This window comes from Lycium barbarum, chromosome 5 (assembly GCF_019175385.1).
Source record: "Lycium barbarum isolate Lr01 chromosome 5, ASM1917538v2, whole genome shotgun sequence".
Taxonomy (NCBI): Eukaryota; Viridiplantae; Streptophyta; class Magnoliopsida; order Solanales; family Solanaceae; genus Lycium; species Lycium barbarum.
Window position 1 is genome coordinate 7,948,983 of NC_083341.1, and position 121,896 is coordinate 8,070,878.

The 121,896-nt window shown below is 35.3% G+C and overlaps 7 protein-coding genes and 2 non-coding genes across 14 annotated transcripts; 3 read left to right on the forward strand and 6 right to left on the reverse strand.

The window, feature by feature from the left end:
- Nucleotides 1–8,115: 8,115 nt before the first annotated feature.
- On the reverse strand, nt 8,116–13,643 carry LOC132640324 (uncharacterized). The gene is made up of 4 exons (XM_060356873.1): nt 13,343–13,643; nt 11,107–11,739; nt 8,770–8,911; nt 8,116–8,662 (listed from the first exon to the last, which is right to left on the reverse strand). Exons 2-4 carry the CDS (start codon nt 11,624–11,626, stop codon nt 8,602–8,604), a joined length of 723 nt encoding a protein of 240 aa, XP_060212856.1. The 5' UTR covers nt 11,627–11,739; nt 13,343–13,643; the 3' UTR covers nt 8,116–8,601.
- A 45,396-nt stretch (nt 13,644–59,039) lies between these two features.
- LOC132640325 (zinc transporter 6, chloroplastic) lies at nt 59,040–61,404 on the forward strand. Its single transcript, XM_060356874.1, has 3 exons — nt 59,040–59,623; nt 59,814–60,215; nt 61,054–61,404. The coding sequence occupies exons 1-3, from the start codon at nt 59,354–59,356 to the stop codon at nt 61,366–61,368; spliced, it is 987 nt and encodes a 328-aa protein (XP_060212857.1). The 5' UTR covers nt 59,040–59,353; the 3' UTR covers nt 61,369–61,404.
- A 615-nt stretch (nt 61,405–62,019) lies between these two features.
- LOC132640326 (probable WRKY transcription factor 48) lies at nt 62,020–64,937 on the reverse strand. The gene is made up of 3 exons (XM_060356875.1): nt 64,444–64,937; nt 63,452–63,595; nt 62,020–62,762 (listed from the first exon to the last, which is right to left on the reverse strand). The coding sequence occupies exons 1-3, from the start codon at nt 64,851–64,853 to the stop codon at nt 62,456–62,458; spliced, it is 861 nt and encodes a 286-aa protein (XP_060212858.1). The 5' UTR covers nt 64,854–64,937; the 3' UTR covers nt 62,020–62,455.
- Nucleotides 64,938–69,181: 4,244 nt separating this feature from the next.
- Nucleotides 69,182–77,208, reverse strand: LOC132640327 (prefoldin subunit 3-like). Its single transcript, XM_060356877.1, has 6 exons — nt 76,959–77,208; nt 73,773–73,830; nt 72,504–72,575; nt 70,280–70,399; nt 70,093–70,194; nt 69,182–69,536 (listed from the first exon to the last, which is right to left on the reverse strand). The coding sequence occupies exons 1-6, from the start codon at nt 77,090–77,092 to the stop codon at nt 69,453–69,455; spliced, it is 570 nt and encodes a 189-aa protein (XP_060212860.1). The 5' UTR covers nt 77,093–77,208; the 3' UTR covers nt 69,182–69,452.
- A 3,906-nt stretch (nt 77,209–81,114) lies between these two features.
- LOC132642257 (transcription factor bHLH147-like) lies at nt 81,115–82,375 on the reverse strand. Of its 3 annotated transcripts, none has more exons than XM_060359509.1 (2): nt 82,219–82,375; nt 81,115–81,822 (listed from the first exon to the last, which is right to left on the reverse strand). In XM_060359509.1, exon 2 carries the CDS (start codon nt 81,811–81,813, stop codon nt 81,175–81,177), a length of 639 nt encoding a protein of 212 aa, XP_060215492.1. In that variant the 5' UTR covers nt 81,814–81,822; nt 82,219–82,375; the 3' UTR covers nt 81,115–81,174. The 3 variants fall into 3 exon arrangements, with proteins under 3 accessions (XP_060215492.1, XP_060215491.1, XP_060215490.1); XM_060359508.1 differs by having other exon boundaries at nt 81,115–81,816; nt 82,219–82,373; XM_060359507.1 differs by having other exon boundaries at nt 81,115–81,825; nt 82,219–82,373.
- Nucleotides 82,376–86,919: 4,544 nt separating this feature from the next.
- Nucleotides 86,920–86,995, forward strand: LOC132643101 (small nucleolar RNA R66). The gene has a single exon (XR_009583546.1). It is a non-coding gene; the product is annotated as a small nucleolar RNA R66 (small nucleolar RNA).
- Nucleotides 86,996–87,097: 102 nt separating this feature from the next.
- LOC132643123 (small nucleolar RNA snoR118) lies at nt 87,098–87,186 on the forward strand. The gene has a single exon (XR_009583567.1). It is a non-coding gene; the product is annotated as a small nucleolar RNA snoR118 (small nucleolar RNA).
- Nucleotides 87,187–89,114: 1,928 nt separating this feature from the next.
- On the reverse strand, nt 89,115–96,704 carry LOC132640328 (phytochrome B-like). 3 transcript variants are annotated; one of them, XR_009582200.1, is made up of 5 exons: nt 94,434–96,700; nt 92,364–93,168; nt 91,344–91,637; nt 89,584–89,925; nt 89,115–89,434 (listed from the first exon to the last, which is right to left on the reverse strand). XR_009582200.1 is itself a non-coding variant. In XM_060356879.1 (4 exons), exons 1-4 carry the CDS (start codon nt 96,502–96,504, stop codon nt 89,401–89,403), a joined length of 3,204 nt encoding a protein of 1,067 aa, XP_060212862.1. In that variant the 5' UTR covers nt 96,505–96,704; the 3' UTR covers nt 89,115–89,400. The 3 variants fall into 3 exon arrangements, 2 of the variants coding, with proteins under 2 accessions (XP_060212862.1, XP_060212861.1); XM_060356879.1 differs by lacking the exon at nt 89,584–89,925 and having other exon boundaries at nt 94,434–96,704; XM_060356878.1 differs by having other exon boundaries at nt 89,115–89,925.
- A 15,960-nt stretch (nt 96,705–112,664) lies between these two features.
- Nucleotides 112,665–120,966, reverse strand: LOC132640329 (ATP-citrate synthase beta chain protein 1-like). Of its 2 annotated transcripts, XM_060356880.1 has the most exons (18): nt 119,942–120,781; nt 118,466–118,588; nt 118,247–118,349; nt 117,536–117,601; nt 117,317–117,440; nt 116,864–116,998; nt 116,602–116,662; nt 116,427–116,503; nt 116,021–116,176; nt 115,755–115,883; nt 115,309–115,441; nt 114,977–115,104; nt 114,741–114,846; nt 114,211–114,287; nt 114,023–114,093; nt 113,381–113,665; nt 113,075–113,150; nt 112,665–113,035 (listed from the first exon to the last, which is right to left on the reverse strand). In XM_060356880.1, exons 1-17 carry the CDS (start codon nt 120,045–120,047, stop codon nt 113,075–113,077), a joined length of 1,956 nt encoding a protein of 651 aa, XP_060212863.1. In that variant the 5' UTR covers nt 120,048–120,781; the 3' UTR covers nt 112,665–113,035. The 2 variants fall into 2 exon arrangements, with proteins under 2 accessions (XP_060212863.1, XP_060212864.1); XM_060356881.1 differs by lacking the exon at nt 119,942–120,781 and adding an exon at nt 120,811–120,966 and having other exon boundaries at nt 112,665–113,150.
- Between the last annotated feature and the right edge of the window lie 930 nt (nt 120,967–121,896).

The following is a 121,896-nucleotide window of genomic DNA, read 5'->3' on the forward strand; positions in this document are numbered from 1 at the left end:
TTTTTGTCATTTTCATTGTTTTATCTTGGGATAACTAATCCTGGGATTGTTCTCCACCCTCTGCCAGGGATAACTTATCCAAATACTATTTTTAATCATGGGATAACTTATTCTAGGATTAATAACCAAACAAAGGATATGATGGTACTAAAATTTTATCCCTGGACTATTTTTCCTTATCCGCCCTACCAAACGACCCCTTAATCTTGTTGGGTTTTGATATTGGTGAATGGGAAATGATGGGATGGAAAGTGAAGGGAATGTAAAAGGTCCCTTTTTGCTTTGGTTAAAGCATTTGTCCCACATAGGAAGAAGAGAGGTGTATATACTACATTACACCTTCTCTAGTTGCTAAAAGGGTTGAGGGGGCAAGGACCCCTCGCACCGTCGTCGTCGCTCGCTCGGATCGGATTTGGATTTGGTCAAATGATCTGATTGATTGATAATCTTTCCTGACCCGTTAGTGACCCGGATCCGCGTGTCTGACCCGCGACCCGTTTCTTCCCGGATTAATTAAACTTTTGAATGAGTCTTGGATTTGAATCTCCAAATTTTGTTTTCCTAATGACATAAGAAAATACAACTTGATATATAACTAATCAGTATGGATTTTTTCCCATTGAGTGGTTCGTCGCTACCAGAATTTGGAGTACTACTATTCTGGTAAGATAATCGTTCGATCCTGGGAGGGGATATTCCATCAACCTCGAGTACTGTGAGGGGAATAATTTCCTTAAGGACACACTTTGAACTAAGTGGGCTCGATTACATTCTGAAAATATTTTCCAACACTGTTTCTGTTCATTTTCCAGTTTCTGTAATTTACTGGTTTTAACTTTTTACAGACTGTGTAATCTGATTTTACTAAGTGTTTCATACATTCGGAAACTTTATTTAAACGTACACAGATTATTTTGCCAACAATCTTAAGGAAATTAAATATAAAATTATAATCTGTATTCTGTTTAAGGATATTAAAACTTGTGTAGTTTTCTACTCCATATGAATATTAGTATTCTGACTCGAAGATATAAAAACTTCGTTGGAATACCAAAGTTCATAATTATACTGCGATTTGAAGAAATAAAATCTTCATCGTTTAAGTTTATGATTTAATTGATATTCTGGTTTTATTAACTAAAACAGTTTGTCCATTTGACAGTGACAAAGAAATAATGGCAATTGAGACTGGAACTCCCTCTGCGACTAGAACTCCCTCTGCGGGTATTGCACCAGTGGTTACTCCTACAACCCGTACCGCTGTGCCACCGGCTAAGAAACCTGTGAAGTTCACCGGTGCCAACTTTAAAGGATGGCAGCAGAGAATGTTCTTTTGGCTTACCACCCTTGGTATGCAAAAGTTCACCAGTGAGGACCCTCATGTGCCTGCCGCCGACATGCCTGACAACCAAAAGTTCATGGTTACTGAGGCTTGGAAACAGGCTGACTTTTTGTGCAAAGGCTACATTTTGAGTGCCTTAGAAGATGACTTGTACAACGTCTACAGTGCAGTAGAGACCTCCAAAGAACTATGGAGTGCACTTGAAAAGAAGTACAAAACAGAAAATGCTTGCTTGAAGAAGTTTGTGGTTGCCAAATTCCTAGACTACAAAATGGTGGATGGAAAAACTGTTGGAACCCAAGTTCAAGAGCTTCAACTTATCTTCCATGACCTTATTGTTGAAGGTATGGTAGTGAATGAAGCATTCCAAGTGGCTGCAATGATTGAGAAGTTGTCACCCTCATGGAAAGATTTCAAGAATTATCTTAAGCACAACAGAAAGGAAATGAAGTTGGAGGATCTTGTGATTCGTCTCAAGATCGAGGAAGATAACAAAACCGCTGAGAAGAGGTACCGTAAGAGTTCACCGATTGAAGGGGCAAGTGTCGTTGAAGATGCTGCTCCGAAAAAGAACAAGAAAAGGAAGAGGCCTTTTGGAAAGGAGAAGGTTCCTAACAAGAAAAAGTTCAAGGGCAATTGTTACAATTGTGGTAAAGCAGGCCATAAAGCTCCCGATATGGAAAGGTTCTGTTGAAGATGACATCCGGAAAGGTGCTGACTCTCAAAAACGTCATGCACGTTCCGTCAATTAGGAAGAACCTAGTTTCAGCCGCACTACTCGTGAAAAATGGGTTTAAGTGCGTGCTGGTTAGTGATAAATTTGTACTTAGTAAGAATGATATGTTTGTAGGAAAAGGCTACCTCACCGAGGGCCTTTTCAAACTTAATGTAATGGTTGTTGCCAGTATTAATGGAAAATCTGCTTCTTCTTACTTATTGGAGTCAAATAATTTATGGCATGTTCGTTTAGGACATGTCAATTACAAAACCTTACGAAAAATGATTAATCTTGAAATATTGCCTAAATTTGAGTGTAATATATCTAAATGTCAAATATGTGTTGAATCAAAGTTTGTTAAGCATTCGTATAAGTCTGTTCAAAAGAATTCAAATCCTTTAGACTTAATCCACACTGACATTTGTGATATAAAGTCAATACCATCTCGCCGTGGGAAAAAGTATTTCATAACTTTTATTGACGATTGCACTCGATATTGTTATGTTTATTTGCTAAACAGTAAGGATGAAGCAATAGAAGCATTTAAGCAATATAAGAATGAAGTCGAAAATCAATTGAATAAAAAGATAAAAATGATTAGAAGTGATAGGGGTGGAGAATACGAATCTCCTTTTGCAGAGATATGTTTAGAATATGGAATTATTCATCAAACCACTGCCCCCTACACACCACAATCCAATGGAGTTGCGGAAAGGAAAAATCGGACATTGAAAGAAATGATGAATGCTTTACTAATAAGTTCCGGTTTACCGCAAAGCTTGTGAGGGGAAGCTATCCTTATAGCTAACCGAATACTCAACAGAGTGCCCCATAGCAAAACACAATCTATTCCATATGAACTATGGAAAGAAAGAAAACCCAACTTGAAATATTTCAAAGTGTGGGGGTGTTTAGCAAAGGTACAAGTTCCTTTACCTAAAAGGGTAAAAATCCGACCAAAAACTATGGATTGTGTCTTTATTGGCTATGCTACAAACAGCAAAGCTTGTCGGTTTTTGGTTCACAAATCGGACAACCCCGAAATTCAAGCTAATACGGTAATTGAATCAGATAATGCTGAATTTTTTGAAAACATTTATCCGTATAAAACTGAATGTGAGTCGTCAAGTGAAAGATCCATACAATCGCGGGAAGAACCAAAGGAAAGTACACCAAGTAAAAAGGATCCAAGGCGTAGCAAACGTCAAAGAACATCTACTTCCTTTGGACCAGATTTTGTGACATTCTTGCTTGAAGATGAGCCTCAAACATTTAAAGCAGCGATGTCATCTTCTGATTCAGCATTTTGGAAAGAAGCAGTCAATAGTGAGATTCAATCAATCTTAGATAACCACACATGGGAAGTGGTTGATCTTCCTCCTGGAAACAAACCTTTAGGTTCTAAATGGATCTTTAAAAGGAAAATGAAAGCTGATGGCACTATTGACAAATATAAGGCAAGACTTGTGGTCAAAGGTTACAGACAAAAAGAAGGCCTTGATTATTTTGACACATACTCGCCTGTAACAAGAATAACGTCCATTCGGGTGTTAGTGGCTCTGGCAGCCGTATTTGGTCTTGAAATTCACCAAATGGATGTTAAAACAGCTTTCTTAAATGGTAATTTGGAGGAAGAAATTTACATGGAACAACCCGAGGGTTTTGTGGTTCCTGGTAAAGAAAATAAAGTGTGCAAACTTGTAAAGTCACTTTATGGACTTAAACAAGCACCCAAACAATGGCATGCTAAATTTGACCAAACCATGTTGGCAAATGGCTTTAAAATCAATGAGTGTGATAAATGTGTTTACATTAAAAACACTCCAGGCCACGAAGTCATCGTTTGTTTGTATGTTGATGACATGCTGATAATGAGCACAGATATGGCAGATATAAATGCTATAAAGCGCATGCTGGCTAGCAAATTTGACATGAAAGACTTAGGAGTTGCTGATGTAATCCTAGGAATCAGAATTCATAGAACTCCACAAGGTATAGCATTATCACAGTCTCACTACATAGAGAAAGTACTTAACAAGTTCAAGTACTTGGATTTCAAGATTGCCAGAACTCCAATTGATGTGAGTTACACACTTCAAAAGAATGAAGGTGAAAGTAAATCACAAGGGGACTATGCGAGAGTGTTGGGAAGTCTAATGTATATCATGAATTGTACACGACCAGATATAGCATGTGCTATTAGCAAACTGAGTCGGTTTACAAGTAATCCCAATCACATTGGATGGCAATGAAATGAGTTTTGGGGTATCTGAAACATACTCAAGACTATGCTTTGCATTATAATAAATATCCCGAAGTGATTGAGGGATATAGTGATGTAAATTGGATCACTGGATCATTTGAAGTTAAATCCACGAGTGGATATGTTTTCACAATTGGGAGTGGAGCAGTGTCTTGGAAATCATCCAAACAGACTTGCATCGCCCGTTCCACTATGGAATCTGAATTCATAGCTTTAGACAAGACCGGTGAAGAAGCTGAATGGCTCCGGAATTTCTTAGAAGATATTCCATTCTGGCCCAAACCTTTGGCTCCGATATGTATACATTGTGATAGTCAAGCAGCAATAGGTAGGGCAGGGAGCGTAATGTATAACGAAAAATCTCGTCACATACGACGGAGACACAATACCGTTAGACAACTCCTCTCTAGTGGCGTTATCACGATTGACTATGTAAAGTCAAGAGATAACGTAGCGGATCCGCTTACAAAAGGTTTATCTGGAGAGGGAGTTAGTAGATCATCAATGGGAATGGGGTTAAGGCCCAGGACAAGTCATCATGGCGGTAACTCTACCTAGTAGACTGGAGATCCCAAGAGCTAGGTTCAAGGAGATCAAACAAAGTTATGACTGACGGTTCAACATTGTCAAATAACTTAGCCCATTCTCGGATGAAGACAATGTTCAGAAATAAGGATAAAACTTTATGGCTTAATAAAGCATTAAGGTTTTTTAATGATTATCTAAATCTAGCAGTGTATGACCAGATAATGTGGTTGTAGGACCACATGTTTAGAAATCACCTATGTGAGTGTTAAGTGTAAGCCGCTTTAAAGGGGAATGACAGTGAAGGCCCATTCTCTATGCACTCATGAAACCAGGCTGTGTTCATGGCTGAAACGAACACAACCGTGAGAACCATAAACGGTTGAGGGTTGATTGTGTGACTTATGTTGTCTAGGTATACAACAAAGTTCGACGGTTCAAAGATATCAAATCTACTGATTGATCGAGTATGTCCGATATAAGTTCACTACGGAAAGTTCAAAGGGAAACCTACTTATCCAGATGCAGTCAATTTTCGCTTGTATATCACACTTGTCCGTGCATTCTTTTATATTATGGCCATTCCCCATTCATGTGGAGGATTGTTGGGTTTTGATATTGGTGAATGGGAAATGATGGGATGGAAAGTGAAGGGAATGTAAAAGGTCCCTTTTTGCTTTGGTTAAAGCATTTGTCCCACATAGGAAGAAGAGAGGAAAAGAGAGGTGTATATACTACATTACACCATCTCTAGTTGCTAAAAGGGTTGAGGGGGCAAGGACCCCTCGCGCCGTCGTCGTCGTCGCTCGGCTCGGCTTCGGCTTCGGCTTCGGCTTCGGATTTGGTCTGATTGATTGATAATCTTTTTGGACCAAAATTCCTTAATTATTTCCAGATCCTGACCCCGTTAGTGACCCGGATCCGCGTGTCTGACCCGCAACCCGTTTCTTCCCGGATTAATTTAAATTTCCCTCCGTTTATGTTTTTGTTCATTTTCCAGTTTCTGTAATTTACTGGTTTTAACTTTTTACAGACTGTGTAATCTAGTAGTGTTTCATACATTCGGAAACTTTATTTAAACGTACACAGATTATTTTGCCAACAATTCTAATGTTACCCAGCTATTAGGAAAAAGTATGCCCTTAACCCCAAATGGAGCTCATACACTAAAAGTAATTTTAAACCATAATCAAAAGTTAAAGAGGTAAATGTGAACTATTAACCGTTTTTTATCAAAGAACTTGAACACATGAAATTAATAGGTACATGTGAATTGTTAACCGTTTTTACCAAAGAACTTGAACACGTGAAGTCCATTTATTTCACGCTGGATCTTAGTTAGCGGAAAATGCAAATACGAGACGGTCTAGTAACGACATGGGCATGAATAGACCAAAGGGGTAACGGAAGACAAAATTGCACCATTATGAATACTACCAGGATAAGTTTGGACTGTTTGCCTTCACACAATTAATTTTGTTAAGAACCCGAAAACTGCAAGCTCCAAATTTCAATATTCAAAACAAAGGGAATAATATAGAGAACCAGCAACATTTTTAACTGGTGAGCTGAAATTTCTATGGATACCCCCCCCCCCCCCCCCCCTGTTCTCTTTATTTTATTTCCTTGTCATTGTCCTCCCCGCCCTTGTTCCCTCATAAGCACATGGTATTTGGGGTGCAGCTCTGATATCTTTAAAATTAAATAAAGGGTGAAAAGCACTAATCAGACAACAGTATGTTCTGTTCTTAGCTTAAACCAAAAGGCAATTATAATATAGAAAATTATAAGGGAAAACTGTCCAACATGCCAACCATGATACTCCCAACCTTGCCTTGTCTCTGTGATATATACCATTACTTATCTTTAAAGAAAAGCGCAGCAATCTTTCTTCAGAGAAGGGTCATTACTTTCAAATTCTCCAGTTATATTTATTGTTTTTGGACTACGAGAAGTATTCCCTAAAAAATTGCTTTTCTTTTTTGGCTGACCGAGAAATTTGTCCTGGGCAACCCTTAGGACCAACCACAGCCGAGGTTTGGTTTAAAATTGTCCCTTATCTATGGGAGTAGGTTCATTTTGGTCCCTCAAATACTACCCTGAGCATATTTGATCCCTTATCTATGGGAGTAGGTTCATTTTGGTCCCTCAAATATAACGCTAAGCATATTTAATCCCTTAACTATGCTAAAGTGAGGCACTTTTGGTTCCCCTAATAGAACCCGTTTAAAAAGTAAGGGTGCTAAACCAATGTGACACTCACGTGACATATAAGCGGCTAAGCCCATTGGACAAAAATACTAAACTCATTCTTTAAAACAGGCAGAAACTTTATCTAATATATTGAAATTTGCATTCACATGCTTCTAAATGCAAATTAAGATAATTTATAACAATTGTTAAAAAAAAAATTGATTTTTTAATATTTAACAAAAAAAACTTTATATTCACATGCTTCTAAAATAAGTGGAACGGTTCCATGTGTACTGTCAGATTACCGTTTAAGAGTTGGTTACCAACCATATGATCCAAATATTATGAGTTGCTTTGCTAATATCTTATATGAGTTGCATTTTTTAGAGAATGTCATTACTCTGCATTGCATTTTATCCGATGGGTTTAGCCTTTTACGAGTCACATGAGTATCACATGGATTTAGTACCGTTACTTTTTAAACGGTTCTATTAGGGGAACCAAAAGTACCCCACTTTAGCATAGTTAAGGGATTAAATATATTTAGTGTTATATTTAAGGAACCAAAATGAACCTACTCTCATAGATAAGGGATCAAATATGCTCAGGATAATATTTGAGGGACTAAAATGAACCTACTCTCATAGATAAGGGACAAGTTTAACCCAAAACTCACCACAGCCTTCGAAACTCGGGAATAATGGCCTTCTCCCTCTACCCTTCTTCAGTTAAATGCCAGGCTTCGTTCGCATGGCACAAGGCTCGAACCTATAACTTAAGTCACAAGCAGGGATGGAGCTAAAAGTGAACTTACGAGTTCGATCGAACCCACTAGCTTTAGTTCAAATACTGCACTTGTATTAAGAAATTCACTAAGTAAATAAAAAAATCAAATTCAGATCCGAGTTACTAAAGCCTGGTGTCGCTATCCTAGAATTTAGATCCGGCTCCGGCTCCGCCTCCGGTAACAAGTCCCTTAACCTCTGGCACTTGAACTAAGCCCTGGGCAGTTAGGCTTTGAAGCAATGTAATGCAGCAAGTACAGTATGTCTTTAGATCAGAAAATAAATGATCTGAAACAAAAGCATATTCGATTCCATGAAAATGCAAATAACTCCGATTTTAAGCGCATCTCAAGCACAGTTCTAGGCAATTAATACATAGTGCGAGCAAGCAAGTCAAAAAGATACGGTTAGTAAACAAGTCAAAATAGTTGTTCAGCAATTACGGAGCCCTGGAATTCTTGCTCTGATTGTACTATGCACTATGTAACTAGTCCAAATATCATAACATTTGTCTACTCAGAACGCTCATGGAAATTAGACTTAGTCTGCTTCAAAAGCTATTTTTTTATTTGAGGCTAGCTACTGAATTGGCAATTCTATGCCAGCGGTTATTCATCTCAATCAACCAGTATCAATCACTGTACAGGGTATACAAATTAGCCAGTCTTGAGCCGAGTCACTTACATGCAACTCCCTCAGGTAGGCGCAGTGTATACCAGAAACGTAGTGTCAATCTGTATTCATATTTGAATAGTTTCATGCATGTCACTAAATTTCAGCTTCCGACACTTTTCGGACTATTCCCGTGAGTTAAACCAGAAGCCTGCTCCACATTACTACAAAATAACAAGCAAATGAAAACTTAGCCAACTAGTATCATCTATAAGTACACAATGGAAAGTACCATTATCAGATGATTATAGATTTATAGGGTAGTACATACTCAGAAGATCCAGACCCCGCAACAATGGCAGTACTGGTGGATAAATTAGAGTTGTCCTGTACAATTATGAACCTATTCTCCCTTACCAGACCGGGTTGGACTGAATCATAAAAGCTCATAGTTGAACTTCTATAAGACATCCCTGCATACAATATTGCAAACACCAAATCATCAGAAATTTTGCACCTTGAAAGAAAATCTTGGTTCACCAGTACGAAGAAAACGGGGGGGAAGGAACTAAGGGGTCGTTTGGTAGGGGGCATTAGGTAGAATAATGTTGGTACTAAATTTTAGTACAATGTTTGGTTGCAAATTTAAGTCTAGCACCGCTAATACCCGTATTTCTTATACACCCTATTCAGTACTATTTGGGCGAAAGCCTGACAGAGCAATGCCGCGTGGAAGTAGAAGGACGGGTCGTGAACTTCTTTTTCCGGAGAAGAAGCAATGACGGTATCTGGGGAATAAGCATCGGCTAACTCTTTGCCAGCAGCCGCAGTAATACAGAGGATGCAAGAGTTACTTTTCTTAAATATAGTAAACCATGGCATTAGCAACACCAGTACTATTCTTATTCTTATAAACCCTATTTAGTACTATTTAAAAATTATGTAATGCATGTTACTTTTAATACAATAAACCTAACAGTCGATAACAAAAAACTCCAGCAAACTAATCCCAGTACTATTTGTCATCGAACCAAACGACCCCTAAAAGGAGAAGAAACGGTGTGTTAATTGCAAAAATGTGGTTTGCAAGCAACACTGTTGGGTCACCAGAAATGCGCAATATCGATGAACATATATATCATGTCCACTGATATTTTTGCATCTTCCTACTGTCATTAAGATGCTCACATAATTGGAACTGGTATCTATATCAAGAGAAAGAAATAGAAGTTCCGAAACACGAACGACATTGACATATATACAGAATTAAGGAGATAACTGACAGCTCCGTTATGATTTTGCTGATGTGGTGGCAAGGTACTTAGCCATTGTTAGCATTGTCTACTCAAGTAACACCAATATGTAGTCACTTAAAAGCATGAAACACAAAGAAAATGAAATGCAGTTAACGACTGGACATGCTGAAGAATGAGAAAGTGTGTACAAATTACTTCAACATGCGTTTCAGGAAAGTCAATTATATCTTAACAAATAACGAGCAATCTTTTGGAGTAAATTGCCATTGTTAGCATTGTCTACTCAAGTAACACCAATATGTAGTCACTTAAAAGCATGAAACACAAAAAGAAAATGAAATGCAATTAACATGACTGGACATGCTGAAGAATGAGAAAGTGTATACAAATTACTTCAACATGTGTTTCAGGAAAGTCAAATATATCTTAACAAATAACGAGCAATCTTTTGGAGTAAATTGCAAAAAACTTGATTTTTAATAGGACAAAGTCATAGATGGACCCCCTGAACTTGTCCTGATTTTTCATTTAGACCCCCCAACTGAAACGTTGACCATCTGAACCCCGAACATAAGATAAACTGTGTCATTTGAACCCCTCGTGCCAGCTGGGCACATGCGTGAAGCTCACTGCTTTAAATAGAGCGTGAGAGACCAAATTTTTTCTTTTTAAAATTTTTAATCATTAAAAATTAAAAAAAAAAATTGATGAAAAAAAAATTAATTTTAACAAAAACTCTATTTAAATAATTAAAAAAAATTGAAAAACCCAACCCATCCTCTCCGATAGCCCACTTCACCGCCGACACTGCTGCCGCTGCCTCCTCCGCCGCCGCCGCTTTCTTTTTTAAAATTTTTAATCATTAAAAATTAATTTTAACAAAAACTCTATTTTAAAATTTATTTAAATAATTAAAAAAATTGAAAAACCCAACACATCCTCTCCGATAGCCCACTTCACCGCCGCCACTGCCGCCGCCGCCGCTGCTCCACTTCAAAATCTATTTAAATAAATCTCCGAGGAAAAACGGCACCATTTTTTTAATTATTTAAATAGATTTTGAAGCAGCGGCGGTGAAGTGGGCTATCGGAGAGGATGGATTGGGTTTTTCAATTTTTTTTAATTATTTAAATAGATTTTAAAATAGAGTTTTTGTTAAAATTAATTTTTTTTGTTGACATGGCTTATTTTTTTTTATAAGTGAGCTTCACGTGTGTGCCCAGCTGGCACGAGGGGTTCAAATGACACAATTTATCTTATGTTCAAGGGTTCAAATGGTCAACATTTCAGTTGGGGGGTCTAAATGGAAAATCATGACAAGTTCAGGGTCCATCTATGACTTTGGCCTTTTTAATATATGTCACTCTAAAATAGGACATAGGAAATCCAAACTAACAAATCGAGATCTTTACCTTGAAACAATAGCACAAAAAAGAAGAAAACCGTAAATAGCAAGGCAAGGGAACTGCCATTCAACGCTGATGATGTTGACGATGCCTTGGCTGCTTTCATTTTCTTCAAAGCCTTCATTCGCTCAATCCGTGCTCGTTTGATCATAGCGAGTTCCGCAATCTCTTTGATCAATTTCTGGTCAGCAGCATCCAATGAAAATCCTCTATGAGGTCTAGGAGGTTTGGGAGCCTTCTGAGCACTCGTGGATTTACGTTTTTCTTTGCTTGTTTTCTTCTCTACTAAACTTCCCTTGTCTATAAATACTCTAACACTCCCCCGAGCAAGCTCATCCCCGTCCTTCAAATTTCTGTTCATAGTCAATCCATTTTCAGCTTTAGAAAGTTCTTCGCCATCACCATTACTGAGACTAGTGGAAAATACATCCCCTACTTTGGCATCCAAAGGAGAATTAGTACTTCCTGCTTCTCCACTCATACTCCTACAGCTCTCAAGATCAACCACAAAATTACTATGATCCATCAAAACTTCACTCAACAAATCTCAATCTCAATCTCATTACACTTAAACTAAACCAAACTCATAAATTGTGGGATGCAGCCAGCAAATGTCCGCTTTCTGCTTCAAAATATCATCTGAAGGGAAAAACATTTTTTTACAAACGGTGTTAAATTCCGAAGGTTAGTAACAAATGCTACACATATACGAATTTATCAATTTCCTATGAGCTTCCATTACTAAACTAGGGGAAGTGACTATCAATTCTCTAACACTATTCTTTTTTATTGAAGTGCAATCTACTCAATCTAGGTACTAGATGTGTAGCTTTAGTTCAAACTCTGTATTTATATAAAGAAATTCACCAAAAATACATGCAAAAATGAAGTTTCCGAATCTAGTTACTAACACATGATGTCGCTATTCTAGAATTTAAAACTAATAAAGTTCAAATCCCGGCTCCTGATTCGGTTACTAGTACTTCAGAATTCAATACAATTAACAACTCATAATACTCATAGATTCACTACTATAGGTAAAGAAGTAGTGAATTGCTAAAGAAACAGGTAAAGACTTAAACTTTAGACACAAATGAGTTCTAGTAACTCAATGAAACCAACAAAAGTAGCTCAATATAAACAAATCATGAACATAAAAGAAACCCCAACAGTAAAAGAATGAACAAAACAATCTTATCTATCAAATCAAATCATCATCATTCTTCAACTATAAGTTAAGACTTTACAAACTCTTAATGGGGTTATCTTAAATTACATGTATCTGAAATGAGAAGCACAAATTCAAAATTCAAGAATGCCACTGTATTAGAATCAATAACCCCCTGTTTGGATGGTGGTTTCCCGTGGTTTATTAATGTATGGTTTTCTAGGAAATCATGTTTGTTTCCATTGTTCTTAATATTATGTGGTATGGTGTTGTAAACCCGTGGTTCATTCCATGGTTATATAACCATGAAAAGTCCTAATTTTTGAAACCACAGATTTGATAGTTTTTCCGTGATTACGTATTTCATTTCTCCATTATACCCTCCACCATCCACCCCACCCCACCCTCACCCTACCACTCACCCCCACCCCTGCCCCACGCTACCACTCACCCCCACCCACCCCCCGCCACTCACCCCACCCCGCCCTACCACGCACCCCAACCACCACCCAACCCCACCCTACAACAACTCACACCCACCCTCATCCCACACTACCCACCCTTCCACCACCCCTACCCACTACCCCTCACCACCACCGAACCCCACCCCCAGAACCACTCACCCCCACCCTACTACCCACTACCCCCACTCTCATCTCACAATCACCCACCTCACACCACCCACCCCTCCCCCACCCACTACCTACTTATTTTTTAAAGTTCCTATTTTGTTCTTTACCTGAATTTTATTAATATATATAAATTATTTCTAATTAAGAGTTAAGGACATTTTAGTAAACTTACAAGTTATTATACAGTACTATACAGTCAAACCAAACAATACAAATGTTACTAAACCACAAAAACGATACAGTCTATCCAAACATTGTATTCATTAATACAGTACAATACAATACAACACCATACTGTACCATACAATACTGTACATTAATGAACCACGGGAAACAACCATCCAAAGAGGGTAGCGCTAAATTTCAGATAAGTGAATAAATCAAGAAAAAGAAGAATTTCCCATTTGGAAAAACTGACTGAATATATGTAAAAAGAGAGTACCTTAAAGAGAGAGTACTGAAAAAAGAAACAAGACGAAGATAGAACAAAGGGAAGGGGCACATGGAAGTAGACTTTAATAAGTGTTGGAGCCTATGTTTGAGTCCTGAATAATATGAGATCTAAAATAGTACTAGTATAAGTTTCATTAAAGTGGGCGCCTGTATTTTTTTAATAATTTAATGAATGATAGCTGACATTTCCAGAACTTGTTTTTGGATTGAATTATGACAGAGAGAGAAATAGAAGGCGACAGATAAGGCAAGTGCACGAGGGGCTATATTTTTGGGGGATAGTGTTAATCTGTAGGAATTAACCTAGAAACTACTAATCATCGTACCATAATATTTTAAGTCAAGTTATTACTATTTGAATTTGAAATTTAACAGCAATAGATGAGGAAAAGAAGAAGAATAAGGTGCAGGAACAAAGGGTGTTTGGTATGGCAGAATATATTTTCCTAATCTATTTATTATGTTTTATAAAATAAATAATCTTTTGTTTACTTATTGTATTTGATGGGTAAATAAATAATATTATTTCAAAAATATTTATATTATGTATTTTAAAAATACTATGAGGATGAGGTTGTGGTCGGGGATGGAAATTGGGGGCATTGAAGTGGAGAGGAAACATTTGAGTGTCATTTATGAAATTTGTTTTCCTGTTCCTTCGAAGGAAGTTACTTTTTTTAATTTTTTTAAGAAATTATTTTCTTAAAAACACTATTTTAACCAAGGTTTTTCACTCTTGTATTTTCTAGAATCTTGGTTAAAACTTATTCATCAAAGCTTCTTTCGTTTTTGTATTTTTCAAACCTGTTTTGACAATGTTTTTCTTGAGCTAAGAGTCTATCAGCAACCGTCTTTCTACCTCACACAAGGTAGGGATAACGTTTGCTTTCACGCTACCCTCCCTAGATCCCATATGAAATCACACCGGATATATTATTATTATTACTGCTATTTTAACCAACCAACATATAAAATATTAAAAAATATTTTGGAAAATCTCAAAATTATTTTCCTCCTTACCTAACACCCCAAAAAATATGAGATTGGGTCCATATAGACGTTTGGCATTGAATACTAATGTCCACCGACGCTCACTCCTTAACACAGTCCAGATGACTTCCACTCATCACATTGGGCCCAATCCTGATTCTTGGGGCCCTTCTTTGATCTCCCCCCCCCCCCCCCCCCCTCCCCCCCCCCCTTTTTTTCTTTTAATTTGGAAAGGGGTCAAAAATATTCCTTAATTATGAAAATATAATAAATTTACTATTTATTTGAATTTAGTTCAAATATATATGTCTTTATTGTTAGTAAATTCACATAAAATTGTCTTTTAATTATGAAAAATAATAAATTTGCCATCCGTTTGAATATGCTCTCACCCTTATTGTTAATGGAATAACTTAAATTCGCCCGTCGATATTGACGGACTTCTAATTTACTCATCTAAAACATAATTTAAGAGTTCCTTATCTTGCAAGTCAATAATCTTAATCACAAAATAAAATTTACACCAAATAAACTACACATATCAAAATGGTTAAAAGAGCCGAATTACATCTAATTGCCTATTATATTTCTATTTTTTTCCATTAAAAAAATCTATACTCTTTTGAAGTTTAACAGCAATTAGACAGAATCTACATTTCACAAACCAAACATTTCTCGGGAGAAACAAAATATTTTTTTCATTTATTTAAAGACAGTACTCAGATATTCATTATGAAATGGAGAGAGTAAACATATTCAGATTTTCAGTATTTAAATATGTTTTAAATTATACTCCGCGTAGTTCAGTTAGTCAGTTGGTTCGTTCGATCCAGTTCCAGGCACTGGGTGCCGGTTCACCCAGGCCTTGATTCTGGACGTGATAATAAATTTACAAAATGAAAGAATCCTCGACCTTGATTATAATGTAGGGAAAACTACATGACACAACAAACATATAGTGGTTATTGGCATTTAATAGCTATAGTTTAACTTAATTACTTCTCATAGCAAACATTTGTATATTAATGGCATTTAGTAACTATATATATATATATATATATATATATATATATATATATATATATACACACACAAAATAGAATACCCATCACATTATTTACTTCCAACCCAACCCAACCCTCCCATCTCTCTCTCCCCTCTTCCTCACTGTTCCGCCGCCGGCCACCACTGCCGGAGCTCCGGCGAAATGGATTTGGGCTTTAATCACAGAGCTAATGAGAATATTGACGCCGCATGGATGCGTAGCCTAACCACCACCGCCTCCTTCACGTCTTCCATCGTATCCACCGCCGCCACCTTCACGTCTTCCACCACCGTAGCCTCCACCGACATCGTCGTAGCTGATAACGTCCAAATACACTCCTCAAAGAGAAAGTGTACACGGTCGTATGCAATATATTTACCCAACTATGAGTCGGGGTCGATCCCACAGGGAACAATATGCTAGGCGATTAAGAAAGTAAGGAACTTTCACCAACTAAGCTAAAACCAAACGATAAATGATATTTTGGGTTTTTGAGAAATTTATGACTAATGCGGAAATATAAACTAACCTAGAAAGCAAATAAAATGATCAATGGCCACAAGCATGGATACAAGGGAAATTACTCTCTAGTAACGATCCAATATATTTTACAATTTTACAACTAAGAGCGGGTTTATGTTAATAGATAATGATTTCTAAAATCTCATTGAAAGTCTTCCAACCAAATCAATGAATTTCACTCTAAGCTTTCGCAAGCCTTAGAGTGTGATGTTAAGCACAATCAATTCAACCTCAAGTTAACTATCCTATCTCTAGCTCAAGTTATTAGATGGGTTTAATGACCCAAATCCTTGCTATCAAACTCTTTTCCTAACTTTCACTTTCTTTCTCAAGCAAAGTAGAAGTACTTAGGCACAAATAATGTTTGCAACCATTAAGAGACATTTAAGCATGAAGAGTTAATAGAGAAACAATAAACCCACTTCATTAGAAATTAAAATCATTCAATACATAAGCAAAACAAGAGTTTCTATCCAAACTTTAATCAAGAATATTTTCATAAACAAGATTCAAGTCTAGAAATGAAATACTACACACTAAAATATTCAATACAAAACAAGGAATTGAAGAAAGGTTTAAGAACTATCTCATTAAAGTGCTCCAATCTTCTCCTCCAATGGTGTAGGTGAAACCCTAGCCTCCAAAACTTGCAAAATGACCAAAGATGAATAAAATTGCTCCCTTCTCTTCCTTTTGTAATTGCCTAATTTTTCCAAGTTCCAAAAATGACAAAATATGCCCCAAATTTTCGTTTTTGCAGTTCTGCCCGTTTTTTGCAGTTCTGTCCCGTTTTTGCAAAACTGTCCACTTTTGACAGTTTTGCAAAACTGTGCAGTTTTTGTCCAATTTGGCCTCTTTTTGACTTGGTTTCTTCCGATCACTTCTAAATCACATAAACCTATAAAATGGAAGTAAACGACATTAAATGCACTATTTTTTCAATCAAAACATAGCAACAATCTAAGATTAAAGAAGAAATAAGTTAGTAAAATACCAACTTATCAGTAGCCGACCGATCTAAGCATTGTTGGAAGCAAAAAGAAAAAAAAACTCAAATATACACTGGAAAAAGCTCAGATCTACGCCGGAAAAAAGCTCAGTCCGGATGTTTCGCTGTATTTTTGTTGTATTTACCTTGTATACAACGTTTTTTTCGCTTGTATTTGTCATAGACATACCAGAATTCTTCAGATCTGATCGAAATTTTTTCCAGATCTGTGTATACATATAGTGATACACTGGTATACAATATTTTTCGCGTTTTTCAAAGATCTTTTGTTGTATACAAATTAATATAGTGAATTTTGAAGTGTATACAAATGAATACAGTCAATTTTATTTTCTTGTATTCAATATTTGAGTGTATTCATTAATTTTTTGGTATATCTATTGTAACACCCCATACCTTTAACCTAAGCTTTGACCATGATCCTAAACTTAGAAAACCAGATAAAGAATGTGGGAACTTGAAATTTCCTCTTCAATTGTAAGATGGTGGTTTATACCCATGAAAAGTGACTGTAAGTCAGTATAAGGCCCGTATTTCAAGTCGTAAACTGGTACCAAAGATTTCTGTGCATTCTGGAATTTGACACTCAGAGGTTACATCATTAAATACGGACCGTATTTCAAAATACGGCCCGTATTTCAAAATACGGCCTGTATTTCAAAACATAGTTGGAATTTGGGAAAACTTCCTTGATGAAAGTTGTAGATCTTTGAAATACCTTTCCAACGGTATATTATGGGGGTCAAACGGACATCTGTGCAAAGAGTTATGGCCATTTTACTGAAGAGACGTAATGTAGTCCATACGGAATACGGACCCGTATTTCAAAATACGGCCCATATTTCAAAATACGGCCAGTATTTAACTAAGTGTAAAATTCAATTTTCCAGAACAGTATATATTCGTCCATATCAGTTCAAATCATTATTTTTCATTCCTTCAAGCCCTAGAACGACTTCCTACCCTCTTTCATCATCAAGAACACCAAGGTAAGCCTACTCTAATTATTCCAACTCAATTCTAACATATACTCTAATAATCTAAGCAATAAATCATTGTTCCTATTCCAGGGTTTTCAAGAAAACCCATCTCAAGGTTCAAGAATCAAGATTTAGGAAATCTTCTCCAAAATTCAAGTCTTTAATTCAAGTTTTGGAGCAATTAAGGTATGTAGAACTTCCATCCACATGTGGGAATCTCTACGTTCTTCCCCATGCTCCGTTTCTTGATATCCATGAATTTCAAATCCTAGGGCATTCAACCCAACATATTGGTAGCCCGTATTTATGTATTTATGTACATGAATTTTGTATCTATATTCGTTATTGTATTCCTAATCTTCCATTACGGTTATTAGGAACCCTAGCTTAATCCATGAATTCTTCCTCATGTGTTCTCATTATATTTATATGAAACTTTATGATTTTATTTAGCAAGTTACAAGCATGTTTTCAAGTCAATTATATATATAATTATGAACTATTATTATTACTCATGAATCAAGAACATGTTTGCAAGACTATGACAAGTTATCTCATGAAACCATGTTACAAGTTATTTCACGAAAATCATGGGCTTCTTAGCCAACTATATCATGTTCATGTTTTTGGGATTTGCTTAGTTAACCGAGAAGGCTCAGATAGCCTGAAACTACGTAGTCACCGTAGGATAAGGGTTGTCAGCAAGGAGGCAACACCTTCATTATGCAGTTTGGATCCTTACATGCTTATTATTACTTAAATCTCATATCCCTGGCAAGGTATGAGTGTTCTGCTGGTAGGACGCAAGTACCAAATCATGTTGTCGGTTATACTATAGCATTCCCCACGTTACAAGCAGTTTTATATACATGTATTTCCATTGATTTACTGTTTTCAGACTTTACTCACGTTTCATGCTCATGTTCAAGTAACATTCAGTTTTAGTTCATGTCCTATACCTATGTTGTGTCATGTTATTCGTTTCAGCAGGTTTTACATACTAGTACTATTCACCATGTACTAACATCCCTTTTGCCCGGGGCCTGCACTTCACGGTGCAGATATCGGTTTTCAGGAGCATATACCTGCGCAGTAGGATCACCTCAGTTATCAGCTTATTGGTGAGCCCCACTCCTCTCGGGGTTCAACATGGAGTTTGCATTAGTATTCAGTTATGGTAGTCCAGGGCCATGCCCTGGTAGTTAGTATTCAGACATGTTTTAGAGGTTTCATAGACAGATGTTAGTTCACAGAGTCAGTTATGTTTTCATGCGTGCAAACTATTACGTTTTCATGATTTTTCATGCTATGAGATAACTTCAAGACTTTATTCCGCAAATTACATTTTCATTATTCATTTAAATTGCATCATATAGATTATATTGTTTTTTATGCCCATGTTGACAAGCAAGCCATGAGGTTCGCTCGGACACATGCAAGCAAGGCCCGAGTGCCGTGTTACGCCCAGGCCATGGTTCGGGACGTGACATCTATATTGTAAGCCTTGTATTTGTTGTATACAATACCGGAAAATATGATTTTGTTAATTATTTGTGTATATATGTTTTTATGTATTCATTTGTTACTCGTTGTATTTATGAATACAACAAGTCAATTTATGAATACATATAGTCATTTTTCATGAATACAGTGAAAAACAGAAAAAAATTATTGTATACAAATCAGAATTTGTATACACGCACATGGATCCTGATTGTTGCTATAAAATATAATTAGTGAAACATATGCTATATGGCTTGAGTTAAGCCCAAATCTTTGTCATTTATGTAGTCTGCCCTACAATGTAACCAGTGTCATTTGGCCTGTGCTAAGCCCGAGCCCAAACCAGCATAAAAATTATTTGTAGATAAGTTTTAAAAAAAAATCTGCTCTTACTCCTTTGGTTACGTCCGATCACTTAAAATGGAGAATTGACGTGGGAATACCCATTCGTCTCATATGAATATGGTAAAAAAAAATATCTTAAAATATTGGTCAAAGCTTATGTAGTTTGACTCTTAAGAAGTGAAACATGCCGTGTATTTTGAGATGGAGGGAGTAAATGCTTAAACCTCTTATATTGAAGTTTCATCTTATCCTAATGAGGTGGTCAAGTTAATAAAACATTGAATTTTTCCATTATGACTTATGCGCTTCCGACTAAAAGAGTTTTTCTATACTTTCTTCCCAAAATACCTATCACGTTACTCTTTTTGAGAGTCAAATTATATGAACTTTGACCAATATTGTAGAATATATTCTTCACCATATTAATGTGAAGAGAATTGCAACTTACGTAATTAAATTTTACTTTCAAATATTAAATTAATCTAGTCTAATTTAGCTCCAACAATTAGTTAAATTAAAATGCGAGAAAATAAAACGTGATAACTATTTGAAACAAAGAGAGTAAAAAGCTTCTGCATGACCCTTATAAGTTTTAAGATTTTCTTGTTTTGTTGACAAAAGGTTAAAAAGAAAAGATCAAACCCATTGAAAGACATTTGTGGTTAGCAACATTTTTCACTTAGCCACCTCAACTAAACTTTGTCTTATTTGGACACCTAGGGTAAGATCATCCTGTACCATTTAGGCACAAAAAGCTCAGTCCCAAAACAAACTATGTGCGTGAAGTTCAAACTCCTTACTTGGTAATGTGGATCCAATGAAAAAGAGCCACATCAATGATTTATAAAAATAAAAATAAAAAAGGAAAAGTAAATTAGATATTTTAATGTTTCCAAAATCGGACCCTAGAATCTATGCACACACCACTCTCTATTTTTCCCATTAATTCATAGCTTCCATTATCGCCTCAAGGTATAGTCTTCTTCGTTTATTTATAAAATGGCAAGGCTCCAATTTCAGTTGGGAATTCTTATCATTCTGCAATTTTAATTTAGAAAATTGGCAGTGAAGTTTTTCGACGAACCTTAGCAAAAAATCGATCAATTCGAACCCTATGTGCCTCCAACAGTCTTGGTTAATCATTTTTTGTAATTTCATTAATTGTTCAAGCTATCAATTGAATTCTTGCCGGAAAAAATGGAAATCTGCCACCCCTCTCTTTCTTTTGCTCTCTTGTTGCCTCTTTTTGCCGGAATAGTTTAGATATAAAAGTAAAATAATAAAATCTAGAATAGATAATATCAAATTTAAAATCCAACTAGCAAAAAAAAAAAATCATTTGGGGATAGAGACTGTCGATGGGAGTTGTAATGCTAGGAGAAGAAGGGGGAAGGGAGAGTTTGGGTGGAGCATTTAGAAGATGGGTTTTGTATTTTCTTATTTTTGTTTTAAAAAAAAATTCTCATAATTCTTTTAATTATTAAAAGGGAAACAGAAAAAGTCATGTTTTTAAGCATTCACGCGCTAAACTTCAAGTCAAACTCACGTTATAAGTCAAGTCAGCGAAAAGTGTCTAAATGACACAGTAAGGACTTACCTCAAATGTCTAAATGAAATAAAACTTAATTAAGGTGTTGAAGTGAAAGAAGTGAACGACCACATGTGTTTGTCGATGGGTTTGGCCAAAAGAAAAAGCAGCACACGTTGATTTATCCATGTGGCAAACCAATGACTAACCCATCAGTACGTGAATGACGCAAGAGGGATTGGAGACTAAATCTGGGCCTTGAAAAATATCTCAAAAGTAGCCATTATATTTACCAAACTACATGGTGGCCACTGTAGTAAAATAAAACTAACTCAAGGGTAATATATAAAAGAGGGACAACTCAAAATGTAAAAGTTGGACAACACATGTCACTATAAAGGGATTTTAGAAAATACCAAATTTAGCCCGTGAGGACCACAAAAGCACAACATCCTCTCTTATGTATAATTAATTATATAACTAGATGGCCTATGCCCGTGCTGCATACGGGCCTAACATTTCGGATTATAGTTATCTATGTATATGTAGTTGTGTTTAAATAATAATAATAATAATAATAATAATAATAATAATATATATATATATATATATATATATATATATATATATATATATATATTATGTTCAAAATACGATTAATATAACATTATAGTTTGTGCTCCGTATCTAGAACTTTATTTTATTCGTGTTTGCTACGAAAATTTATTAATACTTTTTAAAAGAGAAGACTTGTTTAAAAGGAAACTATTTTCCTCTCTTTGAGATAAAATAATAGCAATATTTAAGCATCAGTTGATACTTTCAATTTTAATTCGATTAATTTAAAGATGTAAAATACTTATTATTTTTTATCAAATTTTGATTTAGATAATTCTAATTCAAATTATTAAATTAATTTTACATGTTTAAAACGAAACAAAGTAGAAACTGGTTTTCTAAATTGATTTTCTATTTAAACGAAGAAATACTATTTTTTAATTTTTGGTAAATATTCTCGGTTTAGCTTATTTTACTTGTCATGTTGTCTTTTGGATGATTTTTTAAGAAAACGTCGATTAGAATTATAATTTGACTAATTTACCTTATTTATTATTTGATCTCCATTTGATATATTTTTTTTTACGATTTGTTTTTTAACATTGTTTGTTTTATTAATATGAGATTCACATTTTTTTTTAATATTGCTTGATTCTGTTAATATGGGGTCCACTTTTTTTTTCCCGTGAGTTTGGATGTGGTGAGTTCCACTTTTTTTCTTCCTTTTTTTTTATTGCTTGGTGTTATTTAGTATAGGGCTCATCCTTTTTTTTTAAGGGACAACGGACGATGAAGCATGGGTCTAAACCCATGCTTTATATAGTTTCTTCTTATTTTATTTTTATTTTTTATATTGCTTGGTGTCATTTAATATGGGGCCCACCCTTTTGGACATTATTAGTTTGCACTATTTTTATGCATAATATATATATATATATATATATATATATATATATATATATATATATATATATATATATATATATACACTATGTTCAAAACACGATTGATATAACATTGTAATTTGTGCTCCATATCTAAAACTTTATTATATTAGTGTTTGCTAAGAATACAAAGTCTGCACTTTTTTTTTTGACATTGTTTATTTTTTTAATATGGGATTCACTTTTTATTTTTTATTTTTATATATTATTTAATTTTGTCAATATGGGATACTATGTTCAAAACGCGATTAATATAACATTGTAGTTTGTGCTCCGTATTTAAAACTTTATTATATTAATGTTTGCTACGAATACGCATGGTGTTTAATATGGGGCCCACATTTTTTTTAACATTGTTTGTTTTTTAAATATGGGATTCACTTTTTTTTTTCAACATTGCTTGATTTTGTTAATATGGGGTCCACTTTTTTTTTCCCGTGAGTTTGGATGTGGTGGGTTCCACTTTTTTTAATACTGGATGGTGTTTAATATGGGTTCCACAATAATTTTTTTTTACAATTTTTTTTATGGACCTGTTTAATATGGGGCCCAAAAATTTTTATTTTTTATTTTTTATGGGCCTGTTTAATATGGGGCCCAAAAATTTTTTTTAGGGGGGGGGGGTCCACAACGGACGACGAAAAAGGAGCACCAACCGGTGCTTCTAATATAGTAGTAAAATATGGGATACTATGTTCAAAACACAATTAATATAACATTGTAGTTTGTGCTCCGTATTTAAAACTTTATTATATTAGTGTTTGCTATGAATACGCATGGTATTATACTGGGATGTAATCTATAGTCGCATATAACTTTCCGAATTTAATACCCAACTTCCCTATAAATTTCCATCCATTTTGCTCAACATTGTTAAAATTCATCAAATACATTTTTCTATCATTATTGTTATGCTATGAAGAAGACTTTCATGTACAATCATCCCATCAAAAGCAGAAGAAGAAGCATGCAAAGACAGTAACACCCCATGGCTAGTGACTTGGCGCGTAGTAGGAATATGAGACATATACTCCACCCCCGTCATAGACCTGCAAAATCCGTGGCAGATCAGGAAGGTCATCACACATTAAGAGGCGGTCGTCACGAAGTTAGTGCTGCTGTTCGCAGATATTGTCTAGCATGTTTTTCGATACTTAATATTGGACACGACCATTTTGTAATGTTAGGGCACAGGAAGCATGTTGATTTATGGGATGTTACTGAAGAGAACAACCCTAAGAATTATTCTTGAGAAGAAACTTATATTGAGATGTTGTGCCTAATGAGAACTATGCACTCCCGTGCTTCGATTTATTTCAGGATTGTGGATTGGACGTCGATGATGAGATCGGGTTGTATTAGGGATCCTAGATCTTCAAATTTTAAATTCAAGTTAATTAAAAAGGGTCATGTTTGATGAAATCTTGTGATGATTTTTATAAGGAGGTTGAAAGATTGTTATACTTATATTTAAAAGAATATTTCTATTAAGCAATGATATTAAATTTAATGGTTTTTTTTCTATTGTTGTGAATATTATGTTACTTCACCTGTTTTATTTTATGTGTATTAGTTTAACTAAGCACGAAGTTTAGAAATGTAAAAAAGATCTTTTAGATCATGAGGTAAGAATGTATGTAATGTACCCAAATATCCTTGACTCTCGTGATTTTAAACATTCCATATAAGTAATTGGAGTCTAAAAGTTAAAAAAAATTATTCGTTTTGAAACAGTGTAGAAATGAAAGTTTGCAGGGATTGTTTAAAAAACAACTCGTGATGTATATGCATTAGTTTTCAAATTGTAAGAATGAAAGATTGTTATACTTTTTAAATAGTGGTGATTGGCCACTGCTACAAAGCAATAATATTATATTTACTTTTTTTTTTTTTTTTCTGTTGCAGTGAAATATCATGTGTGCGTCACTAACATGTTATCTAATGATCTTTTTTTTTGTGCGGATTGTCCTTCAAAGGCACTGGTCTTTAACTTTTGCCCTCAAATTACTGGTCTTTAATTTTGTCCTTCGCCTAATATCATGAAGTTTGGGGTTCAAACCCTGATTCAGTTAAAATAAAAAAGAAAATTTGCAAGGCAGAGTTTCATAGCAAAATTAAGCCTATTCGAACAAAAGTTAGGCCTTAAGGCAAAGTTTTGCAAAATTCTAACTGAGTTTAAAGAAAAAACAATTGACTGAATACAAACCTCGCGTCATGCCTGAAAGTAAAACTCTGTCTTACGTAGAGTTTGCAGTAGGTATACCGTCACCATACCTTGTTGTGTAAAAATTTCACCAGCATATTTTGCTTCAAAATTGGTCACAAACAACTTCAAGTGACTCCAAATTTTATTTATAACCTTATAATACCAATCACAACAATTCCAATGTTCAGATCCAACCTAAACCTTCAAAAAATCAGTAAGCACAGGTAACTTGAGCATGAGAACATAATATTGAAAGTTGAAACCATCTATGAGAGGTCAAGATAGGATTTTGAGTTTATGGGTTCTGAATTTTAGATAAAACAACTTGCTAAGTTCTTGATACATTCTATATTTATATATATTAAGTGAATTTTTAAACACAAATATAAAGTTTAAGAAAAAATTATTGGGTTCTGTCGAAGTTGTAGCTCCACTCCTGCCATCTATTATTTTGTTGATTAATGATGGTCTTTAACTTTTACTCCGTGAGAGACGCTAATGAATGTGCTCATAACTTCATCATATATTCTAGCAGGAGTTTAAACCAAAAATTTTAGGAAACAGAACTCTGTAGGATCATTAATCTTCCTTCAACTTAAAAGTGCACATATTAATAACTGTAGAAAAGAAACATCAACTGTTCTCGAGAGAACTTTCAGAAAATCAACTGGTGTTTTAGCACATATTAGTGAACGATAAAATGTAGAGTTCAAAAGCAGTGCCTGATCCGTTCTACCAGATTGTGTGCCAATCTGCCTTTCACATTCACAAGTAAGTTGTGCAATTTCTTTCTGTAGGATAAAAACAAAAAATTTGTCACTTTTCAGCTGAAAGGGGATAATAAAAGGAGGGTGGTGGGGCGCGGGTGGGGGTGGGGGGGTTTGAAGAAATTGCGGGGGCTGGTATTTAATTTTTGCCCTTCAAAATCGAACTTATGTCTAACAGGCATAAGTCCTTTAAGGTCGCGAAACATAACTTGTGAATATTATGATACGAAGATATAAACTTATTCTACGTCAAAAAATTAATTTTTCTTGAGGGACAAAAATTAAAGACAAGCACAAAATAGGGACAAAAGTACAAATGAACCGGGAATTTTCTCAATGCGTTCCTTCGACTTATGGAAAGATGACAGAGAAACATGGTCTAGTCAAGTGCTCGGGTTGGATACAACATTTCAGTTCCGCAGCCTTAAGATGTAGCAGTAAACCGAGCGGAGCAGAAAATAGACTCATAAATCATTTTGTAGCAGTTTAGAAGATGATTATACATTACCTTGGAAAGGTGTTAGGAATGGGTGGCCTCGTTATATGAGGCTCCGGAACCAAAATGGCTCAAAAAAAAAAAACATTTTGAATCAAAAGACCCCAACAAAAAAAAAAGTTACTAAAGTACCTATAGCGCAGTATTTTACTGCGCTATAGTACTAACGGAGACGGACCCGTTAAGTACTATAACGCAGTAAAATATTGCGCTATACTAAATACGGTGTCACCTATAACGCATGATTTTACTGCGTTATAGGAGTTTCCCTCTCTCCTATAACACAGTAAAATCATGCGTTATAGTCCTCCACTATAAACCCGATCGGGTTCCACCACTGGCCCCTCCAGTGGCAAAAAAAATTTAAAAACGCCATTGGAGGCGAGCCAAGGTGGTCCCCACGCATTAAAAACGTCGTTTTCTATTAAATTTCATCCCGAAAGTTTAGATTCTCGGTATATTCAAGTCAAGGAGCAAGATTCTAAGTTCGAATTTTGAGAAAAAACAGCGTACAACTCGATTAAAATAACTCTACAAAAAATCTTCGATTAAGGTTTTCTACTATAACTTTTGTTATTATTTTATTATATACATTATATTGCATGCATGTTTTACATTTAATCGTCTTTAATTTCCAAAAAAAAAAAAAAAAAATCGTTTTTTTTTTTTGCTTTGATTGGGCAGTGGCTGGAGCCACTGTTCCGTTTTTTTTTTTTTTTTTTTGGTTTAATTCATTATTTTTTAAATGTTTATGAATTGTTAATTTATTAAATGTTTATGCATTATTAATTTGTTATATGTTTATGAGTTGAATTTGGTTAATTATTTATGAATTGTTAATGAATTATTATTTTGTTAATTGAGTATTTGTTAAATATTCTTTATGAATTGAAAGAAGTTGATTGGTAATGAATTATTATATTGTTAACATTTTGTTTGGATGATTGTTATGTATTGTTTTGACATTTATCGTATTATGTTGTATTATATAGGACCAAATCAGTGGTTACATAAAATAGAACCTCTCGTCATTACATAACAATAAAATTAAAGTAGTAATCAAAGCAAACATTTTATTTATACTAACAACATAATATAATACAATAGGTAACAACCATCCAAACAAGTTGTAAACGATTATGAAATGTTAATCTATACAATTTTAAAAGCATGAATATATATGTTAAATAAAAAAAAATATCTTAAAAAGAATAGTTAAAGTTCTTTTGTTCATAAATACATAAGCTAACGATAAAAATGTAAAGTTTATAGGAAAATATGTGGTCGACGAATATGAACTCTTAGTTTAATTTTATTGTAGTTGTGTTGGCTATTTGGTCAACTAAAAATATATCACATATTCAAAATAGAGTTCCAAACAAATATTACTGCTAAATTTCGATTAGTTAATATAATTTATCTTTCATTTCAAGAATAATGACTAATTTAGTTTGTACAGACCGGACTCTTTCATGGATCCGAATGTTCCCCCTGGGGCCGATGATCACCCGGGGCCCGCTGTTCACCCGGGGCCCGCCGATAGATCAGTATTGCCTTTGCAAGACAATCATAGGTCAGAGTTATTATGGGTCGGTACTATAGGGATATCTACTAGGCTCCGTCCCCGTAGGCTGCAGAGAGCGTGGACTCTTTTACGCAAGCACCCTCCACACCTTCGCGTGTTGGAGATATTGATTCGGGGCGGCATCTACCGTTGCGTGTCCGTTGGTCAGGTACAGCATGATTGGGCGCTCATCACGGCCATGGTTGAGCGGTGGAGGCCAGAGACACATACCTTCCATCTTCGCACTGGTGAGGCCACGATTACACTTGAGGATGTAGAGGTCCTCTTTGGATTGCGGGTTGATGGAGAGCCACTGTACACTCGGTACGAGCCTCCTCCTGGTCGGACGTGGGTGACAGAGTTGATTAGGCTCACCCACTTCGTACCTGATGCCGCGGCCCAGATATCCGGACAGAGTCGGTTTCAGCTTAGTGCACTCTGCACTTATTTGGAGGGTCTGGATCCGGTTGGCGACGGCACCCCGTAGGACGATGTTGATCGTCATGCCCGTTTGTACCTGCTTATTATATTCGGGGGCATCTTGTTCCCGAATTCATCGGGTGCCTTTGTCAGTTTACGTTACTTGGTTTTTTTGGAGCATCTGGATCGCTTGAGAGACTACAGCTGGGGCGGTGCTGTTTTGGCGTATCTTTATAGATGCCTGTGTCGAGCGTCTATTGGTGTTGTCAGAGATGTGTGTGGATTTTTTGCTCTTCTCCAGGTAATATTTAAGTGTGCGTTCCTGTAATGTCAACAAACCTCTTGAAAGGGCGACTAAAAAATCGTATTTTCTAATATCGCTTACAGTTATGGGCGTAGGAGAGGATGCTGCCTTTTCAGCCCGTACCTAGGCATCACCTCGAGATTGACATGCCTTATGCGAGGAGGTGGACAGCGGGTTTTGATCGGGATGTCGATACGCACCACAGTATTCTTCCATTCCGGGACCAGCTTGATCACATGACGGATGATGCGGTAAAACTATTTAAATTTACATTAATAATTTAATTAAACGTCTTTTCTACATGGTGATCACTGATTTGTATTTATATGTTATGCAGCTATTTATATGGACGTCGTACGCTGCTATATTAGATGGTTTGCCCCCCTTTTGTAGGGCATATCATGGGGTTTGGAGGTCGCGGTGTCCATTGATACACCTGGACATCGTAGAGGATCACATGCCCGAGCGTGTCTTACGACAGTTTGGGCATACACAGAGTATACCCCCTGATGTCCGTCATGAGCTCCGACACTACCAGCGGGACGATCGGGCTGCCATTGATGATAATTTTTTGGCTTTCATGGATGTCCAGCTCCACCGTTGGGAAAACAGGTTGGGCACTTTAGCGGTGGTCGGCCATTTGACTCCCATTGAGCATTACATGCGCTGGTATCATCGGATCACACGCCGATTGATCGGCAACCCAGCTTTGCGTCCCCCTAGGGATGTAGGATATTCAGCACTCGCGGGGCAGTACGAGGCATTGGTAAGTTTATCGTATTTAGATTTATCTAATTTCATTAATTGTTACGTTTTAAAAATAAACTTTTTTTGTTTCTGTTAAACACAAATGCAGCTGGTGGGGTTAGAGCATATGCCTTACCCTGGGCTTGCGGGGCTTGCCGCGGAGATGGTTAGGATTTCCGAGGATGGTATCCGCCAGGCAGGCGAGATTAGGCGCATGGCGGAGCCTGTTCCGGAGGCTGAGTATCAGGCAGCACCGGGGGCTCCCAGAGGAGGAGGCCGTGCTGGCAGAGGACGCCATGCTGCTGGAGGACGCCGTGCGCGTGGAGGACGCGGCGCTGCTGCTAGAGGACCTGGTGTTGGAGGACTGGTAGATGAGGCGGATGAGGCCGATCCCATTCCAGAGGGCGTTCACGGTCTAGTCCATCCGCAGCCCTTCCAGGCCGGAGGCAGCTCAGCTGGAGACTCACCTACGTTTACGCCGGCGCTCTTACTTGCTGAGATACCCGGGTCGTCATCACAATCGAGAAATAATGCATACATGGAGGAGCGTGATAACGTTGATTGGGCGGCGTTACGCGCTTCATTAGCTGATGAGCGGCCGGTGAGGAATTTAGAGGGAGCCCGGATTCTTGACTTTGATGAGTTTTTGATCCCGGTTAGTATTTAAAATACTTATTTGTTCATTTAAATTATTTATTTTAAATATATATATATGTTATTCATTATTTAGTAATATTTTATATTTTAGGATTCGGCACCAGCGGGTCCATCAGAGCCACCCACTCAGCCTGCCGAGGCAGAGGTGTCTTCTCATGAGACTACCGAGGTGCATGTAAGTTTTTTACTTAAAACTAATTTTATTCAATATAAGGTCAATATTAAATATACATATTTGATCATTTAAAGTACTTATTATTTTATTTTTTTCATATTTTAGGATTCGGCGCCAGCGGTTCCATCAGAGCCACCCACTCAGCCTGCCGAGCCAGCAGTGTCTTCCCATATGACTACCGAGCCACAGGTAAGCTTTTTATTAAAATTTATTTTATTCAATATAAGGTCAATATTTAATATACATATTTGATCATTTAAAGTACTTATTATTTCATTTTTTTCATATTTTAGGATTCGGCGCCAGTGGGTCCACAGGAGCTGCCCATTCCGGAGCATTCTCATCAGCCTGCCGAGGCAGAGGTGTCTTCTCATGAGACTACCGAGGCGCATGTAAGTTTTTTACTTAAAACTAATTTTATTCAATATAAGGTAAATGTTTATTTAATTTTTATAACCTTTACTTGGACTTCGAACAGCATCTCGTCCAGGAGACTACCTCATATTCACCATCACACCCATTTCAGGAGGCTACAGACCCATCTCAGGAGCCTTCTCAGGTGCCCGTTGACACACAGGTTTGATTAAATATATAACGTTAATGTATTCAACATAAATAAGAAATGATACTAATATTTATATATTTTTCAGGTTCATCCTTCGGCGCCTGCGGTGGCGACTCCCGACGAGGAAGAGATCGAGTTTCCAGACCCAGCTCAGTTTCCTGAGGTTCTGAGCGTGCCAGCGGGACAAGATCCCAAGAAGAAGCACGTTCTAGTTAAGGGCGCAACGGCTAGGGGAAGAGGAGATGATCACGACTTGGAGCGCCCGGTTATTAAGAGGAAAAAGGGCGACGGAGACGATGGCGAGGGCAGTGGGGATGGTATGAGCCTTAGGCCTAGGGATAGTCTCTGGCATACTACATGTGGGACTCATCCTCGATAGTGTATATACATTAGTGTTGTACAAGTTATCGTAAATATTATATATTTTTTGCATATTTATAAATATTATCATTAGTCTTTATTATTGATAATAAAAAAAACGTGACACATTCGAAATAAAGTTAAGCATTAATTTAAAAATAAGACGAAACCCTAAAAGATAAATAACTTAAAGCTAATGACTACAAGTCTTCAAACAAAAAAGGACTTCGAGCACTTTTCAACTATTAAAACGACAATTCAAAGTATCACGTATTCTTGATGTGTTGAGCCTATTTTATTAATTGTACAAATATAACTAGAGTTCTATATAAAATATTGAAGTTTCGGAGTCTTAAAGCATGATTAATATACGGCTAAACTACGTAAAAAAGATAAATTATTACGTAATAAGGGGTGAATGGAAAATGGGAACTCCTATAACGCATTATTTAACTGCGTTATAGGAGTTTCTCTGCCTCCTATAACGCGGTAAAATCATACGTTATAGGTCGGAACGTATTGCGTATAGCGCATTATTTTACTGCGTTATAGGACTTAACGGGTCCGTCTCCGTTAGTACTATAGCACAGTAAAATACTGCGTTATAGGTACTTTAGTAACTTTTTTTTTTGTTGGGGTATTTTGGTTCAAAATGTCTTTTTTGGAGCCATTTTGGTTCCGGACTCGTTATATGATTTTGGACAATCATTCCTTCGTGATCTAGTTTTTGAATTGAGTTAGACTCAAGATCTATTTCTTTACAATGTTTACACCAAATGATTGTACACGGATAAAATTAAATCCAGGACACCATCTATTCTACCATATTTTAAATATATCAAGTTAGAGTGCACCAACACTTGTTCCTTTCAATTTGACATACTTAAGAAACCTTTGTGCCCATACAAAGTTATCATTTTTCCCGTAATTCAACCAGAAGGTGCGCATCCCTCGTGAGTCAAATAGTTTTGGAAAAAGTACACAACTACCCCCATCAAAATAAAATATTTACCCTGATTTTGCCCCATGGAATTTAATTATAGTAGCTACCCCTCCGGATGAAAATATTTACCAGAAGAGTTTTGACTTCAAATTCCTCGAAATTGCGGCTGTGTTTCACTGGGGTCGTTTGGTAGGAGGATAAGTTATCCCATATAGATGAGATTGGGTGGGATAAGATGAGATTACTAATCCCACCCTTTATGTGGGATAACTTATTCCACCTTTTATCACATGTAGATGGGATTGGATGGGATATTAAAGAGGTTATCCCACCAACCAACTATAGTATTAATTTCAATCTCATTGGATTAATAATCCAGCTCATCTCATCCCTCCTACATGGGTCCATACCCTTCTGTTTCTTTTGTCCTTTTCTATTCTCCTTTTATATCTTTTTGCTCTTAATTGGCTCCTCTTTTTTTTTTTTGTCTTTTCTCTTCTTATTTTCTTTTAAACTATTAAAAAATACAAAATAAAAATATTAACTAATTATTTTAGATTAATAAAAATATAGAAAATTAACTGAGTAGTGTTGAAATGAATCGGTCATCTATGATACCCTATCAGTGTATCATATATATCATGTTGGTATCATAGAAGACTGAATTTTCTTTTGGAACGAATGAACAAGCCTTCTAGAAAACCCTGTCGGTATATGATATATACCATGTGAGTATCACAAAGAACTGAGGAGTTTTTTTTTCCCGAAGAAATGAAACAGTCCTCTATGATACCTTGGCAGTATATGAATATACCGTGTGGGTATCATAGAGGACCGAGGAGTGTTTTTTCCCGAAGAAATGAACCAGTCCTCTATGATACCCTAGTAGTATATGAATATACAGTGTGAGAATCATAGAGGACGAACGAGTGTTTTGTCGAAGAAACGAACCAGTCCTCTATGATATCCTGACAATATATGAATATACCGTGTGGGTATCATAGAGGACCGATGAGTGTTTTTTCCGAAGAAATGAACCAGTCCTCTATGATACTTGGCAGTTTATGAATATACCGTGTGGGGATCATAGATGACCGAGGAGTTTTTTCCGAAGAAATGAACCAGTCCTCTATGATACCCTGACAGTAAATGAATATACTGTGCGAGTATCATAGAAGACCGAGGAATATTTTTTCGAAGAAATGAACCAGTCCTCTATGATATCCTGGAAGTATATGACTATACTCTGTTGGTATCATAGAGGACCGATGAGTGGTTTTTTAAAGGAAATGAACCAGTCCTCTATGATATCCTGTCAATATATGAGTATACTATATGGGTATCAAAATGAACCAGTCCTCTATGATACCCTGCCAGTATATGAATATACCGCGTGGGTATCATAGAGGATCGAGGAGTGTTTTTTTCCGAAGAAATGAACCAGTCCTCTATGATACCCTAGCAGTATATGAATATAACGTGTGGATATCATAGAGGACCGAGGAGTGTTTTTTCTGAAGAAATGAACCAGTCCTCTATGATACCTTGGCAGTATATGAATATACCGTGTGGGTATCATAGAGGACCAAAGAGTATTTTTTTCGAAGAAATGGACCAGTCCTCTACGATACCATGACAGTATATGAATATATATCGTATGGGTATCATAGAGGACCGAGGAGTGTTTTTTTTAAAGAAATTAACAGTCCTCTATGATACCCTGGCAGCATATGAATATACCGTGTGGGTATCATAGAGGACTGATGAGTGTTTTTTTTTTTTTTTTTTTTTTAAGAAATGAACCAGTCCTCTATGATACTCTGGCAGTATATGAATATATCGTGTAGGCATCATAGAGGATTGAGCAGTGTTGGAATAAATCTACTGTCTACGATACCCTGTTAGTATATGATCATGTTGGTATTGTAAAGAACTCAATGTTTTCTTAAAGGAACGGACTGTCAGTCTTGTATGATACCATGTCAGTACATGATATACCATGTAGGTATCACTGAAGACTGAGTAGTATTTTTTGAAGGAATGATCCAACGTTCTATGATATCTTATATGTATATAATATATACTATGTGGGTATATAGAGGACTGAGTGTTTTTCTTGAAAGAATGAACTGGCAGTCCCTTATGATACCAAGTTAGTATATGGTATATACCACGTGGGTATCATAGTATACTGCAATAGTATAATTCAGCTGCTACTGATTTGATATACTATATGCTAAAATATGTTATTTTTTTTAGATATAGGAAAAAATAAAAATATAATATATAATATATCAGATATCATTCTTATTGATATAAAAAATAAAAAATAAAAATAAAGGAGCCAAAGGTAGAATTAGATTATGATTAAAAAAAAGGAACTAAAGAAAAAAATAATTAAAAAAGATTAAAAAAGAGAAAAAGTAAATAAAAAGCACCAGAAATTAAAAAAAAAAGAATCAATAAAACTAACAAAAAAGGTGAATGATATTAGATTGTGGAGATAAAAAAAGAAAAAGAAAAGAAATAGATGAAATTAAAAAGGAATAAGAAATTAAAAAATAGAGAAAAAAATAAAAATAGAATTAAATAGAATCAAATTATGGTGAAAAAGAAAATAAAAATAGTATGATTTGAGAAAGAAATAAATGAACAACAAAGGGGCAAAAGAAAAAAAAAACGAAAAAAAAAAGAAGAAGTAAAAAGGAAAAAAAGATACGAAGTAGAGAAATAAAAAAGAAAAGAAGAAAAAAGAGACAATTACCTACTAAAGTTACAATGGACAGGAAGGGTAAATAGTTTGGGGGTATGAAATTAAGAGGGGCATGGAAAGGTAATTATTTTGTGTGTAGTGGGCAATGGTGTTCTTTTCCCAATAGTTTTTAATTTAACTACCAAGTCACCCAAATAGGCTAACTTTCCATCATTTTGAGCATACTCATTTCTTCATTTCAATTTTATTTTATACTTCACGCACATAATATAGCAATATATATGTGATTTTTAATTTATTTTTACTAATTGTCACGACTCAGGAAATGCATGTGTGATGCATAGGATGCAAGTGTGGTTAGACTTTAATTGATTATAATGTGTGACCCAATTAATGTAAAACCCATAACTAATATTTAATGAAGAATAATTCTGGTTCATTAGATCGATTACTTGATGGATGTACCGGATTAAGTCACAGCTTTCATAAATTGGTCCTCCCTCCACCCATTAGGATCACCACATATTCTCTACACCATTTTCATCGCTGACGGCTTTGGTAATAAGACTACCAACGTGCATTAAGTTTAAGTTTATACATGTGACATATGAAATGCACGTGTGACGCACGAGATGCACGTGCGACACACACAAAAGCTAGTTAATTAAATTACTCTCGAATAGTAATTAAGAAATTGCTTAATTATTTAATTTATGCTAATTAGATAATTACCTATGATATTAAAAATACTCAAGCGAAATAATTAATATTTATAAGATTATACTTATACATGTAACCATTACATATAAATTCGGGGCATTATCTTTACTCTCAGTTATTGTTTAGACAGTTGAGGTATGTCGAGGCCTTGTCCCGGTAAACAATTAGTTTTCCTATTCATGTCAAAGGCTTCATAGACTAGAGTACCAGTGCATGTCAGATATTGTTTTAGCCATGGCGGCTACAGATTGTGTTCCGAAACGTTTTTCTGTAATTCTATTTAAAGACAATACTCAGATATTTCAGTATGATTATTCATTGAAGACCTATTCAGATTTTCAGTATTTAAACATGTTTTAAATAAAATTATATTCTACGCAGTTAAGTTTTCACATTATGTTCAATCAGTCAGTTGGATCACTCGGTCTAGTTTCAGGTGCCGGGTGCCGGTTCACCTAGATCCAGATTCGGGACGTGACAATAAATTTACACAATGAAAGAATCATAGCTGACCTTAATTATTATGTAATCTTACACACACTAAAAATGGGAGACCAATCTTTACTAGGAGATATATTGCGATATAATATCTTTATATTATTTGATATTATTTGGTAGCATATTTGTAGGGAGATAATTACCATATATTAGTTAGTTTCCTTGTTTCACTAATTACCATATATTAGTTAGTTTCCTTGTTTCACTAGGATCTTAGTTTCCTTGTTTCACTAGGGTTCAAGATTGTATCCTATATATATTCTCTCTTGGTGAATGAATGGAATAAGTCAAGATTGTATAGTTTCTACATGGTATCAGGCCACACGTTTTTTTTCTTCTCTTCATCGTAAATTTCCATGGTCGGTGACGCCGTACCTCCTCCACCACCACCCAAAATTGAGTCTAATTCTCCCTATTTTCTCGGTCCTCAAGACCGACCCGGGGACTATATCACGCCTACTCGTTTCAAGGGCGCATCAAATAACGCTGCAGTCGGTCAGCACTTTACTTCCGATCAATGGAAGGCTATTACGGGATTTTTTGGTAATGCTACAATTCCCGAAAATTGCTTGAATGGTAAGTTTGATGTTTTTTCTTGGATTATTGACACTGGTGCTACTCATCATGTTACCGGTGAGAAATCTTGGTTGTTTGATGTTCATACTGTTGATTGTCCTATTGGTTTGCCTAATGGTGAAAAGGTGCTTGCTTCTTTAGAAGGTTCTGTTCGACTGTCAGATAAAATCATCTTACATCATGTCCTTTATGTGCCTTATTTACGTTGCAACTTACTCTCCGTCCCCCAACTTACTGATAATTTACATACTATTGTCTCTTTTAATTCTTATATGTGTGTTATTCATGACCCGCTGAAGGAGCTGATTGGAACGGGAGTTAGGAGGGACGGACTATACTATTTTAGCAAACCGGACGTGGTGCAACATGTGTCTACTGTCGTGGCAACGTCCGCATTGGAATTGTGGCATCGACGATTGGGGCATCCTTCCGAGAGAGTAGTTAAGTTGCTTCCTCATGTCAGTAGTGATAAGAGTAGTTTAGCAAAGGATTGTGAAGTGTGTTTACGTGCTAAGCATCCTAGAGACAAATTTCCTTTAAGTGATAATAATGCATCTAGAATATTTGAGAAAATACATTGTGATTTGTGGGGGCCCATATCGCCATGTTTCGTCGTGTGGAGCTCGTTATTTTTTAACAATTATTGATGATTTTTCCCGAGCTGTTTGGATTTACTTGTTGGTTGATAAAACAGAAATGTTTCCGATGTTTATGGCTTTTGTTGTTATGGTTGATCGACAATTTAATCAAACAATTAAAGTTGTACAAAGTGATAATGGTACAGAATTTAATTGTTTGATCGATTATTTCTTCGCCACTGGTATTTTGTTTCAAACCTCTTGTGTGGGTACTCCGCAACAGAATGGGAGGGTAGAGAGGAATCATAAACATGTGTTGAATGTTGCGAGGGCTCTCAGATTTCAGGCCAATTTGCCTATTTTTTCTCGAGTGAATGTGTTCTTGCTGCATCTCATCTCATAAATCATACCCCCACACCCAAATTGGAAAATAAAACACCTTTTGAAATTTTATTCAATAAACCTCCTTCTTTTGATGCTATTCGTACTTTTGGGTGTTTGTGCTTTGTTCATAATCAAAAAACTCAGGGTGACAAATTTGCTAGTCGGAACAGAAAGTATTTGTTTGTGGGATATCCATTTGGTAAGAAGGGGTGGCAGTTGTTTGATCTTGATACAAAGGAATTTTTTGTCTCTCGTGATGTAAAGTTTGTGGAGGATGTGTTTCCTTTTGCTTGTCCGGAAGATGTTAATATTTCGTCTAGTTTTTTTGATGAGGGTGCTGAAATTGATCTTGATTTTATGGTGTACGGGGATGAATTAGGCGGCGAAGTTGATAGTTCGGAGGCTGCCGAGCAGCAGCCGCAAACCACTGCCCAACCAGCGCCTGCGGGCAGCCAGGCCGAGCTGCAGCCAGCGGCTACTGTCCAGCCCGCTGGGAACCCAGCGCCAGCTGCCAGCGAGGCTGAGCGGCTGCCAACAGCCACTGCACAGCCCGCTGGGAACCCAACGCCCGCTGGCAGCGGGGAGGGGGCAGCAACACCATACCCCAGTCACGAATGTGGAAGGTGGCTTGGGGCGTGGTTTTCGGGAGAAATTTCCCTCTGTTGTGCTTCGTGATTATGTGACACACTCAGTTTTTGCTAATAGTCCGTCCCCTACAACTCCTGTTAACAATCAATCCTCAGGTACTCTCTATCCTTTGGCACACTATATTAATTGTGACAATTTTTCTGTAAATTATCTTAAGTTTCTTGCAGCTATTATTTCGGATAAGGATCCTAAGACCTTCAAAGAAGCCATGAAAGACGAAGGTTGGAGACATTCAATGAAAGAAGAGATACGTGCATTGGAAGACAATGGTACATGGACTTTGGAACATCTTCCTCCGGGTAAGAAAGCACTTGGTAATCAGTGGGTGTACAAGACCAAGTTTTTGTCAAATGGAGATGTGGAACGGCTCAAATCGCGCTTGGTTGTGTTGGGAAATCATCAACAAGCGGGGATTGACTACAATGAAACTTTTGCTCCGGTCGCCAAGATGACTACTGTTCGAGCCTTCCTAGCCATTGCAGCATCCAAAAATTGGGAACTTCACCAAATGGATGTTCATAATGCCTTTTTACATAGTGACCTTGATGAGGAGGTGTATATGAAGCTCCCTCCCGGGTTTGAAAGTCCAGATCCTACGTTGGTGTGTCGTTTGCGCAAATCGTTGTGTGGGTTGAAACAGGCCCCTAGATGTTGGTTTGCAAAATTGGTGACTGCTTTGAAAGGGTACGGTTTCCTTCAATCTTATTCTGATTATTCTCTTTTTACATTTACTAGAGGGAATATTTAGATTAATATCTTGGTTTATGTTGATGATCTTATTATTTCTGGGAATGATTCCGCTGCACTTGCAACTTTCAAAGCCTATTTGAGTGATTGTTTCAAAATGAAAGACCTTGGGTCTCTCAAATATTTTTTGGGTATTGAAGTAGCTCGTAGTTCATCAGGGTTGTTTTTGTGTCAACGCAAGTATACTCTTGATATTATCCCTGAAGCAGGATTGTTAGGTGCAAAGCCAAGTGGGTTCCCTATTGAGCAAAATCATAAACTTGGCCTTGCAAATGGAGATTTGTTGTCGGATCCGGAGGTCTACCGTAGATTAGTCGGGCGTTTGATTTATTTGGGGGTCACTCGACCGGACTTGGCATATTCTGTTCATATTTTGTCTCAATTCATGCAAGAACCCCGGATTGAACATTGGGAAGCGGCCTTACGAGTGGTCCGTCCATGGCTGCGGTCACTTGTGAGTTGAAGTGGCTGAGAGGTCTGTTGTTGAGTTTAGGTATACAACATCCCAAGGCGATCAAACTGTTTTGTGATAGTCAGTCCGCTTTGCACATCGCAAAAAATCCGGTTTTCCATGAACGAACAAAGCACATTGAGGTAGATTGTCACTTTGTTCGTGATGCAATTAATGAAGGTTTGATTTCTCCGTCACATGTTTCAACATCTTCACAATGGCAGACATTTTTACCAAAGCTCTCGGCAAAACTCAGTTTGACTTCTTGCTTTCCAAGTTGGGCATTTTTGATTCCCATGCTCCAACTTGAGGGGGGGGGGGGGGGTATTGCGATATAATATCTTTATATTATTTGATATTATTTGGTAGCATATTTGTAGGGAGATAATTACCATATATTAGTTGGTTTCCTTGTTTCACTAATTACCATATATTAGTTAGTTTCCTTGTTTCACTAGGATCTTAGTTTCCTTGTTTCACTAGGGTTCAAGATTGTATCCTATATATATTCTCTCTTGGTGAATGAATGGAATAAGTCAAGATTGTATAGTTTCTACAAGATAATACATAGTCGCATATAACTTTACGAATTTAATACCAAACGTCCCTATAAATTCCTATCCACTTTTGCTCAATATTTTTAAAATTCATCTAATGCATTTCTATCATTATTGTTGTACTATGAAAAAGAAGCACGCACAGAGAGTAACAACCCATGGCTAGTGACCTGTCGCTTAACAGAAATACAAGATATGTACTCCACCTCGGTCATAGACTTGCGGAACCGTGGCAAATCAAGAAGGTCGTCGTGTATTACGAGGCGGTCGTCCGAAAGCTGGTGATGTCATTCACCGAGATTTTCGAGCACGTTTTTTGTTACGGGACGTTGGGAGCGGCTATATTTGTAACGTTAAGGCACAAGAACCATGTTGATTTATGGGATGTTACTGAAGAGAACATCCCCAAGAATTATTATAATGAAGGGACTTATATCGAGATATTGCCTAACCAAAACTGTGTGGATTTGATTAAGGATCGTGGATTTGGCGTTGATAATGAGATGGGGCTGTATTGGGATACTAGGTCTTCGAATTTTAAATTCAAGTTTATTGAAAAGGGTAATGTTTGATGATATCATGTTATGATTTTTCTGAGGAGATTGATAGATTTTTTTTGAGAAACACTAAGCGTAGCCTTAGTGGAGGATATTTTATTAATATAATGAAAAATTACAAACAAAACAAAGAAATGAAAGTAAACCAACAAAAAGTACATCAACCATCTTCAGCTAAAATTAGGAAAGTTATCACAGTCCCCTCGTCTTCTTCATTGGAGAAGTCGCTGGAGCATTTACCAAAGAAAGACAAGCTGGTTTCTCTGCTCCGGATTGATAGATTGTTATACTTTATAAGAAGAGTGCTACTAAGCATTAATGTTAAATTATTATTTTTTTCTATTGTTCTAGGAATATTACGTTACTCCGCCAGTTTAACTTTATGTAATTTAGTTTGACTGGGCAATAAATTCAAAGAAAGTAATGAACATTTTTGAATCATGTCGTAAAGATGTGTGTAACGTATCCAAATGTTCGTGAATTTTGTATTCTTAAACGTATCACATAAATTATTAGAGTTAAAAAATTATTGTATTAGATATAAAAAGTAATATTCGTTTCGAAACAGTGTAAAAATGAAAGTGCGCAAGGTTTGCTTGATGAAATCTCGTGATGGATAGTAAGAGACATTGAATGATTGTTATACTTTTATTTAAAATAATAGTGGTGATTGTCCTGTGCCATCATTTTGAAGATAATCCACTTCATTTTAATTTTAGTTTATACCTCACGCATGGAATTTAGAAATATATGTGATTTTAAAAGTTTTTATTAATTGTCACGACTCATGGAATATACGTGTGACTCATGAAAAGCACCTGTGGCGCACGAAATGCACGTGCAACACACACAAAATCTAGTTAATTAAATAATTCTCGAACGGTAATTATTATTATACTATGAAAAATACTTTTTTGTACCATTTTATCCCACAATTTAAAAGACATTAAATTAATTCCTAGTAATGTTTATTTGGGTGTAAAATAGTACACAAAGAAAGAATCATAACCGACCTTAATTATGTAAACCTACACACACTAAAAATGAGAATCCCAGTTTTAATAGGAAATCATCTATAGGATTATATAACTTTCCACGTTTAATACCAAAACATCCCGATAAATTGCTACCCACTTTTGCTCAACATTGTATAATTCATCAAAGGCATTTTTCAATTACTATTATTACTATTGTACTGTGAAGAAGACTTTCTTCTTCATTCCATAAAAGTTGAACAAGAAGCATGCGAAGACAGTAACACCTAGTGACTAGTGACTCGTCGCTTAGTAGAAATATGGGACATATACTCCGCTCCAATCATAGATCCAGAGAATCGTGGAGGTTCAAAACGACAGTCACGCATTACGAGGTTGTCGTTAGGAAGTTGGTGATGCGGTTCACCGAGGTTTTCAAACACTTTTTTCGGTACTGGATGTTGGGCACGACTAAGTTTGTTACGTTAGAGCACCAGTAGTGAAGCAGACGTTCACTTATAGGATGTTACTGATGAAAACGACCCTAAGAATTAAATACTAATGTTAACTAATGCAAGATCATTATTATACAAATCAAAATAACTTAACTAGCTATACTACATTAAAAGACATTTTTTAACTTAACTAGCTATACTACGTAAAAAGACATTTTTTTTCATTTTCCTTCTCTTGAAAAATGAAAAAAAAAATTGTATCCTAAAAGTCAGACTCTATTTTTGTGATTTCAAGTTTTTGCACAATCTTAGCACGAGATACGTCAATTATACTACCACGTTAATACTTCCATCTTTTTAAGTTTCCGTTGTACTGAAACAACCTCTTGTGGAGCTACAGGGTAAGGTTCCGAACAATAGACCCTTTTATGGTTCGGCCCTTCCCCGATCTCGCGCATAGTGAAGGCTTAGTGCACTGAGCTGACCTCTCTCTCTCTCTCTCTCTCTCTCTCTATATATATATATATATATATATATATATATATATATATATGCCTGGGTATAATCAAGCAGATAAAATTAATAAGTCAATAGTGGAATTAATTTATTATAATCGGTTAGTTATTATTTATTATAAATTACATTACGTAATACAATTAATTATAAATACCTACAATTACATTTTAAGTGACCTGCTTGTGCATGAGATGCGGCAAGTATAATACAACAACAACAACCCAGTGAAATGCCACAACGTGGGGTCTGGGGAGAGTAGAGTGTACGCAGACCTTACTCCTACCAATGTAGGACGGCTGTTTCTGAAAGACCCTCGGCTCAATAGAAAGCATAAACAGAGGTCACATAGGCCAATAAATTCAAAGCGATATGGAAATGAAAATAACGAAAGCGACTAAGCCACGATGAAGCAGTTTGCAAATGGACAGTAGCTATCTTAGATAAAATAAGATAATCAAAGTAAAGGAAATAACAGATAGTAGCAGAAATCAAAGCATAAGAAATTATAGCGCGATAATGCGACTACTAATATGAAAGGATAAACGAGACTATCTACTAGCCTTCTACCCTAATCTGAGTCCTCCATACCCTCCTATCTAAGGTCAGCTCCTTTGGTAAGCTGTAACTGCGCCATGTCATGTCTAATCACCTCTCCCCAATACTTCTTCGGCCTACCCCTACCTCTTATGCAACCATCCATGGCCAACCTCTTACACCTCCGCACTGAGGCAACTGTGTCTCTCCTCTTCACATGCCCAAACCATCTCAGCCTAGCTTCCCGCATCTTGTCTTCCACCGAGGCCATTCCTACCTTGTCCCGAATAGCTTCATTCCTAATCCTGTCACTCCTAGTGTACCCACACATCCATCTCAACATTCTCATCTCGGAAACTTTCATCTTTTGAACGTGAGAGATCTTAACTGGCCAATACTCCGCTCCATACAACATAGTCGGTCTAACTACTACTTTGTAGAACTTGCCTTTAAGTTGTGATGGCACCTTTTTATCACATAGCACTCCGGAAGCGAGCCTTCATTTCATCCACCCTGCCCCACTACGATGTGTGACATCATCTTCAATCTCCCCGTTGCCTTGTATTATAGACCCAAGATACTTGAAACTACTTTTCTTCTGGATGGCTTGGGTACCAAGTCTCACTTCCACTCCGGCCTCATGAGGTGCTTCACTGAACTTGCACTCCAAGTACTCTGTCTTGGTCCTACTCAGCTTGAACCCTTTAGACTCCAGAGTTTGTCTCCAACCCTCCAGCTTAGTGTTAACTCCGCTATGAGTCTCGTCGATCTAGACTATGTCATCCGTAAAAAGCATACACCATGGCACGTCACCTTGAATTTGCCGTGTCAATCCATCCATCACCAAGGCAAATAAAAACGGACTAAGAGTTGATCCTTGATGCAACCCCATCACAACTGGGAAGTGCTTTGAGTCTTCCCCTTCTGTCCTTACCCTGGTTTTGGCTCCCTCATACATGTCCTTGATCACCCTAATGTACGCCACAAGTACACCGTTAGCCTCCAAACATCACCATAGGAATTCCCTTGGAACTTTAGCGTAAGCCTTTTCTAAATTGATGAATACCATGTGTAAGTCCCTTTTCCTCTCCCTATACTGCTTCACCAGTCTCCTTACAAGATGGATGGCTTCTGCAGTTGAGTGTCCCAGCATGAATTCGAACTGGTTATCTGAAATAGACACACCTCTCCTCACCCTCATCTCCACCACCCTTTCCCACACTTTCATAGTATGGCTTAGCAGCTTGATGCGTCTATAGTTGTTGTCGTCTTAAAGATGACATTAAACAACCTAGTTAGCCACTCCAAACCTGCTGAGCCCGCACTCTTTTAAAATTCCCCAGGAATCTCATCAGGTCCAGTCGCTCTTCCCTTGCGCATCCTACGAAAAACACCCTTAACCTCCTCAACCTTAATACTCCTGCAATAACCAAAATCGCGACGCCTCCCTGTATGTTCTAAATCTCCCAACACAATGTCTATGTCCCCTTCTTCGTTCAAGAGTTTGTGGAAGTATGACTGCCATCTCCGTCTAATGAGAACCTCCTCTACCAATACTTTACCATGCTCGCCCTTGATGCACTTCACTTGATCCACATCACGTGCCCTCCTCTCCTTCGCCTTGGCTAGCCTGAAAAATTTCTTATCCCCGCATTTTTCCTCTAGTTCAGCATAAAGGCGTTCAAAAGCTACCCTTTTTGTTGACGAAACCGCTAACTTCGCCTCCTTTCTCGCCATCTTATAAAGTTCCCTATTCGTCCACTTTTTCAGCTCATCCTTGCTTTTTATCAACTTCGCATACGCCACCTTCTTTGCTTCTACCTTCCCTTGAACTTTTCCATTCCACCACCAGTCCCCTCGATGTCTACCACGACTACCTGTCGAGACCCCCAGCACCTCCCTAGATACTACCCTAATGGAACTAGCCGTCCTATCCCATATACTGGTCGCATCCCCACTACTCTCTCAGGCCCCCATAGCCTTTAATTTCTCTCCCAACTCCAAGGCACTAGTCATGGTCAAACTCCCCCATCTGATCCTAGGCCGGTCATCCATGATCTTCTTCTTCTTCTTATTCATCTTAATCTCTAAATCCATCACCAAAAGCTTATGTCGGGTTGTAAGGTTGTCGCTCGGAATGACCTTACAGTCTTTGCACAGACCTTTATCATCCTTCCTAATGAGTAAAAAATCTATCTGAGCCTTAGCCACCGAACTATGGAAGATGACCAAGGCTGCTCCTTCTTTGGGAAACTCGAATTGGCTATCACTAACCCAGAAGCTCTTGCGAAATCCAAAAGTGAGACTCCTCCCCCATTCCTATCCCTGAAGCCAAAACCTCCATGCACATCATCATAGCCCCCCGAAATAGGCCCGATGTGCCCATTGAAATCACCTCCCACGAATAGCTTCTCAGTAGGCGGTATACCTCTCACTAACTCGTCCAAATCCTCCTAAAAACGCCTCTTATCCTCCTCGCCTAAGCCCCTTTGCGGCGCATACGCGCTAATAATATTCAAAGTGAGCCCTTCAATGACCACCTTAATCAACATCATCCTATCAGTGACCCTCCTAACCTCTACCACCTGATCTATTAACTCACTATCTACTAAAATGCCTACCGCATTCCTATACTTCGAGCTAACAGAGAACCAAAGCTTATACGCCAAATGTAATACATCATCAGTAATTTAATTTATCATATTTGTTAGTAATCATTTATTGTAAATTGTATTAATCATACTATTGAATAAAATTAAAAAATGGGAATCCCTGTTTTACTAGGAAAATCATCTATAGATTTATATAACTTTCCACATTTAATACCAAGACATCCCTATAAATTGCTACCCACTTTTGTTCAAAATTGTAAAATTCCCCAAAAACATTTTTCTGTTATTATTATTTTTATTGTTGTACTATGAAGAAGACTTTTTTGTACAATTTCATTCCAACAAAAGCTGAACAAGAAGCATGCGAAGATAGTTACACCCTATGACTAGTGACTCGTCGCTTAGTAGAAATACGCGACATATACTCTGCTCCTATAATAGATCTGGAGAATCGTGGAAGATTAAGACGACACCCACGCAATACGAGGTTGTCGGTAGGAAGTTGGTGAGGTCGTTCGCCAAGGTTTTCGAACACGTTTTTCGGTACTGGACATTGGGCACGGCTAAATTTGTTACGTTAGAGCACCAGTAGTGAAGCAGACGTTCACTTATGGGATGTTACTGATGAGAACGACCCTAGAATTAAATATTAATGTTAACTAATGCAAGATCATTATTATACAAATAAAAAAAAACTTAACTAGCTATACTACATTAAAAGACTTTTTTTTTGTTTTCCTTCTCTTGAAATATGAAAAAAACAAATTGTATCCTACAAGTTAGACTCTATTTTTGTGATTTCAAGTTTTTCCATAGCCCTAGCACGAGATACGTCAAGTATACTACATCATTAGTGTAATCAATTTATTATAATCGGTTAGTTATTATTTATTATAACTTATATTACGTAATACGATTAACTATAAATACCTGCAATTACATTTTAAGTGACCTGCTTGTGCATGAGATACGCCAAATATAATGCATCATATGTAATTTAATTTATCATATCAGTTAGTTATCATTTATTGTAAATTGTATTCATCACTACTATTTAATAAAATTAAAAATGGGAATCCCTCTTTTACTAGGAAAATCATCTATAGATTTATATAACTTTCCACATTTAATACCAAGACATCCCTATAAATTGTTACCCACTTTTGTTCAAAATTGTAAAATTCGTCAAAGACATTTTTCTATTATTATTATTATTATTATTATTATTATTATTATTATTATTATTGTTGTTGTTGTTGTTGTTGTTGTTGTTGTTGTACTATGAAGAAGACTTTCTTGTACAATTTCATTCCATCAAACGCTGAACAAGAAGCATGCAAAGACAATAACACCCCCTGACTAGTGACTTGTCGCTTAGTAGAAATACGGAACATATACTCCGGTCCTATCATAGATCCAGTGAACCGTGGCCGATTAAGACGATAGTCAAGCATTACGAGGTTGTCCGTAGGAAGCTGGTGATGCCGTTCGCTGAGTTTTTTGAACACTTTTTTCGGTACTGGCTGTTTGGCACGGCTAAATTTTTTACGTTCGAGCACAAGGAGTGAAGCTGACGTTGACTTATGGGACGTTACTAAAGAGAAGGACCCTAAGAATTAAATTAAATTAAATACAAATGTAAACTAATGCAAGATCATTATTAAACAAATCAATATAACTTAACTAGCTATACTAAATTAGAAGACAATTTTTGTATTTTGCCTTCTCTTGAAAAATGAAAACAAAAATTGTATCCTACAAGTTAAACTCTATTTTTGTGATTTCAACTTATTGCACAGCCCTAGCACGAGATACGTCAAATATACTACATCATTAGTGTAATTTAATTTATTGTAATCGATTAGTTATTATTTATTATCGATTATGTTACGTAATACCATTAAGTATAAATACTTGCAATTACATTTTAAGTGACCCGCTTGTTCATGAGATACGCCAATTATAGTACATCATCCGTTATTTAATTTATTTTATCAGTTAGTTATCATTTATTGTAGATTGTATTATTCACCTCAATTTAATAAAATTAAAAATGGGAATCCCTGTTTTACTAGGAAAATCATCTATAGATTTATATAACTTTCCACATTCAATACCAAGACATCCCTATAAATTGCTACCCCTTTTTGCTCAACATTGTAAAATTTGTCAAAGACATTTTTCTATTATTATTATTGTTGTACTATGAAGAAGACTTTCTTGTACAATTGCAATCCATCAAAAGCCGAACAAGAAGCATGTGAAGACAGTAACACCCCATGGCTAGTGACTCGTCGCTCAATAGAAATACGTGACATATACTTTGTTCCTATCATAGATCCGGAGAACCGTGGCATATAAAGTCGACAATCACGCATTACGAGGTTATTGTCAGGAAGCTGTTGTTATTGTTCGCCGAGGCTTTCGAACACATTTTTTGGTACTGGACGTTGGCCACGACTAAATTGGTTATGTTAGAGCACAAGCAGTGAAACTAACGTTGACTTGTGTGATGTTACTGAAGAGAAGGACCCTATGAATTAAATTAAATACAAATGTAAACTAATGCAAGATCATTATTAAACAAATCAATATAACTTAACTAGCCATACTAAATTAGAAGACAATTTTTGTGTTTTTCCTTCTCTTGAAAAATGAAAACAAAAATTGTATCCTACAAGTTAAACTCTATTTTTGTGATTTCAACTTATTGCACGGCCCTAGCACGAGATACGTCAAATATACTACATCATTAGTGTAATTTAATTTATTGTAATCGATTAGTTATTATTTATTATCGATTATGTTACGTAATACCGTTAAGTATAAATACCTGCAATTACATTTTAAGTGACCCGCTTGTTCATGAGATACGCCAATTATAGTACATCATTTGTTATTTAATTTATTATATCAGTTAGTTATCATTTATTGTAGATTGTATTATTCACCTCAATTTAATAAAATTAAAAATGGGAATCCCTCTTTTACTAGGAAAATCATCTATAGATTTATATAACTTTCCACATTCAATACCAAGACATCCCTATAAAATGCTACCTCCTTTTGCTCAACATTGTAAAATTCGTCAAAGACATTTTTCTATTATTATTATTATTGTTGTACTATGAAGAAGAATTTCTTGTACAATTGCAATCCATCAAAAGCTGAACAAGAAGCATGCGCAGACAGTAACACCCCATGGCTAGTGACTCGTCGCTCAATAGAAATACGTGACATACTTTGTTCCTATCATAGATTCGGAGAACCGTGGCATATCAAGACGATAATCACGCATTATGAGGTTGTCATTAGGAAGTTGTTGTTGCCGTTCGCAGAGCTTTTCAAACATGTTTTTCAGTACTGGACGTTGGGCACGACTAAATTTGTTACGTTAGAGCACAAGCAGTGAAACTGACAATGACTTATGGGATGTTACTGAACAGAAGGACCCAAAGAATTAAATTAAATACGAATGTAAACTAATGCAAGATTATCATTATAAAAATCAAAATAACTTAACTAGCTATACTAAATTAAAAGACATTTTTTGTATTTTCCTCTTGAAAAATGAAAACAAAATTTGTATCCTACAAGTTGACTCTATTTTTGTGATTTCAAGTTTTTGCACACCGCTTGCATGAGATGCGTCAATATACTACATCATTAGTATAATTTAATTTATTATAATCGATTAGTTATTATTTATTATAGATGATGTTACGTTATACGATTATGTATAAATACCTGCAATTACATTTTAAGTGACCTGCTTGTGCTCGAGATACGCTAAATATAGTACATCATCTGTAATTTAATTTATCATATCAGTTAGTTATCATTAACTGTAAAAATGATTAATCAATACTATTTAATAAAATTAAAAATGGGAATCCCTATTTTACTAGGAAAATCATCTATAGATTTATATAATTTTCCACATTTAATTCCAAGACATCCCGATAAATTGCTAGCCACTTTTGCTCAACATTGTAAAATTCGTCAAAGACATTTTTCTATTATAATTATTGTTGTATTATGAAGAAGACTTTCTTGTACAATTTCATTCCAACAAAAGCTGAACAAGAAGCATGCGAAGACAGTAACACCCCATGACTAGTGAATCGTCGCTTAGTAGAAATACGAGACATATACTCCTCTCCTATCATATATTCGGAGAACCATGGCAGATTAAGACGACAGTCATGCATTACGAGGTTATCGGTAGGAAGCTGGTGATGTCGTTCGCCTAGGTTTTCAAACACGTTTTTCGATACAGGACGTTGGGCACGGCTGAATTTGTTACGTTAGAGCACAAGTAGTGAAGCAGACGTTCACTTATGGGATGTTACTGATAAGAACGACCCTAAGAATTAAATACTAATGTTAACTAATGCAAGATCATTATTATACAAATCAAAATAGCTTAACTAGCTATACTACATTAAAAGACGTTTTTTTTTCCTTCTCTTGAAAAATGAAAACAAAAATTGTATCCCACAAGTTAGACTTTATTTTTGTGAGTTCAAGTGTTTGCACAGCCCTAGCACGAGATACGTCAAATATACGACGTCATTAGTGTGATTAATTTATTATAATTGATCAGTTATTATAGATTATATTACGTAATACGATTATGTATAAATACTTGCAATTACATTTTGAGTGACCTGCTTGTGCACCAGATAGGCAAAATATAATACATCATCTATTAGTTAATTTATTATATCAGTTAGTTATCATTTATTGTAGATCGTATTATTCACCTCAATTTAATAAAATTAAAAATGGGAATCCCTGTATTACTAGGAATATCATCTATAGGTTAATATAACTTTCCACATTTAGTACCAAGACATCCCTATAAATTGCTACCCACTTTTGTTCAACATTGTAAAATTCGTCAAAGACATTTTTCTATTGTTATTATTTTTGACCTATGAAGAAGACTTTCTTGTACAATTTCATTCCATCAAAAGCTGAACAAGAAGCATGCGAAGACAATAACACCCAATGACTATGACTCGTCACTTAGTAGAAAAATGGGACATATACTCCGCTTCTTTCTTTCATAGATCCGGAGAATCGTAGCAGATTAGACGACAGGCACGCATTACGAGGTTGTCGGTAGGAAGCTGGTGATGCCGTTCGCCGAGGTTTTCGAACATGTTTTTCTGTATCGGACGTTGGGCAGGGCTAAATTTGTTACGTTTGAGCACAAGTAGTGAAGCAGACATTGACTTATGGGATGTTACTGATGAGAACGACCCTAAGAATTAAATACTAATGTTAACTAATGCAAGATCATTATTATAAAAATCAAAATAACTTAACTAGCTATACAACATTAAAAGGCAATTTTTGTATTTTACCTTCTCTTGAAAAATGAAAACAAAAATTGTATCCTACAAGTTAGACTCTATTTTTGTGATTTCAAGTTTTTGCACAGCCCTAGCATGAGATACGTCAAATATACTACATCATTAGTGTAATTTAATTTATTATAATCGATTAGTTATTATTTATTATAGATTATAATACGTAATACCATTAAGTATAAATACCTGCAATCACATTTTAAGTGACCTGCTTGTGCACGAGCTACGATAAAATATAATACATCATTTGTAATTTAATTTATGATAACCCGTTAGTTATCATTTATTGTAGATTGCATTAATCACAACTATTTAATAAAATTAAAAGTGGGAATCCTTTTTTACTAGGAAAATCATCTATAGATTTATATGACTTTTCACATTTAATACCAAGACATCCATACAAATGGCCACCAGTTTTGCTCAACATTGTAAGATTCACCATTGACATTTTTCTAGTATTATTGTAGTTGTACTATGAAGAAGACTTTCTTGTACAATTTCATCCCATCAAAAGCTGAACATGAAGCATGTGAAGACAGTAACACCTCATGAATAGTGACTCTTCGCTTAGTAGAAATATGAGACATATACTTCGCTCCTATCATCGATCCGGAGAACTGTGGCAGATCAAGTTGACCGTCACGCATTACGACATTGTCGTCAAGAAGCTGGTGATGCCGTTCGCCGAGGTTTTTGAACACATTTTTGGGTACTAGACGTTGTGCACGGCTAAATTTGTTACATTAGAGCAGAAGCAGTGAAGCAGACGTTTGACTTATGGGATGTTAATGAAGCGATCGACCCAAAGAATCAAATACGAAGGTAAACTAATGCAAGATCATTATTAGACAAATCAAAATAACTTAACTAGCTATACTACATTAAAAAACATTTTATGTATTTTCCTTCTCTTGAAAAATGAAAACAAAATTTTTATCCTACAAGTTGACTCAATTTGTGTGATTTCAAGTTTTTGCACATCCCTTGCACGAGATATGTCAAATATATTACACCATGAGTGTAATTTAATTTATTATAATTGATTAGTTATTATTTATTATAGATTATGTTACGTAATACCATTAAGTATAAATACTTGCAATTACATTTTCAGTGACTCGCTTGTGCACGAGATACGCCAATTATAGTACATCATCTATTATTTAATTTATTATATCAGTTAGTTATCATTTATTTTAGATTGTATTAATCATTACTATTTAATAAAATTAAATATGGGAATCCCTGCTTTAATAGCAAAATTATCCATAGATTTATATAACTTTCCACATTTAATACCAAGACATTACTAGAAAATGCTACCCACTTTTGCTCAACATTGTAAAATTCATCAAAGACATTATTCTATTATTATTATTATTATTATTATTATTATTATTAATAATAATAATAATAATTTTGTACTATGAAGAAGACTTTCTTGTACAATTTCATTCCATCAAAAGCTGAAGAAGAAGCATGCGAAGACAGTAACACCCCATGACTAGTGACTCATCGCTTAGTAGAAATACGGACATATACTCCGCTCCTATCATAGATCCAGAGATGATGGTCAAACATTACGAGGTTGTCGGCAGGAAGTTGGTGATGCCATTCATCGAGGTTTTCGAACACATTTTTCGGTACAACGCATTGGGCACAGCTAAATTTCTTACATTAGAGCACAAGCAGTGAAGCAGGCATTGACTAATGAGATGTTACTGAAGAGAACGACCCTAAGAATTAAATACTAATGTATACTAATGTAAACTAATGCAAGATCATTATTATACAAATCAAAATTACTTAACTAGCTATACTACATTAAAAGACATTTTTTGTATTTTCCTTCTCTTGAAAAATGAAAACAAAATTTGTATTCTACAAGTTGACTCTATTTTTGTGATTTCAAGCTTTTGCACACCCCTAGCACGAGATACGTCAAATATACTACATCATTCGTGTAACTTAATTTATTATAATAGATTAGTTATTATTGATTATAGATTATGTTATGTAATACCATTATGCATAAATGCCTGCAATTACATTTTAAGTGACCTACTTGTGCACGAGATACGCTAAATATAGTACATCATCCATCTGTAATTTAACTTATTATATCAGTTAGTTATCATTTATTGTAGATTGTATTAATCACTACTATCTAATAAAATTAAAAATGGGAATCAATGTTTTACTAGGAAAATCTTCTATAGATTTATATAACTTTCCACATTTAATACCAAGACATCCCTATAACTACCCACTTTTGCTCAACATTGTAAAATTCATCAAAGAAGAAGACTTTTTTGTACAATTTCATTCCATCAAAAGCTGAAGAAGAAGCATGCGAAGACAGTAAAACCCCATGGCTAGTGACTCGTCACTTAGTAGAAATGCAGGACATATACTCCGCTCCTATCATAGATCCGAAGAATCATGGCAGACCAAGACGACAGTCACGTACGAGGCTGTCGTCGCAAGCTGGTCGGCATCGTTTTCGAACAAGTTTTTCGGTAGTGGACGTTTCGCACGTCTAAATTGTTACATTAGGGCACAAGCAGTGAAGCAGACGTTGACTTATGGGATGTTACTGAAGAGAAAGACCCTAAGAATTAATTACTAATGTAAACTAATGCAAGATCATTATTATACAAATCAAAATAACTTAATTGGCTATACTAAATTAAAAGACATTTTTTGTATTTTCCTCCTCTTGAAAAATGAAAACAAAATTTGTATCCTACAAGTTGACTCTATTTTTGTGATTTCAAGCTTTTGCACACCCTAGCACGAGATACGTCAAATATACTACATCATTAGTGTAATTTAATTTATTATAATCGATTAGTTATTTATTATCGATTATGTTACGTAATACCATTAAGTATAAATACCTGCAATTACATTTTAAGTTACCCGCTTGTGCACAAGATACGCCAATTATAGTACATCATTTGTTATTTATTTTATTATATCAATTAGTTATCATTTATTGTAGATTGTATTAATCACTACTATTTAATAAAATTAAAAATGGGAATCCCTGTTTTACTAGGAAAATCATCTATTGATATATATAACTTTCCAAATTTAATAGCCAAACATCCCTATAAATTCCTACCCACTTTTGCTCAACATTGTAAAAATTCATCAAACACATTTTTCTATTATCATTATTATACTATGAAGAAGACTTTCTTGTACAATTTCATCCCATCAAAAGCAGAGGAAGAAGCATGTAAAGATAGTAACACCCCATGGCTAGTGACTCAGCGCCTAGTAGAAATACGGGACCAACACTCTGCCCCAGTCATAGACCTCCAGAATCTGTGGCAGACCAAGAAGGTTGTCACGTATCACGAGGCATTTATCGGGAAGCTAGTGCTGCCGTTTGCGGACATTTTCAAGCATGTTTTTCGATATTGGACGTTGGACACGGCCAAATAGGTGACAGGAAGCATGTTGACTTATGGGATGTTACTGAAGAGAACAACCCTAAAAATTATCATTGTGAAGGGACATTGAGATGCTGCCTAATGATCAGGACTGCGCACTCATGTGTGTAGATTTGTTTAAGGATCGTGAATTGTGGGTTGAAGATGAGATTGGACTATATTGGGATCCTAGGTCTTCGAATTTTAAATTCAAGTCAATTAAAAAGTGTCATGTTTGATGAAATCTTGTGATGATTTTTGTAAGGAAAGATTGTTATATTTGAATTTTTAATAGTGCTTTTAAGCAATAATATTAAAATTTACTGTTTTTTTCGTCTTCTATTGTTGTGGAATATAATGTTACTCTCCATTCATTGTCTTATGTGTTTTCGTTTAAAGTTTTGAAAAATGTAAAGAACTTTTGAATCTTTTGGTATTAAATATGCTATATGAATTGTTGAAGTTAAAAAGTTACTAAATACAAAAAGCAACATTCAATTGACAGGGGATTTTAGTAGTTCAGTTGGTTGACTATAACTTTTACCTCGTTGGTGAGGGTTTGGTTTCCCACCTTATAATTCTCCCCCCATTTCCCCTACCCCCAATTTTTGAAGAAGAAAAAAACATTCGTTTGAAACAACAGTGAAAATGAAAGTTTGCAAGGGAGAAGGGTCGGGTTTGAAGAAATCTTATGATGGTTTTGCGTTAAGTTTCAAATTTAAATAACAGCTTGATAGGCACCATTCGACGTTATTTGGGGAACTGCAAATCTCTCATTACCTTAAACTTGAACAAAACAAGCTCACTGATAGTGTTCCAAAAGAACTTGAACGCGTTACAAGCCTTCGTTATCTGGACCCGAAAGGGAATGAGTTTGAAGGATCTTTTCCAAGAGTCACTGAAAACTTTCAAGATTTGGACATCTCGAGCAATGCTCTTAGTGGTAAAATCCCTAAGACAATTGGCCATTTTAGTGGACTCCCGTTGCTGAATCTCTCACATACCAATCTCTCTCGACTGATCCCAAAGACTATCGACGAGATGATTTCACTCGAGTCGTTGGATGTCACTTACAATCATTTCACAGGTGAAATTCCAGTGACATTGACATTGTTTGATTTTCTACAGCATATCAACTTGTCTTATATCAATTTGAGTGGAAAAATTCCAGGAAATCCACGTTTTGACACTTTGTATCAAGATGGAACAATATATATTGGGAACAAATACTTAGGTGGTGCACCTGATGGGATCAATTGGAATAAACATGGACCCTCTATTACTGAAACAATAAAGCAAAGATATTATCAAGAAAATGAGCTTTTTGTTTTAGTTATATTACCTTGGGAAGGTTAACACTAAAGGCAGCCACTATAACAATAGTAGAACAGCAAACAAGTGCTGCAGAACTGGATAGGTCGGAACCTACACGGACATAATTAAATCCACGACACCATCAATTCATCCTGATTTGATAGTGTGAATTGCAGAATCTTGTGAATCATCGAGTCTTTCGATGCGAGTTGTGCCCAAAGCATTAGGCTGAGGACACATCTGCCTGGACGTCAAGCTAAAAAGAGAAGAAATCCTGATTTGAAATATATCAAAGAGCTGACTGGTACTCAGACAGAGATTTAAGATAGTAACGCGTATACCTATTGGAACTGTACCATCAACTGCAACATCACATTCGACTGGTGCACCAACATCTATCCCTTTCAATTTGACATACTCATAGAAACCTTTGTAGCTGTACAACATAGCTTATCATCTCTTATAATCAGAAATACAAAAAAAGTTCACTTTTCCTGTAATTCAAATTTCAAACTGCCTGTATCCCTAGAGTTTACTGTTTATTTAATGTATGACAAAAACAGCAAAACTTAGTGTCCATCAATATGCTTTGAGCTCCTGGACCAAAAAGGGAAAAAAAGGTCTTACACACAAACGACATAGTGACCCCATTTGTAGTTTTTCATATCAATGTCGTGCAAAAATTTGAGGAAAATAATTAAGAATGCTGGGAAAAAAAGCTACAAATGCTCAAAATCTATTAGACTTCGTATCTTTTTCCTTTCCTTCGTTTTTCTGTCATCCGTAATGTTATGAATGGGTCCGAACCAATATTAACCAATTGGCAAAAGCACCAACACCATATTAAGTGGTTATGTTTGGGATCCGGGTGATAAATAGTGTCGTATGGAGCAATTGGGGTGATGCCAAAATTGTTGAGGAAAGTCTGTTTCCTCTCATCCCCATTCTTAGCGTTTGTATCTTCACATCCCCTTCTACTCTATGTTACAATTCCCGTATTAGCTTTTGTATTGCCTTAGTTGATCTTAAAGCTTTCCATTGTAATAGTTAGTTTGAGTTTTCAATCAAAGGATTTAGTTGTTGAGCATTTAAGTGTTCACAACACGTAATGAATCGAGAACAACCCCCCCCCCCCCCCAAAAAAAAAAAACCACGACCACCACCCACCCAGTATAAGTTGGGGTCGGCTGTATAATTGTCCATGTTGTTCTATTTAAGCTTATCTCGGACAAATACAGGGGCAAACCTAGTGCATTGATTAGCAATGGGTTTGTCCGGACCTAATAACTTTGACTCAGACCTTGTATACGTGTTAAAAAGATTCACTAAATTAGTATAAAAAATAGATTTTGAACACGGTAAATTGAATGGGTTATGGTAAAATTCCAAACTTGAAACCATAAAGTTTAATCTTTCATTCACCTATGTGTTATATAATTAACATTAAAACTAAACTTACAACGAAAAAATAACCAACTACCAAAAGTTACATGCAATTGAACTGCATTTAAATGCTTCTATTACCAGCAGCAAACCAGGGGCGCAGCTAGAGGGGCAGACAATATTGCTTCCGCCACTGATAATTAAAATATGATTGTAAAAAATGCACAAAGAGTACTTGTTAGACTATCAAAGAGTACTACTTGTCACTACTCACATTGGCAATTTGGCAAGTCGAAGAAGCTTCTCAGACTCATTACTGTCGTGCTTCCGTATCGCCATGGGCAAAACAGAGTACTTGTCCTAGTCAATGTGTCTCCAATAAAAATTCACTCTCCCTAGATAGTTAACACGTAAAGATCTAAAAACTTTAAGCTGGCACTGGAATATTCCATCCATTTCATTTTATGAAGGTGTTTGCGTGAGGGCAATTTGCACGATTCCCTTATTTAGGGGTGTTGTTTAATTTTTGTCCCTCAAATTGTTAGTCTTTAATTTTTGTCTCTCGCTTAAAATATCTCGAGATTCTGGCTCAACCAAAAAAAAATTGCATAGTAGAATTTCATAGCAAAATTAAGTCTATTCGAGCAGAAGTTAAGCCTTGCCTTAAGGCCTAACTTTTTGTAGAATTCCAGAAGAGTGAAAAAAAAAATCTGCTTTGCAAAATTTCTGAGGGCAAACTTTTGCATTTTCACGAAGCCTTGCCTTGCAACATTTTTTTTTTTCTGAGCAGAGTTCGAACCTAGAACCTCGAAATATTTTTGATCACTTTTTTAAGCAAAGACAAAAATTAAAGGCCAACAATTTGAGGGGCAAAAACTAAAGACCAGCGCCTTTGAAGGACAATCCGTGAAAAAAAAATGTTTGTGTAAGCCTGAAATTTAAGTATGTTGACATAATGTCACATTAAAAGAGGTCAAGTAAATTGAGATAGAAGGAATATATTAGAGAAAAGGCTTAAGACATCGATAACTTCGTAAACTTGTCATTAAATTTCATTTAGACACTCTAATTATGGTTTATATCAATTGAGCACCTGATAGGGTTTCTATTAGACACTTTTGGTTTTAGTTTAGAAAAACTTTTTCCATGTGTTCTCAAGTGTCTATTAGGTAGTTAAGTACTTAACCATATAAAATATGTTATCTCCTTTAATTATGCGCATCAGCTGCGTTTGGAATGGGTCTAGGTTTGAGGTTAATGCGTATAACTAAAACAAATGATATATCTTAAATGATTAATTTATATATGTAATGATATATCTTAAATGATTAATTTATATAGGTAATGATAAATATGGTCCCTTATGTGTCCATTAAGTATGCGTCAAGTAATTTTTGTTCTTTACTTTTTGCCAACAGTAACACTTTTGATTTCCATCAAATATTTAATGAACTCTATCTAATAGATATTATGGAAATTGTGAAATAAAAGGACATCGCGAGAAATCACATTTGGAGATACAGTTTTTTATTTTCCCCCAATTTTAGGTCTTTTCTGAGGCCTGTGCAACCTTTTTAGGTGCCTTTTGCTATTTTTGTTGTCTAGTACTCCCTCCGTCCCAAAACAGTTGTCACGTTTCGCAATGATGGTGCGAAAAATATTTATTACTAAGATATAATTTTAGAGACCCTAAGTTTGATTTCATCACACTAACCTCTACGGTAATCAGTAGTATTACGATTACTTTCTCTTATTTTAATTTCTTTATAATAATTGTTGTAAACTATTTATTATTAATACAAAATAATTACAATTTGACCATTTGTCCTTTCTAGTATGATTAATATTACTCTTTATATAAAAAAGAATATCTATTTGGAAAACATCTTATAGTACACTAGTTTTCTTTATGAAAAAATGAAAGGCAATCCGATAATAAAAGAGAAAGTGTTTGCTTTAACCAATCCAGTCAAAAGTCATGACAATGGAAGTCACACGCAAATACCACTAATCCCTCAAGCACAACATATAGTCGTAATGCTAATTTGACAAAACAAAACACTTCCTTGTGTTCTCCACTTTCTTCTTTCGATCCTAAAATAAAGCCAATTTTTATGATCTCATCCATCTACTCATTTACTATTATTACGATAAGTACTGTGAGAGAAAGAGAAAAACAAACTTTGAACCAGTCCACTAAACACAACTGCCTCCAAATCAAACCCACAAAATTGATGAACTTATAGAAATACAGTAGTAGTGTCTGCGCAGATTATGTATTTTACTTCAGATTACTGTAGAAACTGATAAACTTCAAGTCCTGAATTCGTCATTATGGCTCTGTGTGTGACCGATACGGTGCGGGCTTTAGCATGTAGAGACGGAAAAGCAGCAAGAAATCTCAAACTTATTTCTATGTTCGTGATTTTCTTCACTAGTGTTATAGGCATAACGGTTCCAGTTTTTTTAGCCCGTTTATTTCACGGTAAACCGGTTCATGATAAAGCGATCCTAATAATCAAGTGCTTCGCGGCCGGTGTAATCCTTTCCACGTCACTTGTTCACGTTCTTCCTGATGCCTTCGATGCTCTCTCCGATTGTCAGGTTTCTTTCTTCTTTTTTAAAATTTATTTTTGGCGAATTCATGCCACTAGACAAAGTGTCTAGTGTGTAATAACACGACATGTATATCTAGGGAATAGTTTCTTTAAAGCGAATTCTCCCTAGATACATCAATTCAATTTAATTCTTAACTTATGGCCTTATATTAAAAATAAAAATCGTCAATTGTCAGGTTTCTTCGAGACATCCATGGAAGGATTTTCCGTTTTCCGGTCTGGTAACGTTGATCGGGGTATTAACAGCGTTATTAGTTGATTTGACGGCGACTTCTCATGTGGAAAGTCATCAGAATAATCAGGATAACGATTATGCAATAGTTGGGACAAGTGAAGAATTAGGAACTGTTGTGAGTAATAAGAAAATTCAGGAGCAGGTTAGAGAGGCAGAGGAATTGGTGAAATTGAAACAAAGATTGGTATCACAAGTGTTGGAAATTGGGATAATTTTTCATTCAGTTATAATTGGGGTGACTTTGGGGATGTCTCAAAATCAGTGTACTATTAGACCACTAGTGGCTGCACTGTCTTTTCATCAGATATTTGAAGGAATGGGTCTTGGAGGTTGCATTGCCCAGGTAATTAAACTGTTTTTTTTTTTTTTTACAAATCAACGTATAAATGGCTGAATCTAATGGGAAGTATGCAAATCTTTTAGTGAGTTTTAGTTCTAGATACGCATTGATTTTCTTTACACAATCACGTCTTTAAAAGGTCACCGCATATCATTTCTACAGTAAGTATTGATTGGCAAGTTGAAAAATTGGTAAGAAAATTGTTACAGGAAGTGAAATCATACAAAGAGTTGTATTTTTGGTCCCTCAATTGCTGGTTAGATTTAATTACGGTTCTTATGATATCTAGCTAAGCACAATTGAAATGTGTACTTTAATCCCTTTGCTTGTGAATATTCACAATTTACCATAATTATCAACTATTCATTTACTTAATTATCCATGTGTTATGTTAAGATTGTACTATTACTACATGTTTGATTGTAATATAGTTTAAAAACAGTCCAAAATTTAAGATACGTCCTACATAAATGACTTAAAACACTTATTTTAATTGATTGAAGGTTAAATGTACTTCATCGGATATCATAAGGATCAAAATCAATTTTATCAATAACTGAGGGATGAAATGCTATAATCCCTTATACTAATAATATAAAAATTATTTATGTTGTCAGTAGATATGATTTAAATAATTTAAGTATCCAAAGCTTCACCTATGTCCTATGGGTTGTCGAAAGGGAATTTTAGGTTTGGTCCTATTTTTGTTCAATAGAAACTGCATGTGGGGACAAGTGTTTGGTAGGTTAAATATGTTAAGTACAAGGCATGAGAAATCAAATTCAAATTTAACTTAAATGTTAGTATTAGAATATTGATCTATGAATATTTAATATTACAGGCAGGATTTAGCTTGGGAACAACAGCCTATATGAGCTTCATGTTCTCAGTGACAACACCAATGGGTATATTATTGGGTATGATTATTTTCTCAATGACAGGGTACGATGATTCAAGCCCAAATGCATTAATCCTTGAAGGTTTATTGGGATCATTATCTTCTGGTATACTCATATACATGGCCCTTGTTGATCTTATTGCTCTTGATTTTTTCCACAACAAATTGATGAGTGGCCAACCATTCTTGAAAAAAGTATCTTTTGTAGCTCTTGTTCTTGGCTCTACATCTATGTCAATCCTTGCTCTTTGGGCTTGAAATAGTAATTAATAAACTTGTGTACCCTTTGCTACTTGGAGTTGGAACTAGAAACTTAGTTTTTGTCATTAATTTTGTCCTTGTGTTTTTCAGACAAACATAGATACCTCGGCGAGGAAAAATGAAATAATAGAAAATTTCAAAATTATCTACACAAAAATGTGTCATGCGTACATTAAGTAATATATTGAGACAAAAAAACAAAAAAAAAATTGTAGGTAGTCCACCATCCCAGAGTTAACTACATGGACTGAAATATGGAGTACTATAAGTTGAGTGATAATAATAATTTTGTAATCGATTGATCACAATCACAAATTTTATGATTGACTTGTTTTTGGTTATCATTCGATGTTCGGTACCAATCTTGAGACTCGATAAAATTGGATATGCCCCGAAAAGTCCAGTTTGGGGATAGAGCATTTCCTATTAAAGATGACTCCATACCCAAAACTCAAATTCAAAATCTTTAAAAAAGGAGTACTTACCAATTTCACCATAATCTTTGGTGGTGACAACATATTCCGTTTTGACGGTGACAACATATTCCGTTTTGACAAGAACAACACGTATTCAAGAAGAGCTCATAAATGAGTAAAATCATGAGATTTAATGTGATGAAAACTAAAACTAGCTAGGAAGCCAAAAGAATATACAAAAACCAAAATATTCGAAACTATATATTCAAGTACAAAGAATTCTACAACATGAAAGAATAACACCATTTATCAAAAGAACTTGCTACCGTTAACTAAGCTAAAAACTAGTCGTTGTACAATAAGATAAAAGGTACTTTCCTAGAGCCCGTTTTGATTGGCTTATAAGTTGTTTTCAGCTTTTTTGAGTGTTTGACTGGCCAGCTTAAAGTCATTTTGTGCAAAAAATAAGCCCAAAAAAATAATTGGACCCGTTTGGCTTAGCTTATCTAAAGCAGCTTATAAGCCGAAAAAAATAAGTTAGCCTACCCCAACTTTTTTTTTTTTTTTTTTTGTACTTATAAGCTAGAAACTGTTTCCAGCTTATAAGCTGCTTATTTTAAGCCCATCTAAACAGGCTCCTACTCTTCTATAGGATCTCTTTTCATCTCTCACTCTGATGACACCATATCTTGAAGAAGTCCATGATCTATATCCGACGAGGAAGAAGTCCAGAACCTTGTTTCTTGGAGTGAATTATTTAAAGGTAAAGTTGTAGTAGGGAGTGGTTGCTTCTGCCACGAACCGCCACCATATGTGGTGGTTCGTGGAAGAACACCGACGTACCCACGAGGCATCACGGGGCATGGATGTGTGTGTGTACCTTCATAAGTTGTAACAACTACTGAAGGATCTTGAATTGACCTTTCCACCCTCTTCTTTACACCACATGATGCAGTTGTGCAACGATAGTAGCTCCTACATGCACAAGAAATTAATGAATTTCACATTTACATTTTAGTCGTAACAAAACATAGACTAGATACTTGAAGAAAGGAAAAAAAAGTAATATTTCAAAAGCAAGAAAGAAAAATCTCCCATTAAGATAAATTACAATCCCCCGTTTCATCTGACCAGTGTTTCACCCCCAACTGTTCGGGACCGATCAATTGGCCAGGAGGTATTCTGCACCCCTTTTTTACGGGGGCCCACATCAGATAGAGCCTAGGCCTGGCTCTAACACCATGTCAAATTAGGCCTTGGGCCTAACTCACACCCTAAAAGTTAGCTCAAAGGGAGGAGGATTGCCCAACCCTTATAAAGAGCCCAGGGTTCTCGTCCGTCACCGATGTGGTATGTTCTCTTCACCAGGTTGCATTTATCTATTATTGTCGCATCTGACATGTCTCACTACTAAGATTACAAATCTCATATTTTAAGGATGTTTACACATAAATATCCTTTGGGTGACTTGATAGTGAAAAAACTTATTTACATAACCAATATATATGTATAGCAAAAACTCGATCGATAATATATACTGACAACGTTTATGATTTGAATTCTTTTTCGATCAATAAATTGACTGGCTTAGAGCCTAAGACATGCATAAGCAAATACTGAAACATTTCCTCCGTTTGTATGTTTACATATAAGTGTGAATGTACCTTGGAAAGGGACTTTTTTTTACTGCTTTCTGGCCATATTTCCTCCATCTAAAACCATCATCCAAATGATCAATTTCACTCTTCGTCATGAATGCAAATCTTGGCTCTCTTTCCTTCTTTTGGTTCTTCTTAATAGGTTTTAACCTAAACCAACAAAAACCCATCATTTTTTGCCCGAAGGGGAAAACATTAAATGAACATGAAATTGTTAAAGGAAAAATCCAGAAAGCAACATACATAATCAGATGATGTGTGCGTGCGTGTATATATCAAAAACCAACCAGGCTTCCTTCCAAGGATTTGTTAGCTAAAACTGTTGAAGATATAACTTTTAAAAAAAAAAAAGGGTGTGCGTTTTTGACATTTTAAACTTTTAGATGAGCTGGTTGCATATAATAGTTTAACATTGTATTCATCAGAGCAAGCATTAGTCTTGTGTTCAAATTTCAACGCCCATTTTATCAAAAAGAACTTTTACGAGAGCTTGACTGATAAAAGAGTGAGAGGTTGAAGATATAATTAAGTAAATTAAAGTGTAAAATAATCCGCACGCTTGAAGAGGGAGGTCACAACAACAACAACATATCCGATGTGATCCCCACAAGTGGGTGGAGTATACACAGACCTTACCCAAGTAAATAAAGTAAGCTCTCAGTAACATTTCAACCTTTTACATGAGGTTCAACAAAATTAAAGCCTCCTAGTCCATTGAATTTTCTACTTCCTACATTTCCATCTATGTAAATTTGTTTGACTTGACACTAAATTCAAGAAAGAAATAATTTTTTAAAAAATTCGTGTTCTTAAACATATCATAACTTAACAAAAAACACTTCTCATTAAGCATTTTGAATAAAATTGTTTCCAGGTTTCAAAAAAAAGTCATTCTTTTTAATCAAATGGACTAAAAAATAAATAGTCACACATAACTACGCAGTGAGATATAAAAGAAGCAATTTTTTTGTCCATAAAGAAGCAAAATTTAAGCTTACTGTTTCTTGTACTTGTCTTCATCTTGCTCTTCATCATGTTGTTTGTTTACTGTGTTAATCTGCTGATTATCATCAGTAGCTTCAGTTGATGATGAAGAAATTGATGATAAATTAGGGGTCACAGGAATATTAATCAACTCATTTGATGATTCTTGAAATGTGGAAGTAATGATTGGAGATATTGGATTAACAATAGGTTGTGGTTCATGAGGTGGCATCATTAGCAAATCAAAAATGGAACTAGTAGTTGTACTAGTATAATCACAATCTTGATGAACATCAAACACAGTTTCTAATAACAACCCTAATGAATAATCTTTTTCAAGACTATCAAAGATGTTTGGATTATTGAGAAATGTAGAATTTCCAATTGAAGAGTACTCTGTTTCTAGATTATTTTCCTGCTCCATGAACTTGATGATAAGCACTAGAATTGTTGTTTAGATTTTTAGAGAGAATAATGAGAGGGGTTTTAGGATTTTTGAAGTGTGAAGAGTACTCTTTGTGTTTATATTATGGAAAAAATAAAACAGGATACCCTAAGGTGGCTAGTGTAAAAAAGGTATTTCCACCTAGGAGTTTGAGGTTGACTGGAAAATGCCGGTGGACGACTATGTTCAAGCGGCAAATAAATATAAAATTAGACATGTCCAAGTTCACAAGATTTTCTTTTGGCTTAATACATTAATAACTCCTTAAACTTGCCAGCAAATTTCATTTATACATTCGAACTAAGATTTGTTTCAATTGAACACCCGAACATATAATAAAAAAAATCGATTAGACACTTTTGGTTCAAAATTTAAAAAACTTTTGTGCATGATCTCAAGCGTGTATTAAGTAGTTAAATTAACCACATAAAATATGTGGTCTCGTTTAAGTATACACATCAGCTTCAATTGAAAAAATCTGAGGTTTTACGGTTTATTTGAGGCAAATGCATATAATTAAAATATAAGTGTTTAACTTATCTACGTAATAGATGTTTGAAAATTCACGCAAAAAATTTAAAATTTGAAAGGGAAATGTCTAATATGAACACTTTATTATGTCGTCAGGTGCTCAATTAGAACAAGTCTTAATTCGAAAGTCGAAATAGAATTTGTTAGCAAATTTAAGAGGTTGTCGATGTATTAATTAAACATTTTCCTTTTTAATAATAATGTGGGGAGATCGTGTATATGTCAATCATCTGTTGTCGTTAGGTGATTAACCATCATCTGATTATAATAGGGCACCTTAACTAAAGCATAAAAGTAACCTTTTGAAATGATTTAATATTAACTCACAAAATTTTTGAAGTAATCCCTTCATTGTTGGCAAGCATTTTCTTACGCGTTGTTGTTGACCCGTTACCGGAGCCTGTGTGAACAAGGCTTTATTGCTTACATGTTCAAGGTAACAGGGGCTCATGTACATGTGTGCTCTCTACTTTTCCACTTTTTAATTGAAATGAAATTAACTTCTTTCTTGGGCAACAAGAATGTTCTTCTCTCCTTTCCATTTACCTCTCATTTCTCATATTTTTCTTTCTCAATTAAGTTGTATTTGTTCCTGCCTGTAATGCTTGTATTAGGATAGACTTTTTACATCACACACCTCTTGCCCTCTTAGGTGCGGTCCTTCTTCGGACTCCGTGAGATGTTTTGTGCATCGAATTGTCCTTTAGATATCTCAAATTATTTGTTATTTTAGTTGTTAAAGACAAATTTAATTATGTTTTTTTCTATTTTGCCCTTAGTAATAATTGTTCTTAAGAACTACAAACAACTCAATTATGGAGAGGAAATATATCTTTAAGACATAAATAAGGTTAAAATTGTGAAAACTCCCTCCTAATTGATGTTTTCTTAAAGGCAGTGTGAAATCATGATTTTCACTAAAGGGGTTTGGAATATGAAGAAGTAAATACACAAAGAAGCCAAAAGAATTCAATATCTACTATAGATACATACGTAAAAGATAAAGTTAAGTTTGAATATATAATGTAATTTTTTGCTGATCAAAGATGAAACCCCTCGCGTCCACCTAGCTCCGCCCCTGCGTGAGAGGCCTATAAAAAAAAACGACATATAATTTGAGACGAAGGGAGTACTACATGGTATTTTTCTCTCATGGTGTATTTGACATGACGATAGATATTTTATCAGAAAATAATTTGGAATAGAAAGTAGCATCAGCGCACAGGAGTACTTGTGTACAAGAAAACAAGTCAAAATTATTGTAATAGGTCGATATCTGAACAAAACAGGGCCTGTTTCCCGAATACAAAACAATGCTAAACACTGTAATATTTAGAGACAAGACCACATGCTAATCTTGACGCGTTTTCTCTTTTAGCTATATTCATTTTACAAAAATCTACAGTCCAGGTTTTACTTGCATTTTGCACTGTCTTTCGTTTTTCCACCTTATGTTCAGATCTGGTCTATTGAGCATTAATTGATCTCTGACTCACCACTACTCTTTTTTCTAATTAATTTTGGCGATGGCATGGCATTTCTTTAATCTACTCTACCTTTTTATCCATATGGCAATGTTCATGGCATTTCTTTAATTCTCTGATACTTTAAAATACGTACAAAGCTGTTACCCAAGAAGGTCTGCATTAAAAGGTTACATTAACTTGCTTCTTTTAGATTTTGAATAGCATGCTACACAATAAAGAATATACATGGTCAAGACTCAAGACAGCAGTCATTCCATGTAGAATAGTAGTGTTTTCATGGGAAAAGTCATGCAAACTGTTTAATGTATCAATTCAATTTGTCAACACGTAGTTTTCATAGACTACAAAAACAAACCACAGTGTTACACTTGGGAGAAATTACTTTGTCAAAGAGGAATCAATTCTGCTCGCTTATCTATAACCATACCCCACCCAAGTAGGTGTTTGGACATGAATTTGAAATTATAATTTGAAAACATTTGGGTAGAGGTTAATTTGAATTTGAGAGTTTGTTTGGACATAGGATTTCTTAAGTTATATTTTTTTTTTTTTCGTAAATATGAGAACCCCATAATTTGTAAAAATTATTAAAACTTGCTCAACTCTTATACAATCTTATCAAAGCAAATCATAGTTCATAAACAAGGTATCGGAAAATATTCTAAGGCCACATTAATAAATCACATATCTCCATGTTATTATTATAAATAAATACTTACGATTACATTCTATTACAAATTAACTTTCAAATACACATAATTTTACAAAGATTCGCTGGTCTAATAAATCAACAATAGTAGTAACTAGCTATTCTTTAATATAATCCTCGCACATGATACATACAATCTTCCACATTGAGCATAGATCTGTTTTCTCAAAATTTAAAATTATGTATCTCTTTTGTAAATATAAACTTATGAGCCAAGTTTTAAATTTTAAAAAAAAAATGAAAATCACAAACTTGAAATTGAAATTCTACCTTTCAGGTGAATTTGTGAATTGAAATCATAATTCAAATTGAAGTTAAAATTTTGTTCAAATGACATAAGCAACCACAAATTTCAAATCAAAAATTCAAATTTGAAGTTCAAATTATATGACCAATCGGGCCCTAAGAAAGCTTTTGTCTAGTGGCAACCAGGGTTTTTAAATGTTCTAGGTCATGAGCCTAACTTCCCATTTTAGCTTCTTCTTCTTCTTTTTTTTTTTTTTTTTTCGAATTCACTTGTCTTCAATCCTCTCTCTAGGGGTGGATCTACAATATAATTTATAGGTTCGGCAGAATCCAATAGCTTTGAACTCATTTATAATTAATCTATCCGGAACCTAATAAGTTGTTATGTCCTAGAATCCAGAACGCATAAACTTAAAATCCAAATTCGCCTCTACCCATGTGAGCCCTGATTCCCTTCTCCAGCCCCAATGGCAGAAGACGCGTTTCTGATCATTCAGTAAAGCCATGCTTTAATTAGAAGTGTGTGAATGAAGCAAATCATATTGAGTATTGACCAAATGTGTGAACTCAAATTAGTACATACGGCTACTACATCTTCGTACATTTGAAAACAACATAACAACGTGATAACAGGTCAGAGACTCTTGTCTCTTTGCTTACAAATGACCAACAGCATTAATGGAAAACTGTTACACGAGCTGCAAAATAAGTAGGCTGGAATAATCACTTTCCACAAACAGTAGTGCAGTTTATCTTCATACAGAAAAACAACAGACGTTGGACATTGAGTAAAAACAATGATAAATTCAAATGTGTTGTGCAGCAATGAATAACTAGGAACCTATAATTCTAACTGAATGACTCCACACATAGAACATTCCACCCGCAACATTATCTAAAATTACCCGATGAGCACGTCTTGTATAGTTGAAATGTCGTCAATGATGACCATTTGTGGTTAAGAATTATATATACTATTTTTGTCATGGCTTCTTACTTTCTTCAATTCTTGTCTAACTTTTTTGTCATGTTTTTTCTTGAGCCGAGGATCTTTTGGAAACAGCCTCGGATCTTTCGAAAACGGCCTCCCTATCTCAGTCTGCGTACACTCTACCCTCCCCAGACCCCACTTGTGGGATTACACTGGGTATGTTGTTGTAGACTAAATGTACACTGGCGTAAATTTACAAGCTATGAAATCTAGCCATGTATGAACCGTAGAGGAGTCGAGTAGTGTAATTCAATAGTTGTGGAGCCATCGCTCTCGTTCATAGCTTTATGGTGGGAAGCACTCTAAAAACAAGGTTTGGCTTGAATTACGGAGCTGCACAGGGTTGGTACGTTAGCCAAAAATGCATAGTTATCCCATGATTCAATAATGTTCCCCAAAAGTGGTCCCATTACATTCTAAATCGTGTCGCAAAAGCACAATAAACTCAGCCAACTCATAATTTGTTTCTTTGGCCAAATCACATTTTTGTTTCTTACACGTAGAAACAAGTAAGGATAGTTCAAAAGTCAACCTACAAAGATGAACCAAAAAGATCTGAATCGTACTCTGTGAAGCAACATCTACCACCACCTCTTTCAAAAGAAAGGTGTTTCTCATGATTCTGATTCTTTGGGAGTAGTAGCTTGTCGAAGTCGACGTTGATGTACATCCCAGTTGTATACACGAGCAGTTGTGACCTGAGCCGTAGCAGCTAAAACAATAAGTACAAACTAACTAATAGCAACAAGTAGCACACCAATGTTTCTTTAGTAGAAATAATTAACAGCAATTAGCTAAATATTTGAGAAATTTTCTCCAGGTTCCATCATTAGGTACATTCAACAAATATATTGTAATAAATTAGTGGCGTATTCCCTAGCAAAGGCAACGTCAGTAAGTAGTAACTAAAAAGAACTTGTACTCCCTCAGTTTCATTTATGTCTTAGTTTGACTGGATACGAAGTTTAAGAAGTGAAGAAGACTTTTGAATCTTGTGATCTTAAACTAAATATTTGTATATTGTACCAAAATACCCATTGAATCTTGTAGTCCTAAACATGCCATGTAGGATGCTGGAATTGAAAAATTACTAAATATAGAAAGTGACGTTCTTTTTTAAATAGACTAAAGGAAAGTAAGACCGAAAAATTGGAACAGAGGGATTAAGATTTTACAGACAAAACATTGCAAGCCAGCAGGACTTCAGTACAAGCTAAGTTCTTAGTCCTATATGAGAGTTAAAGCAGAACCAACCTGAGTAATTGTCACTTGATCCCTCAGAAATTGTAAATCAGCCACAAGAACTTCTAAACTTGCTTTTGCATTTTCCAAGTTTGTTTGAAGAAGGGCAGTAGCCTGTACATTGAACAAAATGTGAAGACCATACTTCAAATATCCAAGAATGCATGCTTCAGAAATCTTCCAATAGCTAGTTACATACCTCTTCACATGAATACTGCAGCATGACATTCGCCCCTAGCCATAAGCACACAGATTCAGCATCTTCAATCTTTGCCCGGGAATAAATACCTTCTGACACTTCAAAATCAGCAATTAGTGCCTGCAAAAAACGAGTCAAACCAGGAACAAGTTAACATGGCAGGTTAATATCAAAAGATACAACACATTAAAGGAAACAAAAACTGGGGCTGACCATTGGCTGGAAGTTATCAGCGAAGTAAACCGGGGAGAAATGATTGAAACCTTGTCTGACTTCTGTTTAGGCCATTAACCATTTAAAAGTCACCAATTCAACTCTTAAAGTAATGAAGAGTAAGCAATTGGGCGTCCAATTTTTACCCATCAATTTTAACTTTAACCAACAATAGAACTGCTTTGACCAAAGTGATCTATGGAGTAAAATACATCTTCAGAAAGGTTATGGGGTGACGAAAAGATATTAATAAAGGTTACATGTGAGAGAAAAAGACTCATCCTCCAATTCTCCATTCCCATTTTCTTTTTACCTCTTCCCCTTTTGCTGTCATCAGCTTAGATAGCCAAGCACAACTTTAAGGGAAGAAACAATTAGTAGTGATCTGGCGTAAATCACAACATTAATATTAAAATTAAAGGGGATTGGAGAACATTTTGCATGTAGGCATGAAACAGAAACTTGGTCTTGAATTCTACAATGACAAGTATAGAAGCAGAATGGGGAGTCGTAAGGGAATCAAAAGAAAACTTAGCAGGTTAAATTCTAGAAAGGACCCGCATGGATGGGAACTTCAACACTTCCTGCTGTTTCAAAAAATAGCTCCATCCAGCAGTCTGATTGGTATTTCGATGCAAACATGTCAACCGCAACGAACTGGTGAGTGGATCAAAGAGTGGGAGAGAAATGGCGGAAGAATGGACCAAAAACATTCTTCAGAGACATAAGTTTCTTTCGGTTTTTTTTTTTTTTTTTCTCTCTCTTTTTGATACGGCGGTTTCCAGTATCCGCACATCGACTATCTACCGGGTACTTGAGAAAAATAACTCTTCAAACAGAAAGGCAAGGCAAATGGTAGAACAGAGGAAATGCAGTAATTGAAGGAGCAATAGAATGATGGCACTGTGGTAGTTGGAGTGAACAAACAAGAGAAGGAGAGTTGAAACAAAAGTGCAAGGAGGTGGTACAGTGTTAGTGCAGTGACTTTCCAAGAAAGCAGTAGTGAGAGGCTTTTCATTCTTTCACCTTTTCCTTCTACTATTGATTTCCTAGTGATTTCTTGCCGCATCACTGGGAATGTAAAGCCACTATAGATTGGAAATTGAATTTTGGACCTTTATAACAAGTCTCTAGGTATCTCTAGCTGTCTGCTACGCATGTCCAGCAAGACATTTCAAATCGAGAAAGTCTTCATGCGAAGGAATTCATGCACTGAAGCAGAACATTCATGCTATTGCAATTTGCTAATGAAAAAATAATCTCACAAAAAAATTTAGCACATTGATGAAGAAGAATTTATGCAATTGCAATTGCTAACTGAAAAATAAAGGGGACTGGTATTGGCCCTCAATTATTGCATGCTTAATTTTTGTATTGACTTACACTGTACTTTTAAAGCAATTACCAAACTTTCTACGATTCTTATTATACATTCACACTTCTTTTTGCAATTTATGATATATTGATTAATTTATTAAATATTAAAGCTAAAACTTCACACCTCACTATGGTTCGATACTTACGCCCCACCAAGTACAAGTAAAACGCCTCTTCTTGTACCCTCGCCTTTTAACAATCCGAACAGTAGGTAGCTCCTTCAAAATCCTGGACCTTTCAGCCGTGTTCAAATATTATAATCTTATTTCTAATCCATGGGGGGCAAGGAGGCCCAAGTTAAGCTAATGAAGGATAAAGGATTATAGGGGTCCAAACAATTGTTAGCTAACAGCAGTTAGCGCGGTACTTAGCCAATACTGGAGAACTGTTTCCAGCGTTAAATCTCAGTTTAAGAGGGTATTCAACTTTCTGAACTTCTTCACCACTATATATATAAATACGATTTTTGAAATGAAAATTTCATGCTTTCTCACATTCAAATTACAAGTCTAAAAAAATAAAACAGGAAGGTGTACTAAGTACTAACTCAAGAATTAGCTAATATGCAAATGTCTAAGAGTGCATCAAGAAAGTTTTCATCCATAGGAAAAAAAAATATAGAACTGGGACAAACCTCACTGCTGTCCTTCTTGGCTTGCAAAGTAGCAACTATATCCAAGCATTTCTCTATGTCAGGAATCTTTGCCTGTGTAGAGTGAATGAGGAGAAGTCAATTGTCCACTTGTGAGCAAGACAATAATATAAAAGCATCAAGCCAACCAAAAGAAATTCTCAGAATGACTTGGACTGATTGTAGAAGAGATGTCAAACATATAAAATTCAACGTATTTGAGCAATACAGCATCCTAACAGCAACTTATAAATGGCGGAAACGAAATCTGGCAAAAATGTATGAGGCAGTCTATAATATATTTAGCAGGCTTGATAAAGAAGACACTGCCAGAGTTTACATTATCTTATGCATAAGACGTATTGGTTCCTTTACACCATTATAGTTGGAAACTGTTCCAATATGCATGTTTACATTCGGACAAAAAGAAAGAGACAGCACTTTCAGAGGAAATGCAACTTCCAGCTTTCAAATCTGGTTTTTGTTTCGAAGATTAATAATGCTTCTTAGGTGGGCAAAATGATTTTTAAATTTTTGGATTGAATTTCTTCTGTATACACTATGCTAACGAGTCCATATTTCAATAGTAGCTTTGTATTGGACAGGTATTCCCCCTTCTGTGGCAATCTTATGCTATGAATTCAATCTCTACATGTCAACAAACAAATTCCCTTCTGTTATTGAATTCTACAAATGAATCATGAGTTGCATAAAAGAGTCCATACTGACAGCTTTCAAATGTGGAGAAACCTAACCCTATATGTAATAAAAGAAATTGTTAAAAGTCATTAGTCTTCTGTAGGGTAAGGATTCATATAGTCGACCCCAAATAGCTCGGGAATGAGGTACTGTTGCTGTAAAAAGTTATTAGTCTGAAGAGTGGCGAAACTGATACAACTAAGTCTGGGCATGTGCTTAAGATTTGTATTCGATATATAGCTTCTGCATGGAAAAATATATTCCAAAAGCACATTCTTTGTGTAACTTCTTATTTTGATCTTTCTTTCAATGCCATGAAAGAACTATCTCAGCTTTTAGTCTTTAAGTTAATCTCCAGAATCGGCAGCACTCGATGCAAAAATTAAAGTACAATTCTCTAACTTCTGTCCACCTTCAGGAAGAATCAATTGAAGGCCAGAGTGACACATGAACGTTTCTCCATTTGAATTGCGTTATGGCCCTCTCTATTCAAGTATGGGTCAAACCTGAGAACTAATATTAAGAGTTACTTAAATTGAAATGAATACTATGAAATTAGACAAAAAAGTGTACCTGAAGATCCCTCTGTTGGGCCAGAAGTTTCATTTCAACCACTCGGTACTGTTGAAGTCTGCAAACGAATTACATATATTCAGAAAACCGAAGGAGACTATAAGTAAAGTAACCACTGACTAGGGATGCATGAGATAGGTATTCATAAAAGTTCTGTTACATGACTTCTACACTTCGACTGTATTATATGCCAAAAATCATAGGGATTGAAACAAAAAAACAGTTTCATTTCCATTTTTTGGGTAAAAAGATAAAATATTCTTTGACTTGTGTTTTGAAAGACAAGTGCAACACAACATGATGCCAAATATGTACTTTTTAATCAACCGAATTCAGAGGTCTCTTTAGTCAAACTTCTGTCATCTGCTTTTAGTGAACCTTTACGCAATTAAGGGCTTGCACTCCGTGCTACTTTTGTTTTTTTCGACGCTTTATAGATGATACAAGAAACTATAAGCAAATTCCGAAGCCAAGAAGAAATCAAGTTAAGACTACCAACATTTTGGAAGGGCTTCAAGAGTCTCAGTAGAACGATAAAAGGACATAACGATTATGGGACTTTAATAATGAGAACATCATAGATGTTGAAGAACCACAAATTCAAGTAATTGGAAACAGAAATACACACACTCCGTGATTGTAGTTATAATAGTTTTATTTAGTCACAACTGGATTTAAGAATCTGATTGCACAAGATTCCGTTTACACTTTATAAGGTTGTGATGGCCTATTGCCCCTCTCTTGCTCTCTCATCTTTTTCTTCTCTACCTCTTGTCCTCTTTATTCCATTGCACGTAAATGAGACCTCACCATTTCTTATTAGTGAATTAGTATTTCCAATGCCTTTTCAGTTTTTTTAATCATTATCCTTATTACACAACCACATAGTCAGCTATTCAACTAGATTTCACCTGCTCATTCAAGTTTACAAGAACAACAACATACCCAGTGCAATGCTCATTCAAGTTTGATCTCCAAAAATTCACATTGCCCTTGACTTCTCAGCAGGCCTAAGTACAAGGACTTCTTCATAATTTAGTAAAATACTACCAAGGATTAACGAGCAGAAAGACCTTATAGGTAAAGGTCCTACTAACCATTTGCTATAAATTTAAAAGGAGTTAATATAACATGTAATCTCCCCTTCTATTAAAGGTTCGATCTTTCCCTTTTATTTCATATCCAGATTAAGAAGATAAAATTAAATATCAGAAAGGTTCAACATTTATAGGAAAATAGAACTCCCCAACAAGGATGGATCTAGAGTGTCATGGATTCACATAAACCGAATAGCTTATGACCAGTCCCTATATATGTATTAAAATTCCACTAAACATCTATAAATATTTGGCTATGAACCCATTTATTTTTTTATATTAACTTGAGCTTATTGTAGGAGCCCATAAACTTCAAATCAGGATCCCCCTTTGCTCTCCAGCACTTTTTTTTTTTTTTTTTGACTAGCACCGGGTGTCCGAGTCTCTTTGAGCCCCGACTAATCCCGGGGGTGCACAGGCCCTCGGCAAGGAGTTTCCCGCAAGTGCACCACGGTTAATTCAGGGTTTCCCCAGTCCGATGGCCCCCAGAAATTGTTTGCACCCAGCGGGTTTCGAACTTGAGACCTTGAAGGGGAGCACCCCAAGACTCAAGTCAATTGCCACCTTTGCTCTCCAGCACTTACAATATCCCTGAAGACTGAAACTTTACATGGCAATGAACAACCAATTTCTAATAAAACTAAAGACTTGCTCGGTATATGACGGAAAATGTGTTTCAACAATTTATCACCTTGAATTGGATAGAACATTTTCTACCAAAAGGTGGAAAAATATCCCCTTTTTTTCGTCTTCTATATCTCATTTCAATTTAATACCGGAAAATATCACTAAAGCACTATCATTATACTCTATAAAACTCCTTGTACAAGTATTAAATATCAGCTAAGTATTTAACCACAAATACCAAAAACAGACCTTTTCCTGTCATTAAAGGTTGAATCTTTGCCTTTTATCTCATATACAGATAAAAAAGAAAAAAGTTAAATATCTAAAAGGTTCAACATTCATAAAATAACAGTACTCCCCAGCATTTACAATATCCTTGAAGACTGAAACTTTACATGCAATAAACAACCAATTTATAATTAATTAAAAGCTTGCTTGGTATATAACTGAAAAATGTGTTTCAATATCTGCTGACCTTGAATTGGGTAAAACATTTCCTAACAAAGGTGGAAAAGTATCCCAATCTATTGTTATATATTTCACTTCAATCTATTCCCTCCGTTTCAATTTGTTTGTATTACTTTACTTTGTAGTCTGTTTAAACAAGAATGCTTCTTTCCTTTTTTGACAACTCTTTACTTCCAACTTTCCACATGACATGTTAAGACAACAACAAGATTAAAGAACATTTCGGTACATTCTACATAACTTTAATTTAAGACCACAAAAGATTCAAAAGGCTTTCTTTGCTTTCTCAAACTCCGTGCTGAATCAAAACCAGACAAACAAATTGAAACATAAGGAATACTCCCTCTGTCCCAGTTTATGTGATACACTTTCCTTTTTAGTCTGTCCCAAAAAGAATGACACATTTCCTTATTTAACAACAATTTAACTTTAAACTTTACCTTTTACGCTTAACGAGATAATTTATAACCACACAAATATCTTTAGCTTGTTTTAAACCACAAGATTCAAAAGTATTCCTTTATTTCTTAAACTCCGTGCTCAGTCAAACTATATCACATAAATTGGGACGCAGGGAGTAATATTTAGACATTGTTTTCAACCTTTACTACTGAAAAAACAACACTAGACACTATCATTATTCTCTATACAACTCCTTTTTCGAGTATTAATCCTCCCTCCGTCCCATAATAAATGTCACCTTAGTCAAAAAAATTCATCCCATAACAAGTGCCACCGTAGAAGACCAAACACATAAATTAACTAGTTTTTGTATTCAAAATAATAGGTTATATAGTAACTTGTTATTGTTGAATTGTCAATGTCAAAAGGATTACTCATGCATGATCTAATCAAGAGAAAAAAGTAATTTACTTTTATTATATAAGGGTAATTTAGTAAACTTGACATTGCATTATTGATTTCTTAATATGCGTATTTTTGGCTAAGATGGCACTTATCATGGGACGGAGAGAGTAATCAAGAAGAGTAGTACCTTTCTTGGAGAAAAGAAAGAGCAGAGTTGACATCAAGACCAGATTGGTTAAGATATGACTGAACATCTTGTACGAATGAAGCTGCAGGTATTCCTCTTCTCTCCGTTACTTCACTTGAATACTCTGCCGCCATCTCCGTTCAAGCTATTTTTTCCTCTGAAACAATTTCTCACTTCTTTTTGCTTCACTAGTAAAGAAGAAAGAAGCGTAATTAGAAAAAGGGCTAATTGACAGGACGCCGTCGTATGTGTTTTTTGAACAAATTCGTTCTTGTTGACATCATTTGTTTTTATCATTATTGACTTAATGAGATACTTTGGAAATTACATGAACATTGTTTGATTTTTTAATATGGAGCGCACTTTTTTTTTTTTGACATTATTAATTTGTACTATTTTTATGCATATATATATATATATATATTAGAATTATGGGGTCCACAATTTTTTTTTCACATTTTTTTTTTACATTGTTTATTTTTTTAATATGGGATTCACTTTATATATATATATATATCGCTTGATTTTGTCAATATGAGATACTATGTTCAAAACACGATTAGTATAACATTGTAGCTTGTGCTCCGTATTTAAAATTTTATTATATTAGTGTTTGTTACGAATATGAACGGAGCAATGAATATTGTTTGATTTTTTAATATGGGGTGCGCTTTTTTTTTACATTATTAATTTGCACTATTTTTTTTAAAATTAGTTGTTGTTTAATATATATGGGGCCCACAATTCTTTTTTAATTAAATTGGAACGGATATATATTAGAATTATGGGGCCCACACTTTTTTTTTTTGGACATTATTAGTTTGTACTATTTTTATGCATATAATATATATACATATACTATGTTCAAAACACGATTAATATAACATTGTAGTTTGTGCTCCGTATCTAAAACTTTATTATATTAGTGTTTGCTACGAATACAAAGGCAACACTTTTTTTTTAACATTATATTTTTTTAATATGGGGTTCACTTTTTTTTTTTTTTTTTATATTGCTTGATACATTATTAGTTTGCACTATTTTTATGCATATATATATATATATATATATATATATATATATATATATATATATATATATATATATATATATATATATATATACTCTGTTCAAAACACGATTGATATAACATTGTAATTTGTGCTCCGTATCTAAAACTTTATTATATCAGTGTTTGCTACGAATACAAAGTCTGCACTTTTTTTTTACATTGTTTATTTTTTTAATATGGGATTCACTTTTTTTTTTTTTTGTATATTGCTTGATTTTGTCAATATGGGATACTATGTTCAAAACACAACAACAACAACAACAACAACAAGAAGCCCATTATAATCCACTATGTGGGGTCTGGGGAAGGTAGAGTGTACGCAGACCTAACCCCCACCTTGAAAGGTAAGGCGGCTGTTTTCGAAAGACCCTCGGCTCAAGAGAGGAGAAAAGGAGAGGAAAAGAGAGGAAAACACGATTAATATAATATTGTAGTTTGTGCTCCGTATTTAAAATTTTATTATATTAGTGTTTGCTACGAATACGCGCGTGGCAATGAATCCATCATTATTGACTTAATGAGATACTTTGGAAATTACATGAATATTGTTTGATTTTTTAATACGGGGTGCACTTTTTTTTTGGACATTATTAATTTGCACTATTTTTATGCACATATATATATATATATATATATATATATATATATATATATATATATATATATATATATATTTAATATGGGGTGCACTTTTTTTTTGACATTATTAATTTGCACTATTTTTATGTATATATATATATATATATATATATATATATGGGGCTCACAACTTTTTTTTTTGCACTTTTTTTTTTGACATTATTTATTTTTTTAATATGGGATTCGTTTTTTATATATATATATATATTGCTTGATTTTGTCAATATGAGATACTATGTTTAAAACACGATTAATATAACATTGTAGTTTGTGCTCCGTATTTAAAACTTTATTATATTAGTGTTTGCTACGAATACGCACGTGGCAATGAATCCATCATTATTAACTTAATGAGATACTTTGGAAATTACATGAATATTGTTTGATTTTTTAATATGGGGTGCACTTTGTTTTTGGACATTATTAATTTGCACTATTTTTTTAATATTAGTTGTTGTTTAATATATATGGGGCCCACAATTTTTTTTAATTAAATTGGAACATATATATTACTACTATATATAAGGGCCCACAATTATATATATATATATATATATATATATATATATATATATTTAATATGGGGTGCACTTTTTTTTTTGACATTATTAATTTGCACAATTTTCATGCATATATATATATATATATACAACAACAACAACAACAATCCAGTGAAATCCCACATCATGGGGTCTGGGGAGGGTAGAGTGTACGCAGACCTTACTCCTACCAAGGTAGGACGGCTGTTTCCGAAAGACCCTCGGCTCAATAAAAGCATAAAAAGAAGTCAGATAAGGTTAAGAGAATCAAAGCGATATGAAATGAAATAATGCAAGCGACACAGATAACACAGGATAATCAAAGCACAGGAAATAACAGATAATAGCAGAAATATGGGGCCCACAATTTTTTTTGCACTTTTTTTTGACATTGTTTATTTTTTTAATATGGGATTCACTTTTTTTTTTTTAATATATATTGCTTGATTTTGTTAATATGGGATACTATGTTCAAAACACGATTAATATAACATTGTAGTTTGTGCTCCGTATTTAAAACTTTATTATATTAGTGTTTGTTACGAATACGCACGTGACAATGAATCCATCATTATTAACTTAATAAGATACTTTGGAAATTACATGAATATTGTTTGATTTTTTAATATGGGGTGTACTTTTTTTCTTGGACATTATTAATTTGCACTATTTTTTTAATATTAGTTGTTATTTAATATATATGGGGCTCACAATTTTTTTTAATTAAATTGAAACGGATATATTACTACTATATAGAAGGGCCCACAATTTTTTTTATATATTAGTTGTTGTTTAATATATATGGGGACTATATTTTTTTTTTACAATTTTTTTTTATGGGTCTGTTTAATATGGGGCCTAATTTTTTTTTTTTTAATGCCCACAACGGACGACGAAAAAGGACCCCAATTGGTGCTTCTATATAGTTAGAATATAATATAATATAAAGACAATTAATGTGTATTCAGGTTAAAACGTTTGAATCTGAATACGTATTTTTATATCTGTTAAGGTCTAAATATTACTAGTAATTAAGACTGTTTATTTGCTTAATATTTTAATATAAAAAACTTTTTTTTATTTAAGTGTATAAATATAAAACTTAGAATTAAAATACATTACTAATTGATCTAATACTATATCAATAAAGTATTTTTAAGTAATGGCTTGCGTTAGTTGTTGTAGGTGTCGACTTGTGGTGATGTTAGCTTATGGTGGTAATTGTCGTAATAGCTAGTGATAATAGTAGCTAAAAGAAGAGGTACTTTCTCTCTACTTTCCTCACAGAAATACAAAAGTAAAAGGAAAATTGTTAATTTATGAGACCGCACACATAATATTTCACCAATTATTGACTTGTATATTTATATTAAGGAAAATACTTGCTACAACTTCTTTTAGTCAGTTTAACTTGGTTGATATGAGGAATGAATTGATTCATATAATCGGTTCTTACATGGAGAAAGAAAGAGAATTGTGACAAATTAATAGTTATCGTAAGACTAATCAATTTACAACGAGCATATACAAAATACATTGGAACGTGTTTACTTAGGCACACATTATATCGATTGTGAAGTGGGGTGGTATTAAACAAAGTTACATAGATAGTAAGGATTATATAGTCGACTTTAAGTTACTTGGAAGTGAGACGTGATTACTAATTGTATGATATTTTAATTCGTTTATAGATGAAATGAATCTAAATGATTATTCTTCAAAGTTATCAGTGACAGTCTACAATCTACACATACTAGGTGTCATCTAATATTTTCCAGGACAAGCCATGAGTAGCATAAGTTGTAACATTTCAGCGGTAAGTTCAAATAATTCCAGCAATGCTGTTTCTGCGGGGAGTAACTATACCTTGCTAGAGTTATAGTATCAAGTAAATTAACACCTACAATGAACAAGTAATTAAATTAATTATTCATAACAAATAATTTGATAGTACAATAATTTGAAATTAACTAGTAGATGAAGCGCCAGAAAGCAAGTCAGCTAAAGCACTCATGGCTCTAACTTGCATCTCCAAAGCCGCTATATAATCAGTGGCTTCTTCAAGAACTACAGGCAACGGCTGTTTTTGGCAACCGGGAACAATTCGGCTTAAAACCCGAGCCTTTTTCTGAAAAGCCGGTAAACTCTTCGTCCTCAGCTTCAACATTATACCAGCTCTCGGCTTCTTAGTAAGCCGGCTAGGTTTGGACCGAGCCACACTTTGCCTCTTGGATTGCTTTTTCATGAACTTGAGCTTGAGCCGGTTAGTCAGTATAGCGCGGCTCCACTTGGACCGTCCTTTAGCCGTTGCTGCTAGGACTCTGTCCGCGACTTCGCGGACAGCTTGGCCCCCTTTGGGAGCTGGTGCGCTAGTTTGCGCGTGGTGTAGCGCTTTGAGTAGCTTTGATGAATAAACTTGTTGTTGAGCTTGGGATTTCCACTCATTGGTAGAATCGCGACTGTTATTATTATTATTGTTGTTGTGGTTGATAATAGTGTTTTCATTTTGATCTTTTGAGCTTAAATTTGTTTTCTTCTTTTTCCTCCTTGCTATAATTGATCTGTCAGAGGATGTCACTGGATTCTTCATCAGCATTGAAGCCATGTCCTGTCACTACTAAAATAAAATATTAGCTAGGGATAAATTTTGTTCTTAACAGCAAAAGTCATCGCTAGTCCTATTTAGCGATGGTTTAGAGATTAATTGTTAAAAGGCTGTAAGGTACGAGCTATTCCCTATTTAGGTACAGACTAACGATAAAATTTGTGGTTAATTTCAATTTTTCCTTATAGTGTGTAAAACTGTGTAGATTGAGTCGCATGAGTAGACTGGTAATAGAAGGTACTCAACCAAGCAGATTTCAAGAACAGATTTTTACAATGAAATGAGAATGGAACAATAAATTGAACTAGATTAGGTGATTAACTAGCTCATAACATAGATAAATTAGGATTGATTTAGAAAATGCTATGATAAAACAAATGATCAGTTGTAAAAATGCATTCGTACCTGATAACAGAGGAGTAATTATGTGACACTTTTTTTCACAACTTTTGTGATTGATTGATCAATTGGAAAATAAAAAAGAGAGGAAACTTATGGTTCTTAATTTGGCAATGGCCTCCTTCTATCTTCTGTATTATTTGTTTGTGTATATATAACTGTTGGGTTTTTGGATTTTTTATGCTTTTTGTGGGTGGTGGACAATTGTGCTCCATAATTTCTGTAAAAGCAAGCTGTCCCTCCATGATCTAGGACATATCTTCTTACATCTAATCATGAATGCCTATTTAAAAAAAAAAAAAAAATCAAGTTAAATAAATATATTTATAACTGATAATGCATATATACATTATATATATATATATATATATATATATATATATATATATATATATATATATTATTAGCATAATTTAATCGTAATTAATAAATTAAGTACTCCTATTTCAATGTGTTTGTCTTATGTTCCATTTTAGTCTACTTAAAAAAAAGTTATTTTTTAATTTGGCAACTCTTTCAACACACATGACATGTTTAACAACACAAGATTAAAGAACATATTGGTACATTATATATATTTAGTTAAAGACTACAAAATTCATGAATCAAACTCAGACAAATAAATTAAACGGAGGAGTATCTAATTTGATTGAACTCATAACTTACCTTCTACATCCCCTCGCTTGTCAACTTTAGCACATTGCCAAATCATTATGGGCTTTCATAAAAGTCCAGAAACCAATTTATTAAGTCAAAGTAAATGATGAATTGAAGGGAGTGGTGACAAAAATAATATGTTGAATGGCGGCATGATTAGTACCATGGTGTAAAATAAATACATAAAACATTTGCTGTAATCATGAACCTAATCCACAATCTGAACCAAATCATTTGTAGCCATGTGCATTTCCTTAATTTTTGTCAACTTCACAAAATGGAAAGAGGCAAAAAAAAAAACATTGCCAGGAAGTATGTATGTATGCGCCAGAAAAGTTCCCCTCCCATGAGACACTATTAAAGGACTTGTAATAGTGCATGAATCTGCCATAAGCTTACGGCTGTCTATTTTCTTGAGCTCCCCATATCTATAATTTCTTTGGATCTAGTGTGATTCGTTTATCATATTGCCTCTTAGGCTGATTTATGGGTCATTTGTGTAATAGAGTATATAAAAAGAATTTGAAATATATACTTATAATAAAATCACATTTAGATTATGAATCTATATTTTGAATTCCTCTCTTAATGTATGTCGTTGTCAAGGCGAATCCACAATGTAAGCTATGAATTCTAATGAACCTTGTAGCTTGATGTAAATCTTCTGTACTTTCTTAGTCTCAATATACGTGATGCATTTTGACTGGACAAAGAATTTAAGAAATAAAGAAAGATTTTAGAAATTTATAGCCTAAACCCAACCATTGTTATTTGTGTGATAATAAATCATTTCATTAAGGATAAGATGGAAAGTTTGAAGTTCAATTGTTTCTAAATATCTAAATGTAACACTCTTTTTTGAGACAGGCTAAAAAGATAAGCATCACATAAATTGTGACATAGAGAATATAGGTTAAGAAATATAATCTATTAAATATGTTCAAATATTTAGTGTTGTGGAAATAACTAATGCTTGCATTTATTTTAGGATGTCTACATCATACTGCTGGGGAGCGCCCCTTCCGCGCAGGGGCGGAGCCAAGTGTAGTTGAGGGGGTTCATCCGAACCCCCTCGGCAGAAAATTACAGTGTATATTAAAGGTTAAAATTATTTTTTTATGTATATATGGTAGGTGTTGAACCCCCTTAGCTTCTTGTATATTTACCTCTTTATATTTTTGAACCCCCTTACTGAAAATCCTGGCTCCGCCACTGCTTCCGCGAACATTGTTAATGCGAGATGTTTTGTGCATCAGGCTGCCTTTTTACCCTATATTCAAATGTTATATTTAAAACTCAATCATTAATAATTGAGATCGTTGTTCTAAATTTTTAAATATACAAAGTTCAAATCCTGAATCCGATTGTATCTTCGAAGTTCAAATCTCGAATCCGATTCTATATTCGATCCCTTCCCTTTCCCCCAAAAGTTGCAGCTTGTGGGAGTATAGTATTAGAAGTAATTCTAGCAACCTACAGCTTGTGGACAAATAAAAAAAAAAGCGATCAATTATGGCCCAACAAGGCAACAACGATCAACCACATATGTACAAGGCAATAATGTATGAACAAAATGGATACGTAATCTTGTAGATTTGACATTTGAATAGTGCGCACAGCTAGCAGAAACCAAGGCTACTTCTTCCTTATAATGTACATAATAGTACTTCAATTTTAGCAGACAGCTTGAACCAATATCATGAATTAGCATATAACTTTTTCGATTATATCTGTTACTTCGTAAGAGTCACTTTAAACTAAATATTTTTATGCCTAAACAATCTCCAAATTATGTCAACCACCTATACTATGAAATGGTATAAATGATCCTTTTAAGCTTGGGTACCTCCAACTCCCTTAAGTCGCTCCTTCAAATGTCAAATTGAAGAATGCGAAAATGTTTTAGGTCAATGTATGAACCATTGTAAGTTAATCTCTTTCATGCGGGTCCTAGTATGCACTTTTTAGAATCAAGAAATTATGTTAGGGTTAAATTTTAATATTGTAGAATTTCCTTGAATATATCCAGGTTGTCCCAATATTGATGTTGGTAATTAAAGTATATTCTATTTGTGCTCTGATATCTGGGAATTGCAAATAATTTGAAAGAAAATTGAGTAATAGAGAAGACCTAGAGAAATTGAAATAGATCAGAGAGAGGGAGGAGGGTTGAAAATATCAAGATCCACGAATCCCACGAGTGCACCGAAAGTTGAATCTACATTGGATATCACCCCACCTATCCTCCTGAGAAAGAGTTCGGTTTCAAACTACGATTTGAACAGGGAGTATGCCATATCGTGCATTAGATGATCCACATTTCAGGGTCAGACGTTGATGAGCAAATTGAACTATCCATGTAGCTGAGAGCCTCATGCCCAGAACCCGAATATCCAGGAAAAAGCAGAATATTTGATGGAAGGACGGAGAATCCTTTTGAACAACCCGTTATAATAGGAAAGCCTTATATCTTGAAATTCATTCATCAAGTTGATGAGAAAATCCATGGGCGTTCCAGTGGACATTATGACAACATAGTTATCTGGACGGTACTCTACCACTAAGTTAATAGCCTGTCGTGCGAGCCTCCCTCTGTGACCCCTTATGCCAAAAGTTAGAGAAAATTCACTAATCCAAAATACTCCTCAAGGTGGGCTTGTGTGGACTCGTCTTGACCAGACTCTATGATGGGCCAATTGGGCCATAATTAAATTTCCAACAGGCTTAAGATGATATAATCTTGAACTCTTTTCAAAAGCTGAAAAATTGTCTGGTCCGGCCCATAATATACCCAAATATTTTACATAATTTTGCACGGATTGTCCTTCAAATGCACCGATCGTTAATTTTGTCCCTCATATATGTGGTCTTTAATTTTTTATTTTTTTTACCGTTGTTGTTTATTTAGTCGTCCTATTATCTTGTGCTATTAATGCTTATTATTAATGCGTACTATTACTAATGCTTTTTCATCTCTCCTTGAGTCGGGGGTCTATCGGAAACAACCTCCCTACCTATCAAAAGGTAGGGGTAAGGTCTGCGTATACTCTACCCTCCCTAGACCCCACCTGGTGGGATTATACTGGGTATGTTGTTGTTGTTCCGTTGTTGTTTATTTAGTGAAAATATACAGATCTGCTTTGCTCGGCGTACGTTCGATAATATTTTTATCTTCGAAAACTGAAATTTTACCTCGCTCTGCACAAGTTATGTAGGAATTAAGTTATGCGACATGAGTTTTATAGTATTTTGCAGATTATGTTTGAAGGTTTTGCCTTTTCCGACATAACTTGTGGGAATGTTATGATACACATACCGAAGCTAAATATAAATTATGCCGAGTAAAATCTAAACTTATGCCTTTTTTGATATTATGTTAAGTGTTGAAAATTTTGCCTTGTCTAGCATAATTTGTGTGGATGTTACGATACATATGCGGAGCGAAATCTAAATTATGCCGCGTCAAAATATGAAGGGAAAAATTAAAGATCATTTGTGTGAATGACCCGCCAGACTTTATGATGGGCCAACTGGGCCATAATTAAATTTCCAACAGGCCAAAATGATATGATCCAAATTCTTATCAAAAGCTGAAAAATTGTCTGGTCCAGCCCATTATACAACCAATAAAAATCAACCATGTTTTAAGGCCAGTAAGCTTGGCCCAATCTATCAAAACCCTAATCACGCCTCTGTAGTATATATGTACGACTCTAAAGCTACAACTCCACTTCATTGCTCTGTATTTTTGCATCTCTTTGCTATAAATTTATTTGTGAATTCTTAATTTCTATTTTCAACTGAATTATTTTTTTTGCCTTTGAATTGAAACCCTTGAAATAGTTTTAAGGATATGGGTTTTTTTCAACTTTGCATTTTTAATGCAAAAAGAGGCATAAATTTACTGCATGGAAGTTGAGTCGCTTCACCCGTATTATGTTACTAGGTGCAGTGAATTTATATCCTGCTAAATTAATTCAATTTCTTCCAATTTATTTCTTTCTTTTTTATTTGTTTTTAAATTATTGAAATTGTATTAGTGGGGTTTTTTCCTATGATGGCATGAAATCTTTGAGACCTGAATTTCTCTATTTTGATGACAACTACAAGCAATTTTTCTGAGGATTTTCCCCACTTCAAAAAAAAAAATGTAAATTATTCTCTTTTTTTATAATCTCATTTTGTTTGTTTATTATTTATTAAAAAATGGTTTTAGTATTAATGATATTGAGATGATGATCGCACTGGGCTCTGAGCAGTTTGTTAAAACTGTTTAAATTGATGCATAATTGCAGCCTAGAAAGCTATGTCTGATCACTCTTTTTTGATTGAAGAAAATTAATTTTTGGGTAGTTATTTCACTAATATTCGGTCAAATATGTGTGTTTATTTGAAAACTGCTTCTCGGATTTTTTTTTTGCAACTCGAGTTTTTTTATAGGTGACAATAATTGCAAATTGAATTGTTACTGCCAGTTGTTTACTCAATTTGCAAGTGATTTTGGTGTACAAAATAGTGGAAACATATGGTATCGTTTTTAATAACTAAAATGTTCCGAAATAATTAATTATTAAAATGGGTTAATTGGATTTTAGGAACATGCTATATGTAGAAAACTTAATTAGTACAATTTGAAATTTTGAATATGATAATTATACCACTTTAGTTAAGAGACATTGTTATGGCTGATGTATATATCGTGTCTGAGATGTATATTTTAAGTTAATGAGGGCTATTTAATGATTAATAGGTCTTGAATATCAGATTTTGTACTAGATTATGTTAACAATGAAGCACTAAAGGTCATACATAATAGTTCAATTTTGTCACTCTTGATTACCTTCCTATGAATCAAACTATTCTTGTAAAACTTTTAAGTTAAAAATGATGAAGACAATATAAACCTTAGCATGGTTGTAATAGGGCCATTTGGCTAATTGAACGTAATGATAAAATCTCATAATTTTGGCATTAATGCCTCAAGATCTCATGTATACTCCTATTTTAACCAAACCCAAACAGCATAGCTCCACAGACTTTGTCCTACTCCCAGTATACTATATAAAAGCTTCATCCATTGGCATCAATGTGCCACTTAATGAAATATCGTGCCTTGGCTTCAATGCTCCTGAAATTAATTTCATTCTCTGCAAGAAAAATACCTATCGGAAATATTACTGGATCAAAGAAAAATATCTATTGGAAATATTACTGGATCAAAGTCATGATTTGAAGTTGTTTGGACATGCAATTTGAAATTGTTAAGTTGCATAAAAACGGCAAAATGATTTTTTCAATTCTTATACAATCTTATAAAATGAGCAAATTATAGTTCATAATAAAATTAATTCGCTACGAAGATCTTTCTAAAAAATAAAACATAAATTAATCAAACTTTAAATTAATAAAAAGGAAAATTAAACATGAATGGTAGTGTAACTACTCTTTAATGTAATCTTTCTACATGATATGAACAATCTCTTCACGTTGAGCATGCATTTTCAATCTCTTCATGCCGGTAAGTAAACATGGTTGGTTAAAATATTTACCGACTTATGTTTTTTTTTTTTTTTACAAAATATAAACTCATGTGTCAAGTTTTACATTAATAAAAATTTGAAATCATGATATGAAGTTGAAGTTTTGTCAAACATTGCATAAACAAACGTTGATTTGAATTCAAAATATGAAATCAGGATTTTATATCGCATGGCCAAACACCGCTTAATCTTTTAAGAAAACGATAGGCTTCTGTGTCTTTGGTTGTTTTGTTTTCCTTCAAACGATGTACTCAAACAAGAACTATACCTAAAAGTTTCGAGTTACTACTTCTTGTTGGTGAAATGGTGCAACATGTTTAAGTATGATTAAGAATTGCTCAGGTTTAGACTCTCTTTTGTTGCTCGCTTTTCCTAAAAATGTTGCTCCCTGGATCACCCATTTCCAACCCATGCTCTTATGTTTGTGTGTGTCTACCTATTTTCAATATTTTCAAGACAACCTTTTCAAAATTTTCAAGGCACACGCCACCAAAGCTTTACTTCGTATTCAACTAGGCCAGAGCTCTGCATCTTTCTCACAAGTAAAAAAGAAACTATAGAAACATATACAGTATCAAATATGTCATCTCCTGCTTCAGAACTAGTTTTTATATTATACAGAAGAGTGGTGAAGCCACTGCAGTTCATATTGACTGGCCAAATTATATTGATGAGAAAATTGAAAAGATTAACTCCCTCTTGATGGAAGGGAAAAGCTCTGGTATTAGCATTCAAGATTATCAGCATATCCATGTTAGTATGTTACATGAAACAACAAATTTCTCTCATAAAAAAGGAAGACATATACTCTACCAGACCATCATCATCAATGTTATTCCACAAAGCACACTATAGTACATTGAAGTGACTACTTTTAAAACAATACTCTGATACATTGTTAGAATGATACTAATCACAATAACCTGGGATCATTAAGCCCAGAAGCATCTTGGTGCTAATACTAATCACAATAGCTTGAGATCATTAAAGCCTAGAAGCATCTTGGCGCTACCCATATTGCAGATCTGCAGTTAATTTGTAAGTGAACCCAATTATGATGTTAAAAATTAGTCATGGTAAAGTAAATGATTAAAAAACCACCAATATTTCAGCAAACATATATCACAAATCAGTGTGGAATAGCTCATTTAGCAGCACAAGGATGATTCGATACCCATTAGCCGTATAGAAGGACTTGACATTGCTCCAAGTTCCATGCTAAGTATCCAAGGCATACCCATAATTGTATGTTTTGCACTTTGAGAGACAATGGGATTGAATTTAACATCTGGTAACCTATCCAACATTCATTGAATCTCTTTGGGACAATGGTAGTTCAAGGATAATCAGGAAAAAACATCTTTCTGATTGTCTGATATACTGGACTTCACCATTCATAAGCTTTAAGATTTTTCGGCACATGCTCAGCCCTAGACCTGCTTGAGTTACCCACTGACTGTTATGGAACATATCTTGGATCAATTCAGGAGGAAGACCTTCGCCAGGGCAAACAATCCTTTTCCCAGGAAAATAGAGAAAAAAATCAAACAGGTAACTGAGACGGTGTATGACACCAAACAAACAGCATTAAAATGCTGAAAACTTTAAACCTAAAAGTTAATATCGGATTATATTGATGCCTTCATCAAGAGACCAAGTTGACAACTAGAAAATTAACTCAAATATACTAGCAAAATACCTCATATGCAGCATATGGTACACATCTAAACCGAATACTTAGCAGTTATTATAAACAAAGTAGTGCATTCAATCACCGTAAAGAGGGGGAAGTTACATATTTGACTCTCGGCCAAAAATATCTACATCCGCTAACCAATATGCATGTATATATACATCTGCCTGCTATTTTGGGGGGGGGGGGGGGGGGGGGGGGGGGGCTATTTATGTCACTTTCCCAAAATTAATCAGATTAAACTTCAAATCAAAAGCCTAAGCTCCGGCTCCTCCTATTTCAAGCTTGAAATAGTAGTGTCCACAAATTCCACAAAGTCATTTTGGTGAGCAGTTGAAGTTTCACACTTTAATAGAAGCTTATAGTTATGCAATTGCATTTTTAAAGGGGGTGGGAACATTTTGAGGTAGGAAATCATACGTTTTCTTCATCAAACACAAACTTAAAAGCTGAAAGACAAAGACGAGACCTGGTAGTTGCGAAGTTAAAAGAGCTAACAAATCAATGGAAGTGGTGTAAAGTTTTTTTTATCAATCTCAAGTTAACTTGTTTATGTTTATATTTTATCTTATCCCATAATCTTGAATTAACATGTGTAGATTTTACCTTATCCATAGCTGGAACTTATTGTAGTTTGCTTCTCGAGTCAAGTCGGTTAGCTTAAAACTAAGGATGAATACTCTGGTGTTTGTCCTTTGATATCAAAAAGGTGTAGGACCTAGAATTCTGATAAAAAAAAAGTGACGAGCTTTTATGTAATTTTGAGAAGGATTAAAAGTATGCTATGTGCATGCGATTTGTAGATAGAAGTAGCCATGGTTAGCGATTTTGAAGTTAAGGAAAATGTTAGGAGTCAAATATGCTGATCAAATGATAAAAGTCAGAGAGCAGGCAGGTGGGCTAAATGCGACAACCCGAGAAAAGTGGTGCCAGTAAACCAGTGAGTAATTGCTAACGAAGTCCATATTAAAAAATTATGGTCAATCTGTAATCATGTATAGCATATGAACCAGTAATTTCAGACAAACTTATTGAGATGTTATGAAATTATTCAGTTCTACACCAATAAACGTAAAGAGAAAAAATTTGAACAGCCAAGCAATGGCAGTTATAGCTGATGAAGTGCAAATGATGGAATGGATAAGATCTTCCGTTTAAAGATCTTTTAAGGAAACAAGGCTTCACAAGCTGATATAGCTCATTCACTGCAAAAGTAAAGAAGAGAAAGTTGAAGAATATACCTGAACTCAATGTGTACAATAGTTACTCCATCAGAAATTTGCTTCATACTTGGTCGAAGATGGACTTCTACCCACCCTTCTGGGGATGGTGCATAGCTTGCCATAGTATGCAAAAAATCAGCAAAGACCTGTTGAATTCTGACTTGATCGCCATAGACTCTCAGTGTCTTGATTTCCTCTGGAATATCCCGGATAAGCTGTACTCCTCTTTCCCTTAACAATAACATCACTTGGCTAACAACAGCATCTATCACACTCGCAAGTAAAAATTCTCCTTTCTCAAGCTCCAGTGAACTGTTAGAAATTTAAAGGTTAATCACCTTCTGAAGAGGAGCAAGGAACATTACAAATTGAAGTCATCTACCTATTCACATGGAGGCATTGCGCGCCCCGCAACACCCCCCCCCCCCCCCCCCCCCCCCCCCCCCCCCCCCCCCCGCGCGCGCGCGCGCGCCAAACCCCAAAGAAAAAAGTGCTGTATCTCCTGGAAACTAGCTTGCAAGTTCAAAAAATAAAGTCTATGTACCTACATCTGATATTCGCATGGAAATATACTGTCATACGGGAACAATACACTCATTCAACTAATCCAGATTTATTGACTTCAATAATTACCTTAAATTTGATTGTCCTGTCACTACTGTTGCGAAGTCGATTCTAGTCCACAGACAGTAACCAGCTTAACACCACTACAAGCTACAATCCAGATATGAATACAACTTGAGACATATCTCATAAATTTTGCTTATAAGTTCCAAAATTCCAGTCACATACTCACATATAAGACCAAACTAGTATCTCTGTACTTTCGTCTTGAGCATGAAAACAACTAAAGAGCAGTAGCGGTATATTGCAACTTTCTATTACAGGTAAGTTTCCATAATTTTCTGACCATAGCTCATAAAACACTAACACGTTTCTAAATGGACTTTGAAAGTTGTACTAGAGTATACTGTGCCATAGTGAACAGATTTATTTAACTGAGAATATGATAGAATAAATAATTGAATATGAACTTACCCATCCTCAATGTTGTCCAGATCAACATCCCTTATGATCTTAGACATCTGCCTCTCACAAGCATCACTTGTTTCCAGAAACTGCTTCTGGTTTTCTGTCAAATCTGTGGCCTCCAATAATGAATTTGTAAAGCGTATACCATTCAGAGGATTCTTTATTTCCCGACAAATGTAAGACAACTCTTTCATCCCAAAAATACTCGTCTTTTCTTGTTGTCTCCGCATTAGAGCTTGCTGCAATTCAGGACTTGCATTCTGCAAAAAACAAAAGGCCCCAATAATTTTTCCATCCATACTGACTCTCTTGTTTGCAGTCAAAAGAGCTTGAACGAAATTTCCATTTCGGTCAGAGAAGGAAAAAGGAAACTTCTCTGTCTCCTGGCCTCCAATTGCCTTATGCAACATGATCATGAATTTCGTCATGGTGTCGGGGCCCTTGAGCCGACAGAAACTGCCAAAAATTTCACCAACTAACATTTTTCCAATGACTTCTTCTCTGTTCCAACCACTAAGTTTTTCCATCGCGGTGTTCCACTCAAAGCAATAAGTGTTCTCATCTGATACAAAAATGGGCGGGATCAGAGGATTAGGGCTGTGCACTATGGCCTTGTAATCACCTTGTATGCGAACAAATTTGTCCATCACAACTTTTTGGGCTGTAATATCCTGCCCAACGAAGCAGACACCAACAATGTTATTTGTGTAGTCTTTGCTAGAGCAAGCATTGACCACCACAAAAACAGCCTTCTTCAGTTGCTCAGCTCCAAATGTCCTTAACTTTATTTCTATGTTCTTATCTTCTTCACCTGTGATTGGTTTAGCAACAATATTAGGTTTTTCTCCTCTTTCATTATCTGTAGGATGGCTGGACACGAAGAGGGTGGATACCAATCAGTTTCAATTAACAATGTGCAAGAAACTCAAGCTACATACACATTAAAGAGAGAATGGTGCCACCCCACTGTCGGGATTAGCCTGAATCTGATTAAATGCAGCTTCATTTTATAACCCAGAGTGTATATATAGCCACAATGATTACGCCCATGTGCTCTGAAATCACCTAGAGTTGATCAACATTGAAAACTCAAGATTGAAACTGACCTCCAAAAAACAAAAATTATGTCATGATTAAATCAGAAAGCTTTGACGCAGGTTGTTACATGCTTTATCATCGATAAAAGATCTTTATTACTTCTCATGTTTCCATTTTACGTGGTTTTTGACATGGTACGGTTTCTGCACTAGCTTAGCACAATCTAATTAACAATTCATATGCTAACTTCTAAGTGCATGGTGCCAATCCAAAAGTACTAAAATAACAGCAGTAATTATTGGATTATTTTGCAAAGAGTATGGGAGGCAATGTAATGGATTATTTTGAGAAAAAGGAAAGGAGCTGACAGTTGGTAAAAGATTAGAAATTTCTGTTGGACCAGGGTAAACGCAAATTTATGGATATTATGAAGTAGTCAACTCTTTTCAGCAACAGCATATAAATCAATATGAACTTACAACCTATAGTTACGCAGGGAATGTGGACAATAGACATTTAATGCATTAAAATTGCCTATGTCAAAACATGAACATAAAAAGAACACACCTTGCTTGCTATAGAGCTTCTTATCCCTCAAAATATCTATCCAATAGAAAGCAAATAGTAAAATAAACCAAACATGCAACCTCCATTATTTTGTTGCATGATTCAAGGAGGAAACATAAATTTGATATTTAAAAAAAAAAAAAAAAAAAAAGGGCAGCTCGGTGCACAAAGCATCCCGTGTTAGCCAGGTCCGGGGAAGGGCCGCACTCCAAGGGGTGTGATGTAGACAGCTTACCCTAATGCAAGCAGTGGTGACTGCTTCCACGGCTCAAACCCGTGACCTATAGGTCACACTGAGACAACTTTACCTTTACTCCAAGGCTCCCCTTCAGATTTTAAATTTGTTATTAAAATTAATAAAACAAAGAAGAGCAGATAAGGGAATAACCGCTCAGTATAGCCTAAGGAAACTCCATAGGTAATGAAATGCACTTATTGGAATGAAGGAAATGTACAGCAGATTGGTATAACCTCGTAAAGCTTTGAAGAGAAGGTTCTCAGCAGTTCTCTGTGACTCTTCGTGGAGAAGATCGTGAACCAACGACTTCCCCATTGCTTCCTCAACTGACAACTCTGTCAACTCTGCAACTTTAGCATTCCACCCATTTATGCGACCTTCAACATCAATAGCAAATATGGGTGCTGTAGCAGTTTCTACCAATCTAACCATTTCTCTGGCAACAGACCTCAGTTCATCCACCCCTTGCAACCCCTCTTCCCGAAGCTGAGCATGCACAATAGCTTTAGAATTACTTGCCTGATCAGCATCCTTGAATGAATCACGTAGAATAAGCTGCAAAGAGTGAATTGCATCCATTTCTGCATTCTCCCATGGCAAACTCCGGCTCTTAACAACTTCCAAAAATGCCTTAAACGAAGAACGCGGATGCATTTTCTGCCAATCGTCTTTATCTTCTGGATGATGCTTTGCACCACCCCATTTTATCTCGCTCGCAGTGTGTGAACGGAACCAAAACAGGAAATCTTTCGAAGTTACATAAGCAACAGCCATCCCACAAACGGCAGCACCAAGAGAAGCTGCCTCAGGATACCCTGCATCAGCCAAACTGTCAGTGCTTAAACCTGTTGAGTCCAAATGATAAGTCAATAGCCACTCCACAATGCCCTTTATCTGGTTTTCAGAAGGTGTAACACCCATAGGATAGTACCTCCCCTGGTAGAACAAAGCGGCCCCATCGCATTTCACAAGGTCAACAATACTGGGGCTCTGCATAACAATCCCCGTAGGTGAATCTCGGAGAAGCATATCACACAACAATGTCTGTGTCTTCAACACATGCTTTTCAGCCAACTGCGATGCCAATTGTAATTCCATGTTTAGTTGGAGCCCAAAGGCCTGCATGAGGAATTCACAGGCATAACGAAGGGGGAAAGGAATACACCGAGCAGAAGTGTGGTGTCCAACTACCAAGCCCCATAATCTCATTGTACTTCTCCCTCCAGCAACTTCATCATCATTACCATTTATAATAACAGCCAGTGTTAACGACGCAACATTTCCCATATTAACCATATACTGAGGGTGGCAACCATGAGGAGCCCTAAGTGTTGAACCAACTAAACATAAAGGCTGCTTAAGCGATTCATCCTGAATAACCTTCACAGGTGTGGCAGTACAGTCAACAATCATTCTAACCCTATTCTGCTTAAACAAGAATCTTGATGCTTGTGGAATATCAGTAGCCGGATAATGCAAACCCATATAAGGCTCTAAATCAGATCTTTTACTCTCCGCGACAACTTCCCCATGCTCATCATCATGAAACTTATACACCATAACGCGATCATACCCCGTAAGCTCCCTCACACTCTTAACAACAGTATCACACAAAAGCTCAATATCTCCACCAGGTAACGATTGCAAAAGCGAAATAGCCCTCACGGCTAGTTTCTGCGATTGCACAGCTCCAGCAATAGACAATGCAGGGTCCTCCGTTCTAGCAGGCTCTAAATCAATCACAATACCAACATCAATCCTATGTAAAATCGCGTAAAAGGGCTTCCCTGAATTCCTCGAATGTATCCAAATCGGATTCAACAACGTGATCTCACGTGCCCCGAATGCTCCTTCAAGCAAAACACTACTTGAAGGACTAAAAAGACTCCTAACATCAGTTCCAATTGTTAAAAAACCAGGCTTATCAAGACTTGGAACTGATTGCGGCATTTTATCAAGCAACTCGCGTGCATTTTCGCTATAAGCAATAACCCGAAAATTCGTTTCATTTACAGCTATTGTACAACCAAAAGGTTGAATATGACCACCTCTTTGCATTTTAGTTAAGTAAGCAGTAATTTGATGCTCAGGCACAATATCTGTAGTGTTTCTAACAGATTGCGAATAATCAAAGGATTTTCCTGATTCACCTGATTGTTCAAATGCAGCATGTAGTCTAGCATCAGTAGTATATTGTGCTACTGCTTTGCTTATTGATGCATTATTAGTATTACTTGTACCTGAAAATTGTGCTTGGTTTTTTTGCTCATCAGCATTTTTTGTTCCACTACTTCCAGAAGCCATTTTTGTTTTTGAGTTATTGATCAACAGGGCATAGTAGGTAGAATTGCTTGTTTATGAGGAAAAAAGTTTTTCTTTTACTATTATAGGAAAGAAATAGAGAGAGAAGAAAGAAGAGTACAAATATAATAAGTACAAATAGGATACTTATAATAGATGTTTAGATTAGCAACTTGAATTTGGTGCTATCAGGAAAATAGATGGTTCAATTTTCTAATGGCAGGTAAGAAAATGATATGGAGAAGTGTGTGACTATGAGTTTTGACAGAGAGGCGTATTTTGGATTTGAACTTTGTGGATAAAAATAATAATTTTAAATTAATACGCCAAATCATTCTATAACAAACGTTGTTTGTCCGGATGTTTTTTAGCTGCTATAACAGGATGTTATAAAGAACATATAATATAACATAATATGAAAGTTGATTTCAGTGAAAACTCGGTAGTTAGTGAAATGTTGTTGTAGAGGATGACTGTTATAAATTTGTCTGACTAATTTATAGATATTTAGTAAGTTTTTTAATATGTATAGAAGGTTTAGGTAAAAGCTACTTACAATCTTTTTTAGTTTTATAATCTTTTTACAAGAGATTTTTATTTTTTTACACATAAGAGATCTTAAAAAAAAAAACACATAAGAGACCTTAAAAAGTCATTTTTTTCTATTTAAACTGTAAGAGGGCAATAAATCTCATTTTATCCACTTAACAATGTAGAACTTTTTTATGCTATTAAGTGAAAGTGACCTACAAATAACATGTATTAATATTTGTAATATACCTACTTTGGTAACCTAAAAAATAAAATCAGTAATCTGTTATAACATGCAGGGGCGGCTCAACAAAGTTAGTGGCCTAAAGCCAAACTTGGATGAGAGGCCTCTAATATAATTTTCTTAAATATTGGAATCTTTTTTTTAAAAAAAAAAAAAACTTTTTGAAATGCAAAGTTAGTAATGATATTTAGATAATCAAATTTTTCTGATAATTTTTTATCGAATTAGCTTGAAAACTTCTTTCCGCCAATGTTATTGTTATAGAAATTGTTAACATTATTCTATAAATAATATCGACATTTGTAAATATTTCTCGTCTTTTAATCTCATTGAGTGTGTCAATTGAAATATTACTACTTGTACTATTTTTCTCTAACACTTTTACTTCAAAATTTTTGTCTAAATTATCAAATATTTGAGCGGCTAATATGTTTAAAGGTTCTTTTGAGGCTAAGACGACCATTTTTTAATTCGAATTGTCCAAATATATTTCTGATCACCTAGTGATCTCAAATTGTTACCATTAAATAAAAAATAAAAAATATTTCATACATTTTAAACTGTTTAATTTTTTTAATTTTTTTTTTCTTTTTATTAAAAAAATTATAATTTTTACTTTAAAATACTTTTTTCTAAAAAATAATATAGTTCATAAACTTTTAAAATGGGCCCCAAAAAAAGTGGGGCCCAAAGCAAGTGCATTGGCTGCCTTACCCAAGAGCCGGGCCTGATAACATGTAAAAGTATATCAAGTAGAGTAATTTCTTTTTACCCTTTTGAGTATATAAAGTTAAAGTGCCACACTTTTATGGAGTGGTTAGTGGCATTTGGTACACTAGGAGAGGGCATATTTGGTGACTATTGAACTGAAGAATGGCAAGTGGTATAAGCAATCAAAAAGTAATTAATGTTTGTTTGATTAAAACATCTTATTCACACTTTGATGTTTATATTAAATTAACAAACTCAAGTTTTATCTTTTTATATACATATATATTAATTTTCGGCTGCTAATGTTAAATTGTTCGATCTGATTTGAACATCGAATGCGAATAAGTATTATCTCTCAACTACATGGTGAGATTTTTCTTTACCTTCCATCACAAAATGGAACTATTTTCAATATATACAATGAAAAAAAATATATATATTACAAACAAATCAATTTGCAAAAAAAGACATTAACACTAAAAATTGAACAAAACTCAGAGAAAAGAAACCTGACACATCATGATCTTGTGGTGTCATCTCTCACTAATTTGGACTCATTCACGAACCTCTTCTATTTTCCTTTACTTTCTTTTTTCTTTTCTTTATGCATAAATTGGATACTTAATTATTATGTTTGGTTTCATGAGCTGGAAATATTTGTGGATGTGGTGAAATGAGTGTCTATTGACAATAAAAGCAAATCATTTCATTGGCTGCATTTGCATAGACTTGTCCATGTGCAAAAATATGAAGACCCCACCCCCCATCCCCCCTCTTGAAATAAAACATTGTTGTCCCAATATAATTTTTGTTTTAAATTGTAGTGTTCACGTCAGCTTGTTGATGTTTTAATTGATTTTACAAAGTATCGGTTATTTTATCAGCAAAAATATAAAGTAATCCTATCCATCAAAGCTTGAACAGATGGGAAAAATTATCTTTTATTTAATAGGTTTACCTATTTAGCGGATCGTCTTAATATTTTTAATTAGTCCTGGTTAAATCATTGTTCTAAAGTAGTCAAATTACCGTGATTTTTTTAGTTTAATTTATTATATGCAAATTACACATTTTGGTGAGAATTTAATGTTCAACATGAGACATTTTGCTCAACAATAATATAGTGGATTGCATTAGTGAGGTTTAAACCATTAACTTTAAAGTGTTACAAAATAAAAGTAAAGAAAGTCCAAAACAAAGTGGAGTTATCCTTTTCTGTTTGTCCTTTTTAAGAAAAGACAATGAATTGGAGTATTTTCCTTTAATAAGATCTACAATAATGGAATAGTATTCAAAGCACTGTTCTCACGGCATCACATCTATGTTCCGTGGAGTTTAGGAAAACCCTTGAATAAAGATACAAGTTCAAAATTTTAAATTTATGTGTTTTAGATTTTATGACAGAATAACCTATTGAATTTGAGATAAATTATTTAATAAGTGAACTTTTAATATAAATACAAAGTTTATGTCAAATTACTGAATTCTACCAAAAAACGTAAATTATAATGTGGACCCGTAGTGTTGCTTCTTAGGAGGAACAAAAGAAAAACGAAGAATGAACGCGACATGTAAATTGGTGGGGGACAAGTAGTGTCCTATCCCTTTCGGATCACATGTTCTTCACGTGAAGTTCATCTCATTATTGAATTTATCCCAATGAATTTTGCTTGAGTCATTTGTCTTTTAGCCGCCCAAGTCTGACCATTACAGGTGTAAAGAGTGTCGGACTAATCTTAATTGAACCCGGGGGCGAAGCGAGGGGGGGGGGGGGGAGTTCAAAGTTCATGAAAAAAGGACGATTCAGTGCACAAATGTCACGATCCAACTGAAGGGTCATGACGGACATCCGGAGCTAGCCTACTACTGAGTACCTCCTAACATATTTTCATAATTACATCTAGGTGAGCCACATAGCTATCTCATAATTGCCATGAACTAAATGACACAAATTTCATCGAATGTAGGCACCTTTATATAAACGTCATTAACTATGCCCATATATGCACAAGCCGGCAAGGCTATCAAAATGATATACAAAATATAAGCCAACAAAGCTATGAGATATCTAGCTATGTATATCTGTGTACGAGCCTCTACGAAGAGTATATAATATCATAAAGACAGGACAGGGCCCCACCATGCCCATATATGCACACAAAAAGAATAATACCAATTACTGTAACTCCGGATCAGAAGGAGCACTGCTATGCAATCACCGACGAAGCAGCCTAAGGGTCCGGTCTGTCTCCCTGTCTACTTGTGGGCATAAACACAACGTCCTCAAATAAAAGGACGTCAGTTTGAACAATATACTGAGCATGTAAGACATGAATAGTAACATGACAAAAACATGAAGAATAACATAAGATAGAAGGACCATTCATACCTCTTGAGACATTCATCATACTTGCCTAACCTTTCTCTAAGGAAAATATTCCATACATATACATATACATACAATGATACCATACTCGATCATATAGGTTCGGTGTCACTTATACCCGACCATAACAAGTCTCGGTGTTGTCCGTACTCAACTGCAGTGGTGCGCGCACGGTACATATCATACCCGGCTATACAAGCTCGGTATCACAAAATAGCTATTACACATGTGACATACATGAGTGTCCAAAAGGAACATTATATCTCTATCGGGGTGACATTGAGTCGGTAAGCCCCCAATTTCTATTTTGGAATTCCTATAATCATTATCACTAAGAATCCTGGTAGTTATGAGCTTCTAACATTCTCTAGGAAGTAGGACAATATGATCATCATAGATGGAATTACGATGAGGAAGTCATGCCTTTAGAAAGAAGGGTTAGCCTTACATACCTTTACGCCTTCTTAATTACTTAACACTCTCCTCCAAGGTCCGCAAAATCTACATTCAAGAAGATTTATACTAAGGTTAGGTATCAAAGACACTCTTAAGTTCAAACTAGTGCAATTAACAAGCTAACGAAATTTGAGCAACATTTCCCATATTTTGACAACTTCCACCAAATTACAAATCAACTCCCAAACAACAATAATAACATTCACAATACCATATTCAAGAAGTTACATTCAATTCAATCTCAAATTTATCCAAAATCCCCTTTTTAAGTTCATCTCATAGTCATCTTCTCCACTTCAACATTTATGACTTCTCCACTTTAATTCTTTTCCTTTACAAGAGTTACTAAACCTTTATATCAACTCAATCATGTAAATGATAGGAAGATCATACCTTATTATAGAAGAACTTCACCTTCCCCAACTCCTTTCAAGACCAAGTTTATCACAACTTTGAAGAGAAACAAGGACAATCACCTTTCATGGATTCTCTTTAGGTTTTGATGTTGATCTTCTCTCTTGATGATATGGAAAGATGGGGAGTGATAGGGAACCTTCAGGAACTCTAAATAAATCTCTAGAAGTGTGGGGAAATAAGTGTGGGAAGTTGGAATGAAAATGAGGTCTTTTAGGATTTAAAAAAGTGGCAACATCGCACCCCCGCACCAACTTGCAGTGGAGATGCGGCGTCGCATGGGGGATATGCGGCCGTATATCCCCTCATATCCTTAGGGAGGAGGCTGGGAAGTGAGGGCTTCCATTTTGGGCAGTTTTCTACCCATATGCGGTCCAACATACTGAGTATGCGGCCACATATGGCCCTATTTTGCCCCATTTCGTGAAAATGTGTTCTTTTCGATTCGTTTGACCTCCAATCCTTATGGAACCTTCTTGGAACTTGTATAAAACTTTATTAACCATCCAAGGGGCCCTATAGCTTCCCCTCAAGGTAATGCTAAGAAATGTATAACTCAAATGCTACATAGTCTTCCCAAACATGACTCCAACTCCAATTTCTCCAACAACTTACTTCCACCATTTCATATAACTTCGAAACCTTAAGATATGCAATTAACATTATCAAATACCCTTCCTAACCTTATGAGGGATTCATGTCCACTTTAGGCTTGCGTTGGTCCCCTCATAAGGCAAATGTCACGAAATTTCTAAGATGTAACATTTCTCCCCCCTTAGGAACATTCGTCTTCGAATGTTAGATTCTTAGGGATTCTACAAAAATTTCGCAAGAGTTTCCCATGTAATATGTCACTACCATCCTGTCACAGCAACCCAAAATATATATCGCCTCACAGGGCTACAACAACAACAACAACAATAATGGCCACACACGATCAAGAAATCATCGAAAGAAAGCAGTACATACCTGATGACAATGGTGCCTCTGTCTGAATCTCCCCTGGGAGTGGAAATAAATGTGGGTACCTGAACTTCATATCTTTCTCAACTTCCCAAGTTATTTCTGCAACACCTCGTATCTTAGAACTCATGTTATACTTGTAACGTTAGATTTTGGAGAAAAAATTTGAAAGTTTGTACGTATTACGAAAGTGGTTGACCAGCCTACTTCGGGCACCCGTAACTCCTTGATTAGTTGATAATTTGAGAAAAATTAAAACATGAAGGTTGTATCCCTTTGGAATAGATTTCCAACGGTATCTTATGGAGCTCAAACAGAGCCCTGTGCTAAGAGTTATGCCTGTTTTACTATCACTGGTTAGAGCAGAATTTTCAGATTTTGGGTTACGTTTTTAGCCTTTTCCTACTCGAATTGGGACTCCTTATTTTATTATTGTATGAAGTAAAAATGTACCTAATACTATTCTAAACCCTAAGAGACTATTCTTTTTCTCTCTACCTCCATCCCTAAAGAATCTAGACACTTCAATCTTGCAAGAAACTCATTCTTGCAATCAAGAAAAATCAAGAAACCTTCAAAAAATTGGTTTGGCAATCTAGTTTCCTAAGGTTTCCTCCAAGGTAAATATTTTAATCAAGAAATTTTTTATTCTACAAGATTTATCATTTATAAAGACTAGAATAAATCCATCCATCCCGTTACCCTATAAAAAAATCAAGAGTTGTAAAAAGTTAGAGAAAACTCTAGTATTTTTCTGTTGAGTTTCATTCCGACCATCCATATTAATTTGGTGTTTTCCGATAAACGAACCGTTGGATCAAGCCCAAATTTTAACTGATTGTTTATAACACATAAGTATAAAATATGAACGGTAGAGATTGGATTTGGAGGTCCGGATCAGTGCCCTTTGAGCCACGAACAGTAGCTACGAAAATTAGTGAAAATCCTCTCAAGGTTTTCAAATTCAAAGCTTTTGGAATTCTTCTTCAAAGATTCCGACTTTACTTCAAGTTTTGGAGCGATTAAGGTATGTAAAGTTACTATCTATGTGTGGGACCATCATTTCTCTTCCCCACGCCTCATAATCCATAAAATTATGATTCTCTACTAAAACTAGGGTTTCAATACCATGCTCATGATAACCCTAGGTCCATGTCCATGATTATATTATGTATGGATTGTTATAATTCCATCATTGAGTTCTTAATATTTCTTTATGATTATTGAGAATCCTTCCGTAATCTATGAAAACCCATATCTTGTATTCCATGGGTTCTTGCATGCATGTTTTTGACTAAGAATGATTGTTTCATGAATATCCTACATGTCTACAAGTTTTCATGCAACTGTATTATATAATTACTTTCATGCTATGATACAAGATATATACATACTAAATACAAGTTATTTCATGAAACCATACTTACAAGTTATTTCATGAAACCATGCTTACACGTCATTTCATGAAACCATGTTTTCAAGTTATTTCATGAAACCATGTTTACAAGTTATTTCGTGAAATCATGATTACAAGACAAGTACAAGTTAATTCACGAAAATCATGGGCTTCTTAGCCAATTATATTATGTTCATGTTTTTGGGAGTTGCACAAATTACCGAGAAGGCTCAGATAGCCTGAAAACTACGTAGCCACCGTAGGACAAGGATCGCTCCGCCCAGTTAGGACGATACCTTAATTTTACACTGAATGGATCCATCAGACATGTTACCACCTTATACCTTGGCAAGGTATGAGGGCTCTACTAGTCCGACGAGGTACCAGACTCCACGTACCCACGTGATGATATCACATGTCGGTTTATGAAATGATCTCCCTACTTATCATGTTTTACTTATGTTATATATATATATATATATATATGTACTCATGCTCATGCTCATGTTCATGTCCAGGTTTTCAGTTCCACTTCTTATCATGTTATTCCATGTCCCATGTTATTTCTTTCAGTTGCTTTACATACCAGTACATTCAATGTGCTGACGTCCCTTTTATTGCCCGGGGGCCTGCATTTCACGATGCAGGTATTAATTGACAGGACAGCAGATTTGCTCGTTAGGACATTGCTCGTATCAGCTTTTGGTGAGCCCCATCTCATTCGGGGTTGTGTCTTTACTTCCATTTATGTCAGTTATGCATTTAAGGTATGCCGAGGGCCTTGTCCCGGTGAACAGTTTAGCAGACGGATTCGTGTCAGAGGTTTCATAGACTAGTTAGTTGTCATGTTTAGTTGAGTTGGCCTTAATGGCTACATTACCATAATTCCGCATTCATGATATATTAATAATAATATTTTCAGACTTATGATTATTGAACTCCATGTTTTCACAATTCATGCATGTTTACTTTATATTTTGCATCAGTTCATGTCCCATGTAGACTCAGCAAGTCATGTGGTTCGCTTGGTCACATGCAGCAAGGCATCGAGTGCTGTGTTACGCCCAGGCCATGGTTCGGGGCGTGACAAATCTTGGTATTAGAGCCTAGGTTCAAGTGTTTTAGGTAGTCTATGAAACCGTGTCCAGTGGGGTCACTTTTATATGTGTGTGCGCCACACATATAAATAGTTGACCACCAAGAAATCTAGGATTGTCTCACTTCTTTCAACTCTAGATCGTGCAATAGAGCTGTGTTCTCAGAAATCACTCGAACTCATGTGTTGTTTCCTATTCTGCCGAATACGTCTAGTCTCAATGGATGAGGAAGATGTAAAGCTAGTCGTTATCGATGTGTTGCTTTCCGATAGAGGCATCAGGAATTATTCTAACTCGTGCCATGAAGCTTAAAGCAGTAAGTAACATTCTCTTTCCATCGAATTCTAAACGTATCGAATGCGTAAGCGGCGAAAAGGAAAATTCGAGACCCAAGACTTACCAAATAGTGCATGATGTGTTTATCAGGTGATAATGCCCTTTTAAAAACAAGTTTCGGCATGGCAGTACACATAGGTTATATACCTTAAAGAATAAGTTTATTTGGATTATCTGACCATGAAGCTACAGTATAAAAATGATAGTTCAGATTTAAGACCCTACAGAGTAGCATGTTATGAAATTAGCTGCAGCAATCATAAATTGTCCACGGTAGTTTTAAGCAGAAAATAGCCTAAGAGCCAACCACCTGTAATACTAGAAAGTCTCGACTTTTTCAAGGATATATATATATTTTTGCCATATGATCTATGTACATGACTAGGAAGGGACTGATGCGATAAGAAAAACCACGAGCAGACGATATTGAATTTTTAGGGATAGTTTTAAATTATTTAAGCTTATCCAGATCAGACCTAGAGAGTATGATGTTAGTGAGTTACTACAAGAAGCAGATATTACTATGAGATAAAAGATATGATAACTCCCTCTTAGGTTATGTTATTAAGTATTTTATCCCTGATGTGTATAGTATGGTATAATTTTGAAAGTGGGGGTTAGTTGTTCCAATTCCTTGTTTGAGACAGATGAAATTTCCCTAAGTGTGATCTATGTCTATAGTTCAGAAAGATAGTATACAATCCAAGAAATGGAGTCAGATGAGGAGGAAAAGTTAGAAATAACCTTATGTTTCACTTTAGTACTCAGAGAAGAATTAGAGAATATGATGCTAGAAAGTGGTAACAGAAGCTTAGTAAGTAAGTTTGAGTAGATACAGTGAATTAGAAATTTTCAGCAGAGTTAGTATAAGTATGATTTGAGTTGCTTAGTCAAGTTAATACTAGTGAGTGGGCAACTGTCTGAATACACCGAAGGCGTGTTAGAACCCAAAGAGTTTAAGTTAAATTTGAGGTATAGAAATTGGTGAAAGAAGAAAACCATCTAAGTAGTAAGAGAGCAAGCTACAGAAGAAAAGCCTTTAAGGGTTATCAGAAAAGAGTTTTCCCCAAGACTGACAAAGCTAGTATGCCAGTTATGTACATTAGAAACCCGTTCATTTAAGTAATCCAGTTTTCTGAGTAAGTAAGACTTGCTTGAAGTAAGCCGAAGAAATGAGTCGTCAGTATGTTAGAGGAGATTAGCAGAACCACTAGATGACCACTTATCGCTAACTTAAGGGATCCACAGGCTTTAGACGTCTACTTTTGAACTAAGGGGGAGATAATATGATAAGTGTCGATATAGATGTTGTGTTTCGTAAGTTGATAGGCATCAGAGGATAATGTCATAAGATCACAGTTTCATGTAGCCAAGATAAGGTGCGTAGAAGACGATTTTTGTTATGCCCATTGAGATCAAGTACTAGGTACTTATGTTATGAGATAAAGTTCTAGATCGAATAGCGGGTTTTAAGAGTGTAACGTTTCCAATTCCAGAAAAATTCATGCACTATGTAGTACCAATGCCCAAACGTACTCTACACATGCCTAGCATACCTATCTTATGCCCTTGTTAAAGCTTTACACTCCATGTTTAAGATACAAGAATTAAGACTCCATACGATAGTAAGCTATGCAAGGGAATGTTCTTTCATGTTTCTCACATCAGGTTGTACTCATGTCCAAGGTTAAAGACCGCATTCATGTCTCACGTATCTATCTTGCTTTTATACCCATGACCACGTTCTAGCTTCTAAGTGCTTTCCGAATATGATGTTGATTTTGATAATGATTGAGGAGAAAGTAGCACAATAGTTTAAAGACTAAGAATCCTATGGAATGCCCACCTGGTCCTTGAACAAGGGGAAAATGCCTTAGGTAAATGATTTATTTCAACTCCAAAGATATGCTACCTACGTTCTCACGTACTCATGCCCACGACCGACTTCTTGGAGCATCCACATATAGAAATAGCATAACAGTGGATTTGGTAGGTAATGATAAGAGTAAATCAAGATAGATGTCCTACCCACGATTCTACGTAACTCATGCTTATGTTCCTCTGGCTACTATTTTAAAGCAGCTCGTAGCTTGGCACAAAGGATGCCATTTTCTTTTCCGAAGTACCTATGCCCTGTTTAAGTTCAAGGTGACTTTTTACTTATGCGTTAGGTGCTTGACGAATGAAGTATTCATGCCTATGATCCTTTCCTTCATGAGTCTTATTTTAAAATGAGGGTGTCGACTTACAGTAATAAGAGTAAACTATGTTGAACCATGTCCCATTCTGTAAGTATAGCTAAGTTCCAAAAAGTGATATCTTATCCATCCCTATGTCTCTAAGTACTCAAGAATAAAGCCTACAACTTATACTCCCTTTAAGTCACACTTATGTCTTATTCACACTTCAATATTCATGACCTAATGTCCAAATGTCAGGGTATGTAGCTTCAACGTCGTGCCTCTCATGCCCCATGCCATGCTACTCATGTATTCATGTCTTATGCCATATTAGTCCCATTTCCATGTATACATGTTCAGTGTTATGTTCTTCAGTCTGATGTACCCATGCCACGTCTATCTTCGAAGATGAAGTGTCTGATTCATATGAATGATCCCTTTATCTCACTCCTTAATGATCCGCTCACAATAATAAGCAAGGTAAGCTAAGATGTTCATATCTATGTTTCAGAGCGAACAAGGTAAGGTTCGAAGTAAGGTATGTTCCAAGTTCATAGTGAGATCCCTTCAGTTATTCTATGGTACTAATTATCTCAAAAATATTCTACTCGGATTTGATATTTCATGTCATGCCTACGCTAGAACTTTATGAATACTTATGTTAGAATCATATTCCTAGTATATGACTCAACTCTATCTTATTCGCACGGAGTTGCACTTACATTCAGAGCCTAAGTCGTACTCTTATCTCGTATGTCTATCGTGGTAACACATGAATGAACATCTATGATCAAGTTTCTAAGTGTTCAGATCCTACCTCGCTCAGTATTCAATCCTCATGTTGTATCAATCATGTTTTCGACATTCAGATCTCATGTTGATGTCCATGTTTACACGTGTTTGTATCTTATAAAAGTTTAGCACTCATGTTTACATGCCAGCCAGTCTTCATGTATTTATGTCCCATGTCATGCTCTTCACGTCCAGGTAATCATGTCATGTTCGTGCCTATTTTCCAGTACTCATGTCATTCATGCCTACAAATTCTCTTCCAAATCCCATGTATAGTAATCATGTAATCATTCAGCCAATAATCATGTGTTCAGGCCAGCTCAGTATTCATGTTAGCCATATTCTTATATCATGGCTCTATCGCATGATCTATGATGAGAAAGAAGGTCATTCATTCCTAAATGTCCGCAGCCTCCTGTCTATAAGTGTGGCGCACTTCACACCCATAAACAAGACTCTAGTGGAAACGGCTCATAGACACACCCTAGGACGAATTGCTTTGATACTACTTTTGTCACGACCCAACTGGAGGGCCATGATTGACACCCGAAGCTAGCCTACCGAGTACCTCCCAACATATTTTCATAATCACATCTAGGTGAGCCACATAGCTATCTCATAATTGCCATGAACTAAATGACATAAATTTCATCGAATGTAGGCACTTTTATATAAACATCATTAACTATGCCTATATATGCACAAGCCGACAAGGCTATCAAAATGATATACAAAATATGAGCCAATAAAGCTATGGGATATCTAGTTATGTACATCTGTCTACGAGCCTCTACAAAGAGTATATAATATCATAAAGACGGGACAGGGCCCCGTCATGCCCATATATGTACACAAAAAGAATAATACCAACTACTGCAATTCCGGATAAGAAGGAGCATTGCTATGCAATCACCGACGAAGCAGCATAAGGGTCCGGTCTGTCTCCCTGTCTACCTGTGGGCATAAACACAGCGTCCTCAAATAAAAGGACGTCAGTTTGAACAATGTACTGAGCATGTAAGGCATGGATAGTAACATGACAAAAACATGAAGAATAACATAAGATAGAAGGACCATTCATACCTCTTGAGACATTCATCATACTTGCCTAACCTTTCTCTAAGGAAAATATTCCATACATATACATATACATACAATGATACCATACTCGACCATATAGGTTCGGTGTCACTTATACCCGACCATAACAAGTCTCGGTGTTGTCCGTACTCAACTGCAGTGGTGCGCGCGCGGTACATATCATACCCGGCTATACAAGCTCGGTATCACAAAATAGCTATTACACATATGACATACATGAGTGTCCAAAAGGAACATTATATCTCTATCGGGGTGACACTGAGTCAGTAAGCCCTCGATTTCTATTTTGGATTCCTATAATCATCATCACTACAAAGAGCTTTCATAAAAAAATATCTTAAGAATCTTGGTAGTCATGAGCTTCTAACATTCTCTAGGAAGTAGGACATTATGATCATCATAGATGGAATTGCGATGAGGAAGTCATGCCTTTAGAAAGAAGGTTAGCCTTACATACCTTTACACCTTCTTAATTACTTAACGCTCTCCTCTAAGGTCCGCAAAATCTACATTCAAGAAGATTCATACTAAGGTTAGGTCTCAAAGACACTCTTAAGTTGAAACTAGTGCAATAAACAAGCTAACAAAATTTGGGCAGCATTTCCCCTATTTTGACAACTTCCACCAAATTACAAATCAACTCCCGAACAACAATAATAACATTCACAATACCATATTCAAGAATTTACATTCAATTCAATCTCAAACTTATCCAAAATCCCCTTTTCAAGTTTATCTCATAGTCATCTTCTCCACTTTAACATTTATGACTTCTCCACTTTAATTCTTTTCCTTTCCAAGAGTTACTAAACCTTTATATCAACTCAATCATGTAAATAATTGGAAGATCATACCTTAGTATAAAAGAAATTCGCCTTCCCCAACTTCTTTCAAGACCAAGTTTACCACAACTTTGAAGAGAAGCAAGGATAATCACCTTCCATGGATTCTCTTTGGGTTTTGATATTGATCTTCTATCTTGATGATCTGGAAAGGTGGGGAGTGAAAGGGAACCTTCAAGAACTCTTTAGAAGTGTGGGGAAATAAGTGTGGGATGTTGGAATGAAAATGAGGTCTTTTAGGATTTAAAAAGGTGGCAACATCGCACCCCAACACCAACTTGTGGTGGAGATGAGGCGTTGCATGGGGGATATGCGGCCGTATCTCCCCTCATATCCTTAGGGAGGAGGCTGGGAAGTGATGGCTTCCAGTTTGGTCAGTTTTCTGCCCATATGCGGTCCAGCATACTGAGTATGCGGCCGCATATGGCCCTATTTTTCCCGGTTTCGCAAAAATGTGTTCTTTTCGATTCGTTTGACCTCCAATCCTTATGGAACCTTCTTGATACTTGTATAAAACTTCATTAACCATCTAAGGGGCCCTATATGTTCCCCTCAAGGTAATGCTAAGCAATTCATAGCTCAAATGCTACGTAATCTTCCCAAACATGACTCTAACTCCAATTTCTCCAGCAACTTACTTCCACCGTTTCATATAACTTCGAAACCTTAAGATATACACTTACTATTATCAAAATACCCTTCCTAACCTTATGAGGGCTTCATGTCCACTTTAGGCTTGCGTTGGTCCACTCATAAGGAAAACATCACGAAATTTTCAAGATGTAACAACTAAGCATCCCACTTTAATTGAATTAGGAGAGGATGGCATTCCTGATGTAGACATCCTATCCAAATAATGCAAACATTGGTGACTGCGTCCACAACTCGAACCCCTGGTCTATAGGTCATATAGAGACTACTTTATCATTGCTCCGAGGCATCCCTTCAAAAGAAGGGATGCAACACGAGGACCTCTGAGGGGGTCATTCATCCTAGTACTATTCCCGCCCAAGCATGCTAACTTCAGAGTTCTGATGAGATTCGTCCCGTTACTGCTTGTATGATATTTGATAAAGGGCGTATGACTTGCTGTTGGGCATAAGAGGTTCATTCGAACCTCCTTTGCTAAAGAATGTATAGTACATGTTAGAATTTTCTTAATTTTTTTGTGTGCTTATTTCTTTATATATTGAATTCGTTTAGTGAAAATTCTTGAATTCTTGAACTTATAATTCAAAGAACTAATCTTAAACTCATTAAGTTCAAATTTTGAGTTTGGTAGTCCCTCTATTTTATTTATGTGATATACTTTTTTGCTTAGTTTGTTCTAAACAATGACATATTTTTATAATTAAAAATAATTGAATTTTAAACTTCTCATTATATTCTTAATGAGATGATTTGTAGTTACACACTAATTTCAGCTTGTTTTTTTATTTTATTTTTTAATTACAAATTCCTAAAAAGTTTCTTTCGAGAAAAATTCATGGGGCAACTTATTTGGACGCACCAATTAAACCTGTAACTAAATTTTTTAAAAATATTTAACTGGTTTTGGCAAATTTCAGACAAACCTGTTCCTTTTTAGTTTTATTTCTTTCTCCTTTAGACCTTTACTACCATGTTAAATTACATTGCTAAAATAAAAATATTTACATTTTCTGTATGTACTATATATAAGTTAGATTCTTCCCGCTATACTCGATTAAATTTATTTCGAAATTCCATCAGTATGAGTTGAGAGATAGTGCTTTACGTTGTTGCTTCATGTCAATAGTCTGATTGGGATATTGCTTATTTTTGCATAAATTCTTTTTGCCAACTGAACATAGTAACTTGGAACCAGAAAACAAAATATTTTGACGAAACCTAAGCCAAAAGATAAGAAATCATAAACACCAGTTATGACTCATCTATTGTGTGGGTTATTCACTTGGGTAGATATGATTCGTTTCTTATCAATTCCACTTGATTTGATAAGAAATAAAGAGATTTGCACTAAGAATATTCCCCCAAAAATCCTGAATTTCAGACATATATATTCTAAGTTTGAAACTTTCAAGCTTAACTTCATACATACATGTTGGAAGTTTTCTTGCACAAGCAATATGCTAAGCTTTAGGATAACTTTCCAACTTTGCACGTAAATTTTTGCAACTTTGATGGCATATGTCAGAAGTTGTTTCTCAAGCGACTAAACTTAACAAATTAATAAAATTCGAATATGCTGTAAAACTGGGGTCCCATAATCGGCTATATATCTATCTTAGCACTTGTCCCCTTCCATCCTTTCTTAAATTTTGAGTCCGTTCAAATTCCATCACATAAATTGACGCGGAGGAGTAAACTTATAAGTATGAAGCTTTGAACTCGTAATCTCAAATAACAAAGAAGCTTGGACTCATTTTATGTGCCATATTTGTTTTATTATATGTCTCATTCATATATTCTAATATTATTAATTTAAACTTTTCATTTTATCCTCAATGAGATAATTTACGGCCACAGAATGTCTATGACTTATTTTAAATCACAAATTTCAATTTTTTTCTGTTAAACTCCATGCGCAATCAAACGTCACCACATAAATTGGGAAAGAGAGGATAAATTAGTGTCTGCTGACGACATACCAGCTACTTTCTGGCATTATGCAAGTAATTATTGTACTGTGTCCCCAATAATTCACATCTTAACCAATCAGGACAGTGAAGCCAAACAAGTAACATTTTGAATACACATTTTATTTCATTAGTGAATGGTACAGGGTTCAATACAGGAAGGGACAAAGGCCACTAGGAATGAGCAAACTCTTCTTACACATGCTTGAAATCTGGGTGTGTTATTTCTTCATAAGCTGGAAACGCAGAAATACTCCTCCGTGCCGTATGACACGTACGGTTTTGGAACGGAGATTCTTTCAATTGAATGACGACTGTAACATATGTCGGCTCATTAAAACTAAGAATTGATCATGAATGATAACTGAGAGTTGACTCTTTGTTGACTCCCCGGTGAACTCGCAAAATGAAATTTTAGGCCAAGTCCCTAGGAGTGCAAATACTCGTCGAACACATGAACGGTGCTCTCACTGGCAACTTTCTGCCTGTTGCCAGTGAGAGCATCTTCACTTGGTGTATAAAACATCTTCCCATGGATGACGGTATAGAGGCTGCTTCAATCTCTTCTGGTCGAACGTGTGCCTGTGGTTCAAAAATGCGTTAAGACAATCATGAGAACAACCTATAAGTTATCATGCTTGCATATCCATCATTTGAGTCTCCAACAATTACATCTCCGATTTGGCCTATGGACAAATATGCAAGCATACGTTTCATGCTTGTTTGAGTAATAGCAATGAGAGAATAAAGCTAATTCGGAAAGCAACAGGAAATGCATCATCCAACGGCTTTTGAAGCATCATCTGACTTACCCAATGAGACCGATTGAACGGGCTAGCACAAACAGCCCATTAAGGTAGCCAATTTCCACTATTTCATCGATTTCTTGTTTGGTGAACATTCCAGTGCCCTCAAGGAGATCCAAGAAGAGGGACCCAATGGCACCATCAATGTTGAGGATTAGGTTGTTTGCCTTTGACAGGGTATACGTTTCAACCTTAACCGCATACTCCATGTACTCGACAGACGGAAAATGTTGTCTTGCATAACGCTGTAGTAGTTCCACTCTCTTATCTCTGTTGTCTCCTCTCTTTACCCTATCACACAAGTAGAGATAAATTAGATCGATTCAGAGTCATAAGAATCACGAAGCATGAAATGTTACAATTTCATCACATTTTCAAGTACATTATCCAGCTTCTTCAACTTCCATATCAGGGAACAACTCTAGGATATAAAGGGCGTTATATCAAGGGCTTTTATCATTTTATCGCTAGCCAAAACATACAAAATATACACTGATTATGTATATTATATGTATATTATATGTATATTAAGTCAACATACACAACTGCTGACTATTATTTTTTTGAGCGATTCAAAAATGTAATTATCCCTTATATTATCAATCAGTTGACTAGATTTATCCATGAAGAATTTACAAGAAATGCTACCTGTGACCTATTCCTGGTACTCGAATTCCCTTTTTCTTCATACCTTCCACGAATTGACATGGTGTAAGACCCTGCAATACAGAGCACGCGAGAAGTTTTATAATCCGCGCTCTCATAGGTGCTAGCATGAATTGCACCAGTTCCACCAAACAGCTCAGATAGTGCTTAATAAATTATTCAGTGCTCACACTGTCATAAGCATCCTTGAAATACCGGGCGGCATCATCAATAGCACCACCAAACCGGGGACCAATAGTCAGCAATCCTGTTACAGAGCCACATTAATCCTATTTAATTATCAAGGGAATCTTTCATTAATAGCGAGATTAGTGTCTTTTTTTTTTTTTTTTTTTGCAAAAGATAGACACAAACGTAGCAGTATTTTTCTTTCAATACGTAGCATATACATTGTATGCGCGTGCTCCTTCAAAACATAGCATATACACTGTATGCACGCGCATACAATATCAGTGCATATACACTGCTACATTGTGATCGCATATACAAAGTATGTGCGCGCATACAAGAATTATGCCTACAATTTAGGGATACATGTATCAATGTATATCTGCTATAATATGTAAAATATAGCTATATTTTGTTAAAAGTACCGCTATAAAGTGTAATTATGTAGCATAATCAGTTACATTAGGTACTTTTCCATACATAAACTCACAGCTTAAAGATAGCCACTCAAAAACTGTAGTCGGCAACATACCTGAAACTAGGCATGAAATTAGGTCTTTTCCGGCCCTAGCGGACACAATGGCGTTGTGGGCACCAGAGGCACAAGGACCATGGTCAGCACACATCATGATGCAAATCTGATTAAGTTCAATCAACCACAAGAAAACAGATTAAGGTTCAGAAACAGGATGACAATCAGGCTGGAAATTGATGAGTCTAAAATTAGCAAGTTATTAATGACTAAATGAAAGAGAGATTATGGATTACGTCAATAAAACGTGTGCAGTAACGAGGTAGGCTGCGTTTGAACCACAACAGAGAAATGACATCAGCGACACCATATCCCTCCTCCACAAGTGTTGACATGGGTATACCAGCATAGCGTTGCTCTACACCTGTATAACAGCCATGTTTTCTGATGCACCAATCTTTCATGTTATGTTATATTATATGTTCTCTATAACAACATTTCATTATAGCAACCAAAAATATCAGAAAAAACGATGCTGTTATAGTGAGGTTTGATTGTAACTCTTATTAAGACAGCAAAAGAAATGAAACAACAATCTTCAACAGTATGCACAGAATTCAACTCATGCCTCTCTCATCAGATATGGTGGAAATAATATGAGTCGGGACCCGAACTTTCCCACTCTTAATTGCTGTGTTAAGATCCTCAGGAATTTGTGGTGGTGTCACTTCCTCTACAGGTGTTATTTTGCCCTCTTCGACCTACAAAATGACCAAATGATTTTATTAAAACTTATAGCAGGGCAGAAAATCCAATAAGTGACCTGAGTGCAATGCCAAGAAGTAACGGCCCTGGTCCAACTATTAAGGTACTGGCCGCTTTGGGCCTAGGGCCGCACGGATTTGTCCCTTGGATTTTAACCCAAAAGGTGTCTTAACAGTTGATTCTAAACTCCTCGTTATAAGGTCCCTAATTTTCTTCTTTCATTCCGACGTGAGATTCGCCCAAGTTATAATGTGCACCGCTTTTTCAGAGGGCTTGCCCTCCGTCATGGGCGTCACACAAGACACTTACCAGCTTTTGAAATGTTTCTTTGATAGCTCCTTCAAAAGCTTCATAAGAGGTAGGAACTACGGCTCCAGCATCTTTGAGTGCTTGATTTTTTGCTTGTGCTGACTCCATTTCACCATCACTCTTTGCCCCCTATTTACAGAGTCTCAAGAATCATTAAGACTTCATATTTGACGTACAGTAGTCATAATCAGAGAAATGGATGCGTATTATCAAAGGAAGGAAATGATAGAGGTGAAAAACGGAGAGAATCAAGGGAAATAGCTCACCACGGGGCCAAACTGAACTTCTGACTTGAAGAGTGTAGCACAAGTTTCACTGACCCACGCAACAACGGGCTTGTTGATTTTTCCCTGCTTGAGGGCTTCAACTAAGGAATATTCTTCTCGTCCACCAAGTTCCCCAAGAACAACAATCATTTTAACCTGATTTACAAGAACAATGAGCTCAAAAAATGAACAAATTATTAGCGCAAAATGGTCTGACAGAAGCAGGAGAAATACATTAAGTTGCAAAAAGTATGCTACCCTTACAAGCTTTGAATTTGTACCAAAATAGAGGAATAAAATGCAAAATTGAATCATAATTGTGGTTAATTACTAGGAAGAAGGCAATAGTCCCCTTAGTGCAATGATGTGGAGCCCTTTTAAGGATATGATTCTATGAATCAATTACCTGAGGGATATTGTTGAAGCGCAAAACATGATCAGAAAGGGTAGAACCAGGGAATACATCTCCTCCAATTGCAATTCCTGCATAATGCACAATTTCATATTCACACTCTATTTTCTTTTAACATGGATGACACAAAAATGATCCATATATGGATTAAGGATTCAGAATGCCCAACCTTCATAAATTCCATCAGTCACGCGGGCGATTGTATTGTATAATTCATTAGACATACCACCCTGTAGATTAAGGAAAAGTTATCATTCTTTTTTTATAATGGAAACATTCACTATTCTTGAAACCATAAGAATTACTAGTGTTCAAGCTATTCTGCTTAGAAAATTCCAGAAAGAAGAAAGGAGCATAAGATTTCTGCAAGTTCGATGAAACAAGATTTCTCCTATGTGTTAAAGATGAAAGAGGCGCCACAAAGTACTCACAGATTTTGATACAAAGCCCACAGATCCAGGTCTGTAAAGCTTGCACTGAATAATGTTATCAATTGTTCCAGCAGTATCACCAATCTTGAAAGCTCCGGCTTGAATTACTCCAACAGTAGCTGGACCAATAATCACCTGAAAAGAGCACCACATTTACATCCTAAAAATTGACAACTTCTGAAGGATGAAAAAACATATAGCTTTTTTCATTTTGGCCCATCGGCCGAAATTAGTTACGGAGCGCTAGCCAAAATATACAAACACCTATACACTGATAGTGTATATTATATGTATATTCATGTATATTTTGTGTATATTTATACTTGATATACAAAACCAATACATTTGTCGGCTATTATTCTTTTAGGAGGTCCAAACATGTGCTTATCCCTTACTTAAATATCTATAAGAAAAAATTTAAAATATAAAATGCATGGAAAGAAACAAAATTACCTTATTGTTTGCCTTTGCATAAGCAACCAGCTGCTTAGCGTCCGACTCGGGAACACCCTCAGCTATAATAGCGACGACTCTGATGGTTGGTTGTTTAAGAGCAGACATGGAGGAAGAAGCAGCACTGCTTTGAGTTAAGAAATTCATGATCAGAGCACAAATTTTGCATTATCAGATTTTCTTTCAAGAGAAAGGAGGGCGGCTCTTAACATTACCAACCTTCTGAAAGATCCAAAGTTTATAAATACATCAGCTGTGGGATGTGCAGCACAGGCAGCTTCAACGCTGTAGAAGGTGTAACAATTGCAAATAAGACTGAAATTTAGCATGATACTACAAAATTTGCTGCTCCCTCCATCCTAATTTATGTGATGGCATTAGACTGAGCACGGAGTTTAAAAAAGAAAAACAGAGTTTTGGAACTTGTGGTCTAAAATAAGGATAAAATAGACATTTTAAATTACATTGTTATTACTTACTAAATATAGAAAGGTGTCATTCTTTTTTGGACTAACTAAAAAGAAAAGAGTGTCACATAAATTGCGACGGAACCAGTATGAAGAAGGTTTGTAAGGAAGGCGAAGTTCAATTATATCCACTTGAGCATCTTTAGTTGGTTGCTTATAGAAAATTTTAGAACTAAGACAGTTGTCTGAAGTACTGCAAATGAGAAATATTCAACAACTCATTCGTCTAATTGGTGCTTACATTGTATGTAATGCTTAGCATCACAATTCACAAACCAAAAGTTAGAAGTGTTTAAATTTATCAACATATGAACTGTTTCAAGGCTAAATAATACAGTAAAAGACTAATGAAAGTAGACCATATTAAGAAAACTATCCAAATTTAAGAACTCAACAATATAACAAATGACAGAAATCAAAAATTGAGAAAGCCAAAAAAAAAAAAAAAAAAAAGTTGACGCACGTTGAATGTACTGGGATTGCCATTTCCTCCTGACCGAAGAAAAGTTTCTGGAATCCCTCAGAACCTGGATTTATGATTCCAGCAACAGAAGGTGTTTCTCTCCCTATAATATTCAAAAGCGATCGACAACTTCAATTACACCATCAAAAATGCAAAAAGGTTTGAATGCACGTCCATTTTTCAGCAACGTGATTGAGGAACGAAAAATGTAACACTCACTACAAGAAAAATCAAAGTCAAGCATCTGTTGGACAGGAAGCTGCTTGTAGTTGTAGAATAAAGCTTGTGTAGTCTTGGAGAAAAGCTGTCCAGTAGCCATTTTGCCAAAGTCAATTTCAGAACCTGTACAAAGTCACAATATCAGCAGAATATGAGATAATTGCAGTCCAATGCCTTTCGGTGATCTAATTTACAAAATAGCCAGCAAATGTATAGGTTATGTATATTAAATATAAATATACATATCATATACATAAATATACATAATCAGCGTATATATTTTGTATATTTTGGCTAGCGGTCGTAATTTATTTCGGCTGACAGGCCAAAAATGAAAAAATTCCAACCCGAGATGGCGAACAAAGATATCTCAGCAGATAATTACAGAGCTAAAAGTGAAACGCTTACCGACATATTTATTTTGATTCAGACTCTTCTGAATAATTTTGTTTTTTCCTTTTAAAATTTTTGGAGTTATAAATATTTCTTTTGAATTCTCACTTGGATGTTAATGTGTATCTTGTTGTGATTAGTAAATGGTATATGAATCATTTTTCTTATTCCAGTATCCCCAATCCCGCCCACCCAAAATCACCATTCTTAACTCAATATCACCAGGAACCAGAGCTCATATATGAAGCAAAAGGATCTCTTAAAGTTTCTCCAAGATTGACCATTCCAAAAGAAACAACATTTAGGGTGTTTTTTGTATGGAGGAAAAAGTAAAATGATCTCTTAAAGTTACTCCAAAATTGCCCATTCCAGAAAATGTTTTCAAATTTTCTCATGTTCAGTTGGTCAAAATTTTTGGAAAACATTTTTTCTACGAAAACAAGTTCCTTAAAAGTGACGAAAATAACTTTTCTAGTGAAAGTAGAGAAATCAAGTAACTTTCCTAGTGGAAGTAGGGAAATCAAGTTTTACAAGTGACATTCCACATTACTTGTGTCCACCCAACCCTCCAACACACCTCATCTTCACCCCTACCCCGTAGCCCCCACCCCCACCACCCCCACATCCCTACCCCTTACCCTCACATCTCATAATATTTGTCTAGATTATATACAAATGTTTTTAGAATAATATTATTATCTTCGGCATCCCTGACTCGAGAATCCTTTCAGGTGCAGTTCACATAGAACTTAGGTAATTTAGAAGTAAAATAAGTAAGAAATCCACTTATTTGGTGAGTTCGATAGCAAAACAAGCCTGGAAATGATTTTCATAGTCGAAGTAGTGAAAACTAGTTCCATAAGTTACAATTTCAAAGCTCATTATCCCCTCCTTGAACCCCGATTCCCCACCCCTCACTACCCCGGACTCCCACCCCACCCCCACCGAATAGTGTTTTCCTGAATTACATATAAATGCTCTTGGGATAATATGTTTTTGCTACCATACACCAAAAACAAGCAAGAATACTAGTACTTATTTTTCAAAAAGAACATTTTCTATAGAAAACATTTTCCTTCGTACCAAACAGCCCCTTAGTAACGTGCCACGCACACTTGAGCTCCAAAAAAACCATAAGGACTTCATCATACAAGCAAAGGCAAAGCCAGTTCATATCGCAGAGCATCATTGAGCCTACTACCTGGCCAAACTTAATTTTCCCCCAAAAGTAGTTATTTTTTTAATAAGTATTTATTTTTAAAAAAATGAGGTATTTGGCCAAGCTTTTAGGAAAAAATAAGTGCTTTTGAGGAGTAACAGAAACAATTTTTCAAAAGCTAAAAAAATAGCTTTTGTCCAAAAATATTTTTTTCAAAAGTATTTTTTAAATTAATTGGCCAAACACAATCTGCTTTTAGCTAAAAATATTTTTTTAAAAAGTACTTTTAAAAAAAATATTTTTTAAAATAAATTATTTTTAAAAGCTTGGTCAAACAGACTATAAGTCAAGAGTACTCCCTCGTTTCAAAATGTTTTTTCTGGTTTAGATGTGACACGAAGTTTAAGAACGTAAAAAAGACTTTTACATCTTGTGATTTTAAATTAAAAATGTGTAGAATATATCAAAATATTAATCTCGTGGTCTTAAATATGTCTTGTTTGAAAAGTAGAATTAAAGAGTTGCCAAAAAGGAAAGATTTTTTTTTTAAAACGGACTAGAAAGGAAGTAAAACAAATATTTTGAAACGAAGAGAGTAATTAATAAGCTCGAAAGCACACAGGAGACAAACAATTCAAGTGGTTTTAGATAATAAACATGAACTCGAATCGAGAATTCAACAGAAAAATGAGAAAATCACACACCAAAACCCAAAAAGATGGCGGGAAGTAAAGAATTCGACAAACTTTGAGGAAAGATTAATTCAATGAAGAAGGAAAAAAAATGAACCGACCTCAGTAAAATCAGACAAAGTGTGTGATAAATTTTAGTTGATTTGAGAATGGGGAGAAGAGAGTTAGATGTGTATATATTTGTATTCACAATTATTGTAGAGAAAGAAATTGAATAAACAAAGGAATGAGTGGGGCTGCTGCATGGACATGACCAGTAGCTAACTAAGTAGGGGCAAGTTTCAGGATTTTAATACGATTGGATTGGGGCATCATTAGATTTTAGGCAAAAGGCATGGATTGATCCTTAAACTATGTCTTAAAAATTATTTTCACACTTAAACTTTAATAGTGGTCTATTACACATTTAATTATGAAAAAGTGATATTATTTGCTCCCTGAGAGCTGATGTGGCATAAAATGTAAAAATAATTAAAAAATAGGCGCGTTTTAATTAAAATTAATTCATTTTTCCTTTTTTTAATACCAAATTTATATTTTTTTAATCCCACCCCCACTCCCCACCCGTCCCTTTATTCTTCATTTCCCCACCCCTCCTACCTTTCTTCTCCATACTCACCCACCCACACCTTCTTCTGCCTTTTTCTTTGCTATCTTCTCTCCTCCCCCTCATTTCCTCTATTTTTTTTAAGCTTAATATCCAGATGGACCCTTAAACTTGACATGTTTTGTAAGATAGGCATATAAACTTATAAGGTGACCAGATAGACACTTAAACTTACTCAAAGTGTATTTTTCAAGTTTTCCAGTTATTTTGAAAACAAAAACTATATTTTTCAAACACTCACAATTTTCATGGCCAAACAAGCCCTAAATATATCATAAAATATTTTTTTTAAAATGCAAAAAAAAGGCAAACGCATATACATGAGACTATAAATGTGCACTTAAACCAATAAATACTCGCTAATCGCAATTTTGCAGCTTTCAATTAACTCGGGTTTTTTTTTACACTTGAATAATTAAAAAACAATAACTTTAACCAATAAAAATCCTTAAAAAAAGAAATTTAAAATTAAGAAATTTCTAAGTTCAGTATTTCAAGTGTAAAGGAAATTTCAAATTAAGAAAACTGTAAAGCCGAGAAGAAAATCCTTAAAAAAAAGAAATTTCTTAATTTGAAATTT

Bases quoted from the DNA above. Each gene is read 5' to 3' on its own strand.
- LOC132642257 (XM_060359509.1), bottom strand. From the start codon at position 81,813: ATGGCTTCAATGCTGATGAAGAATCCAGTGACATCCTCTGACAGATCA.
- LOC132640326 (XM_060356875.1), bottom strand. From the start codon at position 64,853: ATGGAGCAGGAAAATAATCTAGAAACAGAGTACTCTTCAATTGGAAAT. The intron at 63,596-64,443 runs GTAAGCTTAAAT...TTGTTGGTTTAG, and splicing joins GAAGACAAGTACAAGAAACA to GTTAAAACCTATTAAGAAGA. The intron at 62,763-63,451 runs GTACATTCACAC...TTGTGCATGTAG, and splicing joins AAAAAAAGTCCCTTTCCAAG to GAGCTACTATCGTTGCACAA.
- LOC132640328 (XM_060356878.1), bottom strand. From the start codon at position 96,504: ATGGCTTCTGGAAGTAGTGGAACAAAAAATGCTGATGAGCAAAAAAAC. The intron at 93,169-94,433 runs GTTATACCAATC...AACCAATCACAG, and splicing joins TCTCTTCAAAGCTTTACGAG to GTGAAGAAGATAAGAACATA. The intron at 89,926-91,343 runs GTATATTCTTCA...TCCTGGGAAAAG, and splicing joins ATTGTACACATTGAGTTCAG to GATTGTTTGCCCTGGCGAAG.
- LOC132640329 (XM_060356880.1), bottom strand. From the start codon at position 120,047: ATGATGCTCTGCGATATGAACTGGCTTTGCCTTTGCTTGTATGATGAA. The intron at 118,350-118,465 runs GTGAGTGTTACA...TGAATATTATAG, and splicing joins TGACTTTGATTTTTCTTGTA to GGAGAGAAACACCTTCTGTT. The intron at 116,177-116,426 runs GTAATTGATTCA...CTTGTAAATCAG, and splicing joins GCTTCAACAATATCCCTCAG to GTTAAAATGATTGTTGTTCT.
- LOC132640324 (XM_060356873.1), bottom strand. From the start codon at position 11,626: ATGGATCATAGTAATTTTGTGGTTGATCTTGAGAGCTGTAGGAGTATG. The intron at 8,912-11,106 runs GTAAAGATCTCG...TATTGTATGCAG, and splicing joins TTTTGTGCTATTGTTTCAAG to GGATGTCTTATAGAAGTTCA. The intron at 8,663-8,769 runs GTATGTACTACC...GTTATTTTGTAG, and splicing joins GCGGGGTCTGGATCTTCTGA to TAATGTGGAGCAGGCTTCTG.
- LOC132640325 (XM_060356874.1), top strand. From the start codon at position 59,354: ATGGCTCTGTGTGTGACCGATACGGTGCGGGCTTTAGCATGTAGAGAC. The intron at 59,624-59,813 runs GTTTCTTTCTTC...GTCAATTGTCAG, and splicing joins ATGCTCTCTCCGATTGTCAG to GTTTCTTCGAGACATCCATG. The intron at 60,216-61,053 runs GTAATTAAACTG...TTAATATTACAG, and splicing joins TTGGAGGTTGCATTGCCCAG to GCAGGATTTAGCTTGGGAAC.
- LOC132640327 (XM_060356877.1), bottom strand. From the start codon at position 77,092: ATGGCGGCAGAGTATTCAAGTGAAGTAACGGAGAGAAGAGGAATACCT. The intron at 73,831-76,958 runs GTACTACTCTTC...ATTCGTTTGCAG, and splicing joins CTTTCTTTTCTCCAAGAAAG to ACTTCAACAGTACCGAGTGG. The intron at 70,195-70,279 runs GTATGTAACTAG...TTCAATGTACAG, and splicing joins TGCAGTATTCATGTGAAGAG to GCTACTGCCCTTCTTCAAAC.